The 111,501-nt window shown below is 35.1% G+C and overlaps 4 protein-coding genes across 4 annotated transcripts; 2 read left to right on the forward strand and 2 right to left on the reverse strand.

Moving 5' to 3' along the window:
- Positions 1–5,987: 5,987 nt before the first annotated feature.
- LOC149787126 (von Willebrand factor A domain-containing protein 5A-like) lies at positions 5,988–68,933 on the reverse strand. Its single transcript, XM_089976048.1, has 12 exons — positions 68,872–68,933; positions 29,352–29,478; positions 26,040–26,184; positions 23,910–23,992; positions 21,769–21,889; positions 18,731–18,901; positions 16,226–16,397; positions 14,381–14,529; positions 11,630–11,701; positions 10,214–10,574; positions 9,206–9,333; positions 5,988–7,781 (listed from the first exon to the last, which is right to left on the reverse strand). The coding sequence occupies exons 2-12, from the start codon at positions 29,471–29,473 to the stop codon at positions 7,581–7,583; spliced, it is 1,725 nt and encodes a 574-aa protein (XP_089832174.1). The 5' UTR covers positions 29,474–29,478; positions 68,872–68,933; the 3' UTR covers positions 5,988–7,580.
- Positions 41,608–44,639, forward strand: LOC149787127 (uncharacterized). The gene has a single exon (XM_089977640.1). The coding sequence runs from the start codon at positions 41,983–41,985 to the stop codon at positions 43,651–43,653; it is 1,671 nt and encodes a 556-aa protein (XP_089833766.1). The 5' UTR covers positions 41,608–41,982; the 3' UTR covers positions 43,654–44,639.
- On the forward strand, positions 60,880–71,203 carry LOC149787128 (uncharacterized). Its single transcript, XM_089976049.1, has 2 exons — positions 60,880–62,171; positions 69,002–71,203. Exons 1-2 carry the CDS (start codon positions 60,983–60,985, stop codon positions 71,077–71,079), a joined length of 3,267 nt encoding a protein of 1,088 aa, XP_089832175.1. The 5' UTR covers positions 60,880–60,982; the 3' UTR covers positions 71,080–71,203.
- Positions 71,204–73,114: 1,911 nt separating this feature from the next.
- On the reverse strand, positions 73,115–98,539 carry LOC149787129 (von Willebrand factor A domain-containing protein 5A-like). Its single transcript, XM_089976050.1, has 7 exons — positions 98,337–98,539; positions 92,033–92,238; positions 88,587–88,803; positions 83,054–83,223; positions 79,755–79,869; positions 77,000–77,104; positions 73,115–73,281 (listed from the first exon to the last, which is right to left on the reverse strand). Exons 1-7 carry the CDS (start codon positions 98,482–98,484, stop codon positions 73,115–73,117), a joined length of 1,128 nt encoding a protein of 375 aa, XP_089832176.1. The 5' UTR covers positions 98,485–98,539.
- Between the last annotated feature and the right edge of the window lie 12,962 nt (positions 98,540–111,501).

The raw sequence follows: 111,501 nt of genomic DNA on the forward strand, positions 1-111,501 counted from the left end.
TTTGATAAACTACATTCTCACGACAGCCATGTTGTGATAAATTGCCATAATTCTCTTATGGCAACCGTACTGTGATTTTCGATGATTTAAAGGAAGAAAAAACCTATATCAAACTTGTGCGGAAAATACAAGCGTTGCACATTTAACACGATGATGCGCATTGAGTTAAATAACTTATATAAATAATACAGCTCCTAAATGGAACGAATTGCAGTTTAAACGAAAGTGAATTGATGTTGAACACGAATTAAACAAAAAAGAAACAGATTAACGACTTAATGTGATTCTCCTCCAACAATGATTAATTGATTCATATAAACAATGACAACATTTGCACTCAGATAGTGAAGATTTTGGATATCTGTAATAAATTTTCACCCAAATAGTGATAAATGAAAAGTTTTCATTGAAACAGTAATAAAATTTAAAACTTGGGACATATATCTTGCCACGTCCAATTTAAAACCGCACGGTATTTTCTATCCATCTATAAATACGTTGACGCAGGCACACTTGATTATTAAGTAACGGGTGGTGCGTGGTCAAAGAAAGTAAAGACGGGAGTGATAGGACAGTCAGAAGAGTAATGATAGGAAAGGCATAAATAAGTAAAATAGTGCCAGTGCTTTCGTCCCTTCATACTCAGACCAGTCCGGCTACCGTAGCGGCGATGTGATATGGAATCTCAGCCGTCATAGCCCTGAGAATCATTAGGTCTTACTTTTAGCTGACTAGTTTATTAGAATATGATATTGAAAAGCTGTTTGTGAGATACAAAGTCAGGAGTTTCTGCAATTATTGATGATAATTTGTTCCAAGTCCCATTGTACATGGAAGAAGCTGAAACTGAAACAATTTGTCGATGCTGACTTTAATTGAAACTTTTTCCTGTGGTTTGCCCAGTTTGGCTATATGACAGGGTCTGGTATTTGCCACTAGGTTGTTCTCAATCTTGTACAACATGATCAGCTGGGCTTTGGTTCGACTGGATCCGAGTGATTTCCACTGGAGATGGTTCAACATTTCACTGACACTGCTAGTGTTACGATATTTATTAGTGGTGAATCAGCAGATCTCATCTGAACCATCTCTATCTTATTTATTAGATTTGTATTACTTGGGATCCACACAGTCGAGCAATACTCAAGACCTGGTTGAACCAGAGTGAAATATGCTGCACTCACCACTCTATACTGTGTCAATACTCTCAGCTCTGTATACTGTGTTATGGTAACATCACCATTCTGTCCTGTGTCAATACTATCAGCTCTGCATACAGCCTGATATCATCCAATATTGTCAATTCTGTCAACTCTGTATTTTGTGTTGATATCATCATATACCATGTCATAGTATCAAGTCTGTATAAAGTTACGCAGCTTATTTCTTTGATGCAGCCATACATTGAATGTCATTTGACTATATTTTATTAAACACGTTAATATTATTAATCCTTTATTGTTTCTGCGTGGATTAAATATAAGTTGTTCTACAGAACCTTTGGGGATGTGTGCATAGACAGATGGGTGTGTGTGTGTAAAAAAGTATGCATGTCTACTGGGGGGAGTGTCAATTAGCTTTGCCAGATTTTTGAGTATGTACTAAATGGATGACCCCTGATTACATTTTTTTTATGAAGTGATAACTGTTTTACAAGTTATCCAATTTGTGTTATATCAAGTGCTAACCATGGCATAATGCTGTCCTCGAAATGATTAAAAACTGGAGAATGCGATAGACTCACCAATCATTACCTAGATGTTAGCCAGTGTGAAAATATACAATTCTTGGCTCAGCTGTTGGAATAATATTGTCATCGAGATGGTTACAAATTGGAAAGTGTGATAAACACACAGATCTTTGCTGAGATGTTGGACAATCACATCCATGATGTGGCTAAAAACTGAAGAAGTTGAAAAATTTGAAATCTTGCAAGATTACACATTACTTTTGTATTTGCTGTAAATACTGATTGGAAGCTGGTCAGCTGAAGTTACAGTGCTCTTACTGTCTTCCAAGAATAGAGTTTGTTAATCATATTTTCAGCCAAGGCAAGAGAAGACAAGAGTTTAATAGAGTTGTCAGAGGCTGAATTGTCAGATGAAGATGAAGAGGAGAAGAAGGAGGAGGAGTAGGAGAATAGTGAAGAGGCAGATGATGACTGTAGCTACTAAAAAGATCAAATTTTATGTGCATATGGACAGTTGTATGGCCTGCATTTGGGTTTTTGACTGGCCTGCATTAGGACATTTGACTGGCCTGCATTAGGATGTTTGACTGGCCTGCATTAGGACATTTGTCTGGCCTGCATTAGGATGTTTGACTGGCCTGCATTAGGATGTTTGACTAGCCTGCATTAGGACATTTGATGGGCCTGAATTAGGGATTTTCATTGGCCTACATTGTGGTATCTGAATTAAATATGCAAACCTGTACATGTATTAGGCTGAGTGTGTGTGTGTGTGTGTTTTGGATTTTTAAGGTAGTTTTGAACAGTTTTTCAGCCATATCGCTATGATTGCCAGCACTATGGCAGTATATAGTGATGTCTAGCACTGGGGCATCACAACAGAGTCATGAAGCATGATGTCCCACCCAGTCACATTATCCTGACACCAGGCCTAACACTATCATTGTAATGCTCTGTACCTAGTGAGGCAACTGTTAGCACCATTTTTATCAGTCTTTGGTATGACTTGGTTGAGGTTCGAACCCTCAACCTCCTGCATCTGAGATGGATGCTCTAAACTCTAGGCCACCAGAGCAGTTGTTATTTCTGATGCTTGAGTCGTTAGATAATTGGCCTCTAAGGATTTGTATTTGCTTGTTGTATTTCTTTGGTTTATACTTTCTCATAAAATGGTTAAGACAGGTGATTGTTTAACACAAGTAACAATATAATTCAGTCTGAACTCTGTTTACTCTCAGTTCTGATGAAAGTCAGATAACTGCATCTGAGTGACTTTTTAATTTTTAGATGGCAAGACAGTTTTATTACTTTTGTGTATTTAAATAATATGATTTTGTGTTGGACTTTAGGTAAATAATATGATCTTGTGTTGGACTTTAGGTAAATAATATGATTTTGTGTTGGACTTTAGGTAAATAATATGATCTTGTGTTGGACTTTAGGTAAATAATATGATTTTGTGTTGGACTTTAGGTAAATAATATGATCTTGTGTTGGACTTTAGGTACATAATATAATTTTGTGTTGGACTTTAGGTACATAATATGATTTTGTGTTGGACTTTAGGTAAATAACATGATTTTGTGTTGGACTTTAGGTAAATAATATGATCTTGTGTTGGACTTTAGGTACATAATATGATTTTGTGTTGGACTTTAGGTAAATAATATGATCTTGTGTTGGACTTTAGGTACATAATATGATTTTGTGTTGGACTTTAGGTACATAATATAATTTTGTGTTGGATTTTTTGGTGCAGGTAAATTATGGATTTTTTGGTCTTTGGTGTAGGTAAATTATATAAATTTATGTTGGACTTTGTTGAAGATACATTATATTATTTTTTGTTGGATGTTTGTGTTAGAGTTGTCACTTAGCATACATGATAGTATTTGCCACCAAAATAATGATATTTTGAAAAGTTCTTGTCTCTTGTCTATCAATATGTTATATAAATATCTCCGCCTGCTGGGACATCTGTTAGTCACATATCTGTCTATTTGTTATACAATCATATATCCACCTATCTATTTGTTATACTTATCTGCTACTGTCCATCTGTTAAGCATGCATCCCCCTGTCTAACTGTTGTACGGGTCCTCCTGTATATCCATCTGTTACACAGGTAGCTACCTGTCTGTCCACCTGTTTTACAAATCTCCACCTGTCTCTCCACCTGTGTTACATATCTCCACCTGTCTCTCCATCCATTGTGTGTGTGTGTGTATATACATATATATATATATATATATATATATATATATATATATATATATATATATATATATCCATCTGGTATATATGTATCCTTCTGTCTCTCCATGTCTCCATGTGTTATTCATGTATCATCCTGTCTCTCCATCTGTTATACATGTATTCTGTCTCTCCGCCTGTTATACATATATCATCCTGTCTCTCCATCTGTTATACATGTATTCTGTCTCTCTGTCTGTTACACATATATCATTCTGTCTCTCCGTCTGTTATACATATATCATCCTGTCTCTCCATCTGTTATACATATATCATCCTGTCTCTCCATCTGTTATACATATATCATCCTGTCCCCATCTGTTATACATATATCATCCTGTCCCCATCTGTTATACATTTATCATCCTGTCTCTCCATCTGTTATACATATATCATCGTGTCTGTCCATCTGTTATACATGTATTCTGTCTCTCCGTCTGTTATACATATATCATCCTGTCTCTCCATCTGTTATACATATATCATCCTGTCCCCATTTGTTATACATATATCATCCTGTCCCCATCTGTTATACAATCCTGTCCCCATCTGTATCCATTCACATGTTCATCAGTATGCAGTCAACAAAACTTACAGCTTCATTATTGTTAGTGTGTGTAATATAGTGTATATTATTTATAAGTAACATAAGTAAAAACTAAATACATTGACTTTCATCTCTATTTAGCCCACCGGACCAAAGGAAAGAGTGAGTTTATGGTATGGCCTTGTGTCGTATCATTGAGCTGTCCATCAACAATTCCTTTTTGCCTCTCTGTTTGATTTGTATCTGATCTGATTTTGATCAAACATGGAATATATGCTATATAATCAAGATCTTAGAGGAGTTAAACAATGAATGAGATCCACCCATACTAAAGAGGTATTCTTACATCTTTTGTCTACTTTACACTCGCCACTGTCCCCCCCTCCCATCTGAGTAACATGCATATCCTCATTTCTTTATTGTGTTCCCTCGCTTAGTTATTTTTCACAATACAAATACCCTTTTTACTGAAAGAAACAAGTGCCTGTAATGATGCTGAGTCTATGAAATCTTACCTTGACATTGTTTGGTATTATTCCAAAATAGGTAATTAAAAAACCAAGTAATTAAATCAGTCTACATTGAGAGGTTACATTTTGCTGGCAGATGGGGTGGTCTCAAATCAAAGGTTTCTCTGAACATGTATTTATGGTCCAGTTTAGGCAGGTTCACTCTTTGGTCATAGAAAGTGTCTGCATTTTTTATATTTTCACATTTGAGTCTAGGTGATGTTTGTCCATCACCCTACTGGTCTGTTATTCCATCTGTGCAGTTATGTAATGTGAACTCCATCTACACCATGTGTGAGAGATGATCACATTTGATACATTGTTTTAGGTGGCTAACAGATGACAGCAGTTTATATATTATTTTTAGTGTAGATGACAACAGGTGATACATTGTTTTAGGTGGAGGTGTAGATCAAAGCAATTTATTTATTTATCCTGGATGCATCCTAATTGACAGTAGAGGGCTGGTGTTACAGGTCAAATTTTATACATAATATGGACTTTTTTTTAACACTAAACTCAATCTACATATAACCTTGATTTAGGGAGGGTAATTATATTTGGTATGATGAATAGATGATGGTGAATTATTCAGATTCATCATTGGGATATTTTTTCCATAAGGATAATGAGAGAACAATAACTGTGCATTGTTTGTAAATTTTAACTGCAATAAAATACATATAATAAATAACAAAGCTATTATCTGACATGCAAAATCAGTCTTTGTGATGTGTTAACATAATACTATTGTATAATACATGTATGCAAAACACACTACAAAAATGGCTTGTGGATTGAACGATGAAAAGAAATAGTCCATACAGTTTTGTACGTAATCAAACTGTGTCCATTTTTCACATTAATTCTTTGACACATTTGGTATTTACAAAAGTCTGGTTGTCCTTATAACAGGTTTTAAACATCTCATCTAGAAAACATTAGAAGAAAGATGGATAAATATTATAATTATAAACAGATGATGAAATACATGAAGTATCTTTAATAATGATGACTGGGTAAGGACAAGCAACATTTCATAAACAGCAAGTCAAGTCAGTTTTACTCTTGAGTCCAGAAGAACTTGCATAGCAATTGAAAAACATGTTTTCACACCTGCATAATAAAATATTCAGAGTAAAACTATACAGCTCATGTCAACTGCAAATGTGTGACATGTAATCTCTCTGTTCATATCCATGGATTCTATAGCCATTTTTATTTTTGTCTCACCTGTACAAAGTGAGGTGTATAACCCTGGTGGGTGAAGGCAGTTTGTGTTTGGTCTTGACCTGTAAGCAAATATATAGTGTATGGTGAAATTTCAGATTTCAAAACAAATGATTGTTCTCTTTCAACATTAAATCAGTTGTCATGATAAACAATTATTTGCAGATTTTCTCTGGAACTTTATTAATGATCTACATTGTCCTTCATCATACAGTGCTCCTTTAACGATCTACATTGTCCTTCATCATGCAGTGCTCCTTTAATGATCTACATTGTCCTTCATCATACAGTGCTCCTTTAATGATCTACATTGTCCTTCATCATGCAGTGCTCCTTTAATGATCTACATTGTCCTTCATCATACAGTGCTCCTTTAATGATCTACATTGTCCTTCATCATGCAGTGCTCCTTTAATGATCTACATTGTCCTTCATCATACAGTGCTCCTTTAATGATCTACATTGTCCTTCATCATACAGTGCTCCTTTACTGATCTACATTGTCCTTCATCATGCAGTGCTCCTTTACTGATCTACATTGTCCTTCATCATACAGTGCTCCTTTAATGATCTACATTGTCCTTCATCATACAGTGCTCCTTTACTGATCTACATTGTCCTTCATCATACAGTGCTCCTTTAATGATCTACATTATCCTTCATCATACAGTGCTCCTTTAATGATCTACATTGTCCTTCATCATGCAGTGCTCCTTTAATGATCTACATTGTCCTTCATCATACAGTGCTCCTTTAATGATCTACATTGTCCTTCATCATACAGTGCTCCTTTAATGATCTACATTGTCCTTCATCATACAGTGCTCCTTTAATGATCTACATTATCCTTCATCATACAGTGCTCCTTTAATGATCTACATTGTCCTTCATCATGCAGTGCTCCTTTAATGATCTACATTGTCCTTCATCATACAGTGCTCCCTCATTATAACACAGTCTATGGAGCCAAAGTATACCACTTTATAGTGAGGCACCTTATAATAAAATACTTTGTGCATGTACAGTATTCCCTGATAATGCTGTCATTAGAGCCATAGAGTATACAAATTTATAGCGAGGTGCCTTATAATGAAGTACGTCTTGCATATAATTTTAATATCACTCCATGAAATGAACATACATGCCTTGTATATCACTCTATAGTGAATGCCTTATAATGAACTACATCTTGCACAAAATTCTACTATTGTTTCATTAAATGGGATCCATTTCAATACATGCTTTGTACAAGGACCTGTGATGAAAGACATTATAGTGTACAAAAGTTCAGACAAGTCGCTATTTTACACATTCTGAATTCCCCATTTCTAAACTGGAAAACTGGACTCCTTCACAGCTGTATCAACTTGTGTTCTGCATCTAATGCCTCAATGGCATGAGAGATCAATTTTTCTGCTTGCGTCTGCACAACTCTCTGCTTTTGCAGCCAACTTGCTCCAAGCTTTCCAAGTGGGTTCCATATCTCTTGGGTGTGTTCATGACAGAGACGAAGCCAAGCTATTATCACAATGGTACCTGTAATCTTGTTATCCTGTAAAACATGTAAACAAATGTTATCTTATAGAAAGAAAAAACTTAAAACATAACAGTGCACACATGCCAACACAAATACACAGCAGTGAACACATGCCAACACAAATACATAGCACTGCACACATGCCAACACAAACATATAGCAGTGCACACATGCTAATACAAACACATAGCATTGAACACATGCCAACACAAATACTTAGCAGTGCACACATGCCAATGCAACTACATAGCAGCAAACACATGCCAGCACAAATATATATCAGTACACACATGCTAACACAAACACATAGCAGTGAACATATGCTAACACAAATACATAGCAGTGCACACATGCAAACACAAACACATAGCAGTGCAGATATGCCAACACAGATACATAGCAGTGAACACATGCCAACACAAATACACAGCAGTGCACACATGCCAACACAAATGTATAGCAGTGTACACATACTAACACAAATACATAGCAGTGAACACATGCCAACACATGCCAACACAAATACTTAGCAGTGCACACATGTCAACACAAATACATAGCAGCAAACACATGCCAGCACAAACATATAGCAGTGCACATATGCTAACACAAACACATAGCAGTGAACATATGCTAAAACAAATACATAGCACTGCACACATGCCAACACAAATGCATAGCAGTGAACATATGCCAACACAAATACATAGCACTGCACACATGCCAACACAAGCACATAGCAGAGAACACATGCCAACACAAACACATAGCAGTGAACACATGCCAACATAAATACATAGCAGTGCACATATGCCAACACAGATACATAGCAGTGAACACATGCCAACACAGATACATAGCAGTGAGCACATGCCAGAACAAACACATACCAGTGCACATATGCTAACACAAATACATAGCAGTGAACACATGCCAACACAAATATATAGCAGTGCACACATGCTAACACAAACATGTAACAATGTATACATTCCATCATAGTTTAGGAAGAAATGCTGAATCTCTCTCTCTCTCTCTGTCTCTGTCTGTGCTTTTTCTCAAGTGCAAGATCAGCTTGATTTGCATTCTTTACTACTCTGGGAAAACAAATTCTAATATTTTGTGTCATTTAGTGATTTAATAATATTCGTTCAAAACAACTATGAATGATTGCAAGATTCAAAACAGTGATTAAGCCAACACATTGTAGCCAAAACAAATGGGGTTGGTTTGTCTAACAATCTATTTTATCTGATGATTGCATTTAACTAGGCCTTAGATGCAGGGCTGCAGACAAGGTAAGACAACTGGGACAAAATTCTGGGGGCCCACAACAGCCAATGGTCCACTGCCACTGCAATTTGTAATTTACAGGGGCCTACTGAAGAATCTTTCCTAAAGCACACAAAGCCTGTCTGCTGCCCTGTTCAGAAGCTAACCTGTAGTCCCAGTCTGGATTTTATCTCTGATATGGGAAGGTTAAAGGTTGCTGTAGCTATGTCCTCTGTCAGATTCCAGTAGCCATCATCATGCTGCAGTTGTAGAATCTTGTCTAGTTCTGCATCACCTTAATATGAATGTAGACATTAAAATAGTCATCCATATGTACGTATGCATGTATGTATGTGTGTGTGTGTGTGTGTGTGTGTGTGTGTGAGTGTGAGTCTCCATTACATTATTTAGGCAGGTGGGTATCCATTAGAGTGTGTAAGTAGGTGGGTATCAGAGTGTGTAGGCAGGTGGGTTTCCATAAGAGTGTGTTGGCAGGTGGGTATAATGATTGGTTTACAGACGATTACACATTTTACTGAATAGATTTTAATGCAGCTTGGCACATGTGTTTTCACTGGCACAATGAAGAACTGATTTTGGGGTCAGTAGTGCCAAGGTCAAGGTCACTGCCAACAACAGATATTTACTATGCATTATATCTCCAGTTAATATTCTATGTTCTTGGTAAAAGAATTCAATTGCATATTGCACATTTGTTCCAATTAGCTTCCGGAAGAATCCTGTTGATTTGGGGGTTTTATGGCACAGCAACACAAATAGGTTATGTAGTGCCAAGGAAATTGTAACAATGTTCACGTCACCTTGACCAAAGATACCATTGCAGCCATCACTGGCTTTGAACTTACACCATTTTAATTGTGAGTCAGTATGTTGACTACAGAGCCACCTTGACCCTTGCTCCCATTGCTTGCCCCAAGTCAATAGGGTGAAAATTGTCCTTGGAGAACTGTTGGAACCAAGTCTTAACATAGTGCTTCATGTATACTTGGAGTGTGCTGGAAAAATATATTAAAACAACTAACATTATCATGGGTATTGTGCTGTTTGCGGTGCCCTTTTTCTCAGCGTAGGCTAATTTAATATCCATTTTGGGTTTTAACTTAAAATAATTAAGAAAATAAGATTCAATTTTCAAACTCCTTGGTTCAACAAACCTGTTTTTAATTGCGCTATCTTCCGAGAGACATCTGAAAACTCACTGCCGTCAATACATCCATTTGTGGAGCTTCCTAATTCACTATTCTGGTGATTACTTTCTTCTTCCTCCCCAATACAAATCCGTCTTTGTCGAGTCAGCAATTTTTTTGTAGCATGTGAGGTGTTTTTCTTAGGTGACACATCGTGATTAGATGAGAACTCCATCTGTATGGCTTCGATTTCAGATTGATTGACATCATATGATGATGATAATGAATGTTTTGATTTAGGTTTGAAAAAATTGGCTAATTTGGAAAAATTCAATCCCTTGGAAGATTTGGGGGACTTTGGTAATTCAGGATTGCTGTTAGTTTTATGCTGAAAAAGATATCAAGTGTTATATGAATATTAATGATTGCTTACAAGAGTCAGGTCAAACATTCATATTCCTAACCATCAAGGTGACAAACTGTACTTGTGAACACAGTAGTGATATATTTATATACATGACAAGTACTTTTATACAAGTACTGTATTTACATACATAGTACTGGTAATGATTGCTTACAAGAGTCAGGTCAAACATTCATATTCCTGACCATCAAGGTGACAAACTGTACTTGTGAACACAGTAGTGATATATTTATATACATGACAAGTACTTTTATACAAGTACTGTATTTACATACATAGTACTGGTAATGATTGCTTACAAGAGTCAGGTCAAACATTCATATTCCTGACCATCAAGGTGACAAACTGTACTTGTGAACACAGTAGTGATATATTTATATACATGACAAGTACTTTTATACAAGTACTGTATTTACATACATAGTACTGGTATTTTTGTACATTTTACTGGTATTGTGTATACAGTACTGGTATTTTGTTTACACATTACAATCTGTACACTGGTTACTGATCAGTGGCAGAAGAGTTCTTTTATAAAAATGAGAAAAAAAGGAAAGCAGCTTACACTATGTATTAATTAAGATCAAATGATTCAGTCTTACAATGATTTACATTTTCATTTAAAGAACTTGAAAAATAATGTGCAATGCTTTTGACATGTATTTCATTATTGGACATTTACACAAGCTAATAATTTTACTTTTGTCTCTACTGACCAAATGTTAACTGTTAATCCCAGACCTGCCAGATTATGCCAGTAGAACTGCATATAAACAGAATGCCTTAAGACATCATGTAAGTAAAATAAGGACTATTGGTCCTGTTTACATAAAAAGTCTAAACTAGTCTAAAAGCAGTATCTGAAATTGAATTTTTGTATTGGCAAACAATTTAAAAGGTTTGGTTATCATGGTTTATATTTTAAAAATAAATTTGTAAAAGTTAAAATGTAAGATAATATAATTAATCCGAAAACTGATAAAACTCAGCTTTTATACATAAAAGAAATCACATCATACCAAATGCTTCCGCTTTGAATGTTGGAACATGTGATTGCTTAGTCCAAAGCTGACTGGTATTCTTGCAGCATCCTGTAAGACAGACGTTTTGTTGACAATTATTATTGAGATCTCATACCTTTCATCCCCATGTACTATATTATACAAACAAATGTAGGTACAATTTGTACAGATTGTATCTATCTCTGTCTGTCTGTTTTTGTCTGTCAATACTCTTTTCTTTCCAAAACAACAAGTCTATCTATCTTATTTCAATTTGTCCAAGCTACAAGACACAATGACCTGTAGTTTCAGCCTACTTTCTGGCAGCTTGTACTCCCTACCAATTTTAAAAACAAAGAACATTAGGGATATAAAAAAGGTACAAAACTTATTCATTTCATTCATCAATTTATAATTTCTAATGTTATTGCCAACAAGCAGTCCCCAACAATGTCACTTTTTTTGCATTTCAAACTGAAAAGGTCGATTGAAGGACTGCATAGAAGGTAAACACTTTGTGGTCTGCATCCAATATATGCATTTTCTTATTCTAATAATTCAGCAAAAAGAGTTTTAAAAGTGGGGAAATTATGACTTTACATGTCATTGTTATGGAAATGTATCTGGAGTTTACAGAACACTATCAACAGCATCACTCCTGTTGTATGAAAAACACATACCTGCCTATGAAAAATGGATGAAATGCTAATGTTAAAGTTCTGTTAGGTTTAAAACATGAAGATGGTGTCAATGTTGGGGACCACTTGGTGTCAATGTTGGGGACCAACTTGGTGTCAATGTTGGAGACCAACTTGGTGTCAATGTTGGGGACCAACTTGGTGTCAATGTTGGGGACCACTTGGTGTCAATGTTGGGGACCACTTGGTGTCAATGTTGGGGACCACTTGGTGTCAATGTTGGGGACCAACTTGGTGGCAATCAAACAATACTGAGTGGAAGCAGCACACTGGTAATGAAAAGATACTTACTATGTCAGGTGTGATAGAAGGTGTAACAGACTTGGTGTGAACAACATAATGGTAGGTCACAATTACTTGTGAGAAAAACATTGGGCAGGAACAACGTAATGGCAGGTTACAATTACTATGTGAGAAACACATTGGGACAGAACCACATAATGATAGGTGAGAAACACATTGGGCAAGAACTGCATAATCATAGGTTACAATTACCATGTGAGAAATACATTGGGCCGGAACAACATAATGGTAGGTGACAATTACTACAATGCTGTCGGGCATTTCTGCGCACTTAAGATTTCTGTCTCCAATATTGAAGTAAAATGCATACCGAATTCAATCGATTGACCCAAAAAAAATATAGCAATGCTTACCATTAGAAAAAAGGCAATTGTCACAAGACTATTCTGTTCAAAATAATATTAATTTTGGACACAGGGGATACCACCCCCATGTTTTCCTGACTCACAGTATGTTGGCCTATTCTGCACATAGCTTTGAAAAGATGTAATGTTTATCCATTGGGCTCTAGAAATGAAATACATTACTCTGGACTGTTTCTGTCAGCAGTTCAGTTGAGTAATGTTGTTGTTGTTGTTGTAGGGTTTAACGCCATTTTTCAGCATGTGATAGGCTATACATGGCGGCCAGTATTAATGGTGGAGGAAGAACCTGGGGAAAACCCGTAAAGAACCACCGACCCACGAGAAGCTACTGGCAAACTTTCTGACATACCCACATTGGCTGAATCTGAGACTCAAACCCACGCAGACAGAGGTGAGATGGCAATGGTCCGTAATGGAGAGCGCTTTAGACCACTCGGCCACTTGGGGCCCCTCAGTTGAGTAAGGAAGTCAGTCAAAGAATAGGAAGCAATGTGTTTACAATGTCTTGTTGATCAGGAAAAATTATTAAAGAATTTAGAAACAGACTATATGCTGGGGAATTTCTTGAGAATTTATGTTCTAGCAGCAAGTTAACATATTGCGCAGCAAATGTTTTGTATGTGTGTGACAACTTCTTGCAAAATTGGAAACTTGGATTAAAATACAGTATTGTTTTAACGTTTACATATCCATCTTTTATATAATGTATTTATTTGTATGATTCTAAAGGATACATAGTAAATTGGATTTTCTGGGTTAGTGGTTCAAGAAGGTCATGGAGTGAGTCTTTGTGCTGACATTTAGAAATCACATTTTCATATGCATTTTGAGTCGAAATGCGGGATATTTTTGTACACTTTATGAATGTCACTTTCCTTAATTAAAGTAAGGTCATTCTTTTGTTATACAAAATGGATTTTTTAAACAAAAATAACACATGATCCAATGTTTACAGAAATGATGTATTGTTGCATAGAATTACCCGATGTGCAGAATCAACCAACATGGTGGTATATAAGAAACACACTAGGCCAGAACAACCTAATGGTAGGCTACAATTACTATGTGAGAAACACACTAGGCCAGAACAACCTAATGGTAGGCTACAATTACTATGTGAGAAACACACTAGGCCAGAACAACCTAATGGTAGGCTACAATTACTATGTGAGAAACACACTAGGCCAGAACAACCTAATGGTAGGCTACAATTACTATGTGAGAAACACACTAGGCCAGAACAACCTAATGGTAGGCTACAATTACTATGTGAGAAACACACTAGGTCAGAACAACCCAATGGTAGGCTACAATTACTATGTGAGAAACACACTAGGCCAGAACAATATAATGGTAGGTGAGAGACAAATTTGGCAGGAACAACAATATGTTAGGTTACTTACTATGTGAGATGGTGTACCAGACTGGCTGGAAATTAGTAGATTATTCAGAATTTTTCCCTCATGGTCAACAGGGGCAATAACTGTGTACTTGCTTGTCAAATTAGCTGATGTGCTTATAAACAGAATTCTTGATTTTGTTTCAGGATCCTCTGCAATAAAGAGATCTGATGCATTATCATTCTATTTTTACTTGTAGTTTCTTTAGCAAAATTTCCTTATATAATTAATACTGTTGAATATTCACTGCACAAGTAGCCTAGATAAATTCAGATTCAAATTTTCCAAGAATCATGATTAGAATATCTGAACAAAATAATGGAACAATTATATTGGAGATTCCATAAAATTTTCACAGAGATCTGGGAAAGGTTCATTGATGGTAATATTCAAAACGAGTCTTATAGAAATCAAAGTCTTTTATTTTTACAGACATATCAGTGTTATTTGTACAGATATATAAGTTTTCTCAATAAAAATTCTGATCACATCAATACACAATTTTATATTTTTGTGTTTTAGACTGTCCACAAAATGTAATTACAGGTAATAGAAGTTTTCATATTTGCATGAAAAACATACAAATTTTGAGACTGTGATACCAACTCAGTATATAAATGGGGCATGATTTTTATCAAGACATTCTATTACTTGTAACCTTCTACATTTACTGTTCATATACAAATAGTGCTCACGTGCATTATTTGAAACAAAGGGTAGCAAGAATTTTGAAAACAACAGATACAAATGTTTGCTAGATCATGATGAATAACTCTGAGTGCAACAGCAAAGACTTTGAGTGCAGGAGAAAGGAGACAGATATCTGAGTATTTCTCAAGTTTTCTTGCATTGTGTGAACACACTGAACTGTGTATTAGTATCATCCTTATATGAAGGACCCTGGGTGGCTGACTGGTCTAAGGTGCTTGCCTTGAGAGATACTTTTCACCTCGGTCCATGCGAGTTCAAATCTTGGCTCAACTGGTGATGGTATGTGAAAAAGTTTACAAGTAACTTCCCATAGATTGCTGGTTTTTTCCATCTTCTTCCCTACAATACATACTGGCCACTGTACATTGCCTATCATGTGCTGAAAAATGGCATGAAACCCCACCAAACTAAGCCTTCATACTTTCATGACCAGTTGTAAATATGATGAAAAGTACTGAGTAGAGCTTTAATGGGATAATGCATTCATCGATTATAATTTGCCAGACTTTTGTAAAACATATTGGAAATGAGTTGCCTTGTCATCAACCAAAGACTTGTAAACAGAACAAGAGTCCCTCGAAGGTAGTGATGTTCTAATGTGAACAAAAAAATACATCTGATCCTGTTATAAACATTTCTTGCATAATTTATAAATGATGCCTTGTATGTGTGCCTCTAGCCTTACATTGTAAGAGGATGTCAGAGCTGGATGCAAATTTCTACCAGTTTATTGTGGACATTTGCTGTGGTTTACAATATTCAAACAATTAGCATTTTTATGTTTTGTCAAGTATATTACAATTTCATTGTTATTTTTCTTGATTGAATTTATTCATTTGTGTGGCTAGTAAACAGGACATTTTCTTCAACATTTAAATTTGTAGATAATGGAAATGTCCAATACTGTTGCCAGCAAAGAATCAAATTTGATTGGCTCTTAAAAAAGGCAGCTTGTAATCAACCACAAGCTCAATGAAAACTGTTATCCCTTGAAGAAAGTAAATTTGCATTAGGTCAATTGACACATAATTCCATCTCACAATGCATATATAATCATAACAAATGATCAAGAAAAGTAAAACATGATTGAGAAATGTATGGGAGACAACTCTGTCTTGCTATGGAATTTATACTAACCACCATATTTGTCCATTTCTAGCTCTCTAATGATTGTCTTTCCGGCCATACAATGTATAGGAGTTTCATCTTCTTCATCAGCCATTTCACACAGAGAGAATTCCATCTTCTTCTCTATGTCCACATCCTCCATGCTTCCATGTAGGGTGACAGAGCTGTGATAGGCAGTGGACTAAGGTAACAAGGAAAATATCAAAATTACGCTTGTATAGATGGTTTTAGATCCAATCAGTTAGGTTTATACTTTATCTGTAAACATGTGTCTGCCATCCATGCTATAGAAAAACATATCATAGACAGCAATATTGATCTGTTATCCATGCCATATACAAACATATCATAGACAGCAATATTGATCTGTTATCCATGCCATACACAAGCATATCATAGACAGCAATATTGATCTGTTATCCATGCCACACACAAATATATCATAGACAGCAATAATGATCTGTTATCCCTGCCATACACACACATATCATAGACAGCAATATTGATCTGTTATCCATGCCATACACAAACATATCATAGTCAGCAATAATGATCTGTTATCCATGCCATACACAAATATATATAGACAGCAATATTGATCTGTTATCCATGTCATACACAAACATATCATAGTCAGCAATAATGATCTGTTATCAATGCAATTCAAAAACATATCATGGCAATATTGATCTGACAGCCATGCCATAAAAAAATATCATAGCATTATTGATCTGCCATCCATGCCATCATCTTCTTCATCAGCCATTTCACACAGAGAATTCCATTTTCTTCTCTATGTCCACATCCTCCATGCTTCCATGTAGGGTGACAGAGCTGTCATAGGCAGTGAACTAAGGTAACAAGGAAAATATCAAAATTATGCTTGTATAGATGGTTTTAGATCCAATCAGTTAGGTTTATACTTTATCTGTAAACATGTGTCTGCCATCCATGCTATAGAAAAACATATCATAGACAGCAATATTGATCTGTTATCCATGCCATATACAAACATATCATAGACAGCAATATTGATCTGTTATCCATGCCATACACAAGCATATCATAGACAGCAATATTGATCTGTTATCCATGCCACACACAAATATATCATAGACAGCAATAATGATCTGTTATCCCTGCCATACACACACATATCATAGACAGCAATATTGATCTGTTATCCATGCCATACACAAATATATATAGACAGCAATATTGATCTGTTATCCATGTCATACACAAACATATCATAGTCAGCAATAATGATCTGTTATCAATACAATTCAAAAACATATCATGGCAATATTGATCTGACAGCCATGCCATAAAAAAATATCATAGCATTATTGATCTGCCATCCATGCCATCATCTTCTTCATCAGCCATTTCACACAGAGAATTCCATCTTCTTCTCTGTGTCCACATCCTCCATGCTTCCATGTAGGGTGACAGAGCTGTCATAGGCAGTGAACTAAGGTAACAAGGAAAATATCAAAATTATGCTTGTATAGATGGTTTTAGATCCAATCAGTTAGGTTTATACTTTACCTGTAAACATGCGTCTGCCATCCATGCTATAGAAAAACATACATAAGCATATCATAGACAGCAATATTGATCTGTTATTCATGCCATACACAAACATATCTTAGCAATATTGATCTGTTATCCATGCCATACACAAACATATCATAGACAGCAATGTTGATCTGTTATCCATGCCATACACAAACATATCATAGACAGCAATATTGATCTGTTATGCATGCCATACACAAACGTATCATAGACAGCAATAGTGATATGTTATCCATGCCATACACAAACATATCATAGGCAGCATTATTGATCTGCTTTCCATTCTGTACAAAAAATATGTCAGCAAAATTGATTTGCCATTAAAGTCTTTATCATACATCTGTCATCCATACCATTACAAAAATGTGTCATGAGCAGCAACATTGATCAGCCTTTACAAAACATAATGTGCCAGCAGAACATGTTCTAAAACATAATGTGCCAGCAGAACATGTTCTAAAACATAATGTGCCAGCAGAACATGTTCTAAAACATAATGTGCCAGCAGAACATTTTGAAAAACATAATGTGCCAGCAGAACATGTTCTAAAACATAATGTGCCAGCAGAACATTTTGAAAAACATAATGTGCCAGCAGAACATGTTCTAAAACATAATGTGCCAGCAGAACATGTTCTATGTTCTTTATTGTATTGATTACTCTAAACAAGCTGCATATATCCAGATTGGCTGGCACATCAGTGATGGCAGATCAGGATCAATGCAGTCTGCAATTGGATCTGAGTGTACATGGTAAGTAGTATGGCATAGATAGCATTCAACCAAACCCTGAAAACAGAAGTGTCTGGGATCTTCTTCATGTTTAATACTTTAGTCCAAAGTCTGTAGCAAGAAGAAAGAAAAAATGGCATTCAGCAGTAAAACAAATACAGTTGCATGCTGGGAAGGCATGATATGGATTACAAAACTAACTTGTCCATTCAGTCCTATGAGGAGAACATAGATGATCAGTCTCTCCCCTGCAAATATGGCAGCTGGTTTCTTGTTGGGTACAATAACTGGTTTGACTGTAGGGGGCAAATCCCAGGTCAACTTCAAGTTCCTCAGGTCAAAATGAAGAGCAGACCTCATCAGAGATTTTATCTGTAACATCAGAAGACATTTTTTTGTAAATAATCATTTGATATTCAACTCAAGTTATAACCATAGTGTAATGAAATGCCTAAATTATGTTTTACTTTTAGCAGTCAGACAAGCTTTAACAAAAGAGAGCTAGATTTGTTTTTGTAAATAACTTGCAAGATTTTTCCTAAATTGTACTCATAAGATTGTTGTTTAAAATGTGCAAAAAAGTACAAAAATGTGTCATATTTGACCTTATTTTCTAATAATGTAATTTACATGTCAATAAAGAAAAAATGTACAGACTTAGGGACAGATGTATGCACATACAGACATGGAGATGGATGTATGAATATAAAGACTTGGGGATGGATATGTGGATGTACAGACTTGGTGATGTATGTATGTACAGACTTAGTGACAGACGTATGTACATACAGACTTGGTGATGTATGCATGTACAGACTTAGTGACAGACGTATGTACATACAGACTTGGGGAATGGATGTATGAATATACAGACTTGGAGATGGATGTTTGGATGTACAGGCACTTGGGGATAGATATATAGATGTACAGACTTGGGGATGGATGTATAGACTCAATGATAGATGTATGTACATACTTGGGGATGGATTTACGGATGTACAAACTTGATAATAGATGTATATCAATGTACAGACTTTGGAATGGATGTACAGAATTGTGGATGACAAACATGCCCAGCTGGTATGAATGGAGGCCACTAATACATTAAAACAAATTGAGTTAAATACCACTATTTGACCATTCTCTAGATGGTAGGCTGTTATTTCTTCTACTGGAGAACAAACACAGGAACTTTCTGACTCATGATAAGTTTATCATATGTTTCTAGAAGGATGTTTCAAAATACTTTCCACTAAAAACATGAAGATCCAGCCCTGCATATCAAGCTCACGATCAAAATTTTCCAATAAAACACAAGATCAGGGGACCATTCCATGGCCTAAACAGTTAGAGAGTCCACCTCAGATGCAGGAGGTCACAGGTTTGAACCCTGGCTGAGTCATACCAAAGACATAAAAATGGTACTAGCAGCTGCCTCGCTTGGCACTCAGCATATTAAGAGGTTAGTGTTAGAACTGGTTGGTCTGGCATCAAGATAATATGACTGGGTGAGACATCATGCTACATGCCTGCAGCATGATGCCGCAGTTCTAGACATCACTATGAAATGCCACACTGCAGACATTGTAGCGATATAGCTGAAACATTGTTAAAGCTATATAAAAAAAAACTAAATCACACACACACACACAATCACTATCAGGCCCTGCATGTTAAGTCCATGATCAAAGTACTGCTGTAAAATGTGATAATTTAACCACAAAGTCAAAATGCTGCTGTTGTAACGTTAACACAAATTTTCAGCACACAATGAACTATACATGGCCACCAGGATTAATGGTGGAGGAAGAACCCAAGAAAATCCCAGTAAGGACAACAAACCCACAAGAAGCTACTGTCAAGCTTTCTCACATACCCATGCTGGTCAAGCCAAAGACTCAAATCCATGCAAAGAGAGGTGAGATGGCAGTGATCGGTAAAGGTGAGCACTTTAAACCATTCAGCCAGCTGTGGCCACAGCAAACATGTCACAGAATAAACTGCACTGTATATAAAGAAAACCCATCATAGATTAAGCAGTATAAGCACAATTAGCCAAAATGACTATGACTGACTTTGACCCCAAGATGAAATGGGTGATCAACCATGTTGTAGAAAGCAGTGTCTTAGTTTTGTAATTATTTGTGCCAAGGTGACAGCTGTGTTTTGCTCCCTCTGGTTTCAGTTTATACTGTGTGACCACTGTATTAGGTTTCAAATGGTTACCGGTAATAAGAAAATATGTCGCAGTTAATGCTGGCCTCACAGTGGCTGTCATCATTGCTGCTGGAAAGTGATGACAATGTTCTTTTTTAAACTATTAAAGCAGTCCCTCGATAAAAGGCCTTTCATTGTAACACAGGTTTTCTCTTGTACAGCAGCATGATCATGGATCCCATTAAGAGATAATTCAATATGTATCATATAATCTCACATTACATTGTGGTGTTTGACCCCAGGCAGAGTGGACAGCCATTATTATCGCTGGAAAGTGATACAGTTCTCCCTAATCAAAATGCTGTCATTGAAAGTCGTAGTTTATGTCACCATGGGCAGCATGGTAATGGGTAGTACTGTACATGTATTGTGTACTTCATTATATAGCAATCTTCATGATAAAATAGACTCACTATAAGCTGGTTTACTCTATGACTCATGAGCTATTGTGTTATAATCAGGTTGTTGTTGTTGTTGTTGTTGTGGGGTTTAACGCCATTTTTCAGCACGATAGGCTATACATGGCGGCCAGTATTAATGGTGGAGGAAGAACCCGGAAAACCCCGGAAAGAACCACCGACCCACGAGAAGCTACTGGCAAGCTTTCTCACATGCCCACATTGGCTGAATCTTAGACTTGAACCACCGCAGACAGAGGTGAGATGGCAGTGATCCGTAACGAAGAGCGCTTTAGACCACTCGGCCACTCGGGACCCTGTTATAATCAGGTAATGTCTTATCTGAATCATGTACTTTATCATAAGGTGTTCTCACTTTATGGTGACTTCACTATAAAGTGATATACTCTATGTCTCCATGATAGTATTATAATGAGGTAATGATGTACCATTTACTTCATTATAAGAAATTTCACTATCAGGTAATGTATTCTGTGGCTCTCATTGACAGCATTATAATGAGGTCGTAATGTATATGTATTACATACTTCATTATAAGGTGGGAATATTCCATGATTCATGTGAACCGCTTTATAATGAGGTAATACTCTATTATTAAACTACCTTGTCATCCATATTATCCACTCTTGACCACAAAAGTTCTTTCCCTTTTCCTGCTTGAACAAGACTGGTTAAGATTTCTGCAGATTGCTCATTCTTTTCTCCTATATGAACAACAAACAACCTGAAATAAAAAGACAAGTCAGCTAGTCATTTCTACGGTGCTCTCTCTCTACAACACTGCTCATAATCTCAGGGTCTTTTCAACACACTCATGGTTTTCATCAACAATGTTCATGGCTTCTACACCGTGGGTACTCTTCATGGACTCCATCATTCTATGACACTGTTTATTTTCTCTGAAATCATTTTAGACTCTCAGGATCCATATAACATTGTTCATTGTCTCAACAACACTCTTTATGGTTTCAACAAGCTTCCGAAATTTAATTCACTGTTCAAGATTTTTTGTCACACTATTTGTGATCTCTATAACACAGTTCATGGTCTCTATAACACTGTTTATAGCCTCTATAACACTGTTCAAGTTCTCTGTAACACTGTTTATATTCTCAGTAACACTGTTCATGGTCTGTATAACATTATTAATAGTCTATATAACACTGTTCAGGACCTCTATAACACTGTCAGGATCTACAACACACTTCACAGTTTCTATAACACTCCACAGTTTCTATAACACTCTTCGCAGTTTGTATAACACTTTTCAAAGTTTGTTTAACACTCTTCATGTTTCTATAACACTCTTCATAGTTTCTATAACACTCTTCATAGTTTCTATAACACTCTTCATGGTTTCTATAATACTCTTCACAGTTTATATGACACTTTTCATGGTTTCTATAACACTCTTCACAGTTTTTGTAACACTCTTCATGGTTTCTATAATACTTTTCGCAGTTTGTCTATAACACTCTTCAGTTTCTGTAACACTGTTCATAGTTTCTATAACACTGTTCACAGTTTCTATAACATTCTTCACAGTTACTATAACACTCTTCAGAGTTTCTATAACACTCTTCATGGTTTCTATAACTCTTCACAGTTTATGACACTTTTCATGATTTTTATAACACTATTCATGGTTTCTATAACACTCTTCATGGTTTCTATAATACTTTTCACAGTTTGTATAATACTCTTCACAGTTTCTGTAACACTCTTCTATAACACTCTTCATAGTTTCTATAACACTCCTCAGTTTTTATAGCACTCTTCATGATTTCTATAACACTCTTCATTTTTATAACACTCTTCACAGTTTCTATAATACTCTTCACAATTTTCATAACTATCTTCATGGTTTCTATAACACTTGTCACAGTTTCTATAACACTCTTCACAGTTTTTAAAACACTCTTCAGTTTCTATAACACTCATCACAGTTTCTGTAACACTCTTCACAGTTTCTATAACACTCTTCATAATTTCTATAACATTCTTCACAATTTTTATAATATTTTTCATGGTTTTTATAACACTCTTCACAGTTTCTATAACACTCTGCACAGTTTCTATAACATTCTTCAAGGTTTCAACAAGTTTCCTAACTTGCATACACTAACATTAAGTTCTATTTATCACATATAAATGTGACAGATTATGTGATGAAACCATATAATATCACAATGACATAAGTTTGTAGAAAAGTAAAATCTTTCAATGCCTTCATGTTTTGTGATGCCATGAGGTCTTATTACATGTGTTTTATATATAAAATAGTTGTATAATGGTATAACATTATAACACTGCATTCATGTGATTATTTCTCATATTATGATTTTAAAGTGTTTATTCTATCAGTGAAATTTGGACCAATAAGATTAGCTATTTGGATTTCTGTATGTTAATTAACATAAATAATATTCATCTGAAAAGCAGCAAATAACTTATCCTTTTCAGATGCTTTGAAAAAATACAGCCATCAGAAATATTTTTCATATCAAGTTTAATTGGGGGTGGAGTGAGAAAATTTGCATTAGCTCAGTTGGTAGAACATTAGACTTTCAGTCTTAAGGTCATGAGTTCAATATCCACCCAGGTCAGCACATATTAGCTGCCTCATGATATTCTTGGGAAAGGTACATGTACTTGCATTAAATTTACTCAACATGATAAAGCAAATAATGTGTTAAATGTTTTATTAAAACCAACATAAACAAAAAACATCAAATTTAAAATACCTGGCATAGTCAGACTGTTGACGAATTTGTGAAAAAAGGTTTTCTGATATATCCCATTCCTCATTAGTTGTGATCAAAAATACCTGGAAGAGTAAATGAATTACTATTCTGGTTAATCTTAAAATGATGGCATTCATGAATCATAATTTATTATTAATTTATTATAATAACAAAGTTTGTGTTTCATTAAACAAATATGCACCCAATGCAAAGTAAAGACTCTAAGCCTCAAAACTTCAAAAACTTAAAAAATTATACAATTGCTATAATGGTCTCAAAATCTAATCAAGTCATATACATATATATGCAAACATTCCTTTCAAATTTCTGTAATGGTCTAAAAATCTAATCAAGCCATATACATGTATATGCAGACATTCCTATAAAATTTCTGTAATGGCCTCAAAAGCTAATCAAGACATTCACACATATGAATACAACAATGCCTATGACATCTCACACATTCCTCTAGTCATGTTTGTTTGATTCTGTTAACATGGATTTTGTTACAAGGTTTAAGTCCAAGTTTTAAAATGTCTTAAAAATTGAACACGTCTTAAAAATGCCAACCTGGCAATCTGCATATGTATGCAAACATGCTTGTCAAATTAATTTTTTCTATGTTTAGTGTTTGCTTTTTGCAATGTTACTAATGAGTGTCTAGGGATGATGGGTGGACATATAGAAATACTGATGAACAGATGGACAGCCAAACAGATTGGACCAAATCAAGATGCCCTCACTAGAAGCAGTGGGAGATTAAAAAAAAGGGTTTAACACATTTATTTCAGAAAATAAAATATTAGAGTAACATTAAATCTTTACAGGTGTGTTTTCAAATAAGTTATTTGAAACAAATTTCAGAAAGTTTTGGAAAAATAAAACATGATATTTACTTTAAGCTGCTAGTGTCATATTTCCATTATTTGTCTTGTGGCATAAATTTAATATGTATTGATCACTCATATAGCATTGTCTATTGATCACAGCATTTATGCTACAAATGGTATCAAGCTATTAACTCAGGTTTTGTGCAAATGTTAACACAGGTCTTTCAGAACTTTGACTCATGTCTTGTGTACCTTTTTACTTGGGTTTTGGGGGAACTTTGAATCAGTCCTTGGGAAATGTTGACTCCATTCTTGGGGAAACTTTGACTTTGGTCTTGGGGGAAACTTTCACTCATGTCTTGTAAAAACTTTGACTTGGATTATGGTTAAAGTTTGACTCAGGTCATGGGAGGTTTTGATGCAGGACTTTGGAGAAACTTTGACTCAGGTTTGGGGGAAATTTGGGGTCAGGCCTTGGGGAAACTTTAATTCAGGTCCTTGGGAAGAATGAACTTTACACTTAGGGAACTTTTGCCAATCTTTAGTAAACCTTTTTTTTTTCAAAACTCAAACATAATTAACAAAAGTCACTTATTTCTATAATTGTGTTATGGATATGTATAGTGTGTACTAAACTTTATTCTATGACTGAAGATTGCATTTTAAGATAATGGTCATTTGTGAACAGGATGAACTTTTGTCCATGATTGTCAGTTGTAATTAACATGTTGACATAATGTTTTAGTTCAGAACTTTCTAGAAACAGACTTGTTTATAGCTTGATTGTAATTTTCTATTGGAATGACTCACATCTAGTTCATATAAAAATGTGTATAAATTGGGATTTGATAAATAATTCATTCCTATCTTAGATCAGTCTCTGAAATCCATTTGTTATCAGTGTTTATATTTGTGTTCAGATATATTAAATTCAAGAGGATTTGTTTATTGCAATTGTCCAATGGAATTAGTAAGTGCTCACTGACTTACATATACATTATTTTGGGACTAATCTGAACTCATTCTGAGATTCTTGATTGCATCATTTTGGTATTTCAGGATACCTTAGACAATTGGAATCCATTCAGAATATTCTATTCTTTTGTTATTGTAATAGTACATTTAGTACTTTTTAAAATTTAATTCACTGTGTCACTTAAATTTTCACTTTGTAACTTAGAGAAATAAACTGTTTGTTGATTTTATTTAAATTGTTGACTTCACTTCTTTTTGTTACTTAATTTAAGACCTAGATTTGTAATACTTGCTCTAAAGCTATTCATCTCCTGATTTTACTTGCCTGTTTGTTGACTCCATCCATAACCCCTGTGGAATACACAAACTGCAGTGGTTTTTGCAGATTTGCATCCCCTGACACTGCTGTGATCTGCTGGATGAATTTCATTGCATGGAGGTGATTATCCTCATTGTATTCAACTCTCTCACTGTTCAAAAATTTAGGAATAATCAGTCACTAAGCAATAATCAAATCTAAATTGAGGCTTAAAACAATTTAGTAATGTACTATCTGAGTTAGAAAACAATAACAAATTCTTTCTGGAAAAGGAGTATTTGAAAGTTTCATGTTCTAGGAGAAAAAGAGTATCATCCATGGGGCATAACTCTAACATCCATGAGGAATAACTCTATCAGTGAAGAAGCAATTTTATTCCTGCTGAATGCATATATTTCAACAAAACGTTGTACTGAACATTGCTAAGATAGCCCAGATGAATCACTGTTAGACCAATAAACAGTTCTCATTTTATGGTAGATGGTCCACCCCAAAGAAATTCTTGTACATTGTAGGGAGCTTCCAACTAAGTTTTTATGTAGACTGATTGAGTGGTATTTCTCTTGTACTATTGCATAGAAACTATCCAAAAACAGTCACTCTTTATTAGCTACCCCACATTTAATCAACCACCTGTCAGCCCTTCTCAGTATAAACCACCTGTCAACCCCTCTTGAAATCAACCACCTGTCAGCCCCTCTCAAAATCAACCATCTGTCAGCCCCACTCTGAATAAAATACCCCTCTGCCCACTCCAACACATCTGAGTCTAGATAATGTTGAAGTCCTATTTAAACTATGTTGAAGTCCTATTTAAACTATGTTGAAGTCCTATTTAAACTATGTTGAAGTCCTATTTAAACTATGTTGAAGTCCTATCTAAACTATGTTGAAGTCCTATTTAAACTATGTTGAAGTCCTATCTAAACTATGTTGAAGTCCTATCTAAACTATGTTGAAGTCCTATCTAAACTATTAATTCCTAAGGTATGAGGTGGTACTAGATGTGAAGAAAACTGGAGAATCAGGATCAATTACTTTCAAATGTAATTAATTTAGTTACAATAACTTTAAGATGTGAATAATTTTGTTACAATTATACTAAAAAGTAATTAATTTTAATTATAGTTACTTCAAAAGTAATTTTTTAACTACAGTTTTACTTTGATTTGTGATTAATATATGTATGAATACTTTCAGATGCCATCAATTTAATTATAATCACTTTCATGTGTGATTAATTCCAACTAGTTGTCAAAATTCATTTTTAATTTAATTGATGAAATTAAATAACTTTCAAAATTTAACTTGCTACTTTTCTAATAAATTTGGTCATATATCTCTATATTAGTCCCAATTTGTGCATTACATTTCTTAAAGAAATGCATTTAAAAAAATGAGGTATATTGTGCAGAGAAAAAATGAAGTCACTCTGTTTTACAAAAACATTATTTCAATAAAAATTCAAAATGCTTTTATTTATGTATTACACAATTTAAAATCAAAGTTCACATTCTTGATTTAGTTTTTTGTCATCACATGATAGTGCAATCTTGCAGTAATGTGATTATGGAATCATGTGATCATGTAATCATACAGAATTGTGATTATGAAATCATGTAATCCTGCAGTAATGTGATCATATAATCATGCAGTAATATGATATATAATTATGTGATCATGTAATTATGCAGTAAAGTGATCAGGTCATCATGTAATCATGCAGTAATCATGTGATAAAGTAATCAGATATTAACTTTGATTACTCTTACAATTACTTGTTTTTCTATACTAAATGTTTTATTGCTAAGTACTTGTGATCATTTCAAAATCGATTTATGCAATCACTGATTAATACAACTCCAGGTCTGCATATGCTGAAATATTGAAACACATTTATTCTGAGATAACACCCCCCCCCATCAAATTACATCCAATCGTTTAATATAAAGAATACTAATTGGGTCATACACCTATCCATCAAGACCTGTTACATGAAAATACACAACTGATTTCATTGTCACAAAGTACAAACTGGGACTTAACCAATGCACTATCTTAGCTAAATTCATACAGCATATTTGTATCTCTGTGAAGTAACCAGTCAAGCTCTTCGTTATTTATATAAGTCAGAATACCCCTCATTAAGAAAAGAATGGTGTGTGTGTGTGATTTGGATTTTTAATGTAACGTTAACAATTTTTCAGTCATATCGCTACAATGACTGCAATGTGGCAGTTTATAGTGATGTCAAGCACTGGGGCATCATGCTGCAGACATGTAGCATGATGTCCCACCAAGTCATATTATCCTGACACCAGGCCAACCAGTCCTAACACTAACCTCTTAATGCTGAGTGGCAAGGGAGGCAGCTGTTAGTACCATTTTTGTAAGTCTTTGGTATGACTTGCCCGAAGATCGAACCCATAACCTCCTATATCCAAGGCAGGAAAAGAATTGTGAATCGGGCAAGTGCAACCTATGGTCCACTGGCCACATGCCTGTGACCTGGTTTTATCCAGTTACATTTATATCATATGGTGTCACTTTAAAAATCACTATTCAGCCCATATATCCTGGAGAAAATTGCAGATGCCTCATTTACAGATCTACCATAAAATCTGGGTATTAATCACATGTAATTGTAAGATTATATGGAAAACAATCAGATGCAAGACTTCCAGTAAATGAGGTCACTGTTCCTTTGTGTCTAAGTTCAGTGGGCAATTCATTCTGCATTGCTGGGCCCTGGTATGCAAAAGAACATTGTCTATATATATATATATATATATATATATATATATATATATATATATATATATATATATATATATATATATATTAGATAAAAACTAATTCGAGGCATAACACATGCTCATTTAAAGGACATAACTTGTTTACTTTTTTAATAATTTTGTTTCTGTCTTGTCCTTGTTACTACCCATCCTCTCTGTAATCAATTATCTTTCATGCAAAACTGAAGAAAAACAAATCATTGAAATTTTCCATTGTTATGCAACTACATACACTATACCCCATGTAGTACACTATTTCTCCATACTTGGCAGTTTTGTTTTGCTTGTATGTCTCTTTAACTATTTATCTGTCTGTATGTCCATGTACTAGGCAGGTAGGTAGGTATATATCCCTTTATTAATTTGTGTGTATATCCATCTTTCTATCTCAGTATCACAAATAAGAATAATGCAGAAGAATCAAAATACTAGATTACATAGTTTAGAAGGGTCTCAAATCTATTTTAATGTTATCTATCTATCTATCTATCTATCTATCTATCTATCTATCTATCTTACTCACTTTTCAAATAACACTGCATATGTGTCTGTAAAGCTGATGATATTGAAGTAGCACCTGTCTGGCAAAGTCTTCAGGAGAAGTAACATGGCTGATTTGGCTTCCTCAATTTTTATCACATCCATCAAGCCTGTAATTGATAATTTCTTACTTACAGACTATTGTTTAATCATATAATAATAATGATAATAATGATAATAATTATAATAATAATACTAATAATGAGGACTTTGTATAGCACCTAATCTTTAGAAGTTCTAAGCGCTTTACAACATTAAAGAACACATAAAACATAAAAAACATATATAATGATATGATTACAAAAAACAAACACCATGAAATTAGAAAACATAAAATATATTGAAAATATTTAAGGTAGGAAACATTATTAGGTCTTTAAGTTTATTCTTTGAGTCAAAATAGGTGAGTTTTAAGAGCACTCTTGAATGAAATCACTGTGCCTTTGTGTCTAAGTTCAGTGGGCAATTTGTTCCACATTGCTGGGCCCTGGTATACAAAAGAACATTGTCCATATCTCCAGGGAGCCTGACAAATGCATTTTTGTTTGTGTTTAAATGGGAAGATGGGTGTTTTTCATAATTGGAACTAGCTTAATATAGAAAGAGGGGTGTTTTTTATACTTGGAACTAGCTTAATTTGGAAAGAGGGGTGTCTTTTATCATTAGAAATAGTATAAAATCTTTATCCATCCTCAGCCCTACTTCTACATATTTTCTTTGGTAAATATTTACAAAGAATATCTTTGACAATAAGCCCCCCCCCCCCACATACACATTCAGAGAGAATATCTTTGAGAATAAGTCCATCCCCTATATCTACAAAGGATATCTTTGATAAGATTCCCATCCCTCCAACCTGGATTTACAAATAATATCTTTACAATATATGCATGCCCTACAGAAAGGATATCTTTGACAACAACCCCCCAAACACACATACAAAGATTTACAAAGGATATCTTTTATAGTAAACCTATATCCCCATCATTTTAAAAAGGATATCTAAGAAAAACAGTAAGTAAAAGTGACAAGGAGAATTGTGGTCAATTTATACAGAGCAGCTTGTGTACAGAATAACCTTATAGAGATTTACTTGTATAAAGAGTAACACATGTGTGGGGCAACATTCCTTCTAAGCTGTACATGTGTGCGGCCATGCAGCTGCTCAGACATCCCCGCACAGCTGAATTGTTCTCCACACATTATTTTTGGCAATTTGTATGGATGTTTTATGATGATCAAAAATTTTGCTCAAGTCACCGCAATGCTTCCACAACAGCATGCATAGCATGCACGTCTACCATTTGCTTAGAGGGAACATTGGTGTGGGGGTGTGGGCAGAATTATAAAGAGAAAATGCATATAGGTAATTTGTATCAAGAGTAACTTGTATTCAGAGTAATATGATACAGAGTGAACTAATTTGGAGTAACCTGATAGTGTAACTTGCATACAAAGAAACTTGATGTAGAATAACTTGCATACAGAGTAACTTGCAAACAGAGTAACTTGTATATTGAGTAACTTGATACACAGTAACCTTATTGAATAAAAAGTAAATTGATGCAGAGTAACTTTAATGCAGAGTAAACTTGATACAGAGTAACTTGATAAAGAGTAACTTGATACACAGCAACCTTACTGAATAAAGAGTAAACTGATACAGAGTGACTTTAATGCAGAGTAAACTTGATACAGAGTAACTTGATAAAGAGTAACTTGATACACAGCAACCTTACTGAATAAAGAGTAAATTGATACAGAGTAACTTACATACAGAGTAACTTGATACAGAGTAACTTGCAAACAGTAACTTGTATATCGAGTAACTTGATACACAGTAACCTTATTGAATAAAGAGTAAATTGATGCAGAGTAACTTTAATGCAGAGTAAACTTGATGCAGGGTAGCCTGTATATAATAGCTGGTACAGAATAACTTGGTAACTTGTGTAGAGTAACTTGATATAGAGTAACTTGTAAGTAACTTGTACAACATCCTAATACGATAATCATTTGTGCTCTAAAGATAGTTTTCATCAGACTTTCACCATTGACCTCCACTGAAACAAATGTCAACCACTTACTGGTTAATCTAAAATAAGCATTCCACAGAGGTGTGACATTCAATATAAATAATAAAAAATTGGTCAATACAGTACAACCAAATGAAAATTAATCAAGCAATCAAGCACAATTTGTAATAATTAATTAGGTACCAACCATTTCATTTTCAAAGTTGGGGTGAGGAGCCTTTGACTTTCTTTAGAACCAGGATTATTCTTTTCTTTAACCTCAAGATAATTTTTATTAAAAAAAAACATGAATACATTTCCTTTTTACAAATCATGGTAAGAATATTTTCTTCAAACTACTTGTGGGTGTGTGGGCTGAATTGTTTTTCTTCAATAAATCTTTTGGCACCTCCACCTGAAAATCAAAGGGTTTGATTCCTATAAATGATTTCTTCGTTTTTGTAAGGAAAAAAATGTTTCTTTATTGATCTTTATATGAAGTTCTTCAACATAGAAATACATCATCTAAAGTATAATCAAATTAATGGTTGAATATGCTAATCAACCTTACTTAATACCTTACATGTAATTGTTGATTTAGCCAGTAATTTTTGCATGGCATGAGTGATTGCATTGTGACAAAGAACATGTATAACACAGGTGAACATGTGACATAAAAAAAAAATGAAAAAAATATATAAAAAAAAAACAGACCAAGCCCCACAAGGAGGAATAAAATATCAGAATATATAGTAACCCTGAACCTGAATAATAAGTTAAAACAAGTATCATGCTTGGATATGACTCAAAATTTGATATTATCTTATTTTTATGTCGATAAATTTTTTAAATGGTTGCATGATTAGGACAGATTTTCCTGTGAATGAGTGGGGCTTATGTTAAATAGTATAACTTCCAGCTTAACATATTTCCATATATATTTATGCATAGAGCAAGAAAAAATTTCCCAAGCAATAGTCCCTGGGATGAGTGAACTGCAAGAGTTATTTGCCTCTGTCCTCATATACTCAACACAGTACATTTCTCCACTACATTGCTTATGCCTCTACCAAAAAACCACATGTACCTGATGAAATCTTCATACTAAAATGGGTCACAATCATGATAAATATGCTCTAATACACTGTACATGGCTTCTGAAATAAACATAGCACATAACACAATGTTTCTAACTAAAAAAATCACAGTTACACTTAATATTTTAGCATTATTCGCATTTGTGGTGAAACCTTTCAGTGGACAGTGACCTTCTTTTCAAGACCTAGTTGACTCCACAGTTACATGTCCATTACTATTACAAGTTACCTCCCTTATATGTCTATTGATTATATTTGAGACAGAAGCAAATCTTATCTCCCTAATGCTTCAAATTTTTTAAAACTTATTGCCCATAGTGTCCTCTTTGTGGATGATGCGAGTCTCCAATGCCTGTAGTTACTACACATTATGTGATTACAGATCTGTGTCTATGTTTGTAGTTTGTACACATTAAGCTTTGGTACACAGATGGTACACACAATGTGATGGCAAATGTTATTTTTGTTGTTGTGGGGGTTTAACGCCATTTTTCAGCATGTGATAGGCTATACATGGCGGCCAGTAATAACAGTGGAGGAAGAACCCGGGAAAACCCAGGAAAGAACCACCGACCCATGAGAAGTTACTGGCAAGCTTTTTCACATACCCACATAGGCTGAACCCGAGACTAGAACCCACGCAGACAGAGGTGAGATGGCAGTGATCCATAATGGTGAGCATTTTAGACCACTCGGCCGTTCGGGGTCCCTTGTGATGGCAAATCTGTGTCTGCAATATATACAGTTGGTACACATTATGTGATGACAAACCTGTGTGTACAGTGTAGTTGGTACACATTATGTGATGATAGATCTGTTTCTACATAATGTGAAGTTAGTACTCATATTATGATGGATGTGACTCTACAATGTTTGTAGTTGGTATAAACAACTACAGTCCCTTTTGATAAGTATGGGCTTACAATTACCTTTCCTGGAAGACATCAAACAAGGATAAGAGCTAAAATCCAACAGTGCACATCAGTAAGTGAATAAATGGGATGGGAAAGTTTATGTTTTTAATATTGTTGTATTAACACAGATCTTATAATTATATGCTAAAGTTGATAATTTAACTCATCAGACATGGCATGTCAGGCACTGACAAGTACGCAATGGACAACGATGATCCACAAACAGACTATTATTGCCAGGTGTGAGATGAGTATCCTCACTGTTATCTTTTCAATTAATTAAACTACGATACCATTCTGCACTGCTGACAAGACAATCCATAGCTATTACTGTGAAAATTTAAGAATTGAGATAGAGATCAGAAGTTTTAAGCAGGCAATGGTTTAACCTTCCTGGTTCGGGGCTCTAATGATTTTTAATGAGAATCCATTTGGATATCGGTCAGACAGATATATTAACTGGGGTTAAGTAGCGGGAAGCGATAAAGTAAAGACAGTCCAGAGATAGTTGGTGCTATTTGAAGTAAGTGTCATAAAATGAGTTTTTCCAGAAATAGTTAATATCGGCGGAATTGAGAGAATTATTCTAAGTTAGATGTGCGTGTCTGGCGGTTAGATAAAGTTAATCCTGACTTACTAAGCTAAATGAGGGGTGTGTGTTTTCCAGATGAAAATCAATGTTTTAAGTAATTTCCTTCCAGGCATTAGCCAGTACAAGTTTTTCTGCGGAAGTGGAAGTATTCTAAGAATGTCCTACAATATTTACATAATATGAATTGTTCGAATGTACTGGTTGTATGTAATAGGAATTGTGTAGTCTAGGAGTTTCATGCATTACGTATGATACTAATTGAGAACTGTGTGGATTTATCTTTGCCTTAAATGATATGAATCATGTATTCTAGGAATTTTTGCTTTTACTATGTCTGGAAATGTTATGCCAAAGAATTGATAGTTAACAAGTAGTGTAGTTAGACAAGACGTGAAGTCCATTAACTGGTTCTGTAATTAAGTTGTGAATTCTTTTCAATCGAAAAATAGGCGCATCCTGACCGAGACATATTCCATTTAGTGATGTATAGCCAACAGGGGCGTAGTACAGTTTATTGTGTCTAGGTTATGTCATAATCCATTTGGGAATTAGGAATGCGGCTATCTGATAGGGAAGACATTAATTTAATTTTAATGTGTGTGTGTGTGTGTGTGAGAGAGAGAGAGAGAGAGAGAGAGAGCACGCGTACATGTGATTGAGTACCCACTCAAACTCTGGACACGGTGATGCACAATAAACCCGATGCATGTCTCATGATGTCACCAATAAAGGCATTGATTTGGCTGTGTGCTTTACGGCACAGCTTTACAAGCAGGTTATTTGGTGCTGATGTAATTGGAGTAAAGTGCTTTGCCCAAGAACACACAAATATAGTTGACTCAGGCTCGTCTGATGGTAGGATTCAAACCCGCATCCTTTGATCGTGAGTCCAGTATCTTTCCCAGTGAGCCACCGCAGCTCCGTACGGACAGATGCAATCGCTTTGCCCTGGGATGTTTTCCGTGAAGAAGTTAAAATAAGAGCTTGGACTTATTAAAATAGCGTGATGGTTTATATTAAATATATGGCTATATACTGGGGATTTTCTTCATTATTTTTGTAGGCCGTTATCTCGGATTTACATAGTTATGTTTGTGCTGATGTGCTATTAAACCACACACACACACACACACACACACACACACACACGTATACAATCCCCAAATCGTGCGTATCTGGCCTTATTAGAAATTTAGCGCACGTTTTAAGGCGAGTAAAGGAACGACGAAATGTTCAAATTGCATTTGATCTCCAAAATGGCCAAATACGCTCTGAACACAAACTTTTTTTAGAAAGAGCAACATTCTTAACCATTTAAAAGATATTTTTGAAACTTTTTACTAATGCGCCTTGCCCCTTTAGTTCCGGGTCAGGCCTGTAATCTTAACCGAAGTTACATTGCCAATTTTCTCATCACTAGATATGTGATTTAAGCAGATCTAATTTCCACTTTATGAGGATTAGACTTCTGAGCTGCTTCTTTGGCGATTTTTGGTGCTAACCTATTGAGTTGTTAACACACCTTGATCCCTTCGCCATCTTGTGGAGTGTTGTTAAGCATTGTTTCGACTTTTAATTTACTGCTCAGTTTTCAGGTACAAGAACGCGTGCAGTTGAAACAATGAATAGTGGTGACACGCATTTCCAAGACCAGATGTATAATTTAGCTTTGGGGACTTCTTGGTTTAAACAGTTTTTTTTTCTTCAAAACTACAAGTCAAAGCCTATATACCCAATGGCTTGATTATTACTGATTTCACCGTCACACGCGAGTATATGCGCACACACACACAGACGATAATCAGTGAAATCGAAAACCATTGCACATGGAAAATACATAACTCTATTGAACATTAAAAAAAAGCGAATCGTACATGCAAAATGCACACTGCATATGGAAAATGCAATGAATTAAATAAATGAATCACATGAGTTAGTTTTGTACATTTTTATGTCCTGTTTGCTTATCGTTTTGAAATTGGTAGGGAGGAGGGAGGTACAAGCTACTGGGAGGGACTGGAAATGTTGTCCTTGTCGACTCAGAAGAAAACATATATGTCGGTTTTGTTTGTGTATCCTTTTGTTTCTAAGGCTGTTACTCTCTAGGTATGTCATTTATATTTTTGCAAAGTAAAATAAAGGCACACACTAAAATCAAGCTTCCTTTGGGAACCGTGGTAGTTCAGTTGGTAGAGCGACGAACTCGTAACCTATGGGTCTAGCCCAGGCCACTTGTCTCTCTGGGTCTTTGAAGGGCACTTTGCTCCCATTTCCTTGGCATGATATAACCAATAATGTTTTAAAAGTGCCATTTAATACAATAAAACCAAACACTTTCGTCAAGCTTGTATGCATCGATGTAATATTTACATGTCAACTGATACATCTTAAATATAATCTACCTATAACCACTGCAAAGTCTCCTTCTGTATCATTTTGTGTGATTAGACTCGATTATATGCTGTCTCAATATTGTATAATTTTGTGAGATTAGACCCGATTATTTACTGTCTCTGTACGGCATCATAGTGTGCGATTAGACCCGATTATTTACTTTCTCTGTAGTGTATCATATTGTGCGATTAGACCCGATTATTTATTGTCTCTCTACTGTATCATTTTGTGCGATTAGACTCGTTTATTTACGGTCTCTGTACGGCATCATTTTGTGTGATTAGACCCGATTATTCACTTTCTCTGTAGTGTATCATTTTGTGCGATTAGACCCGATTATATGCTGTCTCTCAACTGTATCATTTTGTGTGATCAGACCTGATTATTTACTGTCTCTGTATACTAGTGTTAGATATAATCTTCCGTTTTGTTCATGCATCACTAGGCAATCGTAAAGATCGCTAAAACATTGCTATCTAAAGCAGGGGTATTCGTGTTTTATATCTATACCTTGTCTACACATTCGTAGCAGTCAGATTCCATTGGATACTCATAAGTTGTAAAGATTATTTGGTGCTCATAATAAGTAAGGTGTCTTTCTTTTAAAAGTGATTAATAAATGAAAGTGGTGTATTCTGGCCCATATGCCTTTATCTGATGCAACATTTTTGACACGTTTGTATTCTAGATTTTAGGTAGTTGACTTTTCGCTAGTCAGAATGTCACTCTGGGAAATAAAGACGATAAGCTGCAGTTGCAATATGTCGTGTCGATAAGATTACAAGGGATATAGCTGACAGGTAATATTCAGTCTTCTCCATGCAGTACTCCATATTTTATGTTTCGTATTGTGATGCATAGGTCTATGCATTAAATCATGTCAAGTTGTTTAGTTGTTGTTGTTGTTGTGGGTGTTATGCCATTTTCAGCACACAGTGGGCTTCATGTGTCGGCCAGTATGACTGGTGCAGGAACAACCCGGGAAAACCACCGCAATATCACGAACCCACGAATCTTTTTCACATACCTATATTGACTGAGCGCGAAACTCGAATCCAGACATAGGTGAGATGTCAGCTATCAGCGAGTGCTTTAGCCCACTCGGCCACCCTGAATTGTGGAAAAAAGGATTAAATATTTGATAATGTAGAACATACATGCTGGAGATTATCATTGGCCATTTTTGCATTATTCTCAGTACAAATGAAACAAGTAATCGAAATATAAATAAACAATAAGATGAGACTGGACGTATTCGTTTGACAAAATATTCATACTCTTATCTATTGATGTGAAAATTTGAACTTGTATCACCAACTTCAACTTCATAAAGTTGTGCTACGAAAAAGCTCGTACAGAAATCAGACAAAGCTGCAGTTTTATATAGATTATCTGTAGCATCATAATAACTGTTGTCTTTGGAAGTCTTTGAGCTTCAAATGTTAGGTATGGAATAAAAACATTTTTATTCAACGTATGTATTTATCACAATATCAAACTCCAATAAATTAATGCTGACATCAGCAATATTCATCAACATGTCCATATCGATGATTTAAACTCTAATAAGTCCGTATATTATTTGATCAGACAATCTGTGTGTGTGTGTGTGTGTGTGAGAGAGAGAGAGAGAGAGAGAGAGACAGAGAGAGAGAGAGAGAGAGAGGGACTATGGGAAGGAACAAATTTAGTGATATTTACCTAAATTAGTTTGAGAGGTGTTAAATATTACTCCGTCCCATATAAGGATCAGCGTGTCCTCCGTCTGATTCGAATTAGTTCAGTATATTAAACAACTTTATTTTTTCATGTCTGTAGCTGAAAGTGTGATGCTCGGAAATGCTAGCCGCATGGGAACAATTTCGCATATCCATAGTAGGTGGTTGTTGTGGTTTGTCACATATCCTCAAATTTAAGTGAACTTAACTCGACCTCTAGTATACATTTGGTATACTGCATATTACACTTAGTAATTAAAAAAGTAAAGAACGAAGGAATAAAGAAAGAAAAATACTAAATTATCAAATAAATTCAAATCTACTATTGTGGTTTTTATAAAGACCAACATTAAAAAGCTCATGCAATTCATGTTGTTACATATTAACCAACATATAAGGACCACCTGCACATAAAGGACAGTTATTTTAACATCCTTTAGCGGGGCCTTCAAAGACATTTATATGTAATAATAGATTTTCCTCTTTACTTTAACAACCTCTTTGGAATGAATATTGCAGTCACCAAGAAAGGTCTGCATTCTTTAACTGTCTAGTCAAATTTGTCTTTATGAAAACTATAGTATTGAAATCATTCAGTTCTTGCATTTAGCAGAAGCTATTCCGTAATATTGTAATAGGATATGTGTTATTTGTATTTAATTCTCCATTGATAGCTTTGTGAGATTTTAGTAATTATTTCTTGATTATGGAGAGTCAGTATTGGGACGATATTTCTAAACCCGAATAATTAGCCAATTTCTAGGAGCAGACATCATAATGTCCAGTATTCGTGAGACTATGTATGGATAATTTCCTCCCTGATTTCTTAACATATGGAATTCTCTGGATATTTTTGGATAAACCTACTGAAAAACTTTACATTGAAATAATGAATTGGGTGTATGGTTCATGTTTTTTGTTGCGCCGCGTGAAGCAGCAATATTCGGCATGGAAAGGCTTACCTAGGAATCATACAAACATGAATGAAAGTTTCGGATGTGTGGTCATTACGTGATTAGAAATAAATTACAATATTATTTGTGCAGTTAAAAACCTTAAGCTACTACGAAAAGATAAGCCCAAGTTTTCCAACTTAATACTCATACATGAGAGAAAGAGACATTGAGAGAGAGAGAGAGAGAGAGAGAGAGAGAGAGAAATGAAGATCAAGAAGAAGAAATACATAAAATTAAATAATCATAATACGCGTTTATGATAACATTGTGCACGCGAATATCAGACACTTCACTCAATTCAAATACACGAAGAATACGGAGAAAGTGCAGTTTGAACTATATACACTATTTGTCTCACTAACTTTTCCATCCTTGGCAAAACATGAAAATTTAAAATAAAATAAAAACAGAAAAAACTATTGTGTACGAACGTTTTTATGGCCTGTAACTCGTACACAAATAAGAAATTATATAATTTGATTAAGATATATGTATTTTAATAAATTGTGTGCAATTACAAACATTTTGAGACGTATTTTCAACATATTCGTAACATTTAATAAAGGAAACACTATGTTGTTACACCAAATATTTTTATTTTCGTCAAGCAAATCTCAAGGAAAACTCTGATTTGGCTAAAAATGTGCATTTGTAACTTACCCTGACCTACATATCGGCCTTTTGTTTATACTCACAATTCATTGAAACATGAATTCATACAGGTTTTTTTTGTTGTTCATGAAGTTACGCCCCTCTACAACAATAATTCCAACTTATCTATTTGTATGCCTATCAAAACAAAACACCAGCTGTGTTGGTTAAAACTGACCCTTCTAGTACCAACCTCTTCTGTAGGCTTAGATTATTAAGCCACACGTATAAATACAATTTATTATGGTGGAACAATTGATAACTAACAAACCGTACTTTGCAGAAGGAAACACAAAGATAGATTTTTTAATTGTTTTTTTTTTTTCGGGAGGAGGTATTGAATTCTTTTCCTAGAATCTTTGAGAGCGTGTAGACTTATTTTTTGTTATAAAATTTAGACTAACTATAGACTGCAACTTTAAATCCCTTTGAAGTTAAGGACCAACCTTCGCGTGCTGTGATTTTCTTTCGAATCAGGATATATTTTTAATTTACAGATAAATTATTTTTTCCAATAATATAATTAGTATGATCAGTTATTTATTTTCTACAAATATTACCAAGAATATTTTTTTCAAGCTATTTAAGGTCAGAATCTTAATTCTCAACAAAATCCCATGTCATCTCCTAATTCTCGTCCCACTCCACGCTCCCCCACCCAGAAACGAAAATTATATGATCGCTCCATTAAGAAAACAGAATGTGATAGACACAGGCCCCAAGCAAAGTGGGAGACATGCATTGTTCCTGTGTTAAAGTGGTCTCAGCTCCCAAATGGATTGTTTACGGTTTGGTGGTTTAAAATTTACATTCAGGTCTGAAGTTCAACTAGGTAGTTTACCACATACTATGTTAAAGCAATTTTGTAAATAACTTTATGCATGTTATATCATATGGACATAATATTATTTTCACTTCTGAAGCCTGCATCAACAAATCGTATTCCATCGTTATTCTTTACGCTTAAATTCTTGCTTTCCTCCTTACTTTTCTACTTGCTGTCCTCAACTTAAAATTAAAAAACAACTGTTAATTTGGTAATCTAAATGCTCACATTAGTGTACATAGAGTGCTTGTTATCCTCTCATACACGCGTCATCACAAAAACTAGAAACATCTGACTAATATTCTTCTTGTTGTACTAAGTGATAATATTAACTACGTTAGTAACAGGTTTTATTTGTGCAAATACTAATAATAGCCTTGAAACTAACTGCGGCATGCTTTGAAGCAAGTTCATTATTATTGATTCGTTCTTAAGGGTGGACAAACAAGTGCTTTTGTTTTGACGAACACGTATCAGCAGAAAATAAGGGTGTAGCTTGTGCTACACTTTTTCTTTGTATCATAATATTAGGGACATGGTTCAAATCCTTACGCCCCGCTTCTCTAAAATTACAAGAAAATACATTTATTGTGCAGATGAACAAGCAGTGTTGTGCAGGGCCGGCTTTAGGCCGATTCGACCGATTTGGCCCAATCGGATGCCGACTCACAGGGGCTCCGCGCGTTTGTAATTTTTAAAAAATATATCTAAAGAGAGAAAGTAATTTTAAAGCGATGGAGGAAAATATTAAGTTCAATATCGTATAAAACAAATATTAAGTTCAATATCGTATAAAACATATTTAAAAGTTTATTTTCAAATGCCGTACTCACAGGTGGCCCCGCGCGTTAGAAATTATAAATTATACGTAAATCCAGCCCCCCTCCCCCCGAAAAAACAAACAACAAATATCCAAATCGGGCCCTGCGTCTGCTAAAGCTGAACCTCTGTGTGTGTATGTGTGTGTGTGTGTGTGTGTTTAGTCAGTCTTTACTGCCTAAACTTGAGATAGACAATAACGGTGCACCAGTCAGTAGTAATACAATAACGGTGCACCAGTCAATAGTAATGCCAGGAAGATTATCACAACTGACACGTGACTCAAGTCACTAGGGGAACATTATTAATACAGGAGCTGTGACCTGATACGAAAGAAGCCAACAATGGCAACAATGAGTGAAGATTTGATAGCTTCAGACGAGATAGAAGAGAATGAACAAACACTATTAGAAGGTCTTAACTGCCCACTATGTCTGAACGTATTTAGGTCTCCTAGATGACTACCGTGTTTACATTCGTTTTGTCAGGATTGCCTTCAGTCTTATATATCTAGCACTGCCTCAATAAAAGGTACTGTAAAGCAGATCTGCTGCCCAATATGCGAAAATGTGGCTTTCTCTGGAGAATTTTCTTCAGACAAATTGGTTCATGTATTTCCTCTTAATACATTTATGCTTTCTATCCTATTGAAATCAAAAGTGAAACAAGACCTTGTGTGCAACGCTTGCCAGACTCGGGACGTCATCTCTCCAGCTGAAGACTTGTGTACTGTATGTGACGAGGCGCTATGCAGTCACTGCTCGAAAGTGCACCGAAGCCAACGATTGTCAAGCTCCCACGCTATTCTGAAAATTGTAGACCTGCCAAGCAAAGAGGAGTCTGTTATACAAAATAATGTCATGTTCAACTGCACGGAGCACGCGTCCTTTCCTGTAGAGTATTACTGTCAAGGTCATAACATTCAGCTGTGTGCCAAATGCTTCATCGCCAGTCATAAAACCTGTTCAGATGTACTTGAGCTGATCAATGAAACACCAAATATATCAGACGCATTGAACCAGCTGAAAGAGCAGATGCAAAAGATTGAAAATCAGTTTAAAAAGTTTACATATATCCATGTATCAGGTATGAACAAGCTTGAATCTGAAGTCAATGATTTGACTACTGAAATAAGGACATTAAAGAAAACAATTAATGATGTTTTAGACGATCTGGAAAAGAGAGTAACAGAGGAAGCTAACAAAATTGTTTGCAAAGAAAAGAAGAGAATAGAGCAGTTGAACCGTGGCCTCCAATCTCATATCACGGCAATTCGGAATTCAAATCTCGTTGTAGAATCCGCCAGTAAATATGCAACACAGACTCAAATGTTTCTGCTTAGAAAGAAACTTATCAACCGGCTTTCAATGACCCAATCTCACACTGATGAAAAATACTCGACGAACGAGATTCTGAAGTTGCAGTTAGAGGTCAATCCACAATTAAAACAGATCGTTGAAATTTCCAGGTGCGAAATAGGCAGGCTATTGATAAAGAGAAATGAAAGTGTGGCAGAGCTTGTCACAGAGATTAAAGGGTTAAATAACACTACATCTCTGTACACTAAAGTGGCATTTATCAGCAATAAGCATCTGTTGCTAGTGGATAATGGCAACAGGCTGCTTTACCTCCTGGACTCTTCATATAACATTGTCTGCAGTTATACATTTCCAGGTAAGCCTTGGGACGTTTGTATGGTAAATGAAAAAGTAGTGGCTGTAACTTTACCAGAACAAAAATCAATTCACTTCCTTTCCCTCAAAGATAAATCGATCGCCTATATCAAGCAGATACAAACCGAATATGACTGCTACAGCATTGCTACATACAATCATGAAGAATTGGTAGTATCTGGACACCGTGAAGACGATACGTTCTACTGGACTATTATTACCCTGGAAGGCAAAAAGAAATCATACCATGAGTTTGACGGTGATGATTCATGCCAGACCTATATCACTCTTAATACCTTCAAGTCTCGTTTGTATATATCTGTTTCAGAAGACGATTCTCTACTTTGCTTTGGTTTGGATGGAATGATACATTTTAGTTTTACACATGACAATCTGAAAGGACCACAAGGTGTTACCGTGGACAGAGATGACAATGTGTATGTAGTGGGAAGTCAGTCACACAATATCTTCAAACTTTCTCCTGACGGTTTCATTATTCAGATCATCGTGAATGCAGTTGAAAATAAACCTTTTGGAATATGTTTCGATCAGACTGGTGACAAATTTGCACTGACTCATGCAAGAGGTATAGCTCTCAGTTTGTACACACTTGCAGACAGAGACTGGTGACATTAGTAGATAAATATATATGTGTAGATACATATCATTTAGCATATAAAAATAATGCTGTTATTAATGAGCATTCCACATTATGTATGACCCGTTTGTACATGAGAGAACAGAACTGAAAAGTGCATTTTTCAACAATGACTTAATTTCTGATTTCTTTGATTTGTTAAAGTTGGTGCTTGTGCAAGCAAATACGTGAAGCTGTTTATTTCTGTTCTAGTTATGCAGCTTAAGTACATCTGACTATTTTAGTCATTATTATAGTTGGTGTTTATATATTTTATGTTCTGAACCATTTTCTTTAACTCCATTCAGTTATTCATTGATTCAGTTATATATATATATATATATATATATCCACTGTGACCTCTAAACAAGTTAAGCGTAATTATAATACAAATATCGCTGCACATGTGCTGAAGGCTTCTTTTGAGTATTCCCAAACTATGAGCAAAAATAAACAAGCGCAAGAGCCTTTTGTATGACCAGATATTCTTGTCATTAACGTGTTCCTTCGACTATTACGGGATATAGCTAATTAGTATCAATTTCATAGGAACTTTCCATCCAATACAATTAATTCTCTTCCATATTTTACGATAAGAAACAGACAAAGATAATTTTGCTGGCAAACGTTCTCTGTCAAACAAAAATATTTGCAGTTTTCCCATCAAATATTTAAATTACTTTGGGCATCTTAAATAACAGACAATCACAACGAAAATAAAAATGAAATACTAACGTGGACACAAATATCCTTTACAGAAGGTAAATTTTATTTGGAAATAGTATTTTGATTCAAGTTTTTGTTTTCTTAACTGCACAAGATGCCATCAGAAGTACAAGAAACTGAATTTACAACACTCGGAATAAAATGTGTGTACCACGTGCTTTCTTAATTCACGATTGCAGGATGAGTGATAAATTCAGTTAAGAACGATATACTGTTTCCGGGCAAATAAATATTCTATTGCTGGTTTCGTTTATTTTTTTTTTCTTCTAGTCATTTGTCTTCTTGGTATTATAAGGATATTTGTTTTGTTTCGATACGGCATTGCAGCTTGTACCTTTGTAGCAGGAAACCGTTATCAGCTTGTACATGCCAAATAAGTTCGATTAGGGTCCAGTCTGGAGGGTTAGCAATTAAATAAACGTAATAAGTAATTGTCTGGTTTATGTTCACGATGATTTCCACTAAATCATGAACTTGTTATTTGTGTTGCAGTAGTTGAATATACTGAATATATATCAGCTCTGTGTGTAGTCTCCACTTTAGCAGCTTAAACTAAGAAACAAGGTAAGGTAAAACATAGCAAGAATTCAATTTTCCAAAATATAAATTTACTTCCCTAAAATATAAATTCAAACAAAGTGAAGGAGTATGAATTCCAAGAATATTATCTTAAATGTACTATGAATTTCACATTAACCCGGAAACCACCCAATGGTATTCGGAATGAAGGTTCTAATGTGACTATGTGCTAGCACCACTGAAGGAACGGTGTTATTATCCAAGCAATTTTACTTCAAGGTTATTCACTGAAAGTAGGATATCGCTAAAGTCCTTGAAATGTTTGCATAATCCGACAGAATTATTTAAATGTTAAAGTCCTTGAATAGTGTCTGATAATCCACAACGTACTGTCTGTTTTAGAATAAAGGTTTTTCTCAACTCTGCTAATTTAACGAATAAATTATAAATAAATCGTACATACTCTCACAACTCTTACAAATACTGAGTATAACTGCAGAATGAGACGTTGTTTATTTAATTCCTTTATATAGCCACCACATACACATCGAATCAACAAATCTTGAATCGCATAAAAAGATTCTCGAACATTTAAATCATTAGTTTGTGAAATAACTTTACTAGTCGTGGTATGACTTCCTCTAGTGTTTGAGCCAATTAACAGCTAGGGTGTGCATGATATGTCTACAGTTCAAACGTAATCCTAAGATCACATGAAGTTTTCGTTGCCTCCATTAAAAATAATTCTTGGCGTACTTGGACAGAAATAGTTGTTGCCATGACCTTAACAATCGGTCTTGATTTAAGAATGGAAATTTCACAGCGTATTGCAGATGTACTTTTGCTGTAATACAAGCCAGCCACTGAATTTAAAGAATAACAATATAAAAGTCATAAACCCAAATGACTTAAATAAAACTATATTATATATTAATATACAATACGGATAATAACACAACAAGTGGTACTTAGCATAGACACAACTCGTCTAAGTTTGGCTGCTTGTCGATCTACGTTGGGGCTTATCTAAACTTTAAGCTTTGCAGAGAAGAAAATTAAAATTTATAAAAGATGTAGAAATAAAGAAAATAAAAATATTATTGTAAAACTCTGTTTGTTTTGCTTTACAGAACAAGATTTTAATCATGATGAAAGATTTTCGTTTCTTTGACGTTTATAATGAGAAATTCGAAGTTATGTGCTAAGAATGAATATACAGGAAATTGTATTGAATCATATATTTCGCCTGCTTTGTCAATGCATATTCCAAAACTTTGCATAGCCAGTTTAGCAACAAAAGTAGGTCATTACAACCACAATTTATTTTTATGTTTGTTGACCTAAGTGATAAATTTTAAATGCAAATGTGAAAGTGCATGACCATTCGTGCAACAACGTCCAGGAAAATGAGGTAACTGATACTTTTAGCAAAGCAATTTTATTTGCTGAGAGAGAGAGAGAGAGAGAGGTTGGGTTTCGTAAATATGACAAAAACGAAATCTCTCCCATTTTTTCCCCATTGTAACCTTGTAAAACATAACTGTTTGACCAATTAAGTACATGTAAGACATTTGGGCTTACATATATAATAAAAAGTAATAATTTCTGAGTTGGCAATGTGCCTACGTTCCGTAAATAGTGCACAGGGAATCCATATATATGCTCAAACAACTACTTTTATGTTATCGTTGAAATTATTGACCTATGTTAATATGACTACTCCGGGTTCGAATGTAGTCTGTATCTATTATATATTTGTCCTCTCTTCTTCTGGTGGTGATCGTTGGCTTAGAATGAAGGAGGGTCACGATACTGATTTAAAGTAAATTGATTATTCTTTAGAATATAAGCAGTATGGTGTGGTTGTCTGTATTTATTTTTGAGATAGTACAAAGTAAGTAACCTGACATTGATGTGTGCCAGAAAGTAAAATCTGTGACCCATGAAACGTTGATTTGTTTACAGCTCAGCATCTAAAATATACGTTTAACCTATGACACGAACTTGAATGTGAGTACATTTTTGAATTTTCTATAGATTAATTAACACATGAGATTATAGCGATCAAGAAGACAAAGAAATAAGACATGACAAATATAATAACAGACGAAACAGACCTATTTCCAGCATGTAATGGAGCGAGGATGATGGTGGTGGCTCTCAAGATGGTAAACCACAAACGCTTGTTATTGAGAATATTAATGGCATAGCTGATATCTTCCTTTCCTATCGATGTCTACAGCAACTTTATTATTTCAGGCATATTATATACAAACTAACATTCGTCAATTTTTTATCGCGTTCCGGCCTTCCTCTAGAGAAGCCAACCACACCTATTATACCTTATATTACGTACTCCATTAGCTTAAAAAGTCCTTAAATACATGCACAAATAAGACTTAGTATGGCGGAATAAAATAACAACAAACAAAAACGTATTTTTAAGACAATAAAACAAGAATCGATTTCTGATTTTTTTCTTCAAAAACAATTGATGTGTACATGACATTATAAAAGTGTTGTTTCATGGGGACCAACTATGGCATTATAAAAGTGTTGTTTCATGAGGACCAACTACAGCAATGGAATAGAGGCTTCCAGTTATGTTGTAATGTTATATCTTATATATCTTTGAAGTTAGCGACCAACCATGTGGAAGGGGTGGGGCAGGAATTTGTTTCGAACGAGAATACTTTTTGGTTTCTTTTATTTCAATATAAACTAGTTTCACAAGTAATATCCTGCGTCGACAAATTAGTTCTTTTATCCAACGAACATGTCAAAGAATATCTTTATCAACATATTTCGGGGCCGCAAAACCCTGCCCCGCAGAAAGGTACCAGGCCACATTACCTAACCCCTTCCTAAATTATATAGTTAGCCCTTAAACAACCATTATAGGCTATGCATACGGTTTAATAATTAAGGAAGGTTGGATAGTGATTTTATTTTATTGCTAAGCTAGAATATTAAACACATTAGGGAAAGCTGTTATCTGTGCTATACTAATATAAAGTAAAAAACCCAAATGACTTCAATAAAATTATATTATAAAGAGAGTACCTGTGACAAATTTTGAAACAGGTTCAGCATTAATAATCCGTTCATAATCGAGGATAAATAATTTGTACCCATTTTAACAAACAAGGCCCACGCTGAAAATAAGGGAGTAAGGGTCGTTACAGACCGAGATTGTGGGCATTGTCCAAAATTTACGTTCCGCTTTTCTAAACAAGAAAGTAGACATTGAACACAAGAAACACAATGAGTATATATTTGTCCGCGCTTAATTCCATAATCACTGCCTGTTTTTTTACTGAGAGCAAAAGAGGATGCAAGTGAAACATAATGGCAAACCAAAATGAAAATTTTTCTTCTTTCACGCTTGTAATTTAATACAAATGCGAAGGTCTGTGTTAAGAATGAACCAAAAGAAAATTATGTTGAATTCTGTTTCACCTGCTTCGATTGCATAGTATATAATGCCAAAACTTGTCATAGCGAGTTCAGCTAATGGGTGAAGATTTAGCTACTGACGAGATTGAAGAGAGTGAAGCAGCAATGTCAGAAGATTTGAACTGCCCACATTGTACGATGGTTTTTAGGTACGACTACCATGGTTGCATTCGTTTTGACAGGACTGTCTTCAGTTACACATATTTAACAGTCTCTATTAAAAGTTATGCAGTGCCGTTCTGCTGCCCAATGTGCGGAATTGTGGCTTGCTCAGGAGAATTTTCTGCATAAATTGGTGCACGTATTTCTTTGTTATAAGTTTATGATCTATGTAATAATGAAATTTCGGTCGAAGGCTTGTATATAACGTTAGCAGAAAATATATTCATAGATTTGTGTTTTTATCGGGTTATGCAACTCTCTACAAGAGCAAATCGAACGTTACCATTTATATGCCTTTCAAAACAAAACACACGTCATGATGGCTGAAACTGACCCTAACAGCACCCCACCCACCCCGCCTTCATAGCTCGCTTTTCTTTAGGCTTCATATTCCTTTGTTACCTCACTATAATATGTTTTTCAAATAATATAATCAATATGATTAGTTCATTTTTTCCCCTCCAAAATAAGCAAGATATTTTTCCAGCTATTTATAGCTTGGATTTTTTTTTTTAAAAGTCCCAGGTCATCTCCCATATTCATCTATGAACCACGACCCCCCCCCCCCCAACACACACACACACACACACACACACAAATTGTATGATCGGTCGATTAAATAGATATATACATGCGACTTAAGAAGTATGGACATCTGAATAATACTCTTCCCGTAGTACTAAGCTGCAATATTGACTATGTTAGTAACTCGTATTATCTTTGCATATACTAATAATAGAATGGAGAGTAACTGTGACATGTTTTGAAGCACGTCTGCCTTTATCGATCCATTCGTAATCGTGGATAAATAAGTGCGCTTTTTGACTAACATGTTCCAGCAGAAAATAAGGATGTAATATTGATATAGACTGAGCTTTTGCTATAATATATCATTCACTATATTACAATACTCGGGACATCATCCAAAGTGTTACGCCACGCTTATCTAAGTTACAAAAGAAGTCATTTGCAGTGTTTTCTTTATTGTGTATCTGTGTGTGTGCTTATTCAGACTTTAGTGCTTGACGTGAAACAGACAATAACGGTGCACCAGTCAGTGGTAGTACCGGGAAAATTTATCACAACTGCCACGTGACTCTAGTCACTAGGGGATATTAATGGTATCACGGTACCAATTGTTTTTTTTTTGCATATACCTCAATGCAAATGTTTTGTGAAATAAATATACCATCTATCCTACCTTAGCATGCATGTCACACACTGTCATAGAGAACAATGCTAGACTGTCAATTTGACAAGGACAAAACCAGGTACTCCAATGCATTTAAGAGAGATAACTCTGCTGGAACTAGACAGACGTAAGAGTTATATAGTCACAACAGACACATTTTCAGCCATGAGTACCAAATTTTTAAAAATATCATAAAAAAATACAAAATAGGATCTAGATAGGAATTAACATAACCTCACATGTTGCCAAGAGGTACAAATGTTTTTTTATTTTTTTTTAAGCCCAACAGAAAGTACAACTCTTACATAATGTACCAATCACAGCTAGTGTTGTTCTTTATTTCTGAATGCAATCTTCCCTACACATGGACTTGCGCAATTGGTACCGTTATACCTAATACTACAAAGAGTCTTGAGAGGAAAAGAAAGAGACCAACAATGGCAACGTCGAGAGAAGACTTGATAGCTTCGGACGAGATAGAGGAGTTGAACCATCAGTCTGGAACGATTTGAACTGCCCACTTTGTTTAAAGGTATTTAAATCTCCAAGACGACTACCAAATACCATGTTTATACACCTTTTGTCAGGACTGTTTACAGTCACATATATCTAGGCTTGCCTTTGTACAGGGTACTGTAAAACAGTTCTGTTTCCCAATATGCAGAAATGTGGCATGCTTTGGAGAATTTTCTACAGACAAATTGATGCATGTATTTCCACTTAGTATTCTTATGCTTTCTGCCCTAATGAAATTCAGATAGCAAGTGAAAGCAGATCTAGTGTGCAACGTTTGCCAGATAGAGGGCGTCGTCTCTCCAGCCGATGATATATGTACCGTATGTGTAGAGGCGCAGTGTGGTCAATGCTCGAACGTACATAGAAGTTTAGGACTGTTTACCAGTCACACTGTTCTGAAAATTGAAGACTTGCCATGCAGACAGGAGACCGTTCTACAAAATAATGTTAGTTTTCATTGTACGGAGCTTGCGTCCTTTCCTGTATAGTACTACTGTAAAAGTCATGAAACTGAGCTATGTGCAAGATGCTTTATTGCCAATCATCAAAGATGTTCTGATGTAATTGATCTTAATAATGAAACACTGGTATGACTCGGACGGGTCGAACCATGTGAAAGAGGAGATGAAGAAAATTGAAGGTCTGCTCCAAAAGTTTACAAATATCAATGTACCGCTCCGGTGGCCTAGTGGTTAGAGCGTCCGCCTCGGATGCGGGAGGTCGTGGGTTCGATCCCCGGCCGAGTCATACCAGAGACTTACAAAAATGGTACTAACAGCTGCCTCGCTTGGCGTTCAGCATTAGGAGGTTAGTGTTAGGACTGGTCGGCCTGGTGTCAGGATAATGTGACTGGGTGGGACATCATGCTACATGTCTGCGGCATGATGCCCCAGTGCTAGACATCACTACAAACTGCCACATTGCAGACATCGTAGCGATATGACTGAAAAATTGTTAAAGTTACGTTAAAAATCAAAATCACAAATCACAAATCACAAATATCAATGCATTAAATCTGAGTAAACTTGAATCTGTAGTCAATGATTTAACTATTGAAATAAGGATGACCTAGAGAAAAGAGTGAAAGAAGAAGGTAGTACAATTTTAAACGAAGAAAGGAATAGGATAGACCAATTGAACCATGACTGCCAATCTTATATAACGGCAATTAGGAATTCCAGTGTCGTTGTGGAGTTGACAAGTACACATGCAACTCAGAATCAAATGTTTCTTCAAAATAAACTAACAAACCAGTTTTCTATGGCCAAACGGCACATTGACGATAAGTGCTCGAAGAATAATATTTTGACATTGCAGTTAGAGGTAAATCTACAGCTAAAAGCTATCACTAAGATTCCAAGGGATGAAATAGGTACGTTATGGACAAAGAAAAATGACGAAATCCTAATTATAAATGATGGATTCAAGCCACTGAAAGAATGTATAGCAAAACTTGTGAACGATAAAGAGATAAAAGGGTTAATGAACAATATACATTGGTACACTAAAGAGACATTTTCCGTCAAAAATCAACTGTTGCTAGTGGATATTGACAACAATATGTTTTATTTCCTGGATCCTTTATATAACATTGTCTGTAGTCACGCATTCCCAGGTAAACTTTTCGATGTCTGTATTGTAAGTGAAGACGCTGAAAACGTAGTAGGTGCAACTCTACCATCTGGAACATTAGTTCAATTCTTTTCCCTCAAAGATAAATCGATAACATATGTCAGGCAGATACAAACAATATGTCAAGCATTCCCACATACAATCATGAAGAGTTGGTAATATCCAGATTTTGTGATAATATTAAGTTTTACTGGAGTATTATTACTCTGGATGGGAAGGAAAAATCCTACCATGAGTTTGATGGTGAAGGTCCACGCCAGACCTATGTCGCTCTGAATGCCGTCAAGACTCGCTGGTATATATCTGTTTATAATGACAATTGTCTCCATTGCTTTGGTTTAGATGGAATAAAACATTTTACGTTCACACATCACGATCGCATAGGACCAGATGGTGTTTCTGTGGACAGAGATGATAACGTGTACATAGTAGGATGCAGATCCCGGAACATTTTCAAACTTTCTACAGTCTGTTTGCTCATTACGATAGTAGTTTAGTGGGCCACCCTAGCCTCAAGGGGACTTACCATTACAAACAGGGTATATCAACTCTAGCCTCAAGGGGAATTGAACATGGGGAATTTTAACATGGATGGGCTTGCCTAGACTCAAGGGGACTTTAACATGGTGGGCTTGTCTAGCCTCAAGGGGAATTGAACATGGGAAAAGGTCGTAGGCAACTCTAGCCTCAAGAGGAATGGAACATGGGGAATTTGAACATGGTGGGTCTGTCTAGGGACAATGAGAATTTAACATGGTGGGATTGTCTAGGGACAATGGGAATTTACCATGGGAAAAAGTTTTTTTGTACCATGGGGACAATGGGACTTTAACGTGGTGGGACTGTCTAGGGACAATGAAAATTAAATATGAGAGATTTATATAACACAGACAATAGACAAGAGACAAACACAGATACAACAATGTTTGGGGGTTAGGCATGAAAGTCAATTTCTTTTCGAGACCTATGAATGTCCCTGAAAAGGGCCTTTGGGTTTCTTCTTCTTGTTCTTTTTCTTCTGCTTCTTCTTCTTCTTCTTCTTCTTCCACTTCTTCAGCCATCCCCTTATCTTTCGCACTATTCCTTTCTTCATCTTTATTTCTGACTCTGGCATCCAGTCAGGATGACCTATCGCTCTGAATTTCTCCTGTAACCTTATCCAGTTATTGTTGAGTTTCTCAAAGCTTTCTTTTGCCTTTCTATTCTCTTCGTCTTTCCTTTCCTTTGACCATTTTTCCTTTATGTTCTTTACCTCTTGGGTCAGCACTCATCTCAACAGTTCCTCGGCTTTTATAAGTTGGTCTAAACCCCATTTCACGTATGACCACTCACTCCACACCAAGATATCTTGTAGGAAGCATCTCACTATCGTTACATTATCCAGAGCTTCCTTCAAGCTACCTACTCTCACATAGGGAGGGTCAATGCATCCTCTTATTTGTTTCTCTTCTTCTTCTACATACCGTCAAGGAGATCCATAGCTAATTCACACTCGCACTTGTCTGGTCACAAAATCCTTTGTAACTGGATATTTCCATTCCTTCTCTAGTCTTTCCACCACGTATATTCCATCTACTATCCAGAAATAGTTATGTCTCAAGTTGTTAAACAACTCTGTCACGGCCACCATCTTCGTTGTCGTTATTCCGTAGAAGTGCGCGAACGACGAACGCTATGAGTTCTTCTGTGTAAAGCACGGACGTGAAGGAAAACATGCCTACTTTTCTCTTCTCATATTATCTACTATCCACACATGGGAGAAGCTAATAACATAACTACAATCTACTATCATACACGCGAATAAGCCAAATCAAACCCAAACTCTACTATTCCCACACGCTAAGAATCAGAGACAAACCCATCATTTACTATTCACACACGCAACGAAGCTAAACAAACTCTTACATTACTATCCAAAAACCCCATTATGTACCATCAACACACCAGAAGAAGCCAAATCAATCCCAAACTATACTATTCACACGCGCAAAGAAGCATTAACAAGCCCAGCATTTACCATCCACACACGCGGTGATGCCAAATCAAACCCCAAATCCTACCATTCACACACGAGGAGTAGCAAAATCAAACCCTAACTATACTATCCATACACGCTGAGAAGCAAAAATATAACCACCATTTACTATCCACACACGGGAGAAGCTAATAACATAACTACAATCTACTATCACACACGCGAAGAAGCCAAATCAAATCCTAACTATACTATCTATACACGCTGAGAAGCTAGAAACATAACCATAATCTACTATCCACACACGCAAAGGAGCAAAATTAAACCACACACTGGAGAAGCCAAAAACATAACCACAATCTACTATCACACAAGCGAAGAAGCCAAATTAAACCCAAACTCTATTATCCCCGCACGTCAAGAATCAGAAACAAACCCATCATGTACTATTTACACACGCAAAGAAGCTAAACAAACTCTTACTTTACTATCCACAAACCCCATTATATACTATCCACACACGCGAAGCAGCAAAAAACATAATCATAATCTACTCTCCACACAAACGTACAAGCGCACTTACAAAACCCAAACTTACCATCCACACAGGTAAAGCAGCAAAATCAAACCCATAATCTATTATCCACACACGCAAAGCAGCAATAATCAAACTCAAATCTACTATTCACACACGCCAAGCAGCAAACACATAACCAAAATATACTATTCACACACGCGAAGCAGCCTAAACATAACCAAAATATACTATCCACACACAGGGGAGTAGCAAACTCAAACCCAGATTATACTATCCACACATGGAGATGCCAAACCAAACCAAAAATCTACTTTCCACACACGCGAAGAAGCCAAATCAAACCCCAAAATCTTTTATCCGCACACGGGAAAAAGCAAAAACATAACTAAAATCAACAGATTAAAACACGCGCGAAGGAGCAAACCAAACTCTTACTTTGCTATCCACAAACCTCCAAATTATACTATCCACACACACGAAGGAGCAAAATCAAGCCCACAAGTGAAACTACATTGGTAATCTAACAGATGCCTTTTCATGCTAATCGTTTATAGTTATGTGGCTCTAACATATTAGAATTAGTGAAAATAAAACATTTTCACGTTTATCAGCTTTTAACATTTTAGTAAATTCTTACGATGCTTCTATTACATTATTACAGATTTTATGCGATGGGTTTGAAGCAGTGAGTGATATAACTAAATAGTTAGCAAACCTATCTATCTTGTCTGGGCATATATAAAATATTCGTGGCAGAAGTTAGGAAAAGTTTATTGTCAAGAGTGAAATATATCCTTGCATCTGTAAAGAAAACGTAGATTTCATTATATATATATATATATATATATATATATATATATATATATATATATATATATATATATATATAAGGCAAATACCATCAATTTGCATTGATCTATTTTTCCATTATGTGTCAATGCTATTAATGACTGCATTACATCCATTAAGGAACTTTCGAAAATTATAATAATTTTACCAGTTTAGTGCGCTAAATTGTTTATTTTGTCAATTAATGCCTGTTTTCAAACGAAACTAGATATATTTATTACTGTTAAGACATTTATTGCGGGGATTGATATAGAGCGTATTGTTAGGGTGAGGACACACTAAAACATAAAATAACAGCCGCTATGTCCAGCATATTTCTGAGCGTAAGGTACTGAAGCAAATGATCTTAATGACTATGAGTTTATCTCTGTAGAGTTTGGTCTTTGGTTTTTATTCATTTATGCATGCACACGCAAACGTTTCGCCTTCGCAAGCTGGCAGTCTAGTTCGGTAACAGACGATGCACCCAAATTTCGATTGTCACTTAATTATGGTTTACAATCAACAATTATTTTCCATCTTTTGCAATCATAATTATAACTGCACTGAAGAATCGCTATGTAAATAATTTTATAACGATATTTCACCAAGCGTCCCCCCCCCCCCTTAAATATGTCGGTTTGTTGAAGAGGATAAATGGCATCACAGAATATCGAATAGCAACAGTTCGTGTAAGTTAGTCACTAATAATTTTGAGGATTCATGTATAAAACTAATTTTAAAAAGTTAATGCCTGAAGCGTACATTCGATTCTGTGGCGATAGAAGTGGCAAAAACGGTGCAAAACCTGCCAACATATGAGAGAGACCAGGATATTTTCTAGCAAATTGACTAGAAAAAAACTGAACATGCATGGTCAAAAAAAGAAAAAGAAAGAGCAAAACAGAAAATGTCATTTATCTCATCACATGTAAGATCTGTAGCATCCAGTATGTCGCAGAAACTAAACAGCTACACAAAAGGTTCAACCTTCATAGATCTGACTGGATGACAAAGAAGCCTTACAGAAGCCCAGTTGCAGAACACTTCTCCTCCCGTGGCCACGGTTTCAGTGACATAACACTTATTGCAATTGCTCACAACACCAACTGGAGTTCCGAAACCAGGAAAAAAAGGAATCTTACTGAATACTCCGCCTTAGAACATTGAAACCAAACGGTTTAAACTAAGAAGACTAGAAATAGACAGCCAATCAGAAATAACATTATCTTGTTGCAGCCGACACATTTTCTATTAAATAATTCTCAAAATTTGCTTATTAGTCACCCAAGAACCTAAAATTACCACTAGAACAATGAAATATCCGGGTTATAATCTGCGCGTACATACATTTACATAAAATAACATATGTCGCTATGGCTCATCGATTTCTAGGTCAATATAAAATATCTTCCCGCTTCCACAACAAGTCATAGTCATGTAAAGTTGTTTGTCTTGTCTATTTTGTGTATTTACCTTTGAAAAAGACTCATTAAGAGTCGAAAGCCCTCAGGCTATTTACATACTAGTTTTGCACTGTTATATATATATATATATATATATATATATATATATATATATATATATATATATATATATATATATATATAGAGAGAGAGAGAGAGAGAGAGAGAGAGAGAGAGAGAGAGAGAGAACAGTTTTAAGAAATGCCTTATCCAGCTTCATATTACAGGCAAGTAAGACAGTAGTGTGGTCCAGAAGAGATTAAGAGACAACGTATAGCAAGAGTATAAGTATACAATAGGTCTGTGTATGTATAAGTCTTATTAAAATAGTTGAAGATGATATGTACAAAAATATAACCAAGAGATAATCCAAGATTGTAGATGAATCAACTGATTTACATAAATGTATCTTGTAGACCATTTCAACCAACAGACAGAAACCTACTGTAATATGCAACTAACTTAATAAATCTGCCATTCAGTTATAAGACATTATAGCTTGTTGTTTCTTTTGGCTAAATCCATCTAAAAATCAATATTGTGTTTTTAATTTTTTTAAAATAAAGGTATGGGTGGATATTTTCTTTCATAGTGCATACTATATATGTATCTTTTATATATCAGCAATATAAAATTAATTACATTGCCTGCTTCTAACGTACCGAAAAGAAATTAGTGCTGTTTCCAGCCCTTTGGCTTAATTTAAATCATTCCAAAACTATTATTTAGTTGCACAGTCGCAAACAAGATTAATTAATGGGTCTCTCTCTCTCTCTCTCTCTCTCTCTCTCTATATATATATATATATATATATATACACACACACACACATCGGGAGACAGACAGACAGGGAGAAATGCAAATATAAGCCATGCTCAGTGATAATTGATATTTTTTGATCCAATAGGAGTGTGCATGACAAAATGATGTGACTTTTTAAAATGGGAAAAGATTTTTCATTTATTCTCTACTGGGATTCGAGCTTGGTCTGCAGGCTACGGCACCAATCGGCTTGCCTGCACGCACCAACGCCCATACTCCATCAACCAAGCACACATCTCCAAGGGAAGTATGCTACAAAGTCATTGATATCGGCATTCGTGCGTAGCAGACATACCCGCTTATCGACCAAGAAATGTATTCTCATCTACGTACAGTCACTCCTAAAACAGGTGTCAAGACAGACAGACAGATATACAGATAGATATATAGATACATACATACATTACATACATACATATGGGTGTTTGTGTTTGTGTGTATATGTGTGATTTAGAGTTAGGACTTATGAATCATTCACTAAAGGGTGGGAGGTGGGGGTGACGAGGCAGAGGTCGGAGACAAAAGGATCTAAAATATTACTGTTTTAAATAAAGAAATGGTTTGAAGAAAAAAAAATGCGTCGGGATATGCGACAACTATCGAAGTTCTACTTCTTGCCATTTGTCTGCCTACCAACACACCCAGACTCCGTCAAAATAATCGAACTCTTATGTTATTTATTATTACGTAATTGCAATTGCATTAGTTGGTAATTGTAGCGAAGATTTTTAATTGGTCAGAACCTTACCAAATGATCAGGCCACGCTGCGCTTATTTCTGTATAAACTGTACGGAAAAATACTTTATACCAACATCTATAAATTGAGTCACGTGCAAAGTAATAAGTAATTAATGTAAGCACTGAAATATTTAGGACTGAAAGGGAGGAGTATATATAGTATTCAACTTACGTAAACTAGTTTGTTAAGTGATGAATTTGCCACGAGGACCGAGGACTTATTTGACAAATCAATTGTTGTTGTTGTTGTTGTTATAGGGTTTAACGCCATTTTTCAGCACAAGATAGGCTATACATGACGGCCAGTATTAATGGTGGAGGAAGAACCGGGAAAACCCCGGAAAGAACCACCGACCCACGAGAAGCATAAATCAATAATGACTCATTTCTTTTCTTCTTCAAATAAACGTTCTGCTAAATACCAAACTGAAAATATTTGCAAAATTTCATGAAAGAAAATTAACGCGGTCCTAATTATATATCATCATCGTATTACTAAATAAGAATTAACAATATATATATATATATATATATATATATATATATATATATATATATATATATATATATATTTGTGGACAAAGAATGATAAATATATGAACAATGCTAGATGTTCATTTGTATTAACAAACTGATTAAACATTCTTGCGACATGTTTCCTCAGATGTATTTAACGAAAAATCAATCATATGATGATCACTGTTAACTACGAATATTAACCCCACTTTTATTCGATGTACTGTTTGGTTAGAAACTGGCGATTTAGAGTAGGTATTAGTGCATACTGATTTTGGTAGTGTAAGATTCCTGACCTTTCACATTTTGCATATTTTTTACGTTTATGTTAAGGTCAGAGGATACTCGGATTAGTTGAAGTGCTGTTTCTCAAGGCCAGCACACGCTATAAGAAATAAAAGCATACGTTTCTGAGCAAACATTGCTTCGAATACCCTTGATCAGTATTGTTGCTATGCTGACCATTTTATTTCAGCAGAAGACTATCGATCCATCCAAATACACAAAATTAAATTACTTACATAGACAAAAACATTGTGTCACAAGAGTACGAGATAGTTCAGATAAATGAAGAACAAAGTACAGTTTGAACAGCAGACAAAATTTGTCTCATTTATTGTTCGACCTCGGTAAATCTTGAATACTTTTAAAGCTTGTGTGCGCGAAAGGTTTGATGGCCGGTAACTTGGACACTAATAACAAGTTGATAAGCTTTTATTTAAAGTGTACTTGATTTATAAACATTTCGACAAGCACTTTCGACATATTCACCTCATTTTGAAAATGTTCTTCGTGTCTTTATAACACTACGCTTTTGATTGTCGCAAATGTCAAGGAAAACTGTATCTCTAATTTCCAAAAATATAAATCTGTTACTAATCCTGAACTACATTTCAGTCTATTTTTAAGCACAATACATATAAACATTAATTCGTACATTTTGACTCATAACGTTCACGCCTCCCTCTAGAAAAGCAAATAAAACGTTTTCAGTTATATGCCTTTCAAAACAAAACAGATTTTGTTTCGGCCGAAATAGGCCCTTATAGTATACATCGTCACCTACCCACCCCCGCTTATTTAGACTTCAAATTCTTTAGACACGCGTACAAACGAAACCCAATGATGGTTGAATGATTTACAAATAAGAAAGCACACTTTGCAAAGAGAAATACAAAGACTGATTGGGGTGGAGGTGGGGTGTTTTTCCCCCAAGAAATAATTAATGCGTACAGGACATTTTAAGAGAGTTTACACTCTCTTCTTAATTAACTCCAATTCCTACTATTTTACATCCGGTTGAAGTTAAAGACCTAACATCGGGGAGAGGGGATAGGGGTTGAAGAGGGGGCGCAGGGTTTTTTTTTTTCGATGTTTTTGTCCTTTGCCTGAACATATTTGTCTAAAATAATATAATGGATATAATTAGTTCTTATTTAATACAAACCTGAACAGGAACATTTTTCAGCCTATTTAAGGGCAGGATTTTAAAGCCCCACACCATTCTCCCAACACACTTCACCCCCACCCAACCGACGCCCCTTACACACACACACACACACACACACACACAAACACACAAGCACACAAACACACGTGACTATTATATCAGTGGTCACTTAAGCAAAGAGTATACCTAAACATAGAGATTAATAAATACAGAAGACCGACTAATACACTTATTGAATATGGTAGTAACAAGTGTTATATTAAACAACACTAGAGAGTGAATGTGAGAATTTACTTGAAAGCAAAATTATTGATCCGACCGTAATTGATGTTACATAATATGCGAGATTTCTGACGAACCGGACTCTGAAAAAAAAATAAGGGTGTAAGAACTGATATAGACCGGGTTTACTCTCAATACATCAATGAAATATAGAGAACGTCAAACGTGTTACTTTCACTTTTCTAAACCCAAAAGTGTAGACATTTGCCGTGCTGATAAAAAAGTGTGCGTCCTGTGTGTCTGAGTGTGTTTGTGCATGTGTGTCTATGTCTGTGCCTGTTTTTAGTCCACCTCCATTGCCTTCACTAGAGATGAAAACAGCGGTACACCAGTCAGTAAGTACACCCGAATGATTATCATAGATCACTCGTGACTCAAGTCAAATGGTGAGTATTAGTAATATTAGTCTGGTTCCCTGCTTAGTATGCTAGGGAGCATACTAAGCAGGGAACCAGACTATATAGTAATATGAGATTTGTCGGCGGAAACAAAAGAGCACAACAATGGCAACAACGAGTGACGATTTGATAGCTTCAGATGTAATTGAAGAGAGTGAAGCAACACTGTCAGAAAATCTGAACTGTCCACTTTGCCTCAAGGTATTTAGATCTCCAAGAAGACTCCCGTGTTTACATTCGTTTTGTCAGGACTGTCTACAGTCACATATATCTAACATTGTCTCCATCAAAGGATCTATAAAGCAATTCTGCTGCCCAGTATGCGAAAATGTGGCTTGCTCTGGAGGAATTTCTACAGAAAAATTGGTACATGTATTTCCTCTTAATACGCTTATGCTCTCTATCCTAATGAAACATAAAGTGAAAGTAGATCTTATGTGTAACGCTTGCCAGGCTCCGGACGTCATCTCACCCGCTGATGACTTGTGTACTTTTTGTGAGGAGGCCTTATGCAATCAATGCTCGAAAGTACACAGAAGTTCAAGACTGTCGTCAACTCATACGATTCTGAAAATTGAAGATTTGCTAAGAAAACAGGAGATTGTTCTACGAGATAATACCATGTTTCACTGCACTGACCATGCATGTTATCCTGCAGAACTTTATTGTAAATGTCACGCAACTCAGATGTGTGCCAGATGCTTCATTGACAATCATAAAGACTGCTCAGAAGTTGTTGAACTGACCAACGACACACCAAATTTATCAGACACGATAAACCAGATGAGACAGCAGATAAAAACGATTGAAGATCAGTTCAAAAAGTTTACAAATATGAATGTATCGAATCTCAGCAAACTGGAATCTGAAGTTAATGGCTTGACTATTGAAATAAGGTCATTAAAGAAAACAATAAATGATGCTTTAGATGATCTTGAAGACAGAGTGAAAGAGGAAGGTAATAAGCTTTTCAACAAAGAAAAGGTGAGAATAGAACAATTAAAAAATGAATGTCAGTCTCATATAACAGCAAGTCGGAATTCCAATGTCGTCATGGAGTCGGCCAGTAAATATGCATCACCGATTCAACTATTCGTGCTTACAAAGAGAATTATAAACCAGCTTTCAACGTCCAAACGGCACATGGAGGACATGTACTCGAAGAACGACATTTTTAAAGTGAAGTTAGAGGTCAGTCCACAACTAAATTCTATCACTAAGATCTTAAGGGGTGAAATAGCCAGGCTAAGAATGAAGTTACATGACCAAATCCCAATTGTGACTGATGGCCACCACTAGAATGAGTAGCAGAACTTGTGAATGGTAGATACATAAATGGGTTAATTAGCACTCAACCTTGGCACACTAAAGTGACGTATACCAGCAAGAAACAACTATTGTTGATTGATTTTAACAACAAACTACTTTGTCTCACAGGCTCTTCCTATACAATTCTTAGCAGTCACACTTCACATGGAACCATTTGGACATCTATATAGTAAGTGAAGAAATAATGGCAAAAAGACAATGTATTTCTTTCGTTCAAAGATAAATCGATCACATATATAAATTATACACAATTCGAGTACAAGTGTGATAGCACTGTTACATACAACCATAATGAGGCAATATTATTCGGATATTATTGAAAGAAAGAAAGAGCATGATTATGCTGGGAGGGAATCAAACATCCTATCACGCGTATAATGGTTAAAACCCATACCAGACATTTTTCTAATTCTGACTGCTTTATTGGCTCTTCCATATAAGTATGTTTGGACGATTCAATATGGCTGTTAATGCCTTCAAGTCTCGTCTGTGTATATCCGTTTGTTTGGAAAGACGGTTCTCTGTATTGCTTTGGTTTCAGTAGATTGAAATATTTTACGTTCACGAAATACAATCTGCAAGGATCACAATGTGTTGAAAGAGATGACGCGGTGTACCTATGCATCTGTTTTAGTTACTATTTCTCCTTAGTCTTTTATATATTTTATTATCTGAACACTTTTCTTGAACTCCATCGAGTCAATAACGGTTTGGTACTATGTTCTATAGATAGATTTATGTCATCCATTTCTTGAATTCTATTCATTTTTTTGTTTACCCTTTCTATATAAAGATTAATATACCTGTATGTTTAATGTTATTTCTAATGAATCAAATAAAGTCATCAGATTTTATATATATATATATATATATATATATATATATATATATAATTGATGTTAGTCAGCACAACATTATAAGGTCACTGTGACCTTTAAAACTGTAAAATGTTTTATCTGCAATACACTTATCTTTTAAGTTGTTCAAGATTCCATTTGAATATCCCCAAACTGTGTGAATAAGGGAAACAACAGTGCAAGAGACATTTATATCAGCAGCTATTCTGCCCATTGACAAATTCATTCGATGTTAAGTTAATTACAAGTGACTGAAATGATAGACATGCCATCCAATAGATTAATTTCTTCCAGATTATATGATAATAAACAGAGAAAGAAAATGTATTCAGGGCAATGTTGGGAAAAATATCTGTCACAGACAACACTATTTGTAATTGTCTCTCATAGATAATTAGTTTATTGTAGATAATTCAAATAACAGATTATCATTATGAAAACATAATAAATTAGTAATGTGCACTAACAGACCTCTTTAATAAAGTAAAATGTATTTACAATGGTCTTTCCACTTAAGATCATTTTTGTTCTACAACAAAAAGCAAGCAGTAGATATCATCAGAAGTACGATACACTTGAATGTACAGCACTCGGTACCTAAATTTGGGCTAAACGTTTTCTTAAAGAGTGGAGGATGTGTGATAAATTAAATTTCAAATAATGTACGGTTTCCAAGCAAAAAAAGATACCTTTGTAGGTTTTGCCTCTACTGATATGTCATTGGATTAGGACACATCTTGTACATTTGAAGCAGTAAACAGTTTTCAACTTATTGTTGCCAAATAGTTCCGCGTAGGATCCACTCTTGGAGGCTAAATAAAAAATTAATGTCAATAATACAATTCAACGTATCATCCGGGTTATTTTGTCGTAAATCATGAATACGTTATTTTTTTTAGTATCGATCCATTTTCAGCAGCCACATTGCAAAATCTGAAGTTTGTGCAAATATTGAAAATAATGCACTTTAATGGGTTATATCTGGAGATATTATTAACAGATTCTTACTTTGTGGACAAATAAAATTAAATACATGGTCTATATTGTGTATTGTTCCTTTATTTCCACCTCATCTTCGCCGAAGTGTATGTAGACACCATGTCTAGTTACCAGCATACGTCATAAACATATTCAAAGGTAGAAAGTGAATGCACAAAGAAAAACTTTGTAGAGCTAAACGGCATGTCTGTCTATATGCCTCTCCCTCTCTCTCTCTCACTCTCTCACACACACACACACACATGCAACCACCAAAATCGCCAAAAGGCGATTGATCATAATAGGTCGCGATTGGTTTAATCAAGAATAATTAATTTAGTAACCGGAAGCTCCCCTAACATTTTTTGGATGATTAACCAAACTGCTTTTAAGAATTCACAGATTTAGTCATAGATACAATTGTTTCTCCCATAACCATGAAATAAATGTGTAAATATGCTGCTGTCAGCACTTAATTACGGCACAATTCTTTTGAATCCATCCTAACCATCAAAAGTAAGTATGACTCAATTTTTATTAGTTTTGTAGAGTGTGTGTGTGTGTGTGTGTGTGTGTTTGAGAGGGATAGAGAAAAATGTTATTACTTAAACATTCATTTCGTAACACACTGAGATGAACCCCACGATTCCATTAAACGTTAAATGAGTCCCTGTGTATAAATCTCAATAACAGAGGATCAAAACAGATTGACTCCTCGGAGATTACATTACCATTAAAGTGTATTGGAGCTAATTTCGGGCACGTTCTGTGTTATATATAAAGGATGAGACGCAAGGCCCATTCCCAGACCTATACAATGTTTTGCCCTCACCACCAGAACCACAAACCCCATTTCTCGCCATGGGTAGTGTGTATACATTTATAGTTGATACAATTAACCCCATCATTACTCTGGCTGATAAATATCCAGTATAATGGTTAACGTTAGTCCCAATGACGTATGGTGATGTAGATTCCAACTAAGTTTCCAATGAAATACAGCCACACTATACATTACTAGAAGGAAAGCAAAACTGTAGCAAATGTGACGGTCTTTTGTTTCTGCTCGTTTAATATTTATAATACGGTAAGGTTAACGAAATGAGTTTAACCCTCTTTATAAATGTTACCCGTCACAACAGCGGTATTGAAAACAAAGCATGTGATGAATAAATAGTACGGTGTTATTGACATTTCTAGTACAATGATTTGTTTCAAATGAGACAGTAAAAGAAAAGAAACAAAAGACATGGACAGAGAGAATAAGGACGGCTAAAGTTATCAAAATTATGAAAAATGTGCCTGTAAAGAAGAGATGAAGATCAAAGAAATTTGTTATTAACAAAGATAAAGGTTTCAATATGACCCAAAAACCTGCTGATACACAATATTAGAGTAAGCTTATACACCCAACCACCCACAAAACAAACACCTTGCATACAAATTTATCCACAGCGATCACTTTGCAAAATAAAGTGATATTACAACACAGTTAATGAGGGTTAGGACACTATAGCAACCACACCCATTATTGACACTGTAACTACTACTTTAACTACTGCGTGTACTGCTGGTAATAATACCGCCACTGTTATTGTCAAAGCTGGATTTGTAAACATTTGTTTTAATTATTATTTTAGTTTTGTTTTAATTTAACTTTACTATTAAGGTATCAGTTTTTAAATAAGAATAAGATGACTAGTCGGTTCGTTGGTTGGATGCAGGTTGGCTGGTTTTCATCGGCACTATTAACACATTATTTTCTATATTACGCAGAACAATGAGAGCTAAGTGTCTTTGCCAAGGACAAACAGAAACAGCTCGACTCTAACAGGATTGCATGGGTATGAAAACCCACCACCGTCGGATGACGCGCATTAATCGGTATACAAATTGAGACATTTACGAGAAACGGAAATATACTGAAAGATCAGAATAGTCGCATAAATTCTATTTAAATTACATACTTTTGTCCATGTATGAGAAAAGTTATACTTGTATCACCACCTTTAGTTTTACAAGTCTATGGTTTGTAAATTTCATGCACATGTATGCAATTTGGAAAAAGCTGTAATTTTAGTGGTATTATCGGTGGAATCATCAGAGGTATTATCGGTGGAATCATCATTAGTGTTGTGTATCACACAATTTGAACTTTCGAAGCTTAAAATTCCTAGGAATTATATTGAGCTTTCTGTAGTCAACGTATGTATTGATGAGAATGTCTCCATCAGCAGTAAAATAATGGCTTACGTCAGGCATGTTCATCGGTATAACAGTATCTTGATTTAAACATAAATAAAAACATATGTTTAGTCTGAAACTCTGTGTTTGTGAGAGAGAGAGAGAGAGAGCATAAATAAATGTAGTTCGGAAAAGGGAAGGTTGAAAATGGGGGTGTGGGAGGCAAAACCAAAATTAGTGACTCTTACCTATATAGGTTTAAGACGCGTTAAATTTAAACTTCTATAAAAATAAGTATAAGCGTATCCACAGTTTTATTCAAATTAGTTCAGTAAAATCAATCATTCGCTTTGCATGTAGCTGAATATGTGATTCCTGGAAGTACTAGCTGCGTGTGCACACTTTTGAACATCCATAGCAGGTAGCTTTTTGTTTTCTTTCTCTGCTGTCTTAAAGGCAACGTAATTCGACCCTCTGTATACGGAAAATGTACTGCATATTAGTAAGTAATTTCAAACTTACTAATTAAAGAAAGTAAGAAAAAAGGAACGAAAAGCACAGTTCTTGGTATTAGGCCATGTGAATTACTGTCGGTTTTGTCTCTTTCTGAATGCTGCCATAGACAATCTAACCATGGTTCAATAAAGTCAGATAAACCATCCCCCCCCCCATTTGTGTTTATATTGATGGGCGATTAATATGTATGATATCACCTGTTCATTAATATGTGCATTTCTGCTGCATACCAATCTAACGGGGACACAACTGTCTACAGCTTAAACACTTACTGGTACTTGATAATAGCATTATGTAGTCACGATATTTAAAATATCCACCTGACAGAGGGTTGAGTTATTGGGGTGAATTTACATGTCGTCAAGCAAAGGATTTGATCCAGAATTAGTCTGAATATATCGCCAAAAGGACCATTAAACCCAATACAGGTAAGTGTCTAAAATATATACCTATATGAACGAACAGAACTGTCTGCAAACAGTTCCTTGATCATATGAATAGGGGAATTCAGATTCACAAAATCGTCCAACAGTATCAACACAAATTTTTGGGATGGGGCGTTTATCAACTAGGTTTGCAAGTACGAGTATGAGGCCAGTGGATTCAAAAAGATATAGTAGATATATATCTTTGGCCACTGGCTTAGACAGCACGATAGTCAAGGTTATATATATATATATATATATATATATATATATATATATATATATATATATATATATATATATATATATATATATATATATATATATATATATATATATATATATATATATATATATATACAACGTCAATAGACTTTTTTCATTTATTTCCATTTTCGCATTTGTAATTATGTTATAAAAAGATGAGCGTAAGTTAAGTTTTCTGATTTAATATACAGTGGAGAGAGAGAGAGAGAGAGAGAGAGAGAAGATTAACGCGTGGAAATATAAACATTTTAACAAGCACTTTCAAAATATTAACAGCATTAAAAGAAAGAAACGCCATATCGTTGTACCACTCTCTTTGATTGAAGCGTATGTCAATGAAAAACGGGATAAATAATTTTCCTAAAATGTAAATTTGTGACTGATCTTGGGATCTATTTCAGGCTATTTTAAGCACAAATGCATATAAACATGAATTGATAAATTTTATATTATCAAGTATACTCATTTATATGCCTTTCAAAACAAAACGCCTGAAGTTTCTTAGTTACCTACCCTCGCTTCATCGTCTTCATCCATCTCTCGTTAAACTTTAAATATTCTAAATTTAGCCCCCCCCCCCCCCCTCCCCGTGATGGTCCCGTGTTCTTCAACCCTCCCGTACCCTAAAGCGCAAGAATGAAATGTTTAACAAAGTTGATGTGGTGCTTTGAGGGCCCAACAGCGACGATTCAAACAGTTTATTCAAGTGGTCAGCACTGATTGTCTTAGCAGTTTTGGGTCATATCATACACTGTCATTTATGAGCTCTACCAAATACCTAGACTCGTGTGTGTGCGCGTGTGTGTGTGTGTGTGTGAAAATGTTTTGTATGATGTGTTATAAAAGTTATAATGCCCTTAATTTGATTTACGAATGCCGATTTTTGGGGGGGTTGGGGTTGGGGTTATATCTTTGTTGTTGTTGCTGTCAAGGGTTCATGACCTGGAAACGTAGGTCATAGCGCCAGGATAGCAAAAGTCAAACTGGCTAAGACAACCAGACTGAGATAAGGAAATAAGTTTAGCAAATCAGCCAGCTTTTTTATCGAATGGGTGAGAAAAGAGAGGATGGGATGGGTGCGGATGCTGTGATTTTCTTTTGAACAAGAATACAGCAATATAAATTCTTTTTCAACTTATATAAATAGAATTAGTTCTTTCAAAACCTTAGTAAGAACACTTTGCCAAGCTATTTAGGGGCGGAAATTTATTTCTCAAGACAATATCGTAGGCTTTCCCACTAAAGTCATCTCCCGTCCGCTTCACACAGACCGAAATTATATGGTTAGTCCCTTATTCAACCAGTATAGACTTGATATATCATTTAATAATTATGTAAACACGACTCACACCCTTAATATAGTAATACATCACAATATTGGGGTCAACGTCCGAATCATTACGGTTAGCTTTCTAAACCTACAATAATAAACATTTACCTTGTCGATGAAGTCTACTTTAACTGCCTCGGTTTGATAAAGGACATAACGGAGCACCAATCAACAGCAAAACCCGGAAGATTATCACAAATCACACGTGACCCAGGTCACTTGGGGAGCATTAGTAAGTAATACAAGATTTGTAGGCGGAAACGAAAGGGGCCAATAATGGAAACTGCGTGTAAATATTTGATGGCTTCGGACGAGACGGAGGAGAGTGAAGTAACACTATCAGAAGATTTGAACTGCCCACTTTGTCTTAAGGTATTTAGGTCTCCAAGACAACTACCATGTTTACATTCGTTTTGTCAGGACTGTCTACAGTCACATATCTCTAACACTGCCTCAACAATAGACTCTGTAAAGGAATTATTTTGCCCAATATGCGGAAATGTAGCTTGCTCTGGAGAAATTTCTACCGCCAAATTGGTACATGTATTTCCTATTAATACACTTCTGCTTTCTATGTTAATGAAATCTCAAGGGAAAGCAGACCTTGTGTGTGATGCTTGCCAGGCTGAGGACGTCATCTCTCCAGCGGTAGACTTATGTACTGTGTGTAAGGAGGCTCTATGCGTTCAATGCTCGAAAGTACATAGAAGTTCAAGATTTTCGATAACCCACACTATTCTGAAAATCGAAGACTTGCCAAGCAAACAGGAGACTATTCTGCAAAATGATGCAACGTTTCACTGTACTGATCATACATGCTATCCTGTAGAACTTTACTGTAAAGATCACGAAACTCAGTTATGTGCTAGATGCTTCTTTGCCAGTCATAAAAACTGTTCAGAAGTAATTGATCTGACCAATGACAGGCCAAATCTCGGAGATGCGTTGAACCAGATGAAAGAGCAGATGCGAAAGATTGAAGATCAGATAAGAATGTTTACAAACACTAATTTATCAAATCTGGACAAACTTGAATCAAAAATTAATGATCTGACGTTTGAAATAAGGACAATAAAGAAAACAATAAATTATGCTTTAGATGATCTAGAAAGAAGAGTGAAAGAGGAATGTAACAAAATGTTAAGCAAAGAAAAGAAGAGAATAGAACAATTGAACCATGGCCTCCAATCTCATATAACGGCAATTCGGAATTCCAGTGTCACTGTTGAATTAGCAAGTAAATACGCAACACAGTCCCACATGTTTCTCCTTACAAAGAGAATTATGAACCAGCTTTCATTGACCAAATGGCAAATTGACAAAAAGGACCCGAAGAATGACATATTGACATTGCAATTAGAGGTCAGTCCACAATTAGCATCTATCACTAACATCCCAAGGGGCGAAATAGGCAGCTTGAAGATGAAGAGGAATAATGAAATTCCGGTTGTTCTTGAAGGATTCAAGCCAATGAAAGAATGTTTAGCAAAATGTGTCAGAATCAGAGATATACAAGGGTCAGAGGTCAAAACACCTTGGTACACTAAAGTAGTATTTGAAACGAATAAGCAACGACAGTCACTGCTAATTGATAGAAACAACAAGCTACTTTACCTTATGGATTTCTTGTATAACATTGTTTTTAGTTACAAATTCCCAGGTAAACCTTGTGACATTTGCATGATAAGTAAAGATGTAATAGCAGTAACTTTGCCAGAACAAAAATCAATTCACTTCCTTTCCCTCAAAGATAATTCGATCATATATATCAAAGAGATACAAACAGAGTACAGATGCTATAGCATTGCTACATATGATCAGGACAAGTTGGTAGTATCCGGATCATGTGATGTGCATAGGTACTACTGGAGTATCATTACCCTGGAAGGAAAGGTAAAAACCTTCCATAATTTTTATGGTGTAGGTACTTCCCAGACCTTTATCGCTCTTAATGCCTTCAAGTCTCGTCTATACATATCCGTTTGGAAAGACAATTCTCTGCATTGCTTTGGTTTGGATGGAATGAAACATTTTAAATTTATGCATCATAATTTGGAAGCTCCACAAGGTGTTTCTGTGGACAGAGATGACAATGTTTACGTAGTGGGATGTCTGTCAGAAAATATCTTCCAGCTTTCTCCTGACGGTTCCCTCATTCAAATCTTCCTGATAAGAACTGTAAGAAAACCCATGGGAATATGTTTCAATCAGAATGGAGATAGGTTTGTGGTGACTCATTTAGATGATACACACCTTAGCTTTTTTAATCTTGTCAACAAGCATTGGGGACATTCTGAGATGTATGTAAATGTATAGATACACCTTATTTTGGGTTATTTTGGAATTTAATTCCCATTTCTGCAAGTGTCTTTTTAATTTTCACTTTTGTATTAAAGAGAAATAAACTGTTTGTTGAATTTTAATTAAATTATTGGTTTCACTTCCTTTCTGTTACATTTTACGACTTACAGTCACTACAATTAGAAATCACTCTTGGAGTCTAACTATAAAATTAACGTCATTAATATCTGTCTGCCTTATCATCCAAAAGATTTGTGCTAGGTTATTTTCTGAGTATCAATATCTCTTAAGCAGACACATTTAAATTTCTATTGTTCTTTTCAGTAATTAAAAACGTGGCTCATCTCCACTTCAGCAAGTTTTATCTAGAGATTTTGTTGACAGATTCTTACTTAGTGGACAAGTAAAATCATACATAGAGTCTACATTTGTACCTCAGTTCCACCTCGTCTACTTCACCCACCTCATCCACTTCACCCACCTTCGTCTGCTTCACCCACTTCACCAAATGTGTACATATCACATCTTATTACTAGTAAAGGGTAAGTGCACAAGGAAAAACCATTCGAAGCTAAAGGTTCACAAACAGACACACACTCTCTTACACACACACACACACACACATGGTTCATAATTGCGCTTATGAGAATTGCCAATGGCATTTGATAGTCTGATCGTTATTCAAAAGATGAGTGACTGGAATCTCGTCTATCATTTTCCTGTTGTGAATCACCAAATTGCAACTACAAATTCACAGATTTTGTAATGGATAAAATTGAGTCTCCCATAATCATGAAATATATGTATAAATATGCTGCTGTCAATGCTTAATTAATATTGCAACCCTCTTAAGGCAGCTTTGCTGTGGTAATTCGGCAAAACTCTTATGGCAGCCTTGTTGTGGTAAATTGACAAAACTCTCTTATGGCAGGCTTGCTGTTGTGAACTGGCAAAACTCATTTGTGGCAGCTTTGCTGTAGTAAATTGACAAAACTCTCTTATGGCAGCCTTGGTGTGGCAAATTGGTGATACCAGTGGATGTTAAACAACAAAACAGTATTTAATATAGACATCTCTAAGACTCTTTTTATTCTTGCTGGCACAACTCCAAAACATAAATCATGCAAGGAAAAAAGTTAAACCTGATAAAGGATAAAGAAAGCAGTTAAAATGATTGTTGAGAAATTTTGATCTGTATTTAGAACATAGTGCCAAAGATCAATCTGAATTAAAATGCACAAAACAAATAAACCCATCTTGTATGAGAGGATCATAGCGTCCGCATTATTTGATTTGTTTTGTTCCATACATGTATTTTGGTACTGTTTTTATTCCTTGAAGTAAATAAAAATGCTTTATTATTAGACTGTCCTTTCCAGCTTCATAATAGAGGCTTATCATTATAGATATAGTGGTGTACCTGGATGTATATTTTGCTCAACAATATTGTACTGTCCTTTTCACTTATAAACCAGAAAATGTAAAGAAAACAGTGCCCACAAAAAAATATATTTTTATCAATTATATTATTTCCCTTTGTCTGTTTCCTTTGTAGCTCAGACATGGAAGGCATGGAGTTTTCAAAAAGCATAGAGGTGCCCCAGGTGGCCAAGTGGTCTAAGGTGCTCACCTTTGCAGATCACTCACAACTCACCTTTGTCCGCACATATCAGAGTCTTGGCTCAACCAACTTGTGTATGTAAGAATGCTGGCCAATGGGTCAGTGGTTCTTAAATCAGAATATCTCAGTGAAGTTGGTAGGCTTAGAGCTAAGTACCAAATACTGCTGATCACTAAAAAGTCAAGTCCGAATTAGCCTGCAGAATGCTTTGAACTCAGGGCGTTCTTATTTTACTGAGCAGGCTGTCCCAGAGTCTGCGAGCATTAAATCGGAAGCAGCTTATCATACTTTATGGCCTTTACCCTTGATATTTATTAAACATTCTCATAGCATTCAGTCATCATAGCGGTAAAAATACATAACACCCAGGAATACAGCAGGTCCCTGGGTGGCTTAGTGATCTAAAGAGCCCATTTTTACCGCTCATGGTCATCTCATCTCTGTCAATGTAGGTTTGAGCCTCAAACTCGACCAATGTGGATATGTGAGAAAGCTCGCAATATCTTCCTGTGAGTTGGTGGTCCTTTCAGCACTTTTATCGGGTTCATCTTCACCAGTTACAATGTGGCCGCAATGTATAAACAGACTATTGTATACTGAAAACCCAAATCAACACTACAGCATAATGAAAGTTGCAAGTAAATGTTAATATATTACAAGTTGGAATAATGTAATCAACACTATCTGTTGTAATGGGATATTACTATAATGACCCACTAACCTATTATGATAAGAGCTGGCACTGTTGCATTTCGATCTTAAAAGAATAACTGTCCCAGGTCCAGCCAGAAACCCTGGTTAAACTGCCATCACAGAGATGGCAAAATGGACAACTCTCATAACAGATTGATCAGGAATCAGTGTTTGTTTATCGTCACTCTAACAAAACTCATATAATAATATATATAGTTGGTAAGAGTGAGAGAGAGAGAACAAATAAAAATTTCCATACCATTCTATCCACAGACTTTGATGCAGTTTGCATCAATATGGAATCTTATGTAGTCTGTAGGTAGTGAACAAGAAAGGTCACTGACACTTACAAATAATTCATTTAGAGGCAAGGAGAAGTGGAAACAGCATGTGCAGAAAAAGCCAAGCTCGTGTTCAATTTCTCCAATTTTTTTGTACAAAGTCCACTTTTTCTTGCCACTATATTGAATATTCATAACGGTCAGTGACATTTCTTTCTCATTCATCATTGCAGTAAACATAATCAAAGTCTGTGGACACAATTTTGATAAAGTTTGTTCTAACAGAATTCCAACAAAGTTGATAAACATGGCTCAGAAATTCTGATAAGTAGAAATTAGGTTCTCAATATGATTTCATTGAAATCCACAACAATGTTAGCGGTCCCACTCAGGACATAAGAAACAATACTAAGTTTGATTCAGACTGATATACCTATTGACACAAGTCAAAACTAAACTTTCCAACTGTTTGCCAAGGAAGCCATACTGTTGATAGGGGAGCCACTCTGTATATAATTTTCAAGAAGCACATCCCAAGAAACATTCTTACTAATCTTGATCACTGGCTGAGTCACTCTGAACAAGAAGTGAATTTTTTTTTCTTCCATATTTGGTACCATGGAAGCCACCCTGAACATACTTTTAGTAGATCATATCCAAAGGAACATGCTAATAAACTGGACTGAAACTGGTTGTTGAGATGAAGCAAAAAATAGCAACATAGATGGACAACACATAATGGATAATGCACGCCATACCTGGGTAATATTTATGGGCAGCTGAGCTAAAAACAACTATGGTGTGACACCTTTGGAATTTTAACTGGCAAGTCAATTCTAATAAACAAATGTAGTGCTGTATACTGCAAAATCTGAGTAATAACATATATTCTTACTTATTTAGTGATGGTTGCATAAGCTATGAAACATATGTACACACCAAGTTCATCAAGTCTGGATGTTGATGCCTATCAACTTGATTTTATAATGCACCATATAACTGTAATTTGTAAATGAAGGAAAGAGTAAGACAGAGATGGCCACAACAGAACGAGGCACCTTAATAGTAAATACCTGAGTCTATTACATGTACAAGTACTTAGTTTTGAGAAGGCCTAGGTACATTAATAGACAAATGCCTGAGTCTATTACATGTACAAGTACTTAGTTTTGAGAAGGCCTAGGTACTTTAATAGACAAATGCCTGAGTCTATTACATGTACAAGTACTCAGTTTTGAGAAGGCCTAGGTACATTAATAGACAAATGCCTGAGTTTAATACAGGCACTTAGTTTGGAGAAGGCCATCACTGAACAAGGTATATTAATAGATAAATACACGAGTCTATTACATGTACTTAGTTTGGAGTAAAATAATTTACTTAAGTGAAAACTTTGTTTATACTTGTACACATATACTGTATATTCACTGCAACTTGTCCAAATAGACAGAAACAGACATTTGAAAATCACTGACTTGCACAAAATGGGACAGTTATCCATAAATCCATCTTTTCCATGCTAAATAATATAATTGTCATTATTAAAAAAATTACACCAGCAAATTATGAATTGCAGACAAGTATTCCATCAATAACATAAAAACAGATATAAATTTGTCCTACTAACTATATAATGCCTGTACATTTACTTACAATGGATAGCCTAGACATGACAGATATTTAGTATGGATAGCCTAGACATGACAGATATATTTACAATGGATAGCCTAGACATGGCAGATATTTACAATGGATAGCCTAGACATGGCAGATATTTACTATGTTTGCCTTGATGTAGTAAACACTAATTGCAGGGTAGTTATGTTAGACAGATACTATGGACAGCCTAGCCATGATAGACTCTTACTACGGACAACCTGGATATGGTAGACATTTACTATGGATGGCATAGATGTGGCAAACAGTTACTATAGACAGCTTAGACACAGTAGACACTATGGAGAGTCTGGACATTGTATATATTTACAGTGGACAGCCTAGACATTGTAGACACTTACTATGGACAGCCATGACATGATAGACACTTGGCTAAAATGGGCACATGAGAATTTCTTTTTCTCAATGGTGTATTTTCCATTGAATCCATTAGCATATGTTTCAGCATGGTACCAAAATTATTACATTTCCAAAGATTTAAAGAACTGGTTTATATTGTGCAGTTGCCAGCAAACTGGTATACATAATACATTACTCAATACTGAAAATATATTGATGAGTAAAACAACTTACTTATGTACAATAAATACATCAGCAAATTCAGAAGCCAAAATCTAAAGACTACTGGACAATCTGGGAGACCTGGCATGTATGCATAAGAATACTGTCACGTATTGGCACAAGGCCTGAATTATTTGTAAAAATATTGTCATATATTTGTACAAGGCCCCAATTATTCATAACAAATCTATCATGTACTGGCAAAAGGTCTGAATTATTCATAAGAACACTGTCATGTACTGCTAAAAGTTATACATGATTCATAAAAATGTTAATTAATACTTGTTCAAGGCATTAATTATTCATAAGAATGTTACATTTTATGTGCACTTTATGACATAGTTTGGATATAAATATTGTTCCCTTATATGTGAGAACACTTTAAAATTCAGACCACTTTCATCAGATCCCATCGGTTAATTCTCATGAAATAATGTTTGTGTGGCTTAATGGGTTATTTTTTGCAACAAGAATATCAAAAGGTTTATGTGCACTTAAATTTCTGTATACCCTTTGCACATACTTTATGTGCATACTATACATCAAATATGTCTATATTTTCAATCACATATATGCATACTATAAGTCACATATGTGCATACTATCAATCAAATATGTCTATATTTTCAATCACATATATGCATACTATAAGTCACATATATACATACTATCAATCACATATGTCTATATTTTCAATCACATATATGCATACTATAAGTCACATATATGCATACTATCAATCACATATGTCTATATTTTCAATCACATATATGCATACTATAAGTCACATATATGCATACTATCAATCACATATGTCTATATTTTCAATCACATATATGCATACTATAAGTCACATATATACATACTATCAATCACATATGTCTATATTTTCAATCACATATATGCATACTATAAGTCACATATGCATACTATCAATCACATATGTCTATATTTTCAATCACATATATGCATACTATAAGTCACATATATGCATACTGTCAATCACATATGTCTATATTTTCAATCACATATATACATACTATCAATCACATATGTGAATTTTATCAACATTTGACAGTACTTATAAAAGAAGTGTACTTACCTGATGTGTTGATAAGAAAGATAAACTCTCCACACTCAAATTCAGTTGACGCAGGTAGATCAGGGAAATAATTTATCATGAGAATATCCTGCTGAAGAAAACCATCTGAAACAGGATATAAAATTTATATTATTAGAACACTCCCTCACTGTAAGGTTATTCATTATAACATTGTTACTGTTGTAAGGCCCTTCACTGTGACACAATTTCTGTTATAAGACTCTTGATTAATATAGTTTCTCATTATAAGTCAGTATACTCTATGGCCCCATGGCCAATGGACAATGTTATAATGAAGGAGTACTGTATCATATAAGGAAGTCTACACTTTATGGCTCCCAAAGCACAGATTATAATGAGGGAGTATCATATACTTCATTATAAGGTGGTTTCTCTATAAGACACTGTACTCTATGATTCCCATGGATACCGTTATTCTCATCATCAAAAAAAACAAAATATCAAAGCCCCTCCCCACACTAAAACATTATTAAATTGTCTATGCCATAAAATTTCAACCAAACAGCACTGGACATACTTGATTGGCACAATTTTCTAAAACATCACTTAGGAAATTGTAAAATATATTTTAAAAAAACTTTTTAAAAAATGATTTGCTTAATTTTGTATAATTAACCTTTGAACCTCACTAAGTGAAAAATGTCATGTGGAATGAGCAATCATGTGCTGCCCACCAGTCCTAAGGCCTAGCCATGTGCAGTCATACTCAAATCAGCCATATCATTCATAAGGCCTAGCCATGTGCAGTCATACTCAAATCAGCCATATCATTCATAAGGCCTAGCCATGTGCAGTCATACTCAAATCAGCCATATCATTCATAAGACTTAGCTTTGTACAGTCATACTCAAAACAACCATATCATTCATAAGGCCTATCTGTGTACAGTCATACTCTAATCAACCATATCATCCTTAAGGCCTAGCCATGTACACTCATACTAAAAAATGAACCATATCATTCATAAGGCCTAGCACATACTCAAATCAATCATATCACTCATAAGGCCTAGCCATGTGTACTCATACTCAAATCAACCATATCATTCTTAAGGTCGAGCTCATACTCAAATCAACCATATCACTCATAAGGCCTAGCCATGTGTACTCATACTCAAATCAACCATCTATCACAAGGCCTAGCCATGCACACTCTTACTCAAATCAACCACATTATTCCAATCTCAAAAAAAACTTGTTGTTTATTTAAAACTGCCCAAAGATATTGTAACAAGAAAAACCCATGGCAATAATTTTTATTTTAGATCATATAATTTTTGTTTTATTAAAGTTTATGTTTTGATTTTAAATGTTAATGGATTTTGTAGTGCCATCTAGCATCTTAGTTTGGGTCATGTGATTCTGCCTGGGTATTATATATACCGGTATATCTGCCAACTGTGGCAGCAATGGTTGTTTGTTATGAAGTGGTATGGAGTGAAGACATCCCCTTACAAGCAAAGCAGTATAACCACTCTGCCAGGGCAAGAACATGTGGTGACTCTGCGACCCAGTTAGAACCACAGTTGATGACTCTGCGATGCAGTTGGCAACAAGAAGCCAGGAATAAGACAGTATCTTGCTAGGGTAGAACTCTGTCACACTCTGAAGAGCCAGAGTCTCATCAGACAGATACAGTGGGGTATCACTCCAAATATAACGACCTATCCTAAAGATTCCAAGATGGGTAGTGTAGCTGAGGGAGTTTCCACTACAATATACACATTTATCTTTTTATAACAAGGATTCAAGTGGAGGAAATCAATGGAATACCTTTTTCTAAATCTTCCACCCAGTAAAAAATTGCAAAACTCAAGTGTGCAACCTTAACCTTAAGTGACTGTAGCATGAATGGATATATGCTGTTCACATTCTGAGCACATGACATACACAAATAAATACAATAAAAGCATATATTTGGGTTCTCAAAATTAAAGAGTTCCATTGGAACACACACAAATTAATCCTGAAAAATGTAACACACTATTATGACAAACGTGTTCTAAAACAGTGTATTAAAAACCCATCTAACATGGCATATGAAAACTCTAGTACAGTGTATAAACTTAGTCTAATATAATGTAAAAACGGCTTAGCCTGATGCAATGTATGAACAACTCAGTCTAATACAGCGCATTAACAACTCTAATACAATGCATTAACAGCTTGGTGATATTTCCAAATTTTGCAAACAATGATGAAATAGCCTTCATTTTGTTTTCATTCAATCTAATCATCAGAGAATTCCAAAATGTGGTTGAATTGAAGAACTGATATTTAATAAAAGTCTTGATATACTGTATATGGATTTTTTTTTCATTTGCCAGTTCAGGCTAGTAAAGTTACATTTCATAGTCACACAGGTGCTTAGATTTTGATGCTTTAAGTTCGATCAACACACTTGTCACACTAGTATGTTAATCATTGTAAGCTTTAATACAGCATATGTGCTTAAAATCATGAAATTATTTCATGACATGTGAACTGAATAAATCTCTCATAATTCTAGAGCAAATAATTATTGAATCTTTCAAATCAATAAAGTAAGTGAACACCTGAAAATGATGTGAGCCTTGCTTGTCCATTTGTTTCTAGTAAAGATGCAATTTCTTTCAATCTCAACTTGCGTCATATAAAATATTTTCCAATTATGCAAGTGTTGAATTCAAGCCCTGATTTTTCAAGACAGTTTTAACATTTAATATATCTTTTATGAAAGAATAAACTACACCTACTTTCATTTGGAGATCCTCTTTCAAGAATGGCATGGGGGAGATATATGTCTTCATACTGTATAACCACACTGATGTCATGATCAAAGTTAAACGTATAGTCTTCTGCAAGGCTAACCTAAAATGACAGAAGCAAAAAATCATATAATGTATTATTTATTTCTAATAAGTATCCAGCTGTGATGAAACAGCACTAACTTACATCTGTCATTGTATTATAACAGTTTTTCACTATAAGGCCTTTCATTGTAACACAGCTCATGTTATAAGGCCTTTGATTATAACACAGTTCCTGTTACAAGGCCATTCATTATAACATGGTACCTGTTGCCTTTCATTACAACACAGTTCCTGTTTTACAAGGTATTTCATTATAACACAGCTCCTGTTACAGGGCCTTTCATTTTAACATGGCTCCTGTTATATAATCCTTTTCATTATAACACTGTCCCTTCTACAAGGCCCTTCATTATAATACTGTTCCTGTTATAAGACCCTTCATTACAACATGGTTCCTGGTATGCATCCCTTCCTTATAACATTGTTTTTGTTATATAAGCCTTTTCATTACCACACTGTCCCTTTTATAAGACCCTTCATTATAACACTGTTTCTGTTATAAGACCCTTTGTTATAACACAGTCCCTTTTACACAGCCCTTCATTATAATACTGTTCCTGTTATAAGGCCCTTCATTACAACACAGTTCCTGTTACAAGGCCCTTCATGATAATACAGTTCCTGTTACAAGACCCTTTATTATAACATGGTTCCAGTTACAAGGTCCTTCATTACAACATAGTTTCTGTTACAAAAGGGACGTCCATTAATTATGTCAACAAATTTTAGGAAATATTTTACCCCCCCCCCTTGTCAACAACTGTCAAATTTTCAGTGACCCCCCCAATATCAAAGTGTACAATATTTGTAAGGCATTAAGGTTACTGCATCTGGTTGTAAAAGTTGTATGCTTGTGCAAGCTACATAATTTATTTTATGTATTATGTTAAAGATGACTGTATAATAGTCAAGGTTTCAAGTTTCCTAGGCTCAGTTATCCATCCTTGGAGGGATAGCTCATGGACTTCAATAATATATAGCATCTATACATATAACATAGATGCTATTTAATAGAAGTCCATGGATAGCTATACTATTTAGATGTCTATGGCTCAGTGCAGTCTTTGAATTTAGTAACAGCTTCCCTTAAAAATCTGTCTACAATCTACAATCTACATTGAATAAAAACAAAATATGATGATACAAGACTATGACTTCCTTGGCAAGAGATCAACCGGTTTAGGATTAAACTGGTGGGCTGTTGACGGGTGAGTGAGTATGTGCCATACCAACACACCGACTAATTTCCTATTTTTTTATTTATTAAATTTATTGTAAAAAATAGCATTGTTGACATCAATTTATCTTGAACTCCCCCCTCCCCCATGTCAACAATTGTCAAACTTCTTCAAACCCCCTCCCCCCATTTTGTTGACATAATTAATGGACGACCCCAAAGCCCTTTATTATAACATGGTTCCTGTTAATAAGATCCTTCATTATAACATGGTTCCTGTTATATGGCCCTTCATTATAACATGGTTCATTTCATAAGACCATTCATTATAACAACATTCCTGGTACAAGCATATATGACCATGGGTCCCATTTGACTTTGTGTATAATGTATTTTATTATTAAGCATCCTTACTGTGATGAAGTATACTCTATGGCACTAATGAGGAGTGCTGTAATAGGTCTAAATTAATACAGGAATAGCAAACCTATTTATTCAAAATAATTTTTGATCATTTAAATTTTAGAGCTCAGGTTTTCACATGTTATACTGTATTACTGGAATGTCAATGTAACAATGGGAAACACTTTCATCTGGTACTTTCTGAATTTACTGGTTTCTGGACGTGTTGAGTTGTTGTTCTTGCTGTTATTGTTTTGGGTTTAATGTCGATTCTCAGACCAAGATAGTCAATACATGGCAGCCAGTATAACTAGTGGAGGAAGAACCCAGCAAGTCCCAGTAAGAACTACTGACCCACATGAAGTTACCGGCAAGCTTTCTCACATACCCACATTGACTGAGCCCATGACAAACCTAGACAATGATGACATGGCAGTGATTTGTGAAGACATACACTTTAGACAAATCGGCCACCTGGGGACCCTATTCTAGCTGTTGGAACTGATAAAACAAAAGGATGATGATGTATTAGTTGAGTCTGAATCCCAAGTTGGTTATTATGAAAGAGTATTGCAAACATGAATTCCATAAAATGCAATTTCTTGCCTGCTTTGCTGCAGCATAATCCAAAATCTTTCATAGTCCTGCAAGCAAAAATACAGGAGGTCACTGTGTCCTTAATAGTAGGTCATTCATGTTGTTAATGCACCGTTACCATCCTACCATTTTTAATTTCAACCATTTGATCTTTTATATCGCTGGTCGATATAGGACCTTTTATAAGTTTTAAAAGATTATTCAAATAACACTTTGGCGCTAAATAGCCTTACAGTGCTGATGCGCCGTTAAAAATCAACCAATCAATCAATCGATCAATCATGTTGTTAATACCTCTAATATAAATCCACAAATTAAATTTCATGACTGCAAGTACAACATAACTGCTGGAGCATGAACAATAGGTAACTGTGACCTAGTTTTGGCCATGGTAAGTAGTATCCTCGAAGATGAATACAAACATCACATTTTATGAATTACTTAATATTAAAGATGTAAATGATTTAGCTAATGTATTTAACAAGACTGTCAGAAAAGTGATCACTTTATCCTGCCTACATTTCATAGCAGAGACAGCAAATTGATAATTAAATCAAAGCGTTAATAGCTTTGAAAGAGAACAGCTTAATAAAAAATTAAAAAAGAACATTTGCCTTGAAAAGGAATATTTTCAATAACAAAGAACATGCTATCTTGAGATACTATAATTATTTTTGAGCAAACAGGTTTAATAACTACTGAGGTAATTTGGTTGATTATTAAATTTTTCATTGCTAAGACTTGATGTAACTGCAGTGATCTAACTCAAAGAAGATGCCAACATCATTTTACACATATGTACCAGCAAAAAAGCTTAATACCACTGATGTGATTAAGAACACAATCAGGGTCTTCAGTGTTCATATAGATTGCTGTAATATCATAAAGCTCTTAACAGACAAGGATCATGCATAATACAAAACCAATAATAGCAGAACAAGCTTCCATCTCTTTCATATACAAAAAGTTCTGTCAAAATAACTAATGGTGTATTTTAAAAACTCACCAAAGCAACTTTTTTCTCTGATGTGTATTCCACATGGATTTTCTCCTTGGGAGAATCAACATTCTTTATTCTGACGTTCCCATTTATGAGTAACATAAAATCGATTTCATATGCTATTGTATTAGTTGCAACAAAATGGCCATCCTTCAGCATTGCAGAGTCACGTAACACTGGAAATAAATGTAACAAGCTTTCATTTCATGACATCATCCAAAACTCATCCATCACTGTTTTATTATTGTATTTTAGTATAAAATCCCTCCTAAAACTTTTTCCCTTTCTCTTGATAAGGGGGGGGGGATATTTTTACCTAAATGTTCAGTTCTAAAATCAACCCCGATTCTCAAAGACTTTCAGACATGACATTTTTTCAATCAATTTGTCTATTTGCAAACTGGTCCTATTATTCTCACACAAGGATCATTGTTCATTGCATTTATAAAACAATATTTACAGCAACAATGAATTCCATGAAAACTGGTACCCCACAAATTTTATTTTTACCCATAGTAAAATATTTAAACAGAAAGTTGAATGAAAAGAGTAGACACTGAACTAGAAGTACATATTGTGATAGCAGATCTGGGTCTATGAAATTAAAACTTGAGTGTGTGTTATGTACACCAATAAAATGAATGAAGAGAGCAGACCCTGATATACAAGTGTACTTTGTGACCACAGAGCCAAGTCTCTGATATTAGGACCTAAATATACTTTATGTATATCAATAATGAGTGGACTTAGATCTACAAGGGTCCATGGTATTAGGACCTAAGCATGCTTTATGTATATCAGTAATGAATAGAGTGGACTTAGATCTACAAGGATCCATGGTATTAGGACCAAAGTATGCTTTATGTATATCAGTAATGAGTAGAGTGGACTTAGATCTACAAGGTTCCATGGTATTAGGACTTAAGTATGCTTTATGTATATCAGTAATGAATAGAGTGGACTTAGATCTACAAGGGTCCATGGTATTAGGACTTAAGTATGCTTTATGTATATCAGTAATGAATAGAGTGGACTTAGATCTACAAGGATCCATGGTATTAGGACCAAAGTATGCTTTATGTATATCAGTAATGAGTAGAGTGGACTTAGATCTACAAGGTTCCATGGTATTAGGACTTAAGTATGCTTTATGTATATCAGTAATGAATAGAGTGGACTTAGATCTACAAGGGTCCATGGTATTAGGACCAAAGTATGCTTTATGTATATCAGTAATGAGTAGAGTGGACTTAGATCTACAAGGCTCCATGGTATTAGGACTTAAGTATGCTTAATGTATATCAGTAATGAATAGAGTGGATTTAGATCTACAGGGTCCATGGTATTAGGACTTAAGTATGCTTAATGTATATCAGTAATGAATAGAGTGGACTTAGATCTACAAGGGTCCATGGTATTAGGACTTGAGGATATTTTATATATACCAATAAGTTGAATGAACAGAGTAGACTTTGATCTACATGCATATTTTATGACAGCAGATCTGTGTCTATGTAATTAGGACTTAATAGTGTATTATGCATATCATTAAGTTGAATGAACATAGTAGTCCTGGGGAAATAAATCATTTTGATACTGTGAATTAATACATAACATGCATATTTTACACATGTATCCTTACCAAACTAATTCTTTCCACAGACTCTAAGCTAAACACATGTCATTTTGTGCCTATGGTAGAACTGGATTTAATTTTATCTATATTGGTGGAAAATGTAAACAGCCCAAAAACCATAACTAACACTCTATATACCCATGTTACAGCAAAAGACAAGTGTCCTGAGAGCTTTGTAATGTGTGAGCAATCTACATACCCATGTTATAGGAAAGACAACAGTGTCTCAAGGGCTTTGTGGTGTGTGAGCACACTATATACCCATGTTATAAGAAAGACAAGTGTCCTAAGGACTTTGTAGTGTATGAGCACACTATATACCCATGTTATAGGCATGACAACAGTGTCCTGAGAGCTTTGCAGTGTGTGAGCTATATACACATGTTATAGGAAAGACACAGTGTCCTGAGGGCTTTGTAATGTGTGAGCAATCTGTATACCCATGTTATAGGAAAGACAACAGTGTCCTGAGGGCTTTGTAGTGTGTGAGCACACTATATACCCATGTTAAAGGAAAGACAACAGTGTCCTGAGGGCTTTGCAGTGTGTAAGCACACTATATACCCATGTTATAGGAAAGACAACAGTGTCCTGACAGCTTTGTAGTGTGTGAGTATTCTTCATACCCATGTTATAGGAAAGACAACAGTGTTCTGAGAGCTTTGTAGTGTGTGAGCAATCTAAAGCACAATACAGCAGTGAGATGAAAAATATTCACATTAATATATATCAAAAAGTGTGATTTAAGTGACATTAGAACTTTATCTCTAGATGGAGAAATTTAATGTTCATTCCCCTGTTCACTGACTGCTTGAAAGGAGACTGACCTGACAAGGTTGTTCATTCCCCTGTTCACTAACTACTTGAAATCAGACTGACATTATGGAAGTGTTAATTCCCCTCATTTACAGCCTGCCTGAGAGCAGATTGATATGATGAACTGTTAATTACCCTGTTCTCTGCCTGAAAGCAGCCTAACATTTTATGCAACATGTTATATTTTACATGCCCTTCTTTATGTAATATTATACATTTTAGTTACCCTTTCCTATGCAACACTTTATATTTTGGTTGTCTCATTTCTTTATGTAACATTATAAATAGTAGCTGTCATTTCTTAATCTGATTCTTTATTCAAGTTAGTCTGAATTAATTAAATCAGACCCAAGCTTTTACTGATGAGTGGCACCATAACTATCCATCGATATCAGTACAGGTTTGGGGGATGATTTATTTGTGTAGGTACAGGTGAAACTTGATAGGCCTATGATACAGGGCACTGTATGAACTATATAAAGAAACAAAAAATTTCTATCAAATTTAACATTTCATTGAAGGCCTATACAATGAAAGAAAAACGCACTTCTGTAATTTAAAATGTGGTTTCTCAAGTCCAGTGGTCTCTCTTCAGTGGTCATAACTTTACAGTAAACTTCATATATAACACTGTCCTTTGAACAGGAACATATATAACTCAGACCATTGAACAGAAACATCTATAACAGTTCTATCGGTCAGAAACATATATAAGTCCTATTGGACAGGAACATCTATAACAGTCCTATTGGACAGGAACATATATAACAGTCCTATTGGACAGGAACATATATAACAGTCCTATTGGACAAGACGATCTTCAACAGTCCTTTTGGACAGGACCATCTATAACAGTCCTATTGGACAGGAACGTATATGTCATATTAGGCAGGAACATCTATAACAGTCCTTTTGGACAGGAACATATACAAGTCCTATTGGACAGGAACATGTATAAGTCCTATTGGACAGGAACATATAACACTATCCTTTTTGACAGGAACATGAACAACAGTTATTTTGGACAGAAACAATACAGTTCTTTTGGATGAGTACATATATAACACTCCTTTGAAACTTGGACATATGTGACAGTCCTTTGGACAGGAACATATATAACAGTATCCTTTCTGACATGAACAGAATATCACAATCCTTTGACAGTTCTTTTTTAGAGTAACATACCTCTGAACACATATAAAACAGAGGCCTTTGGATATATATATATATGTGTGTGTGTGTATATATATATATATATATATATATATATATATATATATATATATATATATATATATATATATTTATATATAACAGCCCTTTGGACATATATATAAAACTCAGTCCTTTGGACATATATATTAAACATGGTCCTTTGAACACGTATATAAAACACAGTCCTTTGGACAGGAACATATCAAATATTTAAGACCATCCTTTGGATATGAACATTTAGTTACTAGTAATTAAATATGGCTCTTGGTCCTAGTTAAAAGTCATGGATATGATGTTACAACATGAAAAATTCTAACTTGAAGACAATTAACTTAATATAAAAGAATTTTAATAATACCAATAATACCATTGTTACTCAAATAAAATTCACATTTGTGTGAAACAAATTGCATTTTATTTTAAGAAAAGATTTTACCCTTTTTGAAATACTCCACCTTGTCATGAAGTGCATTATAAAGTACTCCCTCATTATAATGTTACCAATGGTAACCATAGAGTATATTGCACTATTGTAAGACTACTTAATAATAAAGTACATTATACAGTATTACCTCATTATAATCCTGTCCATGGTAATCATAGAGTATATTGCATTATTGCAAGACTACTTAATACTAAAGTATTTTATACAGTACTACCTCATTATAATGCTGTCCATGGTAATCATAGAGTATATTGCATTATTGCAAGACTACTTAATAATAAAGTACAGTATACAGTATTACCTCAATATAATGCTGTCAATTGGAGCCATAGATTATACTGCCTGATATTGAGACTTTCTTATTATGAAGTAGATCATTCAGTACTCCCTCATTACAACACTATTAGAGGGAGCCGTTGATTGTTCAACCTAATTATAGCAATATCAGCTTATAAAAAAATACTTTATACATTTTATTTCACTGCTCCATAATGAAACTGGATCCATGACCATACTCCCCCTATGTGATTTGGATTTTTAATGTAGCTTTTAAATACATTCAGTCATATCACTATGATGTCTGTAGTGTGGCAGTTTATAGTGATGTCTAGCATTGGGACATCATGCCACAGTCATGTAGCATCATGTCCCACCCAGCCACATTATCCCTACACCAGGCCGACCACTCCTAACACTAACCTCTTAATGCTCAGCGCCAAGCTAGGCTGCTGCTAGTATCATTTTTATAAGTCTCTGATATGATTTGGCTGGTGTTGGAACCTGCGACCTCCTGCATCAGAGGTGCACACTCTAGCTACTTAAGGACTCACGGTACTAATTCCACTCCAATGGTAAACATATGGAAACACTATCATTTTCAAAATTCAATAACTTAAAATTTATGGGTGCTGATAATGACACCTATAATTTTTCGTGCACATCTAACCTTGGTGCAAGCTTATGTGTGGAGAACACCATATGACCCGCGGCAATTTGTTTACATACATGTGCATGAAACACGTGTTATTGATTCTGCACCAAATGAATCAGGTGCTACTTTCAGTATTGAGTACTCCTGAGTCAAGCCTGTAAAAATGCTAAAGTTGCATCAGTAGAAATTTGTCAATATTTTTTTTACATTACATATAGGATAAGCTCTCAAAAGATATTTTTCCTAAAATTTTAATTTTCATTATTAACCAATTATGGACCACCAAACCTGTAAATACTCTATCATTTCTTCACCCATTTCTAGACTGGTTCACAGTTCTTCCGTATAATTAGTACCGTGTGTCCTTAAGCCACTGGAGCGATCCATGTTATAATGAAGAAACTTATAATTTGTGAGTGCTTTACACAAAATCAAAATGTCAATCATATGCCTATAGGGATGTTTTCTATCATCATGGCTAATATATGTCACTTACATTTATACTCTGAAGAGTATCTGGGATTGAGAATTGAAGGCATTGTAAATGTAAGCTCTCCATCTTTATCACAGGCAAGTTCCTGAGAATAAATAAGAACCAGTCTAATTTGTGACTGAGGAGGAAGTTGTCCCAGTCTGCATCTGAACACATCCTTTTCCTGTCCATTCCCTGGTAGAAAGAAGGGGTTTGTCTTGTCTTCAGCACTCTCTTTCAACTAAAATTTGCAAACAAAAGAATCATTTGAAATTTAATTGATACAAGCTCAATAAAAATACAGCACAAAATAACTAAAATCAAATTTAACTGTTCCTATGTAAAATTTAAAATAAAAGTATCAATGGAGATATAACTCTTTCAAAATTTAAATCTTTAAAGTACCATAAGAGATATAATCAATTCAAAATTTTAACAGAAATGATGGTGGAGACATCACTGGCACTTCTTGATTAGTAAGTATGATTTCTCTTGATAAAATCCATTGAAATTAAAAGTAAACCAAATTCATTGTGCAAGGACAAGGTCTATTTCCAACAAGGGCCATAACCCAAATCTTGTATGAAAAAGTGAAATATATGTATAAATAATTCTAAATAGTCTTATTATTATGATTCTTACAATAATTGGTTTAAATCTGTGAAGTCCTTCAAAGTTATTGAGCAAAAATAAAATACAAGAGGCAAAAACAATGGCTAGTCAAACAGGGGCCATAACTCAGTCAGATATATATAATCTACTTTATTGACTGTATTCCATGACCATTGCCTATGTGAACACTTAAACTGTTCCAATAAAGGTATTATCAAGTACTCAAGAAGCTAGCATGTATTCACACATTGTACAGCTAGCATTAGCAATAGACTAGTTCTGCTTGCTTTTACTGCTGTACAAAATCAGTTTCATTTCTTTAAACAGATTAACAGTTTTTGTGTGTGTGAGTGTGTGTGTGTGTGTGACTTGGATTTGTAACGTAGCTTTAACAATTTTTCAGTCATATCGCTACGATGTCTGCAGTGTGGCTGTACATGGTGATGTCTAGCACTGGGGCATCATGCCGCAGACATGTAGCATCATGTCCCACCCAGTCACGTTATCCTGACACCAGGCCGACCAGTCCTAACACTAACCTCTTATTGCTGAGCCCCAAGCGAGGAAGCTGTTTGTACCATTTTTGTAAGTCTGGTATCACTCGGCCAGGGATCGAACCCATGACCTCTCACATCCGAGGTGGATGCTCTAACCACTTGGCCACCAGAGCAGCAGTTTTTGACCAGTTACCATGGTCTACACAGTAATGACACACAGAAACTCGGTGTTGATATTTTTATCAACTAGTGTGACTGTAGTTTCATAGCATCGATTACCTTATTCTGAATATGGAAAACATAACAAACACAACACTCCCATATCATTCATATGTATCATTACTGATGCAATCATTAACAAATAAGGGGAGTTTTGGTGACTTGCTGGTTAGCATGCCAGACATGTGACAGAATGGGTGTGAGTTTTGAATCCTACCATGGGACCAGCCTGGCTCAGTTACTGTGATATGTGTCATTTTGTAAACCACATTACTTCAATTGCCTTGGCACTGATGGTTCCTTTTGCTGCTGAGAGACCCTTAACGTTAAGTTGTAAAACTCTAAGGGCTGGTCCAATGGCTTAAAAGTCAGAGGACATTGGCATGTCGGGGGCTGCTCTTGGTAGTAGCACGGAACTGGGATTCAATGCTGAAGTCGGGTTGGAAGCTGGATCCTTTGCTTCTACAGCTTTGCGTGGAGCCTTGGCTGAGTACTGAGCATGACATGAAAGTAGATCCATACTCCACCCTGACACTAAACACTTGTGTTGTTGTGCCATAAAGTACCAAAATACAAACAAATGACAAATGATACTGGACACGGAATCAGTCTGTACAAATTTTCTAATTGATTTAAATGGATTTGTGTAATTGATAAGCATCAAGGGGATTCTGTGATTTTCACTTAACTATAATAAATGAAACAGCATCCTAAAGAAGAACACATGAATCATGTTTTGCAGAATATTAGACCAAAAAAATGTGGCAAATCCATAAATCCCAAGTCAAGATGTACTGCATTTGCCTAAACAAAACACACCAAGAATATTATGCATTGATTCCTAAAGACAAATACATGAAAAAGCATACACAAAGAAGTAACATAGGTGAAGATTTGGGAAACACCAGACAACAATTATGGCAAATCCATAATAACACATTCAACATTTAAAATATATTCATTTGCAACAGAGATATGGCAGAATTCAGTATTTTTTCAGATGATTATGATTGTAAATTACCACGTAATTACAAACTGCTTTGTATTTGCAGAAAAACTGAAGGCAACTGATATCAATGTCTAAGATAAAAGTTAGGTGTGACGATTACGCAAGTGTTGTTTTGTGCTGGTGTCTTATCACTGTTACTACTAGTTAAGTACTACTTACCATTAGTACTAGTTTTGTACTAGTGTAATTGCCAGTACTAGTTTGATAATAGTGTATAGTGACTGTTAGTACTAGTTCATTACTAGTTTATAGTTATCATTAATACTAGTTATGTACTAGTGTATAGTTACTGTTAATATTAGTTTTGTACTGTACTAGTGTGCAGTTACCATTAGTATTAATTTGGTACTAGTGTATAGTCACTGTTAGTACTAGTTTGGTACTAGTGTATAGTTACTGTTAGTTCTATTTTTGTACCATACTAGTGTAATTACCATTAGCACTGGTTTGGTACTAGTGTATAGTCAATGTTAGTACTAGTTTTGTACTAGTGTATGGTTGTATTATGTAATCACAGTACACAACATTTTATCCTAAGATCAGAGGACCAGTCTCTGATAAAATGGTCAAAAACTTGGGGTTAACTTATTCTCCAACAGAAATAGCCTTCACAAGTATTTACCAGAACATGGTAGAAATGAAGGATGGGATATTATTGAAGAAATACGGCATACAACATTTATCCAAACAGGAAAAACTGTTTGGTTCCTTGAATATGATCAATAGATAGATATTACTAAACTGAAAATTTTATATATGGGAATTCTTCAGATAATAGCAACTTTATAAATTATATGCTATGTTAAACATAGACAGGGATGTCTCTGCTATGGCAACATTATGCATAGACACCACTGTCTCTGCTATGGCAATATTATGCATAGACACTGCTGTCTCTGCTATGGCAATGTTATGCATAGACAGAGCTGTCTCTGCTATGACATTATGCATAGACACCACTGTCTCTGCTATGGCAATATTATGCATAGACAGGGCTGTCTCTTCTATGGCAATGTTATGCATAGACAGAGCTGTCTCTGCTATTGCAAAGTTAATCATAGACAGGGCTGTCTCTGCTATGGTAATAGTATGCATAGACAGGGCTATCTCTGCTATGGCAATAGTCAAGATACCTCATCTTTGTCAACACACTGGGCTGCAATTTTTCTCCCATCAACGTCTGCTTGAAATTTGTAGACAGTGCAGGAATACTCTCGAAAAGGAAAAAGAAATATAGCCTCCACTGGACTGGTTTCACTGTTGATGTACAACAATGTGGACTCCACACTACAAATGAACCCCTTGACTGTGACACTGATCATTACTCTAGAGAGGGGAACTGAAATGTACCAAATATAATGTCAATTATATCATAATTAAGAGGTTGAAAATTTCAGTACTAAGATCAAACATTGAATTTCTAGACATTTTGTTATCAGCTCCAGACACTTTTCTGACTATGTGAACATCATCTGCAATAAACTGTATGTAATAATGCCTGCAATGTGCATTTATGAAATAATACTTTTTATAAATTTCATCAGTTAATTATATTATAACAAATGCACACTTACAATGTCATAAATAATGACACAATCATATTTATGTCCTGTTAAAAGAGTTACTCCATTTAAATCTTGGAAGCTCTCATGTAAGACATAGCACTCTCTCATTCTGTAATATGAACGTGATGAATAAGCCACATGTAAGATATGATTCTGACATTGATTTAAGTTGCAAAGTCAAGCAGTAATCAGGCATCAGTCATAGATAATAGTAAGTAATAACAAGACATCATACATATATGATGGTAAGTGGTAATGCAATACCAGACATACATGATGGTAAATGGTAATGCAATACCAGACATACATGACAGTAAGTGGTAATGCAATACCATATATGCATGATGGTAAATGGTAATGCAATACCAGACATACATGATAGTAAGTGGTAATGAGGCACCATACATACATGATGGTAAATAGTGATGCATTACCAGACATACAGGATGGTAAATAGTGATGCATTACCAGACATACATGATGGTAAGTGGTAATGTAATATCAGACATACATGACGGTAAGTGGTAATGCAATACCAGACATACATGAAAGTAAGTGGTAATGAGGCACCAATCATACATGATGGTAAGTGGTAATTCAATACCAGATATACATGATGGTAAGTGGTAATGCAAAAAACTGGCACACATTATAGTAAGTGGTAATGAGACATCAGTCATACATGATGGTAAATGGTAATGCAATACCAGATATACATGATGGTAAGTGGTAATGCAACACCAGATATACATGACGGTAAGTGGTAATGCAATACCAGATATACATGATGGTAAGTGGTAATGCAAAAACTGGCACACATGACAGTAAGTGGTAATGAGGCACCAATCATACATGATGGTAAGTGGTAATGCAATACCAGATATACATGATGACAAGTGGTAATGCAATACCAGACACACATGATGGTAAGTGATAATGAGACACCAGACATACATGATGGTAAATGGTGATGCAATACCAGACATACATGATGGTAAGTGGTAATAAGACACAAGTCATGCATCATGGTAAATGGTAATGTGACACCAGACATACACAATAGTAAGTGGTAATGAGACACCAGACATGCATGAAAGTAAGTGGTAATTGTAATGTTAAAGTTTTGTAGTGAGAGGCAAAGACATGTTTGTTCCATAGCATACATACCATAACTGACCTCCTTGCAAGACCTGCATCTAACTCACTATATATCAGCTTTATCTTTAGTCTCAAGGGTCCTGATTCAACAGTTTGTTTTACCATATAGCACTGCTTCTGGAACACTACTTCAATGAGACACCAGAAACATTTTCATAGTAAGTGGTAATGATACCAGACATACATCATGGTAAGTTCCATTGCAAATCATGATGATTTTTATGCTGGTTCTGGCAGTTACCTCCCTTTCTATAGTGTTATCAATGTTGATCTGTTATCAATTTTGCATGTGATCAAAACTGAACTTAGCAAGTTTGGGGCAAATAAGCAGGTGAATGCTTATAAGGGCATTTGCACATATCATGTAAAATGTGGTACTCACAGATTTTACTATTAATTATTTTAGGGTTAATCATAATTTAAATAAATGCATTAACCAATAAATTGAAGTCCCAAACTGAACAACCAGCTTTTGATTCCTCCTGCCTAAATTTGAAGAATCAGAGTGTAATCACAGAAGATTCCTACAAAGTACATGCACCTACATTTGAGATATTAACTGGGTCTGTTAATCAAGCATGAAACTTAGCCAAGGATACTAACATTTTTTTGGGGGGGAGGGTATGTGGTGGGGGATGTGGGAGATACTAAAACCTGTAGTGTCATATTCATCATATTATTTATTATTTAAAGCAATGCAAATGTCTGGTCCCTATATAGATTTGAGCAAACCTGAATATATTTAAGGATGGTAATTGCTAATGAGACACCAGACATGCATGATAGTAAGTGGTAGAGAAACACTGTATATACATGATGGCAAGTAGTAATGAGACCAGACATACATGATGGTAAGTGGTAATGAGACATTATATATACATGATGGTAAATGGTAATGAGACACTATACATACATGATGGTAAATGGTAATGAGACACTATACATACATGATGGTAAATGGTAATGAGACACTATACATACATGATGGTAAGTGGTAATGAGACACTATATATACATGATGGTAAATGGTAATGAGACACTATACATACATGATGGTAAATGGTAATGGGACACTACATACATGATGGTAAATGGTAATGAGACACTATACATACATGATGGCAAGTGGTAATGAGACACTACATACATGATGGTAAATGGTAATAAGACTCTAGATATACATGATGGTGAGTGGTAATGAGACACTATATATACATAACAGTTAGTGTTAATAAGGTATCAGACAAGCATGATGGTGTGTAGTAATGAGACACCACACATACATGATAGTAAGTGGTAATGAAACAATAGACATACATGATGGTATGTGGTAATGATGCACCAAACATGCACGATGGTAATGAGATATCAGACATACATGATGGTAATGAGACACCAGACATATTTGATGGTAAGCAGTAATTAGACACTATACATGCATGACAGTATGTGGTAATGAGAAAATAAACATACATGATGGTATGTGGAAATAAGACACTGTACATACATGATGGTAAGTGGTAATGAGACAATAGACATACATGATGGTATGTGGAAATGATGCACCAGACATGCATGATGATAGTGCAACACCAGACATGCATGATGGTAATTAGACACCAGACATGCATGATGGTGAGGGATAATAAGACACCAGACATACATGATGGTAATGAGACACCAAACATGCATGATGGTGAGGGATAATAAGACACCAGACACACATGATGGTAATGAGACACCAAACATGCATGATGGTGAGGGATAATAAGACACCAGACATACATTATGGTGAGTGATAATTAGACACCAGACATACATGATGGTAAGTCGTAATGAGACACCATATATGCATGATGGCAATGAGACACCAAACACCAAACATACATGATGGTAATGAGACACCAGACATGCATGATGGTGAGGGATAATAATACACCATACATACATGATGGTAAGTGGTAATGAGACACCATACATGCATGATGGTAACTGGTAATGAGACACAGCAGAATGATACCAAAGTTTGCACATCACTTTTCTATTCATACTTCTTTGAACTTAAAAGAAATAAGCAGTCAATGCTTATAATTAAATTTCATTTGGTACTCTCATGTCTTCACGTCAAGGTATGTAGGCAGACAATGTTCATTTATTCTCTTAAAGTGTATTTTACTTGTAGCTTTAGCGAAAGATATTTCATTTGAAAATAAAGTCCAGTACTAGATTCATGATTAAAATCTTCTGTAAGAAGTCTGAATTTGTGTTATCCTATGCTCATTCATTGAACACATATACAGGACAGCAGTTTAGGTGGGTGTGGCTTAACAAAATAAATTGGGTCAATATAAGTGTCATCCCAAAATATTCAAAAGAGCCAGGCCAATCATTGCTGTGAATCATAATGATGAAAGAAAAATTTAATTATTAAATAAACATGAATGGAAATAGTGACACTAGTGTTGTTAGTGGAGGTCACAAGATATCCACTGTAGTAGAATGTAGGTCACAGTAACCCACTTTTAAGATGTCATTCAGTTTGAAATGTTCACCTTGACTTTATGTGACTTTCTTTTAGATTTATATTGGATCATCTGCTAGACCAGCCTCCAAACATATCAGTTTATGACTGATGGCTTTATACAGCTGCAAGTATCCTTACCAACAATGGTTTGTCTATAGCTTGAAACAAACATAAAATGTGAGTGAATTATTAAAGTAAATTATTTACTTGAACTTTTTCCACAGTTAGAACTGCTGACATAACTTTGAAAGAATCTGAATCTTATGAAAGCTTAAACTTTATCTCCCTGCTACAAGTCATCATGATATGTTAATTGCTTATTATTATGACCATCCACCACATTATACACCATAAGTCTCCCATGATAAATGCATGCCTGATAAAAGTAATTTTGCCACATTATACACCACATGTCTCCCATGATAAATCCATGCATAATAAAAAGTATGTTTGCCACATTATACACCATAAGGCTCCCATGATAAATCCATGCATAATAAAAAGTATGTTTGCCACATTATACACCATAAGTCTCCCATGATAAATCTATGCCTGATAAAAGTATTTTGGCCACATTATACACCACATGTCTCCCATGATAAATTAATGCATAATAAGTATGTTTGCCACATTATACACCATAAGTCTCCCATGATAAATGCATGCCTGATAAAAGTATTTTGGCCACATTATACACCACATGTCTCCGATGATAAATCCATACCTAATAATAAGCCTTTATGCCACCTTATACACAATACTCCATGCTTGACAATAAGCCAATCTTTCATTGTCTGCATTAGTCCTATGATAAGTTCATTCTTGATAATAAGCCCACAATCCACATTATATACAAGTCTCCCATAAAAGAACCACACTTTTGATAACAAGCCTATCTTCTTTGCTATATTCCAGGAGTCCCCCATGAGGAGCCCACACTTGATAACAAGCCTATCCTCCATGTTATATTCCAGAAGTCTCCCATCAGTGCCATATTATACACCATCTGTCTCCCAAGATAAGTCATATTATACACCATCTGTCTCCCAAGATAAGCCATATTATACACCATCTGTCTCCCAAGATAAGCCCAGGCCTGATACCAAGTCCATCCTCCATGTTAAACACAAGTCTCTTGTAACAAGTCAAACACATCCTTCTCATTTAAGAAAGTTTTCTCCAATTATAAGCCCCATTTGTAGCACCTTGTTTTCTTTCTATAAACAGAACAGCACTTCAGATGAGATTACATGAACTAATTTCTTCTCCCATAGGTAACAAGGTTTTATTCCCACTTTGCCATATAGATTGGCACCACTAAATATAGACTGGTTACCTCAGTTTGCAAGGACAAGATACCTTATTTGATCGTTTTTGACAAATCATTCTATTTTATTTGTTGTAATTTGCATACCTGAAATGCATGAGTCACATATGTCACTCATGAATTAAATACTACATATGCATTTCATGTGTGAAGTGTTTCATATGTATCTTATGTATTGCATTTTGGTTATAGCAGAAGAATGCAAGGTGTTCCAAGTAGAAAAATCTGCTAATCTTGAATGGTCAGCTAATTTTAATCATGAAGAATACTGAATTTGGGACAAAAACTGGGAAGCATTTTAAGTGATTATCTTAATGTTAGGTTATCTAATAATGGGCAACAATAAATTTAAAAAATCTTTGAAGAAATTAATTTTGCTTTTTTTTGGATCTACTGTCACAAGAAGAGTCGAGGTTCTAACCCATTTTTGAATGCAACTTCAAAATCTGCAGCAATAAAAATCCATGACAGTCTATTGAAAACATTCACACTATGATGGCATTATTCTCTCCATAATATAGCATCATAAAAAAATATATTTTTATGGCTATGTTTCAACAGTTCGTTTTTTCTCCAAAATATGTTCGTATAGGGATAAAAGTATTGTACATTCTAATGATGGTGTTACTACTGCAAATAACTAATTTGATGTCAGTTAAAACTGGAATTATGACAATAAAACTACCATTAATAAATGAGCTCAAATCCTTTCATACAACACTGTTAACGCATCTTCAGAGCAGCCCAGTTTTCTCAGTGACCTGCAATCAGATTCACTTTGTTGTTTTTTTACTTTATCTATACCCCTCCCGCTCCCAAAAAACAGAATGCATACATAGATAATTCAGTTAGGTCATACATACTTGGTACTTGAGAAAGAGTAACTAGCCCATAGGCCTTAGCTGCATATCCATCCATTTCCAGCTTTCTTTCTTCTGTCTTCACATCATCTGAAATTAATTGGAATGATGCATACCATATGCAAATTGGTAAAATTAATTTGTAGTTCATCTCAATTAGATTAATTACATGGAGGATCTTATGTGTTTATGTGATATTAAGTTTATGAAATGAGTTAAATAATATCATATGCCATACTTAAAGTGACAAGTGTCATGTTTAATTATTCCATGTTTTTCTTATATTTCATGTCAGACGAAATCAAGATTTACAGGTACATTTTTTTAATCATCTAATATTAAACAGAAATAATATATTATCAATTTACAGAATTCATTTATTTATTACATGAATAAAATCTGAGTATAAATGAGCCCACCAGTTGAGGGGAAATTATGTTTAATTCTAAATTTTTCTAACAGAGGAGATTTATCATTTTCCCATACAGAGTATTGCATAGTGTTCTAAAATGCATTTTTGGTTTCTGCTGTGTTAGCTCAGCCAGGTCTGTTGAACTTTATCTGTTCTTGTGTGTGTGTGTGTGTGTGTGTGTGAGAGAGAGACAGAGAGAGTAGTATGTGTGCTTAGTATTAAGTACAGGTGTAACTACCTAAAGGATATGTGACTAAGTTTGTTAAACAGGTCAAACGATGTGTTTTAATTGCAGGCTTGTCAAATGATGTGTTTTATCCAGGTTTGTCCAATTATGCGTGTTCTGTTCAGGTTTGTCAAATGCAGTTCAACATATTAGATTTAAATAATTATGTAAATTTAAAAAGGCAGTAATAGTATTTCCATATTTTCTTATATACCACATGTCTGTTTCCAATTTTATTTTATTTTTTTAATTCACCAACATGATAAAGTGTATTTTTTAAGGATTACAAATTACTTTAGGAAAAATTTAGTTACTTCTAAATGCTGAATGCTTGTTTTAATGCCAGTCTTAATAAATATAGTGCCTGTAAACTTAGTAAACACAAAGTATTGAAAGCAGTCTGAGTATTGTAGATCTGTATAAAAACATTCCAACCATTATTGTAAGTGAGATGCCCTTGTGACATCAACAGAAGAGAAGGTAATTAATAATTTTGTCTCTGGTTGCCTGGATACAGACAACATTCACAGTGTAGTCATGTGACAATTAAATTTCAGCCTACATCTTCAGTGTTTTAAGCCAGTTTTTAAATTGATAAAATATCCTAGAAAATAATTAGGATTAATTTAGATATAGCGAGTTTTAAGCAATTAGATTCTCACTTTTGGAATACACTTTGCATTTCTCAGCTGCTTCATGAAATGACTATGAAAATGACCATTTAATTTTCTGGGGAGGACGTAAAATGTTTAAAAAAATATGCACCCAAAATAGCTTGAAAAAAATGTTTCTGATGTTATTTGCATCAAAAATAACTAATTATAAACATTATTTGAAAAGAAAAATTATCTCACATTAAAAGGAAATGGATATCCCTGTTCATGAGAAAATCCCAATACCCCCTCCCCAAAAATGAAAGAGTCATGTTACCATGTGTTCATTATGCTAAATAGGTATAAATAAGGATATGGAAGAAATTGATGACTACCACATTCTTTGTGAGAAAGTAGAAATTGCAGTTTGGTCACTAAAGAAAGGAAAGCCAGCCAGCATTGACAACATACCAGCTGAGCTCATTCAAGCAGGAGGAGAAGAGATAGTCACAATCCTGACTACAATCTGCAATAAGATATGGCAGACAAGAGAATGGCCCACCACATGGACTCAGTCCTTGGTCATCATGCTCACCAAGAAAGGAAACCTACAGCTATACCAGAACTACAGAACCATCAGTCTAATCAGTCACCTGAGCAAAGTCATGCTGAAGATAATTCTTAACAGACTAAAGCCTCAAGCGAAGAAAATTATTGCTGAAGAGCAGGCAGGCTTCCAAACAGGAAGGAGCACCACAGAAAAATCTTCAATCTCAGACTTCTTTGTGAGAAATACCTTCAGTATCAGCAGAATCTATATGTCATTAATGATTTCAAAAAGGCCTTTGGTAGGGTATGGCATGCAGCCTTATGGGCAACTATGAGGAAATAAAACATCAGCTCAAACCTGGTATAGGTTGTTGAGCACCTCTATGACAAAGCCACCAGCGCTGTCGTCATCAATGGCAGCAAAGGAGATTGGTTTTGAACAACAGTTGGAGTCAGACAGTGATGTATATTGTCACCTACATTCTTCAACATTTTCCTGGAACAAATCATGGAAGATGCCTTGCATGACCACCAGGGTACTGTCAGCAATGGAGAAAGAACAATCACCAACCTTCAATTCCAAGATGATATTGATTTCTTAACAGCAGATGACAAAGAACTAGCTGACTTGGTTGAGCTCCTTGACACAACCTTCACAGCATATGGTATGGAGATTAGCGCTGAAAAAACTAAACTGATAACAAATAACACCAATAAGGTTCAGTGGACAGAAGCTTGGAAGAGTCACAAGCTTCAAGTACTTGGGATCAATTATCAGAGATGAGGGCTCCAAACCAAAACTACATTGCAGGATTGCCCAGACAACAGCAGCAATAACAAGGTTGAGACCAATATGAAAAGATACCAACATTGCTCTTGGCTCCAAAATATGGCTGATGCACTTGATTGTCATATCCATCTTTCTATATGCTTGTGAAACATGGACCCTCACATCAGATCTACAAAGAAGTATTCAAACCTTTGAGATGAGATGCTACCGCAGGATCTTGTGCATCTCACACATTGACATTGTAACCAACAAAGAGGTCCACAACAGGATCCAACAAGCCATCAGACCCTATAAAGACCTCTTGACCACTGTAAAAAAAGTGCAAACTTAAGTGGTCCCGTCATGTCTCAAGATCATTTGGACTGGCAAACACAATCTTGCAAGGCACAGATCGAGGGTGCAGAAGAAGAGGCAGACAGAACAAGACGTGAGAAGACAACATTAAGGAGTGGATAGGCATGAGATTTGGAGATTCCCAAAGGGCATTAGAGAACAACAGGGAAAGATGGAGAGAATTGGTTGTAAAGTCAACTGTGGTGCCCCAATGACCTCTTGGGTTAAGGGATTGATGATGATAATTATGATGGCCTTGGAGACAAAGACAACCAGAGAGTGTAGCTTCAATCATTTCACATTATACCAAGTTTATTTCTCCAATGATTAACTTAATCATCATAGCAACATAGACAATAAATCATTTATTTCTTTGACTTCCCCTAACTGGTCAAGGGTAACCAGGATGTTTTTTCTTTAACCGAAGGCAATTGTTTGGCTAACTAATGTGGGGGGTTGAATTACCTATTCAAAATGCAGAACAAGAGTACTTGGTGAGCCGTAATGTTTTTGTACAAAATCCCAGGCCAGCTTCCCCCATTTCCCACCCTGTCTAAGCAAATTAAAATGATCAATAACTTTGGCCCATCATGCGAGACTGGAATCAAGTTGACAATGGACCACATCCATGCAGAGCCTAAAATTTCAAGGCTATCACCAAAATCATGCAAACCTAGAACAGTGAAAGAGGCTAACATCCAAGACCACCCTACAGCTATCCATAGGTTATGCTAAGGGACCAACCATTTGTATCTCATGGTTGGGGTGGGGGTATTGAATGGACTTCATTTTTTGAACCAAGATATTTTTCTCTTCCTATATCACTTAATTTTTTTTACTCTGTGTGTGTGTGTGTGTGTGTGTGTGTGTGATTTGGATTTTTAATGTAGCTTTAACAATTTTTCAGTTATATCACTACAATGTCTGCAGTGTGCAGTTTATAGTGATGTCTAGCACTGGGGCATCATGCTGCAGACATGTAGCATGATGTCCCACCCAGTCATTTTATCCTGACACAAGGCCAACCAGTCCTAACACTAACTTCTTAATGCTGAGCACCAAGTGAGGCAGCTGTTAGTATAATTTTTTAAGTCTTTGGTATGCCTCAGCCATGGATTGAACCCACAACCTTTCACAGCTGAAGTGGATGCTCTAAACACTAGGCCACAGGAGCAGTATATTTTTTAATTTTTGTTGATACTAATGCAATAGATACAATTTGATCTTTTGTTATACAAATCTGAGCAAGAATAATTTATTTTAATACTAACTGGGGCTATATATTTTATCATAAAAAGTTCCATACCATCTTGAAAACAATCAGATAACTGGTTTCTTAATTTGGAGTGTGAAAAGTGTACAAGGCAAAACATTGTCAACTTATATGGACAGTTATACTGTGCTTTAAATTTCTTAAATGCTTGTAATACCTTTGTCAATATAACAAAACCTGTCAATAAAGGACACTGAAGGCCATATTCTTTTATTGCAGTTGATCTTTATATATGTTTCCATTAAAACAGGTACAGCACTCCCTCATTTTAAAATCCATTAGTATAACAGTAAATTGTCTTGAGGCAAGCATAGTAATGGATAATCTTTCATTTAGTAGCAGTGAAATTATATATCATGGTGTGCTTCATGATAAGGCAATCCCATAATGCAATATACTCTATGGCTACCATGAATAGTGTTATAATAAGGGAGTATTGTACAAATATAATGTACTTCATTTTAATGCAGTCTAAGATGGACAGTCTTATAAAAAGGGAGTACAGTAAATGTATTGTGTACTTCATTATAAGGCAATATACTAAATATCTACAATGAACTGTGTTATAATAAGGCAATACTGTTTATTTATAATGTACTTACTTCATTACAATGCAGTATGCTCTACCATGGACAGTGTTATTATGAGGGACAACTGTACATGGTTAATGTACCTCATTATCACAAAGTCTACCATGGACATTGTGATAATGAGGGACACCTGTACATGTTTAACATACTTCATTATCACAAAGTCTACCATGGACAGTGTTATAATGAGGGACAACTGTATATGTTTAATGTACTTCATTATTACAAAGTCTACCATGGACAGTATTATAATGACAGAGTAATGCATTTTATTTTATATCAGATTTTTTTAATGAATAATCAAGTTGCACATGAAAAGATCTCAGTTTGGTCAAATCTGAGGGAACCCCAATGAAATGAATCAAGCTAAATATACTTACATTTAAGTTCATGAATCTTGAAATAATTTTATGTGTTATCTAAATTCTTACCTTTAGTTTTGATTCACTCTGTATCCATTGTCAATATTCTAATGTAATAACATTCATAATTTTTAATACAACCTAACACACATGAGTACTGAATACACCAGTTAAAGGGAAAGAAAATCTCATTCTAAAATTACACTTTGAAATGGTGTGACCTGTTGAAAAGAGATATATAATAGAGATTGCATTCTTGTAGAGTCTTTTATTCTCCATTGTTTGCCATTAGTCTTATCTTCAAGGTTGGAAGGCACATAATTACAAGGTACATGTATTCCTGTGCCATAACAGCTAGACTGATTGCCTATTGTTAATGCATACTACGGATTGTGTTTGTACAGATGTAGTAGAATGATTATTTCTGACTGGAGAAACTATTTAAATTTGTTTTCATTCTCACTTTATAATGACAACACTAAAGCTGAAAATTCACACAAATACTATTATGACTATGTCACTGTGTATAATGCAGAGGCTTCTCTGTCAATTGTACACTACCTACAAAACTTGATGACCTGACAGAGAAACATTTGACTTATTCAAACAAAACCCTAAAAATTACAAGGTGGGCTCTTGTGACTTTGACCTTTTATGTCTGATGAAAACTGAGTGAATGCAAAATAACTTATCAAGCAGAAAAGAAAATTATACATTTACAGCTCCAATGACCTTTGACCTAATGGATTGACCAACCACAAATTCATGTGAGTTGGTTTCTCTACCCATGGGTAAGGCAAAAATGAGGTTTGCAAAAACAGACCACAGCACAACTGAGGTCATATTGTAGAAACTACCTTGTTTATGATTGGATAGACAGCATATGAATATAGCTATATTCCTTTTTGGTAACCTCATTATCTGCCCTTTCTTTCAGAACTCTTTAGTGTATGGAGATTGAGCTAGAAGCATTTCCAATAGGTATTGTCACTGGTCAACATTCACCAATACACCACAGAATGAAATGAATGAAATTATAATGCGTGATAAAGTAATTAATAAATAATTGTTTGGTACAAAGGATATATTAATATATAAAAGGTTATATGTCTAACCTGTGCAGATACTTGTAACTGAAATTTAAAAAAATGAAGTTTATTTGGAAATAATAAAACATTGAAACACAATTCCTTGGCAAAAATGAGGTTTGCAAAAACACCACAGCACAACTGAAGTCATTTTGTAGAAACTACTTTGTTTATGATTGGATAGACAGGCATATAACATAGCTATATCCTGTTTTGTTTCTCTAACCATGGGTAAGAAAAAAATGAGGTTTGCAAAATTACACATAACCTTTTATATATTATTATATTCTTTATGCCAAATAATTATTTATTATTTACTTTATCACGCATTTATTTATGGCATTTAATTGTAAAGTTTGCCCATGGTGAGAAATATAATTTCATTCTGTGGTGCATTGGTGAATGTTGACCAGTGGCAATACCTTCTGGAAATGCTTCTAGCTCTATCTCCAAATCAACAATAGAAACAAATAAAGAAAAAGAATTAAAGTTGAACTGAAGGTTCAAAGTAGCATATTTTTTAATTAAGTCAATTATGAACCTTCCTTCAAGATTATGTTCTATATTATGCATAATGCTTAGAATATGTATCTGATGAAACATCCTTCTGTTAACATTCACTTAATTAAAAAAATTACACAGAATTACGATAAATAATTTCCATTGCATACTGTTTCCATTGCACTAAAACTTTATACATATGATAAATAAATTCAGCAATCATGAGCAACCACTTCCTTTGCTTACAGCGATTGCAAATTTCTCAAATGCTCAGGTTTCATACAATTATTAACATCAGTTTTAACACTTAATTATATCTTCTACTTTGCAATTCAAACATGTGTGTACATTTGTTGATTAAAAATTTCTTTTGATACTATTTAAATAAAATTTTTAAAACAAAAATAATTTCCATTGATTATTTTATTTTCACTGCATTAAAATTTTCCATTGCATATCTTATTTTCTTTCTACCGATCTATAATCCACCGATCACATTCCACAATAACTAAACCATTTATCAAAGTCCTTTTACAAATGGTGAGCTGTATACTGTTTTATTTGTCAGAACTTCTCTGACCTTTAGCTAAGTTAAGCTATTGGCCTTTTTAGTGTCTCCCCATCATCCATCCTAAAATTTTAAAGGCTTTTTTATCTTTCTGTATCTCCATTAGTGTAGGTGTTTGTTTTTCTGTAAAATTTCAAAAGAATTTGGAAGAAAAAAAAGAGGATTTAACATTTTTATTCAGGATTGTTCTTTGCTATTTGCATTTTATTATTTTAATGATGGGTCTTACAAAGTCCCTGGAGCTGTCTCTTCCTTTTCATTCCCAGTATATTTTTTGTGACTTACACTTCCCTCCTTAAACACTAGGTCGTGTGGATGATTCTATATCACGGTCAATAAATTTTAGTGATCTTGGCCAGGGATCATCTAATGTCCTGCATGTGTTATATGTGGATGCTATATCATTATAATCATGCTATAACATTGTAATCATGCTATAACACTGTAATCATGCTATAACACTGTAATCATGCTATAACATTGTAATCATGCTATATCATTGTAATCATGCTCTAACACTGTAATCATGCTATGTCATTGTAATCATGCTAATATTGGGTTAGGTGGCCATTTTATGTTTTAAATTCTATTTAATTATATTCATTTACTTTTTTTAATTTACATACAAAAAAGAAATACCTTAGTAAGGTATAATAGTTGTATAGTAACTTTTTTCAATATAGTGATGGGACTGGAGTTTTTGTATATCATATGCATTCAGTCCTGCAGCAAGAACAAATCCTCAATAAACCTGGCCGTGTAACTACCCTGTAATTTATGCAGTCATTTATGCAAAGGCCTGAAGCAAGGATGAATTATCAAAACATCTGACCTGCTTCTTTACTTTGTCTGCTGACTTGTGCTGCAAAGTTTGAGTGCAGATGTCAACAACTTCTACTGAGATATTTGCAGTTAACTTAAAAGCTTATCAATGCTATAAAAATTCACCCAAAATGCTACCACCCACCCCTAAATAAATGACTTCTTTTCAGTTTTGGATACAGTTCTTAGACAAGACATAACTATACTATGGAGTTATTTTTTATTTTTAGGAACAATGTTTCATGGCTTTGTAAGAACTATGATATCACTGCTACACCTTGATGGGAAGTCATCTTTCTTCACAGACTGGTTAGTTATACATTGCTTGATGGGAAGTCATCTTTCTTCACAGACTGGTTAGTTTATACATTGCTTTTTTAAATGTGTGGCATATTTTGCAACCAAGACTCCCTATAAGTCTGTCACTACAGAAATGAAAGTCAATGAAAGTATTTAAAAGTACTGACTATACTGGATGACACAGTGTGCTTCAAGTGTTACGATATAGGATTAACAAATAGTGTATCCATATGCAGATTTTGACATATTACTTTAAAACAAAAAAAATGGAGTACACTAACTGTACTTTAATTCTACATACAGTACAGTCTGAGTAGTACTTTAATTCTACATACAGTACAGTCTGAGTAGTACGGTGGTTACACAATTGCTTCAAGTCCTAGATGTCTCAAGTTCATTTCTGGGAGATGGCAATGGTTCTTGTTTCATTCACCTTGAAAGGCCACTTCATGTGATTTATCATTGAATCAATAAACACTTAATGAATAAAGTTTAAAATAATTCTAATGCAGTTTAAGTATACAAGTACTCCTCTTGTTCTTTTTAACAGCCCCTCTCTACATCCCCACCAGGGTATGCAGAAGAGGGATCATATGTAACTTAATAAGTTGTCCAATGAATGAACATGTTTTTTATGAATCAAGTCTAAAACAGTCTGACACTATAATTTGACTCGTATTCCTTTTCTTTTATCTCTAAATACATTTGCTAAATATGAAGATTTGGTACTGATATCTTTCCTGATGCAAAGCCATATGAGAACGTGCTTGAGGGATGTAGTATATATTGACACGAAGCCAAAAGTTTGATAATTTTGGTACAGCATAGGACCATTCCTGATTCTGAGACCAACACATGGCATTAAAATTTAGACTGTTTCAGCTGATGCAGTTGTGAATATGTACTAGCATTTATCAGGAGTTATTCCATGCTTGACTGGTTCTCAGTCTGGGGGGGGGGGGTGTACCATTATTGATCATTTATTAACTTTTCTTCAACTGTGTCCATCCCATGTAGACAGGTACTTTCAACTATTCATACCATCAACAAATGGATAAGTTTGACAAGGTAGTGCAGCTTAGTGGTTGGGTCTGGACTGACTTAACTGCCAGCTATAGACTTGGTACCCACTGTAGTCATATTACAACGGATAAGTAACTACCATTTATAAACTTTGCACCCACTATCTGTAGTCATATTAGAAAGGCATTCTTTCTGGGAATTTCCTGGGTTCTTCCTCCACCATTAGTACTGGCCGCCATGTATGGCCCATTGTGCTGAAAAATGGCGTTAAACCCACAACAACAACAACAATGGCTATGTAACTGCCAGCTATAGACTTGCCACCCACTGTAGTCATATTACAATAGAAATGGAACTGCCAGCTATAGACTTGGTACCCACTGTAGTCATATTACAATGGTTAAGTAACTACCAGTTATAAACTTTGCACCCGCTGTAGATGCATTACAAAGGCAAAGTACCTCCACCTGTACATTTTGTACCCAATATAATTTCATTAACAAGATTAGGTAATTCACAGCTATAAATTTTGCACCCACCAAAGTCTCATTGCAAAAGTTAATAATTGACAGCAATAAACTCTTTCACTTAACTTCATTAGAAAGGTTAAATAACTTCCAACAACAAACTTTCCACCAATTGTAACTTCATTAAGATTTTGCAACTGTCAGCTTTAAACTAAAAGGATTGGTTATTGATAAAATTGTTTGACTGGTTTATTCTTGATGCAGAAACAATATCAGGATTTTATCTAAAGGGGCTGCTCTCCCTTGCCGTAAAAATAAGAGGGGAGTAGAACAAAAAGGAGGTGGAAGAAGCCACAGTTCAGTATTTACATAAAACTTTAACATCCATCTCTCCTTCTTCCTGTTAGAGCTCTATTGAAATCAAAATCTTTAAAAGTAATTGCCACTAGTTGTACAAGCATTAGTCTGTTGATTGTTTCTCAGCCCAACTTGTTCTGAGCTGCCAACCCTCCTGACTCACAATTAGTAGGATAAAAATTAGTGAATTTTGAACACAATTAGTGAAAAATTAGATCATGACACTAACTCCATCCACTTTTATGGTCAGTACTGCATTATATGTAAATCCCAAAATAAAAAAAATATGTATTATTTACACGGATTACATATACTACTATATTTGCAGCCAATTTTACTGATATACACAATCTTCATGCTATTTGTCATGATATGATGCTGTGGCGGTCTTGAACTTCTTCAATCAGGCCATGGTAAATTTATTTTCAAAACAATTTAGGCTTCTTCCTGCTGTTTAATCTTGGTGACTAAAATTGTGCAATTTTTCAGCACCTAAGGAGGAACTTTGTCTTATTTTTCCTTACAATAGGAAATAATCTTTCACTGTCACTGTTGCTGATCTCCAATTGAGAAAGACAGGTTATGTTCAACAAGAAAGCTCACAATCAATGCTTCGGCCCTGATAGCATGCAGGACTCGAGTAGGTGGCTTAAAGTACTCCAAAACTAAAATTTGTCGGGGGTGCTATAGCAATGTACTGTTTCACATCGTTTTGCCACATACCTCCAATGGTTCATTTCATTGCTTACAATTTATCTTTCAAACGTGCTTATAATAATATTACTACATGGTACACATATGACAGGTAAATAATAAGCAACAATACCAGCCCTTGTGAATCTTCTGAATTGTAACATTTTCGGCACACTACTGTGTGAAAAGCATAATGTAAATCGATGTTTGATGGCTGAATGCTAGGCCAAATTTTGGTGTACTCCAGTCTATACTTCGCTTTTTGTGGAATACAAATCTTTTTCCTTGGAGGTGAAAATATTTTAACTGCAGTGTAGCTTGATTACTAAATGGTATTAATCCAGAAGACAAAATGTCGAATGGTGAACGGGTAGTGGTGTCGGCACATGCATAGAAAACTGTGAATTTAACCAAATTACGATATATGCTAATCTTTCAATCTAAATAATTACAACATTCGAAAAAGCTGTTTTCATGTAGTTTTCCAACCTTTAAGTGCTTTTTGCTACCAATGTGCTTCCTCACATCATCCCTGCCACCATGCCCAATGCTAAAATTTGTGGCACACTGTGCAAAAAGCATGATGTATATTGGTATTTGATGGCTGATTGCATAGCAAATGTTTGTATATTCCAAAGTACCGCATTTACCATATATCTTGGGACACCGTATTTGTTGGGACACCATAAATTAATTTTAAAAGTAATTTTTTTGTGCACTGTATGTTCTGGGACACATCGTTTTTTTCGAGTCGTAGGTTGTGGGACACCATTTAAATCATTCAAAAATTACATGTCAGAAATTGCACTCCAACTGAAATTTTATTTTAAAAAATATAAAACTGTAAACTTGAAATAAAACTCTTCAATCCACTGCAGCAGCATGTCATCAACACAACCCTTCTCCTGCACACGTATGATCTATTCTTTTGGTACATTAATATATTTTTAGCTTTCTCATACCGTGAAAAAATGTTAGAGACATCACACCACCTGAAGCGGAAACTGCAAGGACAAAAGTCAGATGTTTTCAAATCTGCACTAATCTTGCTAATTCTCACTTTTGACGCCCATCTTATAGTCAGTCCATCCAGGAATGCGACCAAAGTACACTAGAGTTTTATCCATGTTAATGATCATATTGTCGGCGAAATGATCTATTCATCACGTGATTTTATTTTGCTCCAAATCTTCTGGATGATGCTGGGTCATCGATGTTCGCGCATGAAGCATTATATTGTAAGCTTTAAAAACTGTTCCATTGTTTCAGTTTATTTTAAAAAATGTCGTGAATACTTGTGAAAAGAAACCGAAGTTAGCTTCCATATCTTGGCCGTCTTTGTTTATTCGAAGCAAAAATATAAAAAATCGGCACACGTAAAAGAATCCAAGTCGGCTTCTGAAGTCAGCTTGCTTTTAAATAAAATAATCTTTGTATTGATATCCATTAAAAAAAGTTGTCTTCCGAGTCCAAAGTCGGCTTCTGACGTCAGCTTGCCTTGTGATAAAAATAACCTTTGTCTTTGATGTCCTGTCGGTAAGTTCAAAGGAGAAGTTTACTGTTGGCTGCCAGCTGTGTTTATTTACCACCAGGGCTTCTATGTGCTTGGCATTTTTTGTAGTAATTATTACAAAGGTGCTCTGATGTCTGCGGATAAATAGTAATGATACTTTTGTAACCCGCACCGGTAAAAAGATTTTCACTTGCACTCAAGTGAATGTGTTTTTAAATAATTATTTTTTTTTGCTAGATATTGTCATACAGTAGACCTGGATAAAAATTATTCTTGGCTATTTTGAACCTAACACCGTGCTATGCGTGAATTGCAGTTGTCTTCAATATATCGGTTGATTATTCCCTCTCATTTGCGAATCATCGACATCTGTGCACAAAGCACTATATTGCGTCAAAATTTGTTCCATTGTTTCAATTTATTTTCAAAATTCCCGTGAATATAATTGAAAAGATACCCAAGTTTGCTTCCATATCTCGGCCGTCTTTGTATATTAAACAAAAAAAAAAAAAATATAAACAAATCGGCTCACTTCACAAAATCCAGTCAGCTTCCGATGTCGGCTTGCTTTGCAAAAAAATAAACCTTTGTATTGGTATCCTTAACCAAACAAAAAAAAGTAACCAAAGTCGGCTTCTGAGATCGGCTTGCTTTGTAATAAAAATCACCTTTTGTCTCTGATGTCCTGTCGGTAGGTTCAAAGAAGGA

The sequence above is a fragment of the Sinohyriopsis cumingii genome, chromosome 12 (assembly GCF_028554795.1).
Source record: "Sinohyriopsis cumingii isolate HCF-2022 chromosome 12, ASM2855479v2, whole genome shotgun sequence".
NCBI classification, from domain to species: Eukaryota; Metazoa; Mollusca; class Bivalvia; order Unionida; family Unionidae; genus Sinohyriopsis; species Sinohyriopsis cumingii.

What these genes read in the sequence shown, in the direction of transcription:
- LOC149787126 (XM_089976048.1), bottom strand. Translation starts at nt 29,473, where the DNA reads ATGGATGTGATAAAAATTGAGGAAGCCAAATCAGCCATGTTACTTCTC. An exon ending in AGAAATGGACAAATATGGTG is followed by an intron (nt 14,530 to 16,225) that starts GTTAGTATAAAT and finishes TCTTTATTGCAG; the next exon opens with AGGATCCTGAAACAAAATCA. An exon ending in ATTCAAAGCGGAAGCATTTG is followed by an intron (nt 10,575 to 11,629) that starts GTATGATGTGAT and finishes TATCTTTTTCAG; the next exon opens with CATAAAACTAACAGCAATCC.
- LOC149787127 (XM_089977640.1), top strand. Translation starts at nt 41,983, where the DNA reads ATGCTTTCTATCCTATTGAAATCAAAAGTGAAACAAGACCTTGTGTGC.
- LOC149787128 (XM_089976049.1), top strand. Translation starts at nt 60,983, where the DNA reads ATGGCAACAACGAGTGACGATTTGATAGCTTCAGATGTAATTGAAGAG. An exon ending in AATTGTGACTGATGGCCACC is followed by an intron (nt 62,172 to 69,001) that starts ACTAGAATGAGT and finishes GCATTAGTAAGT; the next exon opens with AATACAAGATTTGTAGGCGG.
- LOC149787129 (XM_089976050.1), bottom strand. Translation starts at nt 98,484, where the DNA reads ATGAACTACAAATTAATTTTACCAATTTGCATATGGTATGCATCATTC. An exon ending in AGTGTGTTGACAAAGATGAG is followed by an intron (nt 88,804 to 92,032) that starts GTATCTTGACTA and finishes TGCAAATTTTAG; the next exon opens with TTGAAAGAGAGTGCTGAAGA. An exon ending in ATACTCTTCAGAGTATAAAT is followed by an intron (nt 83,224 to 88,586) that starts GTAAGTGACATA and finishes ATTTATTTCCAG; the next exon opens with TGTTACGTGACTCTGCAATG.